General features: G+C 40.8%; 5 protein-coding genes across 5 annotated transcripts; 3 read left to right on the forward strand and 2 right to left on the reverse strand.

The window, feature by feature from the left end:
* The first annotated feature begins 3,092 nt into the window (after positions 1-3,092).
* CSRNP1 (cysteine and serine rich nuclear protein 1) lies at positions 3,093-18,649 on the forward strand. Its single transcript, XM_071559874.1, has 5 exons — positions 3,093-3,232; positions 10,202-10,394; positions 12,695-12,954; positions 13,428-13,724; positions 14,807-18,649. Exons 2-5 carry the CDS (start codon positions 10,226-10,228, stop codon positions 15,788-15,790), a joined length of 1,710 nt encoding a protein of 569 aa, XP_071415975.1. The 5' UTR covers positions 3,093-3,232; positions 10,202-10,225; the 3' UTR covers positions 15,791-18,649.
* An 8,663-nt stretch (positions 18,650-27,312) lies between these two features.
* Positions 27,313-50,536, reverse strand: LOC139674378 (elastase-1-like). Its single transcript, XM_071560636.1, has 6 exons — positions 50,256-50,536; positions 30,718-30,849; positions 29,922-30,058; positions 29,651-29,796; positions 28,041-28,190; positions 27,313-27,339 (listed from the first exon to the last, which is right to left on the reverse strand). Exons 1-6 carry the CDS (start codon positions 50,534-50,536, stop codon positions 27,313-27,315), a joined length of 873 nt encoding a protein of 290 aa, XP_071416737.1.
* GORASP1 (golgi reassembly stacking protein 1) lies at positions 50,407-62,366 on the forward strand. Its single transcript, XM_071560601.1, has 9 exons — positions 50,407-50,597; positions 54,665-54,745; positions 55,760-55,963; positions 56,630-56,716; positions 57,061-57,191; positions 57,741-57,882; positions 58,397-58,541; positions 58,841-58,996; positions 60,205-62,366. Exons 1-9 carry the CDS (start codon positions 50,535-50,537, stop codon positions 60,489-60,491), a joined length of 1,296 nt encoding a protein of 431 aa, XP_071416702.1. The 5' UTR covers positions 50,407-50,534; the 3' UTR covers positions 60,492-62,366.
* A 5,014-nt stretch (positions 62,367-67,380) lies between these two features.
* WDR48 (WD repeat domain 48) lies at positions 67,381-92,383 on the reverse strand. The gene is made up of 19 exons (XM_071560200.1): positions 92,300-92,383; positions 83,652-83,792; positions 83,307-83,385; positions 82,954-83,036; positions 82,709-82,838; positions 80,785-80,873; positions 79,826-79,927; positions 79,244-79,468; positions 77,602-77,676; positions 77,146-77,248; positions 76,749-76,846; positions 75,028-75,135; positions 74,559-74,655; positions 73,980-74,075; positions 71,849-71,954; positions 70,319-70,406; positions 69,673-69,749; positions 68,403-68,595; positions 67,381-67,831 (listed from the first exon to the last, which is right to left on the reverse strand). Exons 1-19 carry the CDS (start codon positions 92,345-92,347, stop codon positions 67,736-67,738), a joined length of 2,034 nt encoding a protein of 677 aa, XP_071416301.1. The 5' UTR covers positions 92,348-92,383; the 3' UTR covers positions 67,381-67,735.
* A 15,656-nt stretch (positions 92,384-108,039) lies between these two features.
* LOC139674381 (sodium channel protein type 5 subunit alpha-like) lies at positions 108,040-138,597 on the forward strand. Its single transcript, XM_071560645.1, has 26 exons — positions 108,040-108,312; positions 109,723-109,841; positions 111,184-111,273; positions 112,351-112,479; positions 112,706-112,797; positions 114,824-115,063; positions 115,637-115,700; positions 116,301-116,445; positions 117,749-117,943; positions 119,491-119,679; positions 121,196-121,298; positions 121,969-122,198; positions 122,305-122,457; positions 123,606-123,959; positions 124,679-125,131; positions 127,931-128,045; positions 128,675-128,829; positions 129,939-130,128; positions 130,695-130,703; positions 131,043-131,140; positions 131,251-131,505; positions 132,397-132,450; positions 133,357-133,498; positions 134,959-135,059; positions 135,839-136,103; positions 137,453-138,597. The coding sequence occupies exons 1-26, from the start codon at positions 108,040-108,042 to the stop codon at positions 138,595-138,597; spliced, it is 5,358 nt and encodes a 1,785-aa protein (XP_071416746.1).
* Positions 138,598-143,522: the final 4,925 nt, after the last annotated feature.

The following is a 143,522-nucleotide window of genomic DNA, read 5'->3' on the forward strand; positions in this document are numbered from 1 at the left end:
CTCTGCTGCCGCTGCTCTCTGCCAGGACACTTATCCCTGCCACGGCCGGTCTGCAGGGAATTTCCTCTCGCCGGAGCAGCTCTCGCGTGGCGCCCAGCCAGGGAAACCAGCTCCAGGCCGGTGCTGCCAGCAGCCTTTGCCAAAGGAGAGAGGGCTTTCCTGGGTGAAGGGGCTGCGAGCTGTTCTGCTTTCACTGGGAAAGGAAAGAGGCGAATAAGCCATGCTGAAAAACAAACCAACCTGGCTCAAGTGAAAGAGAAACAGATTTTTTTCTCTCTCTTTCATGAATTAATTTGTTGGAGAAACGAGGCTCAGAGATGCAACAACAAAACGCATGTTGACTCGATCAGATATTTCTTTCAACCTGTGAAAGTAAAATGTCTTGTATTGGTTGAGGGCTATTTATTCTCCTGTGTAGACTTCCACTTATTGATGTACTAGTGCTTTTAGGCTGATATTAAAACAAAAATATTGCTGCTTCAGAAACAAGTTTTGTTTCAGCTCCCCCTTCCCTTTCTCACACACACAACTACGGGGAGTTTTGAGTCAGAATTGCTCATTACCTGACTGAATTGCTAAATAATTTCTGCCCTGTGTGGGACTCTATCTCATAGTGGCTTTACTTTCATTAACACTAATAGAAGCAAGAGAAAAAATGTGTAACCTGGGGGTTGCTGGCAGCCATTCTGGCGTTTTTCCAGGATATCCCCCTTCCCCCATGCAAAACACAGCTCAGGGATGGTGGCAAATGACATCCTCTGCTTCATCCCACAGACACAGTGTATAGACAGGTGATGATATGTCCTAGTCTGGTCATGTTGAAGCTCTCCAGGTCCCCAGGGGCTGGGTGGTGAGACCTCTCTGGCACCATGACCCATTTTGGGCTTGGCAATGGGCGGCTGCCGGGCTGGTGGGGTGTAGTCTGTGAGGTGGAGGAAGTGGGGAGCCAGTGTACAACCTGTACTTGGTCACCCTCGACCCAAACCCTGAAGAGGAAAGCCTGCACACATGACATCTTCCTGTTAGGAAATATTAATCACGGCCATGTCCAAACATGGTAAATGAAACCTCAGGAAAACCACTCCTTTGGTGATGGAGTGCTGTACGCTGGTATATTCAGGAAGGCCCTTGTGCCTCAAAGACAGGACACATCGTCATCAGGGCACCATGTAGAATTACAGATTGCCTCTATGACATTTGCATATTTGAAGCAAAATCTCAGCTCATCATTTCTGTGCCTCGGTACTGCTGGGAGCTGTGACTGTTGTTTCATGGGCTAAGCAGGATGATACGGGGTGAGGCAGGTAGCGGGGTAAAACACCTGGAGAGAAGCATCAATCAATTACAGCAGGAAAATTAGCTTAAGGGTATTGTCATTCCACCCTGGTTGCTCACCCTCACCCTTTGCAGCTCTTAGGACAAGTGGTGGGGCTGCCCTGTCCACAGGAACCACTGACACACACCCTGGCAAGACCAGGAGCAAAACTCCTGGAGGCACCACTTCCCATGGTGGTATAAACTGGTTGAGGCTTTGGCACTAGCGAGGACATTTTTCACCATCAGATTATTTCCCCCCCAACATTTTGGCCCCAGTCTTGGAAAGCTTTCACTGGTCAGAGGTCTAAGGCTGAGACCTTCACAGCAGTCTACTCTAAATAGCTGAGACATATTCAGGCTTTCATCTCGTCTTTTTCACTCTCCATGGTCAGACCTGGCACCTTCCAAATGAGACACCTGTGTTGCAAAAATAATAAAACCCCATGAAGTGCATCCCAAGAGGTTTACAAGTAAAATAATATTCCTGGAAATAGGTGCCAGCACCCTGGTTTGCAGAACTGTGTGGGAACTGCTTTGGAGCTACAGAGCTCACAACGAAGAACAGGGATATGTGTACTTGAGGAAATTCCTGCACACCCAAATCCAGGCTTGTTCGCCATCTTGACCAAGGCAAATCCTTGGCTGTGGCTTCCAAACCCCTTGTGAGACAAAAACTCCCTGTGAGACTCAAATGTATTGTGGGGTCAAAAACCTTTTCAGAGGACTTGTGGGTCCAAGCCCACTGTAGGACCCAAATCTGCTTGTGGTTTAACCCTTGTTGTGGGTCACCAAAACTTTGTATGGCCCAAACCCCCTGTGGGATCCAAATGTGTTTCAGAGTCCAAGGTTTACCTGTGGGTCCCCAACTCTTTCTGGGCTCTGAACCACTTGAAGTGTGTTTCCTTTTGAGATCCACATCCTCCTCATGGCCCCCTGTGATATTTAAATCCGCTTTGGACTCCAAGCCGTGCCTGTGGCTCTCCAACCCCTTGCAGAACACAGACCCCTGTGTGGCACAAATCCATATTGGGGTTCCCATCCCCCTGAGGTACTCAAAGGGGTCCAACCTGTGTCTGTGGCTCCTCCACCCCTTGTGGGATAGACCTCTCCCATAGGACCCGAATCCATTTTGGGATTCCCAGCTCACTGTGGTACTTTCTGAGCCACTTTGGGGTCCACACTGTGCCTGTGGCTCTCCAACTCCTTAGGGAATATACCCCACCACCACCATGGAAATAAAATTTATTTTGGGGTTCCCAGCCCCTCATGGTACTCAGAGCCACTTTGGGGCCCATGCTGTGCCTGTGGCTCCCCAACCCCTTATGGGACACAGCCTCCCTGCAGGACTCAGATCCCTTTTGGGATTCCCAGTCCCCGTAGCCACTTTGAGGCCAAGCAGTGACTGTGACTCCCCAGCTCCTTGTGGGGTAGAACTCTCCCATGAGAATAAAATCCCTTTTGGGGTTCCCAGCCCCCCATAACCACTTTGGGATCTACCCTGTGCCCATCACTCTCCAACCCCTTATGGGACACTATTCTCCCTTGGGACCCAAATCCACTTTGGGGCTTCTCTGTCGCCCGTGCCCCCTCTCGCCGGTGCCTCCTCCCGCCGCTTCAACTCGGTGGGGAGCGATGCGGTGCCTGCGGGGCGGTGCGAGCGATGCGGGGCGGTGCGGGGCGGTGCCTCCCGCCGCCCCTGACTCAGCGCCCCGCCCGGCGGGGGCAGGAAGCCGGGCGGGCCGGCCGGCCCCGCTCCTGTCACCGCCTGCGTCAGAGCCCGGAGTTTTCCACTGACGGAAAAGGGCAGCGCGGGGCGGCGCAGCCCGGCCCGGCCCCGGCAGCAGAGCGGGAGGCGCCGCGCCAGGCACCGCCGCTGCAGCCGGAGCCGCCGCGACGAGACCCGCCGCCGCCGCAGGTAGGGACCGCCGCGGGCAGCCGGGATGGCGATGTGGGGAAGCGCCGGCGGGGGCTGGGTGGAGGTTTGTGTTCTACCAGTCGGGGCTGCGGCTCTGGGGTCTTCTCGGACCCAGGTCGGTGCTTGCCCGGCGCGGGGTTCGGCCGTCGGGATCCGGGTCAGAGGACGGGATCCGTCCCCGCCGCCCCGCGGGTCCCTCCGCGGGTCCCTCCGCGGGTCCCTCCGCTGTCCCCGCCGCCCCGCAAGTCCCTCCGCTGTCCCCGCCGCCCCGGGGGTCCTTCCCGGTCCCCGCCGCTCGTTCCCGGGCGGTCGCGCCGCAGCGGCGCCGTCTGGCCGCGCTGCTCCTGCCTGGGGGCGAGCGGAGCCCGGCGGGGCCGGGGCTGGGGCTGAGCCGGCGGGGAGCTCCGGGTCCTCCCGGGGAAGCGGGGTACGGTGTTCCTTGGCGGAAAGGGAAGGGGGGGTTGCTGCGCCCCCGGCACCCCGCACTTTCCCATCGGCAGTGCTATACAGACATCCGAACACCTTTATAATATTTACTAGGAGTAAGGCTGAGTTTCCACCCCAGCCTGAGCAGTCCAGGCTCTGCTCCATCCTCCCGGCTGCGGTTCCAATTTTTTGATGTTGAAAGAAACGTTGGCGGGGGGAGCCTTGCCGGCTCGCTCTTCCCCAAATCCGTCCGGCTGGGGATGCTTTCCCGTCGCTACAGCAACACCTACCGACGGGCACACGGAGGGACCGGCGGGCGGACAGACGGAGAGGGGCACCCCCCACCGCCTCCTCTCGTAATAAAACATCGCAGCTTTTACAGCCCACCTGAGAAAAAAGGAGGGGAAAAAGGAATAAAACTCCCAAAACTACGAAGTTTTCTCAGGTTTTTATAGTTTTGGATTTTTTTGCTTGCCTTCTCTTCCCCCCCCCCCCCCCCCCCCCCCCTCCGGCATCCTCCAAAGTGTCTGTCACCTCCGAGTTACATAATGTCGGTGTAGGAAGAGGCTGACACATAGGGACAGCCCTTTCCTAAAGCATTTCAGCATTACTAACGCCTAAAATGCCTGGGTGGGATGGATGGAGAGAAGAAGCCTCACGGCCATTTACAAACCTCAAAGTCACAGAATCAGAGAATCATTAAGGTTGGAAAAGCCCTCTAAGGTCATCGAGTCCAACCCTTAACCCAGAACTACCAGGTCAAGTCTTGTCATTTGCTACTTGGAATTCATCACCAACTTTTTTTTAGTTTTTATTTTTCCATGAAAATTATTTTAGTTTTCTTCCGCTGAGCAGTTTGCAGATGAAGCCTATCAGGGTGGGGGGGCGGGGTTATTTTCGGGATGGTGCGTTTGTTCTCTGCACGGAGAGACTCCACAGCTCCCGGCAAAGCCTTTAATAATTCAGCGCAGGAAATGCGTGCGTATATATAGCAGGGAAGGTATCGCACAACGTGTACCTACAGGAGGACAAATATGGAAACCTGGTGTGAATTATTCATGAGGTGTGATCAAATAGAGGATTTTCCTAGACAAAGCACACTTCGCTGTTTTCCTGTTTATTACAGCACAATCTGCGCCGAGTACATCTGAACCGTCTTTCATTCTGGCTATGTCAGATAACCTTTAATGTATTTGCTAATGTTTCTTATTTACCTTTCAAGCTGTCAGTGAGAAATAGGGGCTTGGTAGAAAAATCTGACAAGGCTTTTTTTTCCTCCCTTGGTGGCCTTCCAAAAATTAGGAGATGGAGTAAACACTTCTGATGCTCTTCCCAGGGAAGGCGTTTTGCCTGTTCAGTCTCTGACAGGAGAATAAACTCGTGGTGCTATGGACTGATTCATACTCCCACTCCGTGGCACAGGGTACTTTGGGATGTGCTGTTGCATAGTAGGCAAAGGCTATTTTTAACCAGAGCAAGGTTATGAAACCTTAGACCCAGCTGAGTGAAAATAATCTGGTCTGAACTGGAAAGCACAGCTTTGCGTGGCTGGGAACACGCGTGGGACTGTCCCCTGAAGGGTCCCGATGGGATGATCCTGCTCACCTTGGCTCTGTTAGCTCCAGAATTGGGAAGTGTTGTCATCACAGAGGCTGTCACAGCGGCACTGGGGAAACCACTTAAGTAAATATGCAAAGAATTAAAATAGTTAAATGAGCGAGCGATGAATCAGTGTTGATAGTGTGGTGATTATTAAGTAACTCAGAGGTGTTACTGGAATCACCACTGCTGTTAGACATCAAATTTCTGAGATAGCTAAACGGGAAGCTCAGCTCCACACCAGTTTTTGATGATTCTCACACCAAGGTTGCCTTACCCGCAATAAATGGCAGAGTGCAAATAAACACCAACCCCAAAAACTATCCCCAGCTCTGCCCCACGAGTTGCCTTCCGAGCTATACCTGGCTAAAATATGCGGTGGTGTTTTTTAAACTAATATTTACTCCTGCTAGACCTGCACAGCCACTGCGGCTCTGGGGGAGGGAGCGGGAGCCGCTCTGACTCACGGCTCAGCAGAGTTGTTAACTCACTCCGGCGCCCGAGCCCTTGTCCCGGTGTACGGGGAAGAGTCCACCTTGGTGTAGTCGGATGAGTTCACTTTGTCTTCCTGGGCTGCAGGCAGATGGCTGTGCTTTAAAGGCAGCAAATCAGCCCAAAAAGCCACTAGAAAATAAATATTTTTAGTGCATTGCACTGAGGTTTGCAGCATTGAGGGGATTGTTGTTTTCTTGGTGTTACCCAAATTGCTTGGCAAAAGAAACTTTGCTTTCAATAACTCATGCACAGATTTGGGATCCTTCCATTTTTTAGGATGCTTCACCGATAGAGCCCTCAAAATTTAAAATATCCTTGCTTATAGGTGCTCTCCTGCAATACCGTGGGAATTGTGGAACAAGCAAAGGCAGCTGCTGGACTTGCTGTGAGGAGTTTCCTTTGCTTTGCTTGCACTGCTGCAGTCGCCTGTAGCTTCAAAGCACATCTACAGCCCCAAAATGTAACACTGAAACATCTTCTCCTCATAATTCTGCCCAAAGCCACGATGCCTCTCTGTGCAATCTCTCAGAGACTGGACACTAGTAGGGGTTTTAGTTGCCTTCCTCTGTGCTTGGCTAAACAAATGCCAAACCTTCTTAAATCTAAATTACTTGAAATATTTACTGTTGAGACGTCGTCCAAGAGGAGGATAGTTAAAACATTAATTCCTCACATTCCAGTGTATTAGAGCTTTACCCTGCGACTTGCTGAGCGCCAGAAATGGGACTTTGCAGATTTGATTCCCTTCCCCCCAACTAGACAACCCCCCTTATTCCCTCCACCCCAACTCTAATGCTTAAAAAAAAATAAAAAAAATTAGGGAGAGAGAAAGAAAGGAATGCACATCTGGGCTAAATATTTGTTAGAAAGTATTCCCAGGATAGTGGGAGTTCTGGTGCCAGAGAGGAATTCCTGCGGGTTTGATCCATTGCATTATGTACTTGTTCCAAAAGCTGTTTTCAGTAAAATAGATGAGTAAGAAGTCTTAGCCAAGAACAGAATGTCTTTTTTGGCAACTAAAAGGAAGATAGGATTATTTTATTTCAGGTTATGTAAAAAAAAAAAAAAGAAAAAAGGGAAAGAGAAGGTGGTAAAATCCTGCACTCAGTGGTGCCTGCAGAGATTTGCAATGGCAAACTCAGATACAGATACTTATTTTTTCCATGCTACTGTGGACATTTTTGGGACTTCCTGGTAAGACATCGCTGTGGATTTAAGGTTCCTTGCAAAATTACTGCAATTAAAATATCCTCGTGTCTGAAGGGCCTCTGGGCTTTTCTGTCTGAGTGGCCAGTGGCTTTAGTGACATGGCTTTAAAGGCAGCATCCAGATTGCTGGCTGGAATTCTGCTCCCAAAGAGCTGGGATGAGAAGGGCAGGGGAGGAGAGGATGGTCCTGGTTTTGATAGTAAAACCCCCATCTGGAGGATTTTTTGAGAGTGGATAGAAGTAGATGCCAATGGGTGCAGCCCCACTACATTGTTCCTGAGGATTTGAAAAATTGACTGGAAAACATCACAGCCATAAATCATCAAAGAGGGGGAAGGCATTACAGGGGAAAATTAATGTATTTGGCTGGTGGGCAACAGGTTCACCAGCTTTTTCCCATTAATTGAGAATCCTCTTTGCACTGCACTTACTTTGCATTAACAAAACAATAGGTGTTTTGAAGAAGACAGTATGCCAGAAGTGAAGGTTTTTTCCTATGCCTTTGGCTCATTCTCATTGATGGGATCTGCACACACCTCCCTTCATCCTTCTGGCGGATGATAGTATTTAAAAAATAAATAAATAGAGTTGCACCATCTTATGTAGAGCTTGCCTTGGCTCTGGCTGGGTGTTTGTGTTAGGTCAGTTCTCTAGTTTGTGGAAAGCATTTTGGTATTCCCTGTGGTCTGGGGTCATGTGATGCGGTTCCTGATGGACTGGTGGGTTTGCAGGTGACCTGAGCATCAGGGTTGCATCTTTGGGAGACACCTGTGTCTCAGTAGTGTGATCTTGGCTGCTTCACCACCCTCCGATGTCTCCCACGAGGCTAGGATGTGATCAACGTTGTATCTCTTAGGATGTTTGCTGTTGGATGTTTGTTTCCCCTAGGGCCTTTTTGAGGAGGTGGTTTCTTTGTCCTGTAGCTACAGTGGCAACCTTCACTGGCACAATCCCAGGTGTCCTTTGGAGCAGCGAGTGGCCACTCTGTGGCACACACTGGTGCTCTTTCAAGCCAGGTGTGGGATTTTTTTGCAAAGATCTTGGTCATAGCGTGTGGACAATGAGGTCCATAAGCCTCTGGCTGCAGCCCAGGCTTTGATTCAGACCCCTGTCTTGGATTTGAAGGGTTTCTTCTGGTTGTTTATTTTCAAGCAAATAAGAGATAGTGCAGAAGGCACATATATAAAAATAATAAAACTGCAAAGTTTTGTAAATGCAGCCAGGTCATTGTTTTGGGTGTTGCAGCTGCCTGTGAGCTCAGCTTTGCTGTGGAGCAGGCAGGGAAGGGGTTAATCCAGGTGTCGGGTAGGAAATGTGCTGCTGGAGCTGGAGGGTGGCCAAATCCACCTTCTATTCTGGATTAAGGCCAAAAAGACTACAACCCCTCTGTGGCAAAACCACCTGCAGCTCCAGGTCTGCAGGAGGAGGAGGAGGAGGGATGGAGGGATCACCTCTCCCCAGCCCCCCAGGTTTAGGGGGCTGTGGGGGCGTACTGGCCCCATAAATGTGTGCTGCAGCAAATGATTAACTTCTTCAGGCCAGGGAACTGCTTCATCCAGGGACTTTTTTGACCTTTTAGGGGGCTATTGTCTCCTGGGAACCTGATGGTAAACATAATTAGCAAGGGTTAGTTCAGGGTTTGGAAGGTACTGTATGTGCTCCCATCCTGCAATGTGATACTGTGCAGCGCTGCTGGGACATTGAAAATCCCATCGTGGGGAGGTTCTGAAGCTGGTGTGGTGTCTGTGCTGCCTGCTCATGGCTGTCAGAAGGGCAGACTCAGGTTTGGTTTTTTTCCCTTCTTTTTCAGAGACATAAATTAACTTCAGACATGCAAAAGAGGGTGAGAAAGTGTTAGGGTTGCAGAGAACAAATTGAGCCTGTGGAGGAGTTTTAGGTGGTGGGAGGGGATGAGGACTGGGTGTCTGGCACCCTTGTATCTGCGCTGTCACCATCCCAGGGCTGTTTACTGTCTAGTGTTGCCCAGATTTTAGGGATGCTTTAGCTTTTGTGTATTAGGCAGTGGCTGGTAACATTCCATGTTGCTGGGGCACTCCCCTCCTTGCTGGAAGGAGTTTCTGTTCTGAGGCTGCATCTCTCCCACTGTGGTTGTGTCTTACAGCCTGGTGGGATGGGGTCGAAGCAAGTCACCCCTCTGGCAGCAGCCTGGATTTCAGCACTGGATATGGCTCACTGGCTTTAAAATAAGCTGGCAGAGACTTCTGCAGAAGCAGGGGCAGCTAGGATGGTGTTGCCAGTGTCTGAAATGTTGAATGGTCCATCATCAGTGCAGGAGCATCCCAGCTTGAGTGGGAGCTGATATCCATTAGAATCATAGAATATCCTGTGTTGAAGGGACCCACAAGGATCATCAAGTCCAACTCTTGACTCTGCAGAGGACCACCTGAAGAATCACACCATGTGCCTGAGAGCATTGTCCAAACCTATTGCAGGCAAAGTTTGTAGCTTTTGTGGGGTTTTTCTGTCTCCTGAAATTGCAAAAACTTTATAAAAGCAAAGTTTAAAAGATGCACCACAGTTATTTTTGGATTTTTTTTCTTTAAGATGAGCAGGGGCAAAGCATGCAGGAAATTTAGGAATCTAGGCAAATACAGGGCTTCTTTGTTTTTAATTAGCTGCGCTGTTTTTAATTGCTACTATACTTGATACATAACCCAGCCTAAGCAAGAATAGCTTATTGAATGGGGGACTGACTATGAAAGGCACCGTGAGGAGAAGGGCTGTTCTTCACAGTTGATATATTTGTATTTCAGTGCTTCATTTAATAAGTCTGTTTCCCCGGGGGGCTGTAGCAAGTAAATCATGCCAACAGATTGTTCTCTGCAAACTGGCTTATTTTTGTAATTAGCAAGACGTTAAAGCTGTAACTGCATAGAAAGCGATCTGCATAAGGAGAGTGAACATAAAAGAATTAGTAAGCAAAATGTAATACTTACTCTTTGATAACATTTGTGTTGATTGAATTGGTTTCTGGACAGTTTGTTTTCTGGGACAGTTGTTTTTTCTCCAGAATTGTAAACAGGGAGTGAAATTCAGCAGGTGTCCACAGCAAGGATAGTTAGGTGTGGTATTTGCGGGGAGCACTGTTTTGGAAATCACACCTGTGTGATCAAGTGGGCCCGGTGGAGGAGCCTTATTGGGTGTTAAAGCCATCCTGGTCATCACCAGAAACTGCCAGTATTTCACTTGCTTCATTTTGCTTTTCTCCTTTGTTCTCCAGTTATATGAAAAATACGACGTCGCCATGAGCGGAGTATTGAAAAGGAAGTATGAAGAGCTGGGAGATGACAGTACCTATTGCTCCTCCTCCTCCTGCTCCCCCCTCTCCTCAGCATCCTCAGGCTGGGAGACTGATGAGGAGAATTCCCGCGGAGAGCCCAGGCCCAGCTCTGCCTTAACGTCCAGTTTCACCCGTGAGTATCCCTGGCAGCCCCTTTCCTGGGATCAGCCATACTTCTCCATGGGTTTTTTGTAGCATGGTCGTGGGTCTTCACCATACAGAGACCCCCTTGAAGCACACCTTTATGGGTGGAACTGGCTGTAATGCCTGTCACGACACTAATTTATAATCATCCAGCAACCTCAGGGTGGTCTCTCTCAGCCCTTCCTCCCAGTATTTATCATTCTTTTACAATATTTTTCCTGAAGTCCAAATTTTCAGGAATAGAAACCCAAGGACCTGGGTGTGCAGAGGCATGTGGGTGCCTCCAAGCCCATCCTTCAGGGCCATCCCACAAACCCTCAATTCCCTGTGAAGCTGTTGCATAGGCAAAAACTAATCAGACAGCAAAGGCCCCTAATGCTGTTTTTTAAAAATTATTAACCAGTAGCCTAATTACCATTTCAGAACTTGTTTCCTGCGTAAGTTGGGTACATTGCCAAAGAACATGAGACGTTTGACATTGCCTCCACAGCTAGTACAGATAAATGTTACTTTGTTTTCACAGCAATATCAGTTTTGAGAGCTTTTAGGAAAACACACAGAAGGCAGGGTTGTAAAATCCTTTATCTGCCACGTGAAGGCAAAAATAAAAAATACAATAGAGGAACATCTTCACAGTGGAGAAATGGTCCAGCCTAGTAAATTATACTGAACACCCACTGTATATAGCAGTTAAGGTCCACTTAGCAGACATACACAAACACACAGTGGTCTGAAAAGGCTTTAGAAGTCTTGTAATAATAAAGAGTCTCATTCTTGCTTGTCTTCCCAGGTTTTGTGACAAAACAATGAACTTTTTGTATTCCCTGTCTCAATTGGAAAAGGGTCAGGAATGGGAAAACAATTTTGGAGGAGGGGTGCAGGGAGAGAGAAGCAAATGCCAAAGTGCAGCAGCTCAGTCGATAGATGATTGTGGTGGTTAACTTGCTTTCTGATAAAGAGCTCGTGTTTTAGAAGATTGAGTCAAGGTTATTATGAAAGTGCAATGCGCAGTGCAAAGATATCATCAGAGCCACTGCAGCACCCAGTGTGAACCCCCAGCTATTGAGCAGAAGCTGCTGACACAGCTGGGTGAATGCTTCTTTTTTTTCTTTCTTTTTTTTTTCACATGAAACTGAAACGCTGTATTTTGGCAAGTGAGACTTGTGAAATGTGGGTGCAGCTAACTGTCCAGTCTTGCACTTTCCCAGCCTTCAGGGCCAGCCAAACCAGACAAGCCCCTCAGGTTTTCACAGTACTTCTTTAACTCCTTGCTCGTGGCTCTGCCACCTGAAGAACAGGGCTTGATGCCAGCTCTGCAGGAGCCACCCATCCTTTTTTGGTTATCTTTTCCCATAATTTCCATGGTGGAAACCAAAGCACCCATGCACCAGCAAAGAACAGGACGAAAAATACCCCCCCCCCACCAAATTTGGGTGTAGCTGGCCAAACAGTTGCAGCTGTGCCTTGCTTTGCTTCCTTCACCAGCTACATTCGTGGAAACTCACTGACTCTGAACCTGCCCTGACTAATTAGTCCCCCTCCATCTGCTGTGTTTGCATGTGCAGCTGTGCAGGACCAGGTATCTCTGGAGAGGCTCTGCTTTAAATGGTGTGTAGCATGTTTCAGCAGTTTAAGATAAACCAGAGTCATGTATTGCCATGTTTACCCTGGGATCACCTGCACAAAGATTAACATCTTTGCAGCTGCTCTCAAATGAGTCTCTTGAGAATAAACTATAGATTCAGAGTTCCTCCCAGTGGATGGTGAAAGGAAGTACCAGAAAAAACAGCTGTTTGGGCTGTTTTTTGCCCTGCCACAAAAGCTGGAGCTGGGCAGAGCTGGAGTGCTGGTGCTCCAGCATCCTGGGAGCAGACCATGGGCTCCTGAACATGGGGTGGGGTGTGTGGCTTTAGAGAGACAGACACATTGGTTGCTTGTTGGTTATGCTCTGCTGCACGTGAAGAATAAGCAAATGTATGTTTCCTGGGGGAAGCCAAGCGAGAAGGAGAAGCAGCAGCTGTTTCATAGGATTGATCTCATCAGTGACTCCAGTGCAGTAGGACTTGGCTTAGTTTCCTCTCCATCCTCATCCCACCTTTGAAGTGTTAGCTCCTAAAACAACCATCAAGCAGTGTTGTGGCCTTGTCCCATCAAATCCCTGTTGAGAGAGTAATTTCAGGTCCTGGCATTTGTAATATTTACAGCCTGTTTGTAATATTTCTATTCCATCTGCAGGATGGCAGCACTGACTTTGTGCCTCTTTTGTTTCTTTCCTTCCCCCATTTTTAGCCACGTCTATCCTGAAGAAATCCAAGAGACTAAAGAAGAACAATGTGGAGTTTGACCGGGTCACTGTGTTTTACTTCCCACGCTGCCAGGGGTTCACGAGTGTGCCTAGTCGTGGGGGCTGTACCTTGGGGATGGTGAGCAAACACAGCTCTTCCCGGCAGTTCACACTGGCAGAGTTTTCAAAGGAACAGGAAAACGTCCGTCGGGGGAAACTGGAAGAGAAATTGAAAGAGGAGAAGTTGGAAGCATTGAAATGGAAAGTGAGTAAGAGCATGGTGCTGGTTTTGATGAGGAGCTGGTGGATGATGTTAGTTAATTGGCCAGTTTTTAGTAGGAGCCTCTCTGAGACCTGGAGGCATCAGTCCTTAACCCTGTTTGGGTCTCCAGAAAACACAGGCTCCAGTGTAGGATTTTCACGTAGTTCTCCATCTCTGAAAAGTGATGGAAAAGACACTGAAGATGTTTTTGCTCTTTTGGTAGTACCTCTCTCTTCCGAGGTTCACTTGAGACTCCTTTCAGCGTCTCTCAAAATCTTTTAATCTCCGATTTGGACACTTGATATCCCAGGAAACAGCTCTAGTCAGGTCTGGGGGCTCTGACACGGGTGTTGTTCCTGGGGTTAGGCATCATGGGGCGGCAGGTTGTTCCTTTCTTGTTTCCCCTGATCTGGAGGTGCTCATGGCTCTGTGTTCCCAATGGGCCCCTAATGCTTTGTCTGTTGTTTTGCCCTTAGCTCACCATGAATGGCACAAAGGAGTCAGAAGAGGCCAACCAGCTCACCATCGAAGACATCTCGGACGATGACATTGACGTCAGCAACATGGACCTGGAGGATGGCTTCTTCCTGCAGCCCTACCCTGCCAAGAAGAGGCGTGCGCTGCTGAAAGCCGTGGGGGTGAAGAAGATCGACAAGGAGGAGAAGCGGGAGCTGCACAACATCCGCCTGTCGCGGGAGGACTGCGGCTGTGACTGCCGGGAGGTCTGCGACCCGGAGACCTGCAGCTGCAGCTTGGCAGGCATTAAATGTCAGGTACTGCCCTCACCTATGGGCATGGGGAAAGCACCACGGCTCCAGCTGATGTGTGTGTTAGAGCAGGGGAGTTTGGAGCAAGCAGGACAGAGTTAGAGCAGCCTGTAAAGTGTGTCTGCTCCCAGCTGTGCTCAGAATGAAGCAGGTGAGAAAAGCACTTGGAGATGCTCCCCAGGCTGTAAGGCAGACGCTGCTTGAAAGCATCCACTTCTCACCTCACATGTGCAGCAATCCCTGTGCTGCTGGAGCAGCCATGGGGATGTGCCTGAGCCTGCAGTGAGAATGCACACACCACGTGTGTCCCCACGAGACCCGTACTTGCTTGGTCTCTTGGTGGAGCTGGGCCACGTGGGAATGTCTGCAAGGGAAAGCTCCTTGCTCCTCATGCAAGGCTGCGATTTCTCCTCCTCCCCCTGGTTTTATTTTTAATTCTGTTTTCCCTTGGCATGTGTCACAACTCCCAGTGCGCTCAAGGCGAACGTGGGAGTGTCAGCTGAGCGTCAGCCCACAGCGAGCTGTGCAGGCCACCTGCACAGTGGGATAATCCCTCTGTATTCAATCAGTGCGTTATATTTTTCAGATTATTTTTTATGGGTGCCAGCCCAGCTGCATTTGAGGAGCCATATTCCCTATTCGGGGCAGTGCTGGCTCCCTTGATGCCATGGTTGGAGGCTGGAGGTGGCGTAGGTGGATTCCTGCAGTCAGATGGGTGCACATGGGTGCTCCATGTGTGTGCCACAGCCCCCCTCTAGTGGTTGCTGCAGATCAGATAATGATATCTTTAAATGGCAATATGAAAAACTCATGTTTGCCCCCTTATGTCTCCTTTTGGACCATTATATTTTGCCTTTTTTTTTTTAATCTTTTAAATCTTTTTTTGAATCTTCACTGAAATCCAACTTTTTATGACCCCCTTCAAAAGAGCAGGGTGTGGGTTTTTTTGTTTGTTCATTATTCTTTTGTCTGCTTTTAAACCCCTCAGCTGTTACTTGGTTTCTCAGGGCAGGCAAGTCACAGGCTGTTTTGATTTTGTGCCACCAGGTTCAGTCCTAATCCTCTAACTCTTCTTCTTCCTGTGCCAGATGGATCATACCTCCTTTCCCTGTGGCTGCACCAAGGACGGCTGTGGCAACACTGAGGGCAGGATCGAGTTCAACCAGGCCAGAGTGCAGACACACTTTATCCACACCATCATGAAGCTGGAGCTGGAGAAGCAGCAGCAGAGCAGCGAGAAAGTGTCAGAAGCTGAGCCCCCTTTCCGGGAGCGGCTCCAACCACTGGGATGCACGACAGGGAAGGGCTCCTTGGAGGAGCGTGCAGTGCCACTGGCACCTGCCTTCCAGTTCAGCCCCGACCTGGAGGCTCTGGGGGAGAACAGCTGCAGCAGTGACATGACGGATTCCTCCATCTCCTCCCACCCCAGCGAGGACCTGGAGGAGCCCTACGAGAGCCTTCCCTCCGACAAATCCCAGTCGGATGTGGATGATGATGGCTTGGCACGCATCCTTCACTTCAATGACTCGGATGCTGAGGAAGAGGGTGGCCGTGGCCAGGATGACCTCAGCTGCTTCCACCCTGCTGACTTCTTCATTGAGGACCATGGCAGTGAGGCCAAACCTGTCCCTGGCCACTTGTCACACCTCTCTGAGTGCCTGGACGAGAATGCCAACCAGGACAGTGGGGGTTTGCTGGAGGATGCTGCCCATGTGCGGTGTGATGGGCTGTCCTGCTGCGCCTCCTCCCCCGCCGAGCCCTGCTCCAAGAGCTATGCCGACCTCAGTCTTTCCTCTGACTCCTTGGATTTCTTCCAGTCCTTCTCGGACTATAACTTGGGACCCCTTTACAACTCCTTAAAGGAGTACGAGAACCTTGATAACTTCTCAGCTTTACAGTTTCAATTGCCTAATTTCCCAGGTTTCCCACAAGCTGGAGATCAGGGCTCCTGTTTCTTGGAGTCCCTCATTGGTTTGTCTGAATCCGTCCCTGAAACCCCGGCCCCTTTCACAGACAATCAGCTTTTGGAGGATGCCATCAAGTCATCACTGATGGAGACGGTGAAAGTGTGAAATATCCATGTGGCTCAGGCAACAAGGACTGATGCTGAAAGGAAAACAGAAGAACAGTTGGATGGGCAAACTTTCACTGGAACGATGACAACGTGCTACTCAAATATAAGGAGGAAAAAACCACCACCACCAAAAGACTTTTTAAGCAAATTATTTTTGGTCTTTATAGAATGTGGACGTTTTGACATACTGCAGCTACAATCAGTTCTCTCGCTGTTTGTGCAAAAATTTCTAAACTTTGATGATGGGATGGGGAGGGGAGGGAGGGTAAAAGACTTTCACCTAAGAATTTCCTTGTGTTTTGTATAAAAAGACCTGTTGAGAAATACTCCTTGCTAATGTTGCCAGTCGTACACACAGTCCCTTCTAGAAATGCTTCAGTGTTGCAGGAACTTTTTAAGACAAGTTTTTGAAACTGTATTTATTGTGAAAATTCGTGGTTTGCGTAAGAGTCAGCCCAACACGCTCTTACGTTTAAATCGGACGAGGTTTACAGAAGAGATCCATACACTATATGCATAATCATTCTTCATCTATTTATTGCAAATTCCAGAATTTAACTAGCCACCGAAGCTTGAACTAGCATGAAATCTTATTTAAATTGGTAATACCTCAGATGTATTATGTGTACAATCATTTTTTTTTTGCATAATATGTCTGTATTTATTTATTTTCTACCTGTAGTACGTGAATAGCACTGTGGTGTGTTGATGACCTGGAAGGGCAATAAGGTCTCCAACAGGAAAATGACCCTGGTTTTTCTGAGTCTGAGTGATGTTGGCTGTTTGGTCTTCACTTCACATTTCTAAAAATGCTGAACACAAGTGGGTGGGAGGACAGGGATGGCAGAAGCTTTCATGCAACATCCCTTGGTTTCTCTCAGCCCTCAGATGGTGTTTGGTCTCCATAATATCCCTGTGGAGAGCAAAACAAGCAAAACTTTCAGCTATTTAAGAAATAACAAGAACTTACTCAAAACAAAACCCAAACCCTCTTTATAAATTATTTTATAATTTATTTAATTTCCCAAGGATTTGGCCATGAGATCTTTCCCCATCAGTTCTGGTGCCTGAATATGCAGAGGAACTGTTAGCAGCAGTGGGGAGGTGTAACAATAAGGACCTTTGCAGCCCTCGGGGGGGCCTTGGGAGAGCAAAGCCAAAACAGCAACACTGAGCTCAAGCTCCTCAGCAAGCGCTCCTTAGGACTCCCAAACACTGAGGATGTCACAGCTCCAAAATCCAGTGGATCAGGCTGATTGTACTGTTTTTTTAACATAGGTTAATCAGGTGATTCAAGTAAAATAGATGGATATGAAGTTTATTGGGTTATTTATCCTTCAAGTATGGTTTTTGAGGGAAGAAAGAACAACTGAAGACTTTTGGTTTTTAAAATGAGATCATAGTTAGGAAGGATACTGGAGACTGCCTTGGCTATTTCAGTCAGGCTGAGAATAGACTATTTGGCCACAAGATGTAACTGGACATAAAATCTGTACATCAGTGATACACTAAGTGCCTACACCAGTGGTATGGAAAAGAACAAAATGGATTTAAAGCCTATTGGCTTTAAATTCTCACTTGAAAAATTTGGTGATGGGAGTGATTCCTGGCATTACCAGCACAGGGGCCTCGAGGAGACAGCTCTGTTGTCCCAGCCCTGCTGCCCTGGGAGTAGCTGGAGGGAACTCCCAGGAGTGCAGAGACACACAGATGGGGAAATAACCCCAAAATATGGATGTTGCCGCCAGGGCCTGGCGGCAACATATGGATTTGAGGATATTTCTGTTGGCTGAACTGTTCCTATCCCCGAAGACATGGGTGGTGCTCTCAGGTACCTGCTCATCAACAGGTGCCTCATGCAAACCTGCCGGCGATTTAGGAAATTTATGGTGTACGAATATGGTGAAGGCTGGCTTGCTTGGGTTTTTTTTAAATCATTATTATTACTATTTAATTGTACATCTTCTCTGGAATCTGGTCAACTCAGAAGTGGAGCCGTGTCCTCGCCCCACGCTCGCTGCAGCATCCTCCCGCAAAGCATCGCCCACGGGGGCCCTGCACCAGGCAGGAGGGCAACTGTAGGAATACTACTGGCAGATGGAGGATTTCCTGGATATATATATATTATTATTATTATAATTATTATTATTGTTATTGTTATTTTTTGTTGTCATTTCTTTAGACTGAAAAAATCCCCATCAGTTATCTCCCTAGGTGGTAGTTTCTGTCCTTCAAGACTGCATCAAAAATACTGACAGTTGGAAGTCTGGTACCGTTCTGTATTTATTGGCACTAATATATTTTATAACATTCCTAAGTTTCTCTGCATATATGTATTTATATATATAAAATATACACATATATTTTATATATATATACACACACTTTTTTAAAATGAATGATTGGGATTGACTCCTGCCTTTGTGGATTTTTTTCAATAATTTATTCTTTTTATTTGTGTTGGTGCCAAAAAAGAAAAAAAATGATTTTTTTCTCTTTTTTTTTCACCCAAGGCACTGAATTGTAAATATATAATTTTTTTTCTTCTTGGTATCTGTGTAAAAAGTTGCCTGTTAAACAGTTTAAAAACTGGGTATTTATTGACACAATCTGTAATTATCTAATGTATTGGTTGAAACTCTTTGGTTTCAACATAGCTTTATTTTAGCTTTCTTTGTGTATATATTGTGATTACATTGCTTAAAGGTACAAGTTAAAGAAAAATGCTTTATTTTTACCTTATCCATTTGCATTTGTTTATAGAAAAGCATATTTGTCTACAGCTGCTGTCTCTCATTTCATCAAAGCAATATGAAGAAATTTCCATTACACTTTCAATAAAAGAATTTTGTTTGAATATGGCAGTGTCTTCACCCTGCTTACCCTTCACTGTGGCTCAGAAATTTGGATGATGGGTGTGTACAGTGCATTGTATGTCATTGTTGTCCTTTGCTTTGTTTTTGTCCTTTTTGACCCCTTTTTGAAGCTAATGGGTGTGCTGGGGTTTTCACTCCCAGCGTTAAATTTGGAGCATCCTACCATGGCAGGAGCAGCCTTTGTCCCAGCTTGGTGTCCTCTGAGAGGCTTCTTCTGAGCCTGGGGACTCCCATGGCTTTTCTCAGCCCCCAAAAGCACCCTAGGGAAGAGTATCCCCATGCCCTCGTGTGGAGGAAAGGCACAGGGGGGAGCCTGGGAGGCTGAGCACCAGTATGGGACCAGTCCCATAGTGGAAAAGCAGCAGTAGGGTCAGTCCCTGAAATAAATGGGATACCTTCCCTAGATAAGGCATGGAGCCAGGCCAGCTCATCCATTCCTGCAGAGCCCTCCTCCATGTGTGGCAGCTGGATCCACAAAGAGAGGGATCTCAGGTAATTTCCAAGGTGTCCCCAGATCCATCACAAACTCAAAGACACCTTGACACTGAAACATAGTTAGGAAATGCTACCAAAGCCCAGTAGGTCACACAAGAGAAGCTTCTGGGGCAGCTGGAGATGTATGAGGGGGTGCCTCAAAGTCCCTCAGCTCATCCAGAGAGGGGTTTCCTCACTGATAGGCACTCAATGCCACCAGTGCCTAGTTTCAGATTTTAAGCTAAAGCAGCATGCTTTGGCCAAGGAAGAGTCTCAGCTGGCAAGAGGGGTTTCTCCCAGGGCTGAGACTAGATGGGCCCTTTTTGGCAATTTGCTTAATTAACTGAGGGCAAAAATGTGATATAACTTCTTGTTTCTTGGCAATATCTGTGGCCTGGAGAGCAAGTCCTGAGGCTCCTGAGGTGCCCCTGCTCAGTTGTGCCATGGTAATGTTCTTGTCACATCTCCTTGCAATGTCATTTGACAGCTGTCCTGTTCAAGTTGCTTCCTGCTCCAACAGTGTCACTTGTATGTCACAATAACCTCTTCTCTTGTCCCTGAATAAAGTAAATCATGGGCTGGGGTCCAGGTGAGGTGTTTCCCAGACTTGCTGGCTTATGGATGATGTCTGCCTCTCTCTGTGCGGTGATGGAATAGACAACAGTCATGGCAGCACCCACAACATCAAGAAGCATTTAGGGGAAATCTTGGGAAACCCCTTGGAAACCCTGGAAACCACTTTCCCTCATGGGTTACAAACCATTTCTCATTGCTCTGTGGCACCCCTGGGACTGAAAAGAAGCATCACCACAATCCTGCACCCCAGGGGAAAAGCAGAGAAAATAATCTTGGTCAGGCAACAGCACAGAAAGAAGGGGGTGAGGATGTGAGCCAGTCCATGGTACAAAGCAAAATCTGAAAAAATCCCAGGAATCTAGATGGGGAAAAGCAGACCTCTCCCATGGGTTTTTGTCTGTCAGTGCAGACATAAATCATAACCACTGCCATTGACCTGAAAGCAAGGGAAATTGCCCAAAGAATGCCATTGTCTAGTTTTCCACTGGGAATCCATTTTTAAAGGTTGCCATCTGCCCCCAGAGCAGAGAAGCTCAATTAATTGAATAAACTATTTGTTACAAATTATTTGCTGAGCTGTAAAAGCAGCAATACTGCAAAGAGGCTTGTCTGTGGAGGCTCTGCAACACGCAGTGAAGCCCCTTTCCCCAGCTAGAAGGATGTATTTGGTTATGGGGTTTATTCTTTTATGGGGTGTGTGTCTCTAATTCCCTCTTACATGAAATATTTCTGATTGGGAGGGTAATAGTCCCCAGCACAGAGCTCCAGCTGCTACACTGGTGTGTTTTTGGGTCATGGTGATAAGTTTGTGCTGTGCCCTGGCAAAAGGCCCATCACCCCCAAAAGACAGGGGTGAAAGAGCCCCAAGGTGGTGTATCCCATGAACTAGCCTCTGGCATGGGCATCTCCAGGGGGAATCACAGAATCCTAGAATGGTTTGAGTTCCATCTAGTTCCACCTTATGCACACACACACACACACACACACACACACACCCACACACACACACACCCCATCCACTAGCACAGGTTGCTCCAAGCCCCATCCAACCTCCCCTTGGACACTTAGAGGGATGGGCAACCCTGAAAGTGGAGCTTCTTTGGAAAACCTATGCCAGTACCTCACCATACTCACAGTAAAAATTTTCTTCCTAATATCTAATGTAAACCTGCCCTCTGTCAGTTTAAAGGCAACCCCCCCTTGTCCTATCACTCCATGCACTTGTCCAAAGTCCCTCTCCAGCTCTCTTATAGCTCCTTTAGGCACTCTTCTTTTGATGCAGCCCAGGACATGGTTGGCTTTCTGGGCTGCAAGTGCACATTACCAGGTCAAGTCCAGCCTCTCATCCACCAGCACTCTCATATCCTTCTCCTCAGGGATGCTCTTGCCCCATTCTCCACCAAACCTGTATTTGTGCTTGGGATTGTCCTGACCCAGGTGCAAGACCTTGGGTTTTTTCTCATCACATGAACTAAAATTCAAGTGGGCTGCAGGAATGTGCCAGTTAAATAAGTGCCTGTTAAGTGACAGAAATCTTGAAGCCATCAAGGGATGCAGAGGCATCACCTGGGGTATTTTATTGCCTTTACCACAGGCCTGGAACAACCTTACTCTCTTCTTGGCCATGAGGTAAACCTGCCTTCTGTCAGCCTTCTATCAGCCAGACAACCCATGAGAGAAGGGATTTTTTTCCCAAAGCTCCTGACCCTGAGGCAGACACAAGCCCTCTGCAAGCAGGATCTGGCTCTTTGGAAATGCCCTCACTGCTGCAGAGCCAACACCCCTGCCCTGACCTTGCCCTGCACCTCCTGGGTTGTTTTGTTTGTTGTTTGTTTTGTTTTTTTTTTCTCTGACGGAGGTAAAGTCCATCCTATCCGTCATTTTATAGCTGTTCCTGACGAGAAAAGTCCTCGGCACTCTCATTCCCGCCCGGCGCCAGGTCTGGAGTCGCCGAGCCTGGCGTCACAGCCTGTCCCCGTCCCCGTCCCCGTCCCCGCCAGCCCCGGGTCGCCAGATGACTCATCCCTTTTCCGGAGGCTGTTCCGCCACCCGGAGAGAAATGCTTTCTAGTCTGGTGGCTGCACACACAGTTCAACGCGTGCAGGCACCGAGAAACGAAACGAGGGCAGGGGATGAGTAATGCTGTGCCTCTGGGTGGTACAAGCAGGACGGACGACAGGACTGTGTGGAGGGAAAAAAAAGAAAGCAAATGAAAATAAAGCGAGTGTGAAACCCTAAGCAGGGTGGGGGGTGCAGGGATGGGTTTACTTGGGTTCAGTAAATCATTGGTTTCCAAGGATGGGGAGGAGCAGCAGCGCCCGCTGCCAAACGGGGCGGGATTCCCAGCTCTGTCACCGGGCTGGGACACGTTTTTCCCGGTATGTGCAGTCAGCTGGTTTCAGCCCTTCCATGGCCAGGGAGAAAATTGTGCGTTGCACCTGGTTTCACTCCTAAGATGCCGCCCCTTAAAAGCAGAGTGCCATGGTTTTAACACCAGTATCTTGTGGAGGGACCATCTCCAGCCAGCTGGGAAACTCCTTCAGGGCTTCTCCGTCCTAGCACTTCAAAGGAAACATGAACTTCTCTTGGCTGTGATAAACTCTGGTGCTTCCAGGACATGGAATTGCTGGAGCAAGTCCAGAGGCCACGAAGATGCTCCCAGGGCTGGAGAACCTTTGCTCTGGAGACAGGCTGGGAGAGCTGGGGGTGTTCAGCCTGGGGAAGAGAAGGCTCAGGGAAAACCTCAAAGCTCCTTCCAGTGCCTAAAGGGGCTTCAAATAGAGCTGGAGAGGGACTTTGGACAAGAACACATAGTAATGGAACAAGGGGCAATGTCTTTAAAATGAGAAGGGGGAATTGCCCTAAACTGAAAGAGGGCAGGGTTACATTAGATACTGGGAAGAAATTATTCCCTGTGAGGGTGCTGAGACACTGCCAGGAGGACTTGTGGGTTCCCCATCACTGGAAGTGTTTAAGGCCAGGTTGGATGGGGCTTGGAGCAACCTGGTTAATGGAAGGAGTCCCTCTCCATGACAGGGACATTGCAACTACATAATCTTTCTGGTCCCTTCCAACCAAAACCATTTCGTGATTCTATGGTTCTGTGACTCTCCTTCACACCTATAACCATGAGGAGTTTTCAGTACTGCTTAATCCCCACGTTTCCATCAGCTTGTCTCTCCAAGCCTTCTGTTGACCAAATGGCAGTATTGCCATCTACTGGGCATCCAACCTCTCAGCTGGCCAAAGTGATCTTGGGCAATGCTTATCCTCCCCTCTGGGACCATGTATCTCACTAAGATATCACAGTAAAGTAAATAAAATAAGGCTTAAATGACCCACTTGGGTTTGGAGGAGAGTTGGGGATGTCCTGGGGCTTGGCTGTGTTTCCGCATCTGGCCTGGTACACACATCCTCAGCTGGATGAAACCATTTCCATAATGTAAATGCCCAAAAAACCCACATGGATGCACCTACATTTTGACCAGGGAAGCTGAGTGAGGGAATAAAATACCTGTGCTGGACGTGCCTGACTCCATTACATTGGTAGGTGTATGAAACCTACCAAAGTGGGATATCTGCAGCCAGCACAGCTGAAATGTTTTGTCATAAGCACAGAGGCTGTGAGGACTTCCAGGTCAGTCCAGCTAAAGATTGAAAAGGCTGAAAGACTTGAAATTGCCTGGGGACTTGATTTCTTGGGGACCACATGAACCACTCACCAGGGTAAAACACTACAGGAGAACCCTGTAGGACATAGAAGGATCTCCCTCTAAAATCAGCCTGCTCCCTTGAGATACCCTGCATAGGAAACTATTATCTCTTACACTTCTGTGGAAATAAATACTTGGCTGCTACTTTGGAGTAAATAGAGATGAGAATTTAATGGTCCTTAAGTGCTTTTCATAGTCAAAGCATCCCAAAGTGCTTTCTGGTAATTAACGCTGAATAGCTGTCAGGAGGCAAGGGAGCCTCTTGCAGACACACTCCCAAATATCCATCACTTTTGCCTGTGAGTGAGCAAGGGAATGATGGGTGAATAAGTGGTACGATTTCAACTATAGAGATTTTGGAGGTTATTCTGGTAACAGACAGCAGTCCCAGGGTAGGATTTGGACGAGAAGATGTCTATAACCAGAACATCTCTATGCATCTCTGTGGGGGAAGGTATGCTCTCTATATGCTGAGGTCCCCATTGCTGAGCTTATCTCTGTATGATTTTAAAGCTCTCCAGCTCTATTGTGTTCTGGGCCAGCTGAGGTGCTCAAGGGTATGAAGACACCCCCATGGGGCTGGTGAGATGACAAGGGAGCTCAGGACAGCTGTGCCCCTTTGATGCAGCAGGATGGGATGGGATAGGATGTCCTCAGACATCCCTAATGGCCCTGACCACGGTAATAATTTCCTGCACTCCCATACTGTGTTTCACAGCACCTACAGCCTTACCTCAAATAGGTGAAGGTGTTGTCCTACATCTAATTCAACACCCTACACATGTTGGGACCAGGAGATAATTCTTCTGTTGCCATGGTTGTCTCCTTTTTCTACTCTCCATAAAGATGTGGGGAGCACCAGTTTTCCCAAATCTAATCTGTTCCCAAGTTTAGCTGCATCCTCACCCCTCAGTTTTGGAGACAAGGATGTGGATATCCTGTGTGAGCATTATAGGACTGTGCCCAGCCATATTTTCCCAGTGCCACTGTGTATTGCTGTTACACCTGGCATCTCCACACCGTAAATCCTGCGTGAAGCACAGCATTTTCCACGGGCTTTCCTGAGATCACAGTTTTGGCTGGGAGCACCGGGGAACAAGTAGCTCTAGCCAGGCACTTGGGTAATGAGAGGCAAAGGAGGCATAGGAGAAGCACACATGCCCTGTCCCTGTGCTGCCAGGGTCCCGCCTCCCTTTTACCCTACGCAATAAATCGCAGCTGAGCAGCACAAGCTGTTCCTGTCATCAAAACGTGGAAAGAAACACTGCTCTTGGCACTGGGGATGTGATAATGACCTTGAATTAGGACTGTATGTCTCCAGCACCTGATTCTCCTGCTCCTGTGGGTGCAGCCTGAGGTTTCTCTTCCTGGCTGTCATAGGAACAGGTCCAGGTCTTGCTTATGTGGACAAAGAATTTAAAGGAACAATGTCCAATCTAGCTTTCAGAGAAGATTGTGAATAAAGGTTTAAAGCATCCAGTGGCCACGGTTGCCTGAGACCAGGAGCAGTTACATGGCTGTGGGCAGAAGCAGGGACAGCCTGTCATTGCTGTCACATCAGGGGACAAACAGGGGATGGCTGTGGTGTTTTGGGTTGTGTCAAGGCATGTGGATACTCACCAAAGTCCTAACGTGGTCCTAACAGCAGCAACTTCCCCAATGGTTCCCAGCACTGCTCAGCCCCAGCCAGGGATGGAAGCTGATTAGAAATTGTGACCCCATGTGACCTCCCCAAATTCCTCCATGGCCCACGCACCAAGCACACAGAGTTAGACCCCAGCCTAGACATCAGGCACTCTCCAAGAACACCAGGCACTCTAAGACAACAATTCTCAGCATCTGAGTAATTCTTGGAAGTGGTTTAAGTTGTTCCCTTAAAAAAAAATCTCATTTCCCAAAGCTTTTGATCTGTGTTTTTAATTCCTTCTAAAACTTAAAGGAAAAACTTGAATATAGTCAGGAAAGATCTCAGGTGCCAGTGTGCCCCTGACACATGGAGTGCAGTTGTTCTTAGAAGAGACATTAATGAGCCTAACAGCTCCAGGCTCTTTCAGAAGTGTCCTGCCCATAGTGGGGCATTGGAAATAAATTATCTTTAAGATTCCTTCCAACGCAAACCATTCTGTGTTTCTGTGATCTAACAGCAGAAATCACATGTGCTGTCTTAAAAGGAGCAAGAACTACTCAGTAATATTACAGAGTAGAAATGCTGGAATTCAGGGGGTTTTTAACCTGTCAGAAGAGAACTGCCAAACTACTGATTGCCCAGGAGATGCTGCCAAGTGCAGCCCAATAAAGTTGGGAGCCAAAAATACAGCTGGGACTCTGCTCCTTCACAAGCCTTAAAGTCCTGCTGGTTTTGTTTTCATTTGCTGTAACACGGAAGATTTATCTGTTTGCAGATCAGAGTTCTGGACAATGGCAGTGAAAAGCACCTTCTGTGTGTCATTGCTTATCTGTGGCTCTGAAAGCAAACACGGAGGACAGAGTGCAAGGCTGAGACAGGCCGTGTTATCGTTCTTGGCCTGCAAAACTTCTTTAGCAGTCAGTGATAAACGTGCCTGATATTCCTTCAGTTGGCCAATGCCCTCTAGTGGCTTTTGAAGAGGAAAAATGTGCATTCCACAGAGGATTGTGCTAAAATACTGCTATGCCCGAGGTGTGTGCAGGGTCTAGGAGAGATGGAGCCTAACTGGTTTAGAATGCTAAAAGACCTAAATCAAATTCCTTCATCCATAAATGTGCACCTGATACATAGCAAAAGGGGGAAAGGGAAGGCTGTAGGATACCCTGTGTTTTCCAAGGAGGTGGTTTTGTAGTTCATAGAATCATGAAATGGTTTGGGTTGTAACAGACCTCAAAGATCATCTAGTTCCAACCCCCTGCCATGGGCAGGGACACCTTCCCCATCCAACCTGGCCTTGAACATGTCTGGGGATTGGGAAAGGATAGTTTTGTAGTCCATGGAAAGACAAATCTTACTTTAGCATGTCCATACATCTCCCTCTTTTCCTCCTTCCCTCCCTTTACTAATCCCACTGTGTTTCTAATAGAAGGATGGAAATATTTGGAAATATTATCCATTGCAGACAGGCTTGCCCAGCTGGCTGAGTACAGGCCACTGCACACTTAACAGCACAGTGTATTGTTTTACAGTGAATTTATTGCTTCCTCTTTAGAAAAGCACCTTCCAGAAATGCCCATTTTTATAGCCTTAGTCTGAAAAATTGAATCAAACAAATGATCATCCTGTAGAGTGAATTTCATAGTAAGTTAAATGGATTGTGCTTTCTATGGGTTCAGTTTGCTGCTACACTTGAGGCCGATGGTCTTTGTATAAGCAGCACTGTATTGAGGCTGTTTGTTTAGGAATATTAAGATAACCCAGTTCTGCAAGAAAAACCTTTGCCTGGCAGCTCTGAGAATAGAACAGAATAGGAATATTTATAGTTATGCCTGGCAGCATCATAAATTGCTCTGCTCCCACTGAGCTGCAAGCACCAAGCTGACCACCTTCACCAGTGCTGGGGCTACCCCTAAGGAATCTCTCAATGTGAAAAACCCATCCTGGTCATTTTCAGGATAGGTTTGGTGTCAAAATGACAGCCTTGAAGAGCTGTGCTCACTGCTATGGCCCAGCCCCAAAGTTAAGGACATTGGCATTCATTGGAGTCTCCTTCCCTGCTGACCTGGTCTGAACTGGTGCCTAAGGCTGAGCAAACACAGCAGTGGGTCGCTGGTTGCAGTCACCGAGACTTTATTACACCTTTAGCCAAACCTTGCTATTAATAGCCCAGAGGGGCACAGAATGGATGAGAGGATGGTTAATGAGCAGAGATATTTCATTCTAATCTCATATTCATGCACCAGTCGATCCTTCTCTAGAAACCTCCATTATTCTCCATAGTCTAGAAAACAAAGAAGAGATTAATTCATTAGAGAGCAAAAATAAGTAATGTTTCCATCCTAGTAATGCTCTGAAGAAGAGTTTGTTCCCAGCTGGGCCCAGGGACTGCTCCAACAACCTGCTCTCACCCAGGCGCCTCCCTCTTTCCCACACTGATTTAAAATACCTCTCCCCACCTTTCTTTCCAGCAGGATCCATAGTTTACAGCAGTATTTCCACAAAACCATCCCCTGTGCCTGAAAAATGGCTGCTCCTTCTGCTGTTCATTATTTCTGGGAGCTCGTTGTTTGTTCCCAAATGTAAAGCTGAGGGTAGTTAGTGCAGCACTGCAGGACTTGCATTTGCAGAGATGCTTTATGTTTGCTGCATTATCCATTCAGCTAATTCCTTCTGTGTTTTCCTGCAGAAAAGTTTTGTTTGGGTGGAGGGTGATGATAATTTTTTGGACATGCAGCCCAGTTCCTGCCTGGCTCCAATTTTGTCCATGGTTCTCAGCAAAGTATTTCAACTCCAAGGCAGAAGCTCCTTCCTTACTATTGTTTGACTATATCAAAAGTAGCATCAAATATCCTGATTATAGACCTCTCCACATTTCCCAGTTTGACCCCTAATGGTCTAATAAATGAAAGACCAGTTCCTCTGGCAACCTCTTGCTTTCATGGAAGATGCACCAGGTTACCTCACAGGCATAAAGTAACTTACACTGTAGATCCAGTCCACGTAGGCTGATACTCGTGTGAAGACTGTTGGCATCTTGTAGGTGTTACAGTAGGGAACTAACCCAAAACTGACAATCCCATGGACTTCCCAGTGATCGTCCCTGTAGCAGCTGAGAGGCCCCCCAGAGTCCCCCTGGATTGGAGGAAGGAAAGAAACATATTGAGCCAAGTTATCTGAGCAATTGAAGGACTGGATAGGGTTAAGGAGCACGAGGGAGTATAACAGGAAACATGAAAATAAACATGAAAATAAAAATTTGTGCTGCTTTCTTTGCCAAGGGCTGACTGGTCCCCAGCAGTGTCAGAGCCCAGCATCTCTCAAAATGTTGCAAAGGTCAGACCTGTTATGTATTATTTCAATCCTTATGCACCTTCACACACACAGATAGACACATAGGCCCCACATGATGGACTGAAGCCTCAATTTACCTTTACCTCCATTGCAAATTTAGTGACTGTAAGCAAACGGTTCAGGTCACATTGCGTAAAATACCATCCTTCCCTGCAAGGTCCAGCTGCACAGCACCTTTGTTAAAAAATCAGTGCACCCTCCAGCTACAATGGACCAGGAAAAGGGAAATGCTCCCCTCCTTGTTTTTCACAAAAACATATATTCAAAGGGTCCCAGGAAGTGAAAGTGGTGGGGGAAAAAAAGGAACTCAGATTAAAATATATGAGAAGATAAAGGCTCTTGCTTGGTCAGAACCTGTTTTTTAACAAGGTTCTGCCATAAGTGAACCATACAAAAAAATTACACTAAGTATCTGCAGGCCTATCATTGTCTTATACCTAAAACTGATCTATGTATAACTGTTTAACCTGCTTTATTTCTATATGTTTCTATATTATATTCATATATTTACATAATCAAGCATGTATTGTATTTGTATACATTTTTTATGACTCTACATGGTGGTTTTTACCAGAAGTCACCTCTGCACCAAAGGGAATACAGGCAGAGGTAAGAGGTATTCCCCTTGCCTTCACGGGCTAAACCTCCTTGCCTTGATGCTGAGATCACCTGGAGCCCCCGAGATAATGAGAACCTCACAGCATCTTCCCTTTCCACCTAACCTGGGCCAGATGGTGCAACTGGATATCGCCAAAACTTGCAGCAACCTCAGCTATCCTTGTAAAAAGGACAGATGGGAAGGGGAAGGATGGACCAGCAGGGGGAAGCACTGCCTGGCCTGGAATGCAACATGACAGCAGCGTTGGAGGAGTGGACAGACTTCCCCACAGCTTCACCCTGTGGGTGGGGGCAGAGCCAACTGCCAAAGTTTCAGCCTAGTCCCCAGGATCTGGTCAATAGGACATGCTGCTGGAAGATAGGGCAAATCTCCCCTCCAAAATTAGAGGAGAGAGGCACACCCTGAGGATCTGGAGGTTTTCTCTCTGCTGTGGAGGAATATGGAGTAGGTCTAGTTTAGAAGATACTCAGCAAAAAGCAGTAAAGGGACCAGAATTTGCAGGAGAGTTATTGCAGGAGAGGAAATGGCAAAAACATGTCTTGCTTGAAGGAACAGCAAGGTCAGAGAGGAAGGGAAAAACCAGAGAGGAGCTCGAAAATCCTTTGATAATAACAGCTCTTACACTGCATCCAGCCTTCTCGCCATCTCCACCTGCACAGAGCATGGTGTCTTTTATTGTAGATCCCCACCAGTCATCCTGGGAACAGATCTCATGGTCGACCACTGGCAGCATCACCTCCTGCAGCCTCTCTGCCGTGCTGCCCCCGACTATCAGAGAAAGAGGGAAACGATGGTCCAGGAGCTCCAGTGGTTGAAGAAGGAAGCTTCACCTGCACAATTGTCCCTCTGAAACCAGGAGGGACCGTCAACACTCCTCCTTCCCTCTGACTTACCATTAACCAGCCCCCAGCCGGTAAGGTAGCAGGGATAATTATTGGGCAAAATTTCTCCTTTAGGTGGAAGCACTCCCAGCTCAACAAACCCATTGGCATTGGCAGGAGACTCAAGGCGCAGCAGGGCAATGTCATAGCTGAAACAGGATGTAGGGGGAAGATTCCTAAATTAGTCATAAATCAGACATTCTCACTCCTATTTCATCATTTATATAGGTCCCTGGCATGGTGATAGACAAATGCCTCCCAAATATCATTAATTATTTTTAGAGCTATCACAGACAACAGGAAAAGAGGAGCAATTAAGAGAGAAGACACCATGGTCCAAGCTGATAAAGGGATAACACGCCTCAAAAATCTCCTATGGTGTTGGAGGTCCCCAACCTCTGAGTGAATTTTGGTGGATCCTGGGTCAACTGGAATGTTGCTGAGGAGGAACTGAAGACAGTCCTTCAGTTTTTCCTTATTGGTTTCCCTTCATCAGATGCACACAGTGCTGTGACTGCTGGCAAGCCCCTGAATCTGCTGTACATCCAAGATCCATCTGTTTTTTTCAAGATGGGGAAAAGAAGTCATCATTTCCCCATCTTGGGCAAAACTGGACTGAGGTCATCCACATAGACACCATGCAACACCTCCAAGGGAGGAAGCCATTTGGGAAATCTCCCTTGCATCATCTTCCAGTGCTTCCCACAAATCCAGCCTCACTGGGAATTCGACTGAATGCACATATAAATGCTAGTGGGACAGGAAGCTAAATGTCATTCAACGATCTGATGTTATTGAAAGGAATTACCCATTTTCAATAGAGACAGGATTCCAGTCATCAGGAATGAAGATGGCATCCACATCAATATAGTACTCGGTGCCATCCACCTGCAGGAGGTTGTGCTCACCCAGAGCCACACGATAGGACGCTCCTGGGGGCCTGAAAAACAATCACAGAATAGTTAATGTAAAAACTACTCCCTGCCGAGCACTTTGCAGTGCAATTCCTTCCACCAGTGTAATCATTTCCAAAGCACCTTCCATCAGTGGATGTTCAGTGGACTGTGGCTAAATTTACTGTGAGTGAGTCTGAAAAAGGGCAGCAAAGCAGAGGAAGGGTCTGGAGCACAAGTCTTATGAGGAGCAACTGAGGGAGCTGGGAATGTTTAGCTTAGAAAAAAAAAAAAGGATGCTCAGAGGGGATTTTTTTGCTCTCTACCACTACCTGAAAGGAGGTTCTAGCAAGATGGGAGTTGGTCTCTTCTTCCAGGTAACTAGTGACAGAATAAGAGGAAATAGCCTCAAGCTGCACCGGGAGGGGTTTAGATTGGATATTGGGAAAAATTTCTTAATTGAATGGGTTGTCAAGGATAGGAACAGGGTGCCCAGAGGATTTAAAAGATGTGTGGATGTGGCACTTGAGGACATGGTTTAATGGTGGACTTGGCAGTGTTGGGTTAACAACTGGACTCAATTTCTTAGAGGTCTTTTACAACCTAAATTATGATTCTATGATTCTAAATGGAATTAGTCACATACTCCCTGCAGTTTGCTGGTGAAACAAGTGGAGACGCAGCATCAGCTAACACTGTGCTGAGCTTGATCTTGAACAAGACAGTTCATTCTGCATCGCTGCATCTTTCTGAAACAGTGTGAAGGACCAGCTTGTTACACTTCATCGTAAGTGGATTCACTAAAGGGATGAGTAATTAAAGAGGGGTGTTGGCTCGTTGATGTCCTGCTGTACTGCTGAGGTGGTGCATGTCAGATGTGCTGCAGAGAAGGCTGTACAGCACAGCCCACGAGCCAGCAAACATGCCTTTTGTTCCATCTTTCCATCTCTGTGGAGGTTTCTCTGGATGCAAACCCAAGTGAAATGCTCACACTCATGCAAATGCACCTCTTCTTATGCAAATCAGCAATCAGCTTGATTTCCACTCCCATAAAGTCAGCAATTACTATGTAAAATCAAGGCTAAAGTGAACAGTTTTCCAGTTCCCTTGATTAACTGAGCAAACTGAGCAGTGAGATGTCCAGCTGTGCAAGCCAAGGCACCAGTGGGGAGTTCAGAGGATGAGCAGGGTCTGGGTCCCATCCCCAGCAAGAATGACGAGCAGAACAGGAGTTTTAACACCTTGTATCTTACTCACATGCTGAGGCAATGAGCTGCAGTCATGACCCATTTGCTGCTGATAAGGGTTCCACCACAAATGTGAGCATAGTACCCCGGGTCGTTAGGAAAGGCAACCTGAAGTGATACCTGGAGGAGACAGCAATATATTTTATAACCAAGCCATGCCATGCCTCTGCAGAAGCAGTGCATGTGGCTTTGGACAGTGGAAGGTCTCCTTTTCTCACTTTGTTTGTTTTTCAAATATAAGGCTTTTTTCAAGTATAAGACACCAACCTGCCACTTCCAGCTGTTTGGTTGGGCTTCATGGCCTCCAATTACTCGCCCTGACAGCACATCCTGCTGAAGAGTGTCCCTCAGGGGACTTGCAGAGATTGCCCCTAATGAAAAATCCCAAACAAACAGGAAAGCATTTTGTCATGTGGGTTCCTAAAGAGCACTAGTCATCCCAGCCAGCCACGTCTGAAAGATGAAGTGGTTGAGACTTGCATGAGGTGACACTGTGAGGCTTCTTTAGTCTCCATGGTTGAAAAGTACCAGAAACAGGCCTCAAGATGAAAAATTCTCACAAAACCAGCTTGTTCCCCCTACTCCAACCCCACCCTACTGCATCAACTTACATCCCCTTTCTTTTGGGGTGTACGTTTCCCCTGCCTCAGAGAACTCTCACAAGAGAGAAAAACCCTTCCACATCAGGTTTTGCCATACACAGTAACTGCAGAGAGAAAAAAAATGATATGCTCTAATCTGCATCTCTTAGAGGTTAAGAGGTTCATCGTTTCCCAGCTCAAATAAATTGCAACTTACCCAGACAACTGAGAAGAACCAGAAACCGATGCATCTTTAATGAAGGGGCATTTTTTCCAAGAAAATACCTTTTTATACTAAAATATCTGGCAAGAAGCTGTGTCTAAATTTGGGATCAATACAACTTATCTGTACTCATGACTTATTAAACTGATCAAAAATGTTCTCTGTGTGGATAAAACCCAAACTGCTCAAGGTGGAGCCCAAGGTTACACAAACACCTCCACTCTGCACAGTTCCCACAGGGCCATGAAGCAGGAAAAAAGAAAAAATAGAAATTTTGAGTGCTCTCAGATTGCTTCTAAAACAAAGCAAGATAAAACCATGCTCAAAAGGCCAACACTTCAGACTAGCAATTGTGGATGCACGTGTTGTATTCCCTCATAACCACTGAGGGGGGTTCAGCCTAGGCTGGACATGTTAGATTGACCTTGGCTGGACATGCTGATCCTTTTTTAGGATCCTTTTCTGCTCCCTCCTCCCTGCGTAATGAGTTTTCCTCTGTCTGCCCCAAAATGTTGCTTTTCAGTGGCAGGCTGAGAGGAAGGAAGCTGAGCTGTGGCCATAGGAGCTGGTGCACCTGGAAGAAACCTATGCTATCCCTGAGGAATGGACAAGGTCCTAGAGTCACAGAATGGTGGAGGTTCAGGGCCTGCAGGTCATTTGGTCCAGTCCCCCTGCTCAAGGTGGGCCACTGAGGTTGCTTTGGCAACTTGTCATGAGTACCAGAGTACTCAGCCAGTTGTAATTTAACATTGTTATTTCCCAGTATTGATTTGACTACATTGAAAAATCTTAAGAAAGGAGCAAAACATCAATAACTCAAATTATTTAAGCACCAACAGAGCTGAAAGAAAAGCCTTGAGAAATAATGTCCTATTTATATATTTTTAACAGCACAGTAGCTTGATCTTGCTCCAGCTTCTGCAGGACAGTCAGTCCATAACTCAGTCTCCTATTTCAGTGTTTTCAGTAACTATTGTACTAGAAAGCAGTTTACTGAAATCCACAGTTTCTATAACACTTGAGAGTTATAGCTGTGATTTTTTTACAAGAAAATAAGGTGCATGCTTTAGAAAAATTAGTCTGTGGAACTTTATAAGCACTGGTACTGCTAACTTCACTGAAATCAATGGAAAAGTTTAGTATGAATGACATCAAAATCTCACCCACTGGTCTTACTGGAAAAGTTCGCTTTATCCTTAAGCAAAGAAGAAAAAGTACAAGATAAACAGCCTACATGCTGTCACTTAATCCTTACTCAACATAGAAAAAAGTAATAAAAACATTAATATATAACATTTTAATATGCTTATTAACTTAATTTCAATGTTTTTACTTTGAAGTTAAGAAGAAAATGTTATTCATTGTGCAGAAAAAATCAGGTAAAAAAGCAAAGTAGGAACCTATTTGCTGTTTGTAACAGGAAGGGATATGCATGAAAAGATCTAAAGACTCTCTTCCCTCTACTATTTTGTTTATCAAGCTAAGGAACATTTCATTCTGTGGTCAGTGCAATGTAATGAAATGCATTAAAAGGAATTTTTTTTTGCAATTTCTACAGGTATACTGAGTGCTTTTTGTACATCATGTCTGTCTGTAGTAGCCACACAGTATTTCTGTCATGTCTTTAGCTTATTTGAGCCCTCTTGCAAACAAGGACAAAACTCCTTTAATAATTTTTTCTGCTGCTTTTACACCCTGTTGCACCTCTTCCTTCTATTCATCTAAATTACTGTAACATTCAATTCTCTATGGCATTTCCTAGTTTCTCAAATAGTGACTAATATAAAGCAACATGTAATTTTGTCTATAAATTCTAACTACCCCACGTGTAAACAGGGCTGTTATGTATTTGTTTTTCTAAGTATCTCACAAATCACATTGTTTCCCAGGCTAGAAATTTATCACCTTAAACTGCTACCATTTGCTTACTTCTATAGCTAATACCATCCTTCTGCAGGCCTTGCAAGCATGGAGGCTTTTGGAAGTGCTGTTTTCCTTTATTTTTAAAAATGATGAGACATTAAAAAAGTTAGATAATAATAATCTATGTCTATTTCTAAGTGGGCTGTCAGTATGTACATTTGTGCTTTTCCTGTATGTATATTCACGCACTCAAGACTGACAGATTCATAGCTCAGGGATATATAAGCACAGGGAATAACTCTATTTTTCCTCCTTTCTTCTTTCCCACGTCATTCATGCTGATGTAAAAAGAAAGGCACACGCCCTATAATATCTGTTTCTCTCAACATGAGAATTTCTGGAAAAAGGCTTGTGGCCTCAAGGAAATGGATGTAGGAATATACATAAAAATATATCTCAAATAAGAGAATTTTAGCCATTTTCAGGAAACTCAACATAAAGGGCAGAAAAAAGGCTGAGTGTCTCCACTTGTGGATGTCGATTGTGGCTAAAATATTCTCAGCTGGTTGGTGGAGGTGCCCATCTAGTTTAGCTGCAGTTAACTATGTTTGCAGGGCCTCATGTTCCACCCAAACCAACAACAGCCCCTGGGAAGACAGCAGCTGAGGAACACGTGTACTTGGATGCACAGAGAAGCTGGTTTTGACCGAGGATCAGAATTTCTCTTGCAGGTGTGCTCTCATCCACAAGGACAACCAACACCAGCACATTAAACAGGAACAGCAGAGCCTGGAGTGGCAAGTCTGGCCTGAAATGAGCTGGAAGGATGTAAAGTGTCTTGAATTCACTGGGAACCCCCAAACCAGAAGAAGGTCCTTGTCCAGACTATATCCATATGAATCCCTACTGGCAAACCCGACTTGGCAAGGGTTGTGAGTGCACCAGCAAGTGCCGACACCCTGTCCTCACAGCCCTGGGTGCTCAGCTGCCTGTGTTCAGGGTCAGCTCTGATATGGTGGAGCTGCAACCTTGGATCAAACTGCTCTGGAAACTCTGGAGGAAATGCTAAATAAGAAGGAAAAAAACCACCTGAGAAGCCTCATATCTTTCTCCACCCAGTGGACCTGCTACTCAGGCCCTTGTGCTTGGTCCAGCTTAGGATTCAGTTCCCCATCACTTCTTCCCTCACTCCCCATTTCATGATCGTGAGCTTTAAATTAGCACTTTCATTGGTATGCTTGAAGGTCTTGGCAAGTAAATCACTTGCTGACAAACTTGATACTGAGTGCTTGATAGTAAAGAAGATGGGAACCTCACAGTACCTTATCACAGCTCTAGCAGTGGTATTACACCTGTTACTATGTGTGGCTGATGGATCTTCTCTGTGTAGGGCTTTGGGATATTCCCAGGTATGACAAACTTTGAGCTTTCAGATCATTGGGATGAACCTTCCAACGTGGCAAGGAGGTGACAATGAATATTAAACAAGGTAACAAAGATGCTTTGCCATTGACAAAGAAAACCTTGAACTTTCTAAAGAAGTGATAACTGATGAAGGGATCAGGAGAGCACTAACTCCATGCTCTGCATCTTCAAGATCACCAATCCCAAGTCTTGAAGTTTAGTTGGCTCAAAGGGAACTTTTCTGCATGTGTCTTCAGATCCAGAACTCCTTCTACACCAAGAATTAAACTGCACGAGAGGTTAGGGCTTGGCATTTCTTTCTGCTGTTTATATTGTGAAATTGTTGCACAATTCCCAGTGTGGTTTTGCCCCATGTCAGCCACCACAGTCCCAGACAATACTTGGTCATGTTTTAGTGCATAATATAGGCTAGAAACAATTCAAACAGAAAATTGGGTTGCAAAGAAATGGGTCTAGAGATGAAAGAGTTTAACCACATGGACGTGAGATGTGTCTTTCCAGAAGGACTTAAGAATAAATAATGGGTACCACCCATTTGGTTTACTAATACACTCAGAATGATTTTTTCCATCATCTGCAACTCTGTCCAGATGCCTCTTTTGTAAGCCTGATGTTGATGCAAAGCAAAACAATTAATATTTTCACCCTCAGTATGTGCAATATCACCTTTTAGAAAAGTCTGGATGCTGCAAAGCAGCTGAGCAACAGAGCTCTCTACTGGTTATGGTTCTCCCTTGTGGTAAACAAATAAAATTCAACCTGACTGAGACTAGAAGGTAGTAAGCCAGTCTCCTAATGAGGATCACCAATGACAAACTTTAATAACAGTTCCTGAATTACTATGTTCAAGTTCCTCAAATCCTTAGTGCTTTCCCAGCCTCCTCTGTTCCCCAATAATAGCAAATAACTTTAAGAACCTTCCCCTTGAAATATTTTTAGATGGGTTTTGATATTTTAAGGTAAGATGTTCACCTGCAGCAGAGGCAGGTTCTGAATGGAATTTCCTTCCTGGCCTGAGAAATTCAAGGAAAAGGACTGCAGGAGAACTGAATTGTGCAGCTCCAGAGTGTGATGCTAAACACTTACTGGTCTGCAATAACAGACCTGATAGCTTTTCACTGACCATGTGCTGATGCAGAAAGATGGGAATGGAAAGGAAAGAGAAGATGGCTTTGATGTCTTGAACAAAAACTCAAAATGCTTGTTTTGGTACCAAAGGCCACACCAAGGTCCTCAAGCATAAAGCACAGTGGTGCTGTCAGTACTGCCCACTTCTAATAGTTTCATGCTCTTCTTGAAGAGCTCATGGTGACTGAAGGTAAGAGAACATTGCAAGACCTACTGTCCCTGGAGAAAAAGGGGATAACTTGCTGGAAATGGTGAATCAAATGAATCCTTTTCAAAGTGTAAGAACTTGGTTTAAGCAGTGAAAAGGTGCTGTGCTTGACAATTAAATGAAAATGCACAGGAAAACCTCAAGACAGCAGCCAACCTACCTTATAGACAGGCCTACAGTAGACATCTTGGATTGGTAGGGACAAAGCATTGCTCAGGAATGTAGTCTCATCCCAAACAATGGGAGGAGTGGCTAAGTTCACCAGAGTAGAAAAATCACTTCCATAAGTTATAAACTGTCTGTCAGAAAAAATTGTGGTTATGTGGCACATGAAGAGCCAAAGCCTAAGTGGATTTAGATGAATCTGAATCATACTGTTCATAGCTCTCTGGTCCCAGTCACTGTCCTTTCCAGCTCTGCCAAATTAACTCAGAGCTGGATCAGATTGTCCATGTGCCTATTTGGAAAGAGCAGAGGGTGACCAATCTTCTCAAAGGGAAGTTTCCATATTTATCCATATAAAGCATCATGAAAAAGAAGATTCTTTTTAGAAAAAGCGAATTTGGAAATACTTGCAGTAAGTGTACATCTTACAAACTTATAAACTATAAGTGTATGGATTTCTTCTGGTAGATGTTTAACTTTTTATAGTATGTCAACGGATGTACAGGTTTTCTGATACATATGGCATCCTTCATATGCCATCTATAACTTCACAGTTCTTACACTTTAACAGATCATGTGTTTGTCAGTTCTGATGCACAGTTTAATGGAAAATCAACCGTTTAAGAAAGAGACAAATCAGGCACCAATCACATAAACTATGCCAAGGAAGAAGTCAACCTTGGAGGAGAATGAGTTTGTTTACTTTTCCCCAAGTACCACAACTCTTACTTTGAATCATGACTACTTAAATACCTAGTTTCTGATTATATGGTTAGGCAAGGAGTGTTTCTGCAATTAATGAAGCACTTTTGCTAGGCATTAAGTAAATGTAAACTCTGTCAATGGCATGGGTTGCTGGAGAGCTGCCAGTTCAGATCTCTCTCTGGGACACAGATGCCTACATTTCTTCAAGCTTCTCCCTTAAATCTCCAAATTGATGCTCCCACTCTCACCCTGAAATTGTAGCAAATCCCTGAGCTCTACTGAATGCACAAAGCTCCCTTTGTTGAGCAGAGAGCAAGAGAATTGTTGTGTCGTGCCAGATGTTGACTGTGCTGTTTAACACCAGTCACAAAGAGGCACCTGCACTACGGTGATGATGGCAAATAAAACAAAAGAGTGATGTTGATAAAGAACAGCATTTCCTTTAACAACTGTGCTCTGGAAGGAACCAGAGCTTTGAGTGCTGCCAACCAGCTGGCAAGGATAATTTGCTGGAGGAGCACACGGCATTAGGGCATTGGCTTGTGGGCTCTCCAGTTACAGGTCCTTGCAGAGCTCCCAAGTGATGATCAGCTATGCCAAGGGTAATGTTGCATACACGGCTGGGCTGCTCTAACAGCTTGTTGCTACAAAAAGAAGTGACTTGTTATCACTCTATTCCTGGCACCAAATTCCTCACTTGCCTTGAGCTCTAGAACTTTTACTCTCACATGGTGAAAAGATTTGATTCACTAACCCAGGGAAAATATACTCCTGTTTTTGCTGGTTGTTTCTCTGTTGGTTCAGAAATCTGAGCCAGGCAGGTGAGAATTGGATGATTTTCAGGCTCTGTGCAAAGAGGCAGGTGAGACCATGTGGAAAGAAGCAAGACAGGGGCCAGACCATAATCTTCCCATCTCAGCACAGCAAGTTCTTGAGGGGCTTGAATTTGTAATAAGACATCAGTGCTCAGTAGTTAAAAAATTGTACATCTAAATAATGAACATTTTCCTGTTTTTTTTCATTCAGTGCGGCAAACACTGGCTGAAAGATCTCTGCCAGATACTCTCTATTGTGTCTTCACACACTTCCAAGTTGCTTTTACCTGTAGAGACCACTTTGGAGCAAACATAAAGAAATCACTACAGATGTAAACAGACTCCAGTTACAAACAGTTGAGGTTGCAAACCGAGCCTTAAAGCAGTCACACAAACTGCACAGAGGTTTTGCACTGAAAATCCAATCTCTACAAATATTCCTTTGCATGACTTACCAGCAGTAGAGTCCTTTGAAGTAGTTATAGCCAGTTTCCAAAAATTATTGCTTATTCATAACTTCAAAGATAAATGTAGTTTTATTGAGGTTAACGTGTCTGCTCAGCAAATCAACTCATCTTTCCAAGGCTGAATAGTTACCCAAAAATTATAAAGCAAACCAGTACATTTTACCTCTATCTTACAATAGCTCAGATAATTTCAAATCTGGAAAAGTTGAAATATTGACTTAAATTATGCAGACTTTATTTTGCTTTGTTTTCTGTCTGTAATTAACTAGATGCAGCAATATTGCTTATCTCTTGGGAAAAGGGTAAGGTTTTTAAAAGAAGTAATGGCAGGGCCACAGAACCAAAACAATTCATTTGCTGTTGACATCTCCAGCTTCTAAAAGAAGAAAACTCTTCCAAAAATGTCAGTGCTATTCATACTCTGTGTTACACTACAGAAATTCCTGCAAAATCCTGGATTTTACTCACAAAGGAATTTTTTTTTTTGGTGAAATTGTGAAAACAATTTCCACATTGTCATGAGTAAGTTTTTTAAAACTTGGAGTGAAAATTTGCATAAACACATAACCTGCAAACTTATTTAATGCTATATACATGTGGTTTCTCTACGTTTTGGTAAAGGTTTATTGACTGTTCATCTTTCTGTTTCCTGATCATGAGATCTGCCAAAACCTTACAAAAATAAAACAGGAAGTTCAAATAAAAATCCCTGCATATAAAAAGGCATTAAACAATGTTCCAAATTTGCTTACTTTAAATACTATCAGAATACATAATAAAACCCCAATATTATCATCCCAAAAGCATGTGGGACATTTCCTGCTTTTTAGGAAGAGAGTTGCAAACCTGTTGTTGGGTGTCACATTGTAATGGGTGGATCAGTGTCACCACTTTGGTGACAATTACCCACAAACCCCCAAACATTTCTTCTATTTTCATACATGTGTATTAAGTGAATATTTTTTCTGTCTTACAAAGGGTATGTGTAGGGGATACATTTTTTGGATTTTCATAATTTCATTACTTTACTCCTTTTCTATGACATTGTTCTGGAAAAACATTAGTGATGCCAACCTGTCTTGTGAAGTAATTTCCTCATTAGGACTTTTCTGTAAAAATAGTCTGCTGGTGTGTAGACTGGGGAACAGCCATTGCATCTTGACAGCAAATCATCCAAATTAAAATAAGCCAACTTCATTATTGTCTGAGAAAATAAGAAGTAATTAAAAATGAAGTATTTAGATAACAATTGTAATAAGTATCAAGAGCCTCTTATTTTCTCTCTACTGAGTTCTATCAGAGAAGACAGAAACAGAGCAGATCAATTTTTTCCAAAGCAATTTCAATCTCTTTTTATAATTAAATCAAAGATAGATTTCCCCATTAGCACAACTATTGCAGTATCTGAGTAATTATGAATAATCAGCCAAGGATATTCTTTACTGATTTTTCCTGTGCATCATTAATTATCTGAAGTGACAGGGCTAACATAATTTCTATCATGAATAAACAACTAGAGAAAAAACGGAGGAAGTCAAGTACAAATAATAAGGAAATGGCCACTCTCTGAAAATCAGAGCAATCCTGGGAAATGTTAATAGCTGTTCTATTTAAATGAATCTGCATGTGCTTGCAAGACATTAAAGCTTGTGCTATGTTGCATATCATTAATTCTCAGTAAAAGCATAGATGGAATTCATACCTAATTCAATGCAATTTTCTGGCAGTTAATGGCCCTGAGAATCATTCACAAATGTAAATGGGAGTTTTTCCAAACCAATACTTTATGAGCTTTAAGAACTGGCTTTTGCTGTAAGTAGAAAACCATACCTGAGCAATTTTCCTTTTTTGTTAAGTGTGACCTGATTTTTATATTTGTAATGTGATGCTCTCTTCTGATGATTTACTATAATACATAGGAATTTTAATTTTTTTTTTTACATTTGAGACATTTTATTGTTTATATAAGCAAGTACAAAAGTGGTTAAAGTTGGTGGATTTCCTTTTTATGTTTGTGCTCCTCTTTGGCTCTTATTCCTTCTGATGTGAGAAATATGATTTAAGAATTCCCCCATGGTAATTCTATGGTTTTGAAAAAATCAATAAATATTTCCTTTTCTATATTTTTGAGGATGTGACACTAAAAGTACAATTTCTCACCTTGTGTATAGAAACTATGAATGAGAAATTGATTGAAATTTCAAAAAATACTTTCCTTACTATCTGTTGGAGCATATGTTAGTGGATTTTTATAACTTCCTGTAGCTTGTACACTGTCCTGATGCTGATGGTGCTGGACATTAATTAGTCAGTCCTGCCAAATTCTGCTGAGCCTGGTTGCTCCAAAGGGTCATGTTTCAATGTTCTCTGTTGTATTTCAAAAACCTGCAGCAACAACGAAGAGTGTAAGAGAGATTCCTGAAAATGAAATTACAATCGCAAGAATTTCTGACAGCTTTTCAGAGCAGTTTCTTTCATGTCTCTCTGTTGTTTTGACATCCACTGAGGAGCAGACACCTACCTTGAAATTGCCTTTTTCTGGTCCAAACCAGACAACTCAGTTCACTGACTGGCTGGAGAACAGCTCTGCAGAAAAGGTGCTGGGAATCCTGGTGAACAACAAATTGGACACGAGTCAGCAGGGAGCCACTGCTGCAAATAAAGCCAACCAGGTGTTGGACTGAAGCAGCTGAAGCTCAGCCAGCAGGTCAGGGAAAGTAATTCCCCCTCTGTATTCAGCAGCTGCTGCGCTGCATCCCTGGAGTGCTGTGCCCAGTCCCTGGTACAAGAAAAAACTTTCACATACTGGAACAAGTCCAGTAAAGGGGCTACAATAACAGTAAAGGGGCTGAAGCCTAAAGAGTTAATCAGCTCATACTCTTCAGGATCCCTTGTGAATGACTCCAGAGACTTAAACATAGGCCTATAAAGGCTTTTAAGTGCCCCAAAGTATCTGATAGTTCTCACAGGACAGTATGATACCGTCCTGGGAAACTGGCTCGAGGCAGCCCCTGAATGAGCCCTGAGGTTGGACAAGGTGACCTCTGAGGTCTCCTTCAACCTCAACCATTCTGTGAGAGACACATTCACTTCTGAAGCTTTGAGATGACTGAATCCAAGCACTGCTCAAGTTATTTCAGTGACTGCATTACTGCCCAAGTGCTATCAACCCAGCTAAGGGGCTCCTGCATCCAGCGGCACACCCGAAGTGCTGGAGAATTTCCAAGAGCTCTGTTTGTACAGGAAATGCCTTCAGCTACCAGCCTGAGAAGTTCTGATAGCACTGGCACACAGTAATGGAGACAAAAGATAAAGCTACTTAGTCTCTACAAGCCTCAGTAATAAGAAAAATAGGACATTTAAACATGGCTATGCTGAATTTAGTTGCACTGTAGAGCTTTGGAAACGCCAAAACTCACTTTACCAGTGAGCATCAATATGTTATTTATATTAAATTAAAATTCTCTCCTATGAATATAAGAGGGAGTTTGAAACATATCAATACAACAAAATACCCCAAATCCCGAACCATTGCCTCTGCCTGGCAACTTTTAAATGTAGAAATATTTTTCTTTAAGAAAGATTCACAGAATCATAGAATCATAGAATCGATTGGGTTGGAAAAGACCTCCGAGATCATCAAGTCCAACCCTTGGTCCAACTCTAGTCCATTTACTAGATCATGGCACTCAGTGCCACGTCCAATCTGTGTTTAAAAATCTCCAGGGATGGTGAATCCACCACCTTTCTGGGCAGCCCATTCCAATGCCTGATTACTCTCTCTGTAAAGAATTTTTTCTGATCTCCTACTTCAATTTCCCCTGGCAGAGCTTGAGCCCATCGTGCCCCCTTGTCCTATTGCTGAGTGCCTGGGAGAAGAGACCAACCCCCACCTGGCCAGAACTTCTCTTCAGGGAGTTCTAGACAGTGCTGAGGTCACCTCTGAGCCTCCTCTTCTCCAGGCTAAACACCCCCAGCTCCCTCAGCCTCTCCCCACAGCACTTGTGCTCCAGTCCCTTCTCCAGCCTCGTTGCTCTTCTCTGGACTCGCTCCAGCACCTCAATATCCTTTCTGAACTGAGGGGCCCAGAACTGAACACAACACTCAAGGTGTGGCCTCACCAACGCAGAGTCCAGGGGAAGGATCACTTCCCTGGTCCTCCTGGCCACGCTATTTTTGATACAGGACAGGATCCCATTGGCCTTCTTGACCACCTGGGCACACTGTTGGCTCCTGTTGAGCTTCCTGTCCCTCAGTCCCCCCAGGTCCCTTTCTGCCTGGCTGCTCTCCAGCCACTCTGTGCCCAGCCTGTAGCGCTGCAGGGGGTTGTTGTGGCCAAAGTGCAGGACCCGGCACTTGGCCTTGTTGAACTTCATCCCACTGGAATCAGCCCATCTCTCCAGTCTATCCAGATCCCTCTGCAGAGCCCTCCTGCCCTCCAGCAGATCGACACTCCCTCCCAGCTTGGTGTCATCAGCAAATTTGCTGATGATGGAATCAATCCCCTCATCTAAATCATCAATAAAGATGTTAAACAGAACTGGACCCAACACAGACCCCTGGGGAACACTTTACAAGTTCTGAAGAGGTGGTACTCTTAACTAGGTGATGATCATTTAAATTATTTATGCATGAGGTATATATGGAAATGTCTTATCATTGTTAGGGAGACAACTGCATCTGGAATTTCCATTCATGAGCACCTTGTGTGTCTTCTAAGAGGTATAAATAACCATGACTGCAGATCTTGGCAGATTTAATAATATTTGCCAGTGAAGTGGGTAATAGCACTGTGGGTAAGCATTACCACCTGTTTCAGAAAGGCACCAGAATCACATCATTGGGTGTAACAACCAAGAGACTTGTCCAGGTGCTCAAGTACCCTGAGGCATCTCAGCTGACACTGATAACCTGTGTTTAAGCAAATTAATTAGGCCTGTAAGCACTGTATAGAGATCTTAATGTTGACCTGAACACCACCATAGCCAGCACTATCCCACCAAGAACAATGATACTGCTATCAAGTAACTTCCAACTCAACAGCAGCATCACTTTGTTCAAAATAGATAAAGCAGCAAAATGCATCCTTTGCAGGAAGTTCAACATCTTCAAAAGACTGAAAAAGATCCTGCTTTTTGAGGAAAATAAAGGTACTGCAAATCATCTCTATAAGTTCAAGATGAAATTAATTTCCTTAAGAAAATGCAGTTTAAACAGGTTTGATCTACTAAATGTTCTTCTTCTTAATTTTAAGTATTGAAGTTCTGTAATCTGTTATCAGTAATATTTACCTCCTAATGCCAATTATTTTGACCAAAACATTAATGCTTTTTTAGAGTGAACTTCTTTGCTCATCTTAAAATTTATCATAGGCCTATTATTGTACAAATATTTTATATTGACAATGGCAAAGAACTAATCTTCCATTAACTTCTTTCATCATTCTTGATTTAACTAATTAAGCTCATTCACAGAATTTCCTGTTTTACAAGCTTACTTGTGAAGCTTGATGAGTTCAGGCAATTAGCATTTAAAAACATTTACCCTTTTGAAATTTGGAGTGGTTATTCCCTGATAATTTCTGATGAATTCTACAGGAAATAGTTCTGAAAGAGGCTCAAGATCTTTGTTCAAACAGCCCTTCTGCCATACTGAACAAACTACTTGTGCATTGGACATGAGAAATCTTTAGTAAGAGCTACAGCCAAGACTTGCCCGTTTTTCTCCACTGATTGGAAAAGAAAAAAAAAGAAAAGAAAAGGAAGCTTCAACTAAGTCAGCTGCAGCTTTTTATACTGTATCTACATGTCTAAATGTAGAACAGTCAGCACACATTTCACATTTACAGAAGAACCTTTAGAAAAGATTGATATTGCAGGCAAGCTGTAATTGCTAAGCAGAGAAGGAGCTTTGAAAAATAAGCATTTAAAGTTTACAGTTCTCTGCAGAATCTGACAGTTCTGTATTAGATTGTTTCAGTTCTATTACCATGAATGATAAATGACAATTATTTCAAAATTCAGTGTCTGCAAAAGCAAAGACCTCAGAGAGATATCATTGTGTGGAAATGCAGTATTTGTAGTGGCTTAAAGCCCTATAACAATCACAATATAATTCTTATGACCTGCCAGTCATTATGGCTTTAACTTTGCATTCCCAATTAGCTTTTTCTATCATTTACTGACTTAATAATAAGAGGAAAATCTTCTGTTGACAAAGTATTTTGGAGAATGCCTAAAACAGGACTCCTAGCTGTTTACTAACAATAATACAATCCTATTTTCACTGTCTAATACACAATTAACAGAAGTAAATTTAAAAACTAAGTTTTCAAAAAGTATTTATTAAGAAACGTGGCAACAATTTTCACCCACCAGTCGTGGAGAAGCCAGTTTTCATCACTCTGCTCAGTGTCACATGGGACCAGTCTCCTTAGTCTGTCTACAAAAACTGTTTTAAATGCAACTTTTTCCTGTGCAACACAATTGATGAGGAGACAATAATCACAGGAAGAAGAGGCTGGAAAATCTTAAACTCCTTGTACTTTTTTGTCAGTAGGTCAGGATTTGCCTCTTAGAACAGTCTTTAAGACCTGTTCAGAAAGCCTTTTAACTCCAGGCTCCTTGCCTCTGGCATATAATTACATCAAAGTAATTCCATAGTTACAACCAAATGTAAGTAGACCTGATGAAACAGTTTTACCCCAACCATTATTTTAGTTCTCCCATTGTAGAAAAAAATAAACATTGTGCTCATCAGGAAATGTTTTGAAATAAAGTAGAAATATACACACACACAAGCCCCCCTCCTCCCAAAATAATGAATTATCCCAGATTTTATGGTAAATAAGAACTGGAATCTGGCTAATTATAATCTTAGGTACACTATACATTAGTTTCTGGATATTTATAATTTGTTATATTTAGATAAAAGTCTGATGATCTCTTTTGACTTTTTGAATAGTGAGGACTTGTGCCTTGCTTTGGATGAAATGCCATTGACACCCTCCCTCCTGAGATGCAGGAGACATTTTTAGCCTTTCAACTCCTTTGTCATCTTTATCCATTAGCCATAAAAACATTCCTGCATAATATAATTCATTAGTCTCTGTATTCCTCCTCCCTCTTCTATTTTCCAGCTTTAAACCACCTTCACAACCTAAAATTAAATACTCAAACAAAAATGTGCTAAATGTGTTAAATATTGAAATGTCACATAATAGCAAAAACAGCCAAATGGAAAAAAAACCTCCTAATCCTGAAGTACTTGTGAAGGGCTTGTGTGCTACTGAAATCAAAATCGTTCAGAATTTGTCAGATTGGAAAGTAAAGCAGTAAGTTTTCTCCTTTAGAATGTACATCTTAAAAAAAATCAATTATTTTTGAAAAAAGGGACACTGAAGAGAAATACAGATTTCCCCACTGACACAGAATGTAAATCTCCTATGACCTTGTACAGAACTTCATCTCAGTCCCTGCTGCTGAATCTTGGGCCGCTCCTGGGTGAGCTGGAATTATTCCATGTCTTTCAGGACTTTTGTATTCCTAAAATTTATTACTGCTAATAGAAAAAAATAGCCACCAGTTAATGTTCTCCTCTAGATTCTGAAATACTCTTGTGCTGATGTTCTAGAAACACCCACATAACTACTCAAAGTAAATCTTTAGTGTAGCACAGAATCATCTTCAAGGGAGCTACATGAAAACAAAGTTTGATTTCTCTTCATGAGAATCCACAACGTGTCACTACAAATTCTGCTACCCTGTGCTGCTCTTTAATAATTTATGGCAGTCTCTGAGCTTCAGGTAAACTGACAAATTAAATATGGAAGCACTGCTCCAGTGTTGAATAAACATGAGTTAAAGTATTTTTCTAAACAAATAAAACTGCTGCAAAAGTGTGGTCCAGGGCAGATAGGACTTTTTCAGTAATTTGAGTGACAGCAACACTAATTTTGGTACTAGTTTATTTACTAAATTAAGTTTAAAATATATTTAAATTTACCAAAACACCCCTAGATTTCTTTCATTCTACAACTCCTAACTTAACCTGCATAAGTGCATGAAACACAAGGCTAATGCAGTGCCAGATTTCACTGCTGGAATTTGTGATGAGTAAAATGTAAAAGCACAGGGGGAAGAAAAGACCACCTTATCTATATGTTTACACCTTTTGTCATATCACTGCTTCTCTCTCTTTCCAGGGCTTTTAGAACATGAAGAAAAGCAATGTCTGTTTTTTTCAACAACTCTTTGGGTGATCTTTCCATTCAGTGATAATTTCCTTCCATCATCTATTTCTTATCTATTAACCATTCATTGAAATGAATATATCTTAAAGTATGGCTGCGAGGTTTACTTACAAAAAACCTTGATAAAGCTTTGATAAGGGAGTTTTTTGAAATCTGAGCAACCAGATCACTTTTTTCTGTGTGTTTGTTTACACCTTTTGGAACTGCAATAGATGCGAGACGTGATATCCCTTTATCAGAGCCACATTGGCTCTTCCTAAGAATATAATACTCAGGTTCCCACTAAAAGTATTATTTATTACAGGCTTACAGACCTCCCTTTCAGATCTCTTTTAGAATTCCTTCCTAAAATCAGGTATTTGGCACTTTCCAGGCCCTCATAGCCAATGTGCTTAGAGCAGCTCAATACAGCTGTTTGTGCTGTGCCATCTCATTCCCCTGTTCCTCTGAATTTGGGAAAGGACCATCTATCCCTGCAAGTTTACTGTTCATCTTGTCTGTTCATGGGCTCTTTGGCCTCCACCTTGACATGAGACAGATGCAAAGAAAGGTGTGGGGATGGGAACCTCTTCACTGCCTTCCATAGGAATCACAAATGCAAAGAATTCCTGTATATATTTTTTTTTTTGCTATGAACTTATACTTCCAAAGAATTAATTTTATGCTGGGATCAGACTCTCTCCTTTGGTGTCTACTTTTGGCAAGTCTGAAGAAAGACTTGTCATTTCTATTTGTAGAAATACAATTACAGAGCCCACGCTACAGTTCTTCAGTGGCCCACCTGTTATAAAAGACACTGTGAAGAAAATCAATTTAAGAAAAAATACATCCATGTGATAAGGTTCCCAAATATACATAGCAAAAAAAAAAACACACAGAAAAAATGCTTGGCACAATTTTATTTTTTTCTAAATACTCGTATGTGCTTCTGCCATCTGCTCTATAAATACAATGTGAAGATCTGCAGTTGCAGCTTAGAGACAACTCCAAGAAAAAGTTACTTAAAAAGGCTCCTGACAATATTCTGCTCTTTCTTTGAAGAAAAATGAGCCTGCGTGTGTGGCTTTCATGCATAATTAGCTACTGAAATGGCAGGGAAATTAAGAGTTTCACTTGGAAGCAAAGGCAGAGGATGGAGGAGCAGCTTTTTTTCTCTTATGTCTTTATGCATCACACTTGAACCACAGCAATTATGTGGATGGATCCTTTGGAAAAATGACATTTTGGAGGGGAGAGCTGAACTACCAAGGACTTGTACTGAAATGGATGTTATACTGAAATGAAAGTACTCATGCAGGAAATACAACAGGCATTTTAACTATGATATTACAATACCACTCCAAATTATTACTGCTACTTTGAAAACTTTCAGAATGTTTCCATTAGCCAGCTGAAGGCAGAATCATAAGATTTCATCCTGAGTAAAATATGAAGCAAGAAATGAAGTTTCTGGGGGGTGGAAATATCACCACCTCTCAGTGACCACCTACACACCCCCTGTGCCTTGGAAAACAGCAACACCAGACCACTGATTTGCTTCTCCAGCTCTTTGTGATAAAAATCATCTCAGCTGTTGGAAACACCATCCTAGAGCACAACACTGGGAACAAATATGCTCGCATGTGTTTACTTTTGAGAGGTGAAATGGTCTTCACACAGAAGGGCTGAAACTGATTTTAAGCTCACACAGTTATCAGAACAGAGCAAATGGTGTTCTGGTCAAATCTACCAAAAGTAATTAATCTTTGCAGAAAAAGTAACTGTGGAAATTCCCAGTCAATAAAATAACATTTTTTAAAAATTGAAAATTATTCAAATACCACTAGGATATGTGCCTATGGAGAGGAACAAAAACAAATGCTCTTTAGGAAGGTGTGAAGTAGATATTGGTCAAATATAAATATTCTGAGTTGTACTGACTGGGAAATGATGAATGAATGTATGAATGGGAGCAGTAGGGAACCGGCTTTTTGTTGCTTTTTCTTGGTCTTAAATTGTGCCAGGGAAGGTTTACGTTGGACATTAGGAGGAATTTCTTCACAGAAAGGGTTGTTAAACACTGGAAGGGGCTGCCCAGGGTGGTGGCAGAGTCCCCATCGCTGGCAGTGCTTAAGGAAAGACGCGGCACTGAGCGCCGGGGTCTGGTTGACACGGTGGTGTTGGGCCATGGGTTATCTCGGGGCTGTTTTCCAACTTCAGCAATTCTGTGATTCTGTGATTTTTTGTCCCTTAATTCTGTGAATCAGCAGCCGCGCTGGCCACGCCCCACAGACCACGCCCTCTTCCCCACAGACCACGCCCTCTTCCCCACAGACCACGCCCCTCCACTGACTCCCGCCCCGTCTGACCAGACCCCACGCTGGCCCCGCCCCTACCCCACAGACCACGCCCCCTTCCCAAAACCACGCCCCCAAACAGCCCAATGCAGCCCCGCCCCGCCCCTGTCGCTAGGGGGCGTTGCCCGCCGTCGCGCGCCAGGCCGCGCAGCAGAGCGGCGCTCCCATCTCGTCTCCCCGTGCGCTGGCGCTGCGTTCGGCGCTCGCTTGGTCAGGGCTGCGGGAGCGGCGTGCGGGCGATGCTCGGAGGAGCCGCCGCCGCCGCCTGAGGGTCCCGGCGGGGCCGAGCGGGGCCGGGGCCGGGGTCGTGTCGTGGCCATGGGGTTGGGCTCCAGCTCCGAGGGACCCGGCGGCGGCGCCGAGGGCTTCCACGTGCACGGGGTGAGGCGGCCGCCGCCGGGCCCGCGGGAGGGAGGGAGGCAGGGGGAGCCGTGAGGGGCGCCGGGCATTGAGGCGGGTCCAGGGTAGGTCCTTTCACCCCCTCGGCCTGTGGTGGATGAGGCTCCGCGGCTCCCACCTGTTGGCCCCTTCCCGGGAGCTGCCACGCCGGCAGGGGCGGGGCGGCCGCGCCGCTCCCGGTCCGGAGCCATTCGGGTCCTGGGTACGGGACAGCCCTGGGGAGGCTGTGGGGCTGCGCTCGGGGGACTTGGAATAGTCTTAGGAGTAGTTCAGCCTCCCTGTGTCCCTGTTCCCCTTCCTTCTCCCTCTCTTCCCTTCCTTCTTCCTTTTCTCCCCCCTCTTCCCTTCCTTCTCCCCTCTCTTCCCTTCCTTCTTCCCTTCCTTCTCCCCCTCTCTCTTCCCTTCCTTCTCCCCCTCTCTCTTCCCTTCCTTCTCCCCCTCTCTCTTCCCTTCCTTCTCCCCCTCTCTCTTCCCTTCCTTCTCCCCCTCTCTTCCCTTCCTTCTCCCCCTCTCTCTTCCCTTCCTTCTCCCCCTCTCTCTTCCCTTCCTTCTCCCCCTCTCTCTTCCCTTCCTTCTCCCCCTCTCTCTTCCCTTCCTTCTCCCCCTCTCTCTTCCCTTCCTTCTCCCCCTCTCTCTTCCCTTCCTTCTCCCCCTCTCTCTTCCCTTCCTTCTCCCCCTCTCTCTTCCCTTCCTTCTCCCCCTCTCTCTTCCCTTCCTTCTCCCCCTCTCTCTTCCCTTCCTTCTTCCCCCCCTCTCTTCCCTTCCTTCTTCCCCCTCTCTCTTCCCTTCCTTCTTCCCCCTCTCTCTTCCCTTCCTTCTTCCCCCTCTCTCTTCCCTTCCTTCTTCCCCCTCTCTCTTCCCTTCCTTCTTCCCCCTCTCTCTTCCCTTCCTTCTTCCCCCTCTCTCTTCCCTTCCTTCTTCCCCCTCTCTCTTCCCTTCCTTCTTCCCCCTCTCTCTTCCCTTCCTTCTTCCCCCTCTCTCTTCCCTTCCTTCTTCCCCCTCTCTCTTCCCTTCCTTCTTCCCCCTCTCTCTTCCCTTCCTTCTTCCCCCTCTCTCTTCCCTTCCTTCTTCCCCCTCTCTCTTCCCTTCCTTCTTCCCCCTCTCTCTTCCCTTCCTTCTTCCCCCTCTCTCTTCCCTTCCTTCTTCCCCCTCTCTCTTCCCTTCCTTCTTCCCCCTCTCTCTTCCCTTCCTTCTTCCCCCTCTCTCTTCCCTTCCTTCTTCCCCCTCTCTCTTCCCTTCCTTCTTCCCCCTCTCTCTTCCCTTCCTTCTTCCCCCTCTCTCTTCCCTTCCTTCTTCCCCCTCTCTCTTCCCTTCCTTCTTCCCCCTCTCTCTTCCCTTCCTTCTTCCCCCTCTCTCTTCCCTTCCTTCTTCCCCCTCTCTCTTCCCTTCCTTCTTCCCCCTCTCTCTTCCCTTCCTTCTTCCCCCTCTCTCTTCCCTTCCTTCTTCCCCCTCTCTCTTCCCTTCCTTCTTCCCCCTCTCTCTTCCCTTCCTTCTTCCCCCTCTCTCTTCCCTTCCTTCTTCCCCCTCTCTCTTCCCTTCCTTCTCCCCCCTCTCTCTTCCCTTCCTTCTCCCCCCTCTCTCTTCCCTTCCTTCTCCCCCCTCTCTCTTCCCTTCCTTCTCCCCCCTCTCTCTTCCCTTCCTTCTCCCCCCTCTTCCCTTCTCTCTGAGTCTTCACCGCATCTTGTTCGGGGGTTAATTCCTGCCCCAGCCGGTGTTTTCCCCAGGGTCAGCCTCCCCAGGCGCTGGATGTAGATGCGGGTTTGTTGCAACTCCCGTGTCCAGCAGACTGTGCGCACATCGCGGTGTAAATGCCCGTCCCGGGGTTTGGGGTGGACGGAGGTGTCGCTGGTAACAGCTGTTACACCAGTTATCACTTCCTTCAGTGGGTATTTTTCCTCCTTGGAATCAGAGTGGAGGTGTTGCTGCCACGTGCCGCTTTTAACTTCCCCGCAGTTGGTTTTTCTCAGCGCCCCGAGGTGTGTTTGGGGTTCTGGTGCTCTGTGTCTGCTCTCGTCAGTCTCCCGAACTGGGAAACTCCCATCAGAAATGAATGTTGGCCAGGAAATGCCTCCCCCTTCATGCCGAGCGCAGGACACTGCTCAGATTGCTGTGCTGGAGGATGATTTTGGTGACCTGCAGTAATTTCTCCTTTTCTCCAGGGAATTCATGCAGCTCCTGGTACTGGGTCATTTTGAAAACCGAATGCTGCAGGACTTTTTGCAGCTTACAGCTCCCTGTGGGAATCTGTGGCTTTTAGACACATGAACACCAATGTCCTGAGCTCTGTAATAACTCACATGTGCTTCTTTTTGTGTACATTTTCATCCTGGTCATTGTGTAACAGGATGGTGTCATTCTAAGGCTTCTTAAACGTTATTTGGAATTTGGATGTAAGCCTTTTTAACCTTTGATTCACTATAAACCTGCTTGTTTGCAGTTTAGGGTTGTGATGAAAGTTAATACTTCCTACTGCAATTGTGGTTGCAGTGCTCAGTTTGACTGTTCAATAATTAAGGATGACTTTTATTCTTTTCTCCTTTAAAAGCTCTTGCTGAAGTAACTATGCTATTATTTTATAAGTATGAAATAATAAGTAATATAAATATATAAAATATAAATAGAATACCTAAAATAACTTACAGGCAGCTCTGTCAGCAAAAACCCCAACACCAGTGCACTTTATCCATTAAAATAATTAGAAAAAATAAAAAGCTTGGTGATGCAACACCAAATATAAGATGTAGTTAAACTTTCCTAGCAATGAACTTCTCAGCTTAGTCGATGCCTGGGTTGTAACTTGATGCTTAAACTGGTGGGTGGTCCTCAGGAGTCAAATGTATCTGAGGGTGCTGAGATAACCAAAATTAAAGTTAAAATCAGTGCAAACTGTCAGCATGTTTGCAGTTGTTCCTTAACATCCTGTTGCTTTGTTGGTGTACCTTGGAAGTGGGTGGACTCTCATATAATCTGGTCATACCAAGCACTGTGTAACTTGTGGTGGATTTTATCATGATGTTGATGCGTTTTATTAAGTGTCCTCTCTATTTATTACATTTGTGCTATGACAACTTGATTATAAAGAAATGACAAGGCTGGAGAAGGGACTGGAGCACAAGTGCTGTGGGGAGAGGCTGAGGGAGCTGGGGGTGTTTAGCCTGGAGAAGAGGAGGCTCAGAGGTGACCTCAGCACTGTCTGGAACTCCCTGAAGGGAAGTTCTGGCCAGGTGGGGGTTGGTCTCTTCTCCCAAGCACTCAGCAATAGGACAAGGGGGCATGATGGGCTCAAGCTCTGCCAGGGGAAATTGAAGTTGGAGATCAGAAAAAAATTCTTTGCAGAGAGAGTGCTCAGGCATTGGAATGGGCTGCCCAGAGAGGGGGTGGATTCCCCATCCCTGGAGGTTTTTAAATACAGATTGGCCGTGGCACTGAGTGCCATGATCTGGTAAAGGGACTGGAGTTGGACCAAGGGTTGGACTTGATGATCTCAGAGGTCTTTTCCAACCCAATCCATTCTATGATTCTATGTCACACCTCTTATTTCTTAGGAATCTTCTGTGAGTGGTGGCACTTTTCTTGACCAGTACTTGTGGTTAGGCAGCATTTGTACTGTGCTAATCTAATGTTCCCGTTCCACTGGGCTGAAAACTGTGGGAACCCAGCTGTAAATTGTTTATGAAAAATGGCTCTGATTAAGTGGGGACTCTTGATGTGCTCAGGCTGTTAGAAGCATGGAAGAAAATCCTGCAGCAGCACTTTCAGAATTAAGTCTTTCTCCAGACGATTCAGTTTTTAAATTCCAGGCTGTGACCTCTGAATCACAATATTTGTGTTTTGTATGGGGTTCAAAATCTGCTTTTTACAGATTAATTTGTACACCTGTTGCTTATAATTTTTTAGTTCACAGTTGTGGATTGCTTCCTGAGATCTGTCATTTGGTGTTTTATCTCTGGTGCAACTCAAAAGTAAATATGGAATTGTGTAAAGATCAACACTTTCGCTTATGTAACTAGAGATCAATGTTTAATAATAATAAAATGTCTGTTTTTCAGGTTCAAGAAAACTCCCCAGCTCAACAAGGAGGGCTGGAACCTTTCTTTGATTTCATCATTGCCATTGGACACACGAGGCTTGTAAGTCTCAAATGATTTTAATGTTGTTTTTTTCCCCCCTACATGAAATACAGGTGTTGTGGTGATGAAAAGTAAAAGCCCAAACTGTCACAGTACAGAAAGCTTTTCACACTGGACATTGTATGTGGCTTTGAAAATAATGTAAAACTTGCTTTTATCACCTTAACTTCTTAACAGGCTAACATAATGTGTATGTTGTTACTCATTTGTACACGTTTTCTGCCACAAGGTGAATATTGAACTGGTGAGTCAACAGCAAGAGCTCAGCATTTGTTTAAACAAACTTGTTTCAACATTTGATAAAACCTGAAAAAGAATTGTAGCCTTACTACTTGTACTTTTGTGACCAAGAACACAGTTGACTGTAATGCTGAATTGTGAGAGAAGAATGGAGTTTAGGTTTGTTGGGGTTTTAGGGGTTTTTGCTGGGTTTCTTCTATTTCTTTATTTAAAAGGCTCAGAGCTTTGCCTGTGTGCTTCACTCTCACCACACACAAACTGAACTCAATGTTTGCTTTGCTTCTATGAGTGGAGATGTCTTTTTGGAAGTGATTATTGTAGTGGTGATTTTGGTGGAAGATCATTTTATCTTTTATCATGACAGAAATCATGATGGTTCTGTAAACTGTTCACAAATAGTCTGTCCTTTCACAGATTTTGAGGGGCTCTTGAATAAGGACAGGGCTCAGTGACATGAAATGAAATGTTGCTGCTTGTTGGTAGACTACACAGTTGACATCTAATGTTGCTGGATCATTTAATAGCAGTTGGGAAGCGTAGGAATGCAAGGGGTGAAATGGAGTAACAGCAATTACTTTTGCAAAGGGGCATGTGCTGACAGTACTGACTGAGTTCCAGTAGATGAAATTGAACTGCTGGGACTGTCTGTGAACCACAGAGCCTAAACTTTGATGGGTTTGGTTCTTTGGATTCAAATTATGCCACAGATGTGACACATGTTATAGGTGCCACTGGAAATAATGTTAATCCTGTGTCTCTCTCTGTGCTCTACAGAATAAGGAAAACAATATGTTGAAAGACCTGCTGAAGGCAAATGCTGAGAAAGCAGTGAAGCTGGAGGTGTATAATATCAAAACAATGAAGATAAGAGAGGTGGAGGTGATCCCCAGTAACATGTGGGGAGGGCAAGGCCTTCTTGGAGCCAGCGTGAGGTTCTGCAGCTTCCAGGGAGCCAATGAACACGTGTGGCATGTTTTGGTGAGACAGAATTCTTTGGTGGCTCCTTAGTGTTCATACAACCTTGTTCTACAGTGGAATATTTATAAACAACACTTAGGTAAAGTGCAGTGCTGAAATCATACGGAGGAAGGGAGCACAGTCTTGAAGGTTTGTCTGAGCTGTTTCAGCAGGGACAAGGAGTAGGTGGCTGTCGGTGTTGTCTGTCACTGTGACTAAAATAACTCCATCCCAACCAGACCAAATGGTGTAGATGGAATAGAGTTTTTTTTTGAAGAATCAATGGCAAAAGCAACAACATTCTGGCCTGATTCATGTCTATGTTGGCTAAACTTCATTAAATTAACATTACAAAAGCAACATCACAAATTTATCTTAAAATTAGGAGGGAGAGCTGAAAGAGTAGAACTGAAAAGGAAAGAGTGTTTGTTGTGTCTCATTGTTTAAATAAATGCAACTTCTCCACATCATCAGAGTATCTTATTTTAAATTGGGAGCATCTTCATCATTATTATTCAGCATGTTTTACAAGATACCACATCTAGATGTAGACTATTCAAGACTTCTGTTGCATCCTAGAACAAAGTGCTCTTTCCTTCTGCTGTATTTGGAGTTAACTTTCCTTTTTTGACCTTGGGGTAGTTTATCCTCCTGCCAGTGCAGGTGACAGCTGTCCTTCTTCCACAGGATGTTGAACCTGCATCTCCTGCAGCTCTGGCTGGTCTGCAGCCATACACCGACTACGTTGTTGGATCTGATCAGATTCTCCAGGAGGTAGGGTGCATTCCAGCAGGGACTGATTGTCTTTGTGCCTGCCATGTGTAGGTTGGAGGATTTGTTTGTTGTGTGTACATCAGAATGTATGAAGATGGTGTTTGGGGATTTGGAGAGGTTGTTTATGACAGATGCTTTATTGTTGAGGTAAACATTATCTTTCTTTTTAATGTGACAATAAAAAGAAGTTGCCATTAAAGATCAAACTGCACTAGTGAGTTTTCTGGCTCTGGGTTTTTAACATCTCACGTTGAAGTAAATAACTACATAGAATGCCGACTTGCTTCCAGCTCCTTGTCTTGCACATGTGAGTTTATTAACTACTGCTTTCTTTTGTTTCCCAGTCAGAGGATTTCTTTTCCCTGATTGAATCCCATGAGGGGAAGCCGCTGAAGCTGATGGTTTATAACACTGAAGCAGATTCCATTCGAGAGGTAGTTGTGACTCCCAATGGAGCTTGGGGTGGAGAAGGAAGGTACTGATCTCTGGACAGTCACTTGATAACAGGTTATATACTTGCTGTAAATGAAATCCTGTTAGAATATTATTACTATCAATTGCAGTTCATTGTTTTCAAGTTAAGTCTTGTTTCCTTACACTTGTAAAACAAAACTGTTAATCTTTTCATAAAAAAACTATAGCATAGAAGTAGGATTTGGGCATGTACTGGATCTGATCCTTTTGAGTTGAATCAAATGGCAAAACCCCTGTGTTGAGCTCCCCATTAGCAGATACACTGTCTGCATTCTTATAGTCAAACATTCAGCTAAAGCAAGAACAAAATCCACATCAGGTAAGATTATATATTCTGTAAAGATATAAAAAAAAATCAAATAAAAGCTGTGTGTGTCTAAAATTCAACTGCAGAGTGTTCCTTGAGTACTGCAGGTGAGACAGTTTTTCTAGGTAGCTATTTCCTGCTAGAGATGAAAGGCTTTTTGCTTTAGAGAGTCGAAATTTAAGGCACTTACTAGTTCCGTTATGAACAGCTTTTTTGAAGTCTTGATTTCCTTCTCTTGTACAGTTTAGGATGTGGAATTGGATATGGCTACTTGCACAGAATTCCAACACAGTCCATAACATCAAAGAAAAAGCCAGAAAGCAAACCGCCTTCACCCTCGCCAGAAGCTGGAACTCCTGTGCCATCCACTAATGGTTACACAGAGGTAGGTGAGAAATAAATGCCAGTCTCTGGGACGTTCTCTGGGGTTTGAAAATTCTCTGCTTTGTTTGCAATGTTGGTAACACAGTATATTTGAGTACAGTGCTCAATTTTGCTTCAATGAAATGGAATTGGGTGAAGGGAAAGTGAGGATGCTGAGCAGGTGTCAGATCACCACTGTGGGCTGATACAAGTTTTTTGCCAGCTATTTTCTTCCTATTTTCAGGACTTGGATGCTCTACACTACAGCTGTACCAGTCAGTGCAAATCACATTTGAAGGACACTTAACCTCACTAGATAAAAAAATCATTTACTAGAAATAAGCATGGACTGTTGTTTGTCTAAGAACATACTGTCTTTGAAAGGCTGAATTGGAACATGCCTTAAATGGTGTTTCAGCATCGAAGGTTCTCTCTGAATTGGTGTATGTGCAAACAAGCATGGTGCTTTCATGGGAGGGTTGGCTTCAGGTGAAGCTCTCAATGTAAAAAGATACTTTCCTTCTGTCTTATTCCAGACTCAGTTATTGGCACCTACCACTCAGAGTGACAGCTCTGAAACAGTTATGAACTTGGATCATTCCAGAGAACAAGAAATGAGTGGGTATTCACCAGAAAGTTCACTTTCTTCTCCTCCTCCTCTCCAGAGAGTTATGGATCCAGGTATAGTTTCTTAGGTGCTTTTTCTGCAGTTCTTTAGAGGACATATAGATAAACTAATATGTTTCTAAAGAGGCTTGAGACCTAAATGCAGAACTGTGAGCACTGGTGATTGTTTTCCTTGAAATTTTTGACTTCCCTGGATTTCAGAGCTGTAGAATTGAGATACCATGGAACTTAAATTTATTTGCATTTAGCAGGGAGGGGACTTCACTGACTTGTCTAGATCTAACTTGTCTTTTTTAATCTAGAATTTTGTGTTGTATCTAAAACAGTGATGTAATATCTGGTTTCTCCTTCAGGATTTCTAGACATGTCTGGTATTTCATTTTCTGAACTTACTAGCTTAACAGAAGTATCCAACGTGTCCTCATCTGCCTCCCTCAACATGCCAGCAGCGGGTGCTGCTGTAGGGCCTGAAAAATTAATGTCAAACAGTGAAGGCTCTACTTACTTTGGTAAGTGCATTCAAGATTTCTTTTATCTCTGGAATAGCACCAACTCATACCTGTTCAACCTTATCACACTTTTTGGAAATGAGTGAATTTTAATAAAAATCAGAAAGGAGAGTTGCAAAAATGAGATGGAAAAAGTAGCAGAAATCAGATGTAGAAATGGACAAAAACTAATGGGCTTTTTTATAAGATTATAGAAAGTTTCCCTTTTTATTTAAATGAAACCTGACCTTAAAAGTAGGTATTTCTAAAAGCAGTGTAAATGAATTTTAAAGCAAAAACAAAGTTATAGTCATCTTAATAGTGAGTTTTTGTGGTGGTTTGATCCTGGCTGGGTGTGAAGATCCAGCTTCTTCAACATGGCTCCATCCCACGGGCTGCAGTTCTTCAGGAACTGTTCCGATGTTGGTCCCTTCCATGGGGTCCAGTCCTTCAGGAACAGACTGTTCCAGCCTGGAGCCCACAGTGGGTCACAGGTCCTGCCAGGAGGAGCCCACTCCAGGGGTCACAGGCTCCATTGAGGATCCCCCTGCTCTGTTGTGGGCTCCTCCATGGGCTGCAGGTGGATCTCTTCTGCTTGCCCAAGGCCCTCCATGGGCTGGAGGGGCATCTCTGCTCCGATGCCTGGGGTACCTCCTGCCCCTCCTTCTGCACTGACGTAGGAGTCTGCAGAGTTGTTCCTCTTGCATATCCTCACTCCTCTCTCTGGCTGCTGTTTTGCAGTGGGATTTTTTTCCCCTTCTTAAATACATTATGCCAGAGGTGCTACCACTGGCACCGATGGGCTCGGCCTTGGAGCCTCCTGGCCTTGGCTCCACTGGACAGAGGGGAAGCTTCTGGCAGCTTCTCAGAGAAGCCACCCATATAACCACTTACTACCAAAATCTGTTCTGTTTAAATAAATAATTAAATAAATACCTTGACATGATGCACAACTTTCCCTTCTAAAAGGTAGGGGGAGTGTAAGAGTTGCAACACAAAATAACAAGAACACAGCAGAGCAAGTGGTTCATGGTCTTTTCAAAGCCTTTGTGTACCATCAGGTTTTCAGGATTTGGGGAGAACTGAGTAAATGCAGCCCATGTATTTGACAGTTGTGAATCTGGTTAGGTGCCTGTATGAGGCTGATTTTTCTAGACACAGGGTAACCAGGACTGCTGCTTGGTACCTTGCCAGTTGTTATTTTCTTACAAATTATTTCCATTTCCCAGAAAATGCCTCAGCTTTGGACCCCGAAAATGTAACCCTGCATTCCGAGGGATCAGCCAAGCAGCCCGAGTTGGATGACCTACTGCCTCCAGTTCCACCTTTACCTTCTTTTGCTCTTCCTCATGAAATTTCTTCAAAAACAACACAAGGAACTGATTCTGATAACCAAGAATCCACGCTCCTCATGGACAGCATTGAGAGCTCATTGATCACAGCTCTAGAGGAACCTCCAGAGGATGAAGCAGCAAATGAACAGAAAGCAGAAGCAGCTGCACAAGATCCCAAGTGAAATGGCCCCTGCTCGTGTTTACAGACTGTCAAATGCTGCTGTTACAGGCTAGGAATATTTTTCTGATCTTGAAAGAATTACAATTACTCTATTTTGTTAGTGTAGACAATACTAGGAAAAAATCACATGAAATACATATCCTGTTGTATTTTCTAATCACTGTTTAAAAGATTGATCTGTGTTCAGACTTTGAATGCTATCCAAAAATCAACAAATTAATGGAGAAATTAATGCAGAAACAAGTTGGATGCTGGCAAAATACCAAGTTCCTCAATTCACATTTGCCTACAAGTGCTCCTGAATGTATTTATAAAGGCACTGTACCTGAACAGTGATACTTAGTGATGATTTTACCAGTAGGTTTTGATGGCATTAAAAGAAATATTTATAGTTTTCATTTGTTAGAAAGCTTTTCTAATGGTACACCTCGGTGGACAGTTCTGGGGACTTGCAATGCATTTCTTATCCCAGGATACTTTTATTCCTACTTAATACTCTGCAGCCTGTTACTTTTCTTGTTTAAAGTCCTTTCTCTGTAAGTTACCTTCTCTACAACTCCTTTCTCAGTAAAGGAAGTACCATGTGGTTTGAAGTTGTAGGACAGAGATGGGGCAAAGTTGGGGTGGGTCCTGTCATTCACTTCTGCTCTTCTGTGGATTAGGTGGTGGCCTCACACTTAAAAAATGAGGTGGGGGAGAGGGAATTATGATGGTTATTTGAAACAAAATGGAAGTAAAGATGACTTTTACCATGGAGTGATGGACTTTTTCAGTGGAGTTGAATGTCTTGGTTTCTGTAATGACTGAGAAATAGCTTTTCTTTAGTTTTGCTTTTCTATTTACTCATTTCTATTTTTATACAAATCCTTCTAAGTTTTAGACATGGGGCTGTTGTGCAGCAACATGAACTGCTTTCTGTAGCTATTTTGTTTGCAATTGTCTTCAAATAGCTTCTGAATGTAACAGCAAATATGACATGAACAATGGAAGGTGTGTGGTTTTATAACCCTCGGGGCAGTGATTTATCATGGAATGTCAAAGCTGCTGATAGGGAGTAATACAGTTACTGTGGTGAAACTGCTTCCTAAATTAGGAGAATGGGGTACGAGGATGGGGTGTGTTGAATCTGTAAACTGAAGTTCACTTATTTAGCACAATATTGCCTAATTTCCCTGCCCTGTCTCCTGCTCTATTTCTGCCCTGTGCACATCAGCAAGTGACAACTGACTGGGCTGAAATTGGGCACTGATGCAGGAGGGGGGTACTCAGGGTCCTGTGGATCTGCCCGAGCGCTCAACTTCAGCCAAAGAGTGCAGGTGAAGTCAAGCACAAGAGGTCGTCAGAGGAGTCCACCCTGGCATAAAATCTGTCCTTGATACTCCTTCACCTCTGTTTTTAGTCTGAAATACTGTAAGTACAGTAGTTCTGAACAGGATTGTCACAATACCTGTTGTTTTAAAGAATGTATTGAGCCCTAACTGGAGGCAGTAGAACAGAGATTTTAAGAGTCTAGTCTGCTAAATGGTCTGCTAATTGTGAACTGATTTTATTCCCTGTATTGTTAAAATAATTTCCAGTTTTCCCCAACTGACACAAGGGTGAACAGTCAAACACTAAAAATAAATCTAATTTAAACTATTGCTATGTTTGTTTGATCTTAGAGCCTGATGCCTGAAGACATCTAGGTGATCTCTTTTACTGATACTGTTTATTTAGAACTATTGATAGTTTGTACCTTTCCCAAAATTGGTTTTAAGCTGGTGGTAGCTCATTTAAGTGATGCTGTACCATTAACACCCTTCAGAAATTTAAGAGCAGGGAATGTCAAAACTGATACTAGATTTCAAATGTCACCCTAATAAATGGCTTTAACTTACCTCAGTCTGTGTCCAGCCTCTGTGAGTTAACTGGTTCTTGGAAGGGGTTTGGAAAATCAAATCTTTAACCCTCAAGCAGTGGATGTTGGGTTCTCCTAACCCGAAACTTGATCATTTAAATGCTAAATGAAGAATTCAACCTCCTCATCAAATTCCTTTTCTCTTGACAATTTGGATGAAATTTGCTGAAGCCAAGGTAAGTGGAAAGTACTCTTAGTCATGTGTATAGAAGTGAGCAAGATGGTTGGAATTCCTTAGTTTTCAAAATAAAAACTTTAAAATAATGGGAGAAGCACCTGAGAGTGGCTGGATTCAAGGCCGAAACCAAACAGCCAATCAACTGTGCTTTCCCAAACATGTTTCCAGTAAAGAGGAACTGGATATGACCTTTCTCCCACTCTGTAAGCTTTGAGGGCATCTCTAACCCCAACAGCTGCAGTTCTCTTGCAGACACAAGAAGGATTATCTTGGCAGCATCACAAGAAGGGTAAAACAAAGGGAGGAGGATGTCACCTTGGAGCACTCCATAGTTTGTACAGCCAGACACAACAGGATAAGCTTCCAGACCTGAGCTGCTCCCCAATACTATAGTTGAGCCTGAGGACATGAGTCTGGCAGATGTTAAATCTGAAGAGGCTCCCAGGAGCTCAAGTATCACAGCAGGGATTAGATAAAGCTCATCTCCACTGAGCCCTGACCCTGCCAGTCCTGAGGAGCCAGGACAGCAGAGACTGATGGGGGCTGAGCCTGGATGGGCATTCCAAGGCTGTGGGACCTCCACCCACCTGGATACCACAACTCTGCTCAACAAAAGCTGGAGAAACTTGGTCAACCTCTGCCACAAGCAACATTAACTTGAGCAGGCTGGACCAAGCTCTCCCTTCCCAAGTAATTCCTTGATCCATGGGAACTTTGGACAGCATAACCCTGTACTGGGAACGATTGTGGCCCCCAAGAGTCATGGTAAGGAAATAAACATCCCAGAGATAAACATGCAAATTGCACTGTTAACAGCAATATTAAACTGTGAACTTATTAATTATGGCTGAACTTGAATGAGTGAAGGGATGTATTTACTGTCTTGAACAGCTACAGCCAAGAACTGTTGAAACACCAAATTCAGGCAGTGATGACTTTGTTTGCCCTCTTAAACTTTCACAGCAGACTTGACAATCTATTGAACCTCCTGCTGTTCTGCAGTGCAGAGGCTGCTCATCCAAGTTGCCACAGTTGGCTGGATTTCTCTGAGCTGTAACTCAGAAATGCTGCAGGAAAGTAGATCTGTGCTGTGCTCAGCAGAGATGACAGCACTCACATGGGTACTGGTGGGTTCATACACTTCCAGATGTGTTCTCCATCTTCCCCCAAAACCTGGCAAATATTTTCACCTCCGAGAAGTTACAAAAAGAACAGGCACCACTGCCTCTGGCTGTTAAGGGAAAGCAGCTACAGGTTACTCACTGCATTGATTTGACTGGGTTAATCTGTTCCATTTCCTGGGCACTGCCACTAATGCCCACACATCCTCCCACTGGCTTTTGCCTTAAGCAAACACTGACTGGCAGTGGTTCTGCTGTAACACAATTTCAAAGCAATTGTTTGCTTTAAGTTACATTTCTAAGCCACAAGAAGTAATCAAGCGCTCACAGAGCCCTGGAAAACATGGCTAGAACAGTGTCACAGTATCCTCAGAGGGCCCACCATGTCTCTAATCAGTACCTCTGCTCTGCATGATGTTTGCACACAGTTGCTTACAGAAAAACCTGCACAACAGCACAGGAAACTTTCAGTCAACCCACTTTCTTGATTTTTAAGTGTGCCTGTGGCTCCCAACAGCTCTGCTATCCAGCTGGGAGGTGACTTCATCCAGCTCTGTTCAGGAGCCCCCAGCAGTGTAAGATCATGCACTTTTAAAGATGGATGCTAAATGTAAAGTTCAATAAATTTCTACAGATAAAGTTTGAATCAAACAGGACCTCTGTGAAGGGAAAAATACCTTGGTGTAATATACGGGGTTTCTATGCCAGTCACTCTGTGTCTTCACCACTGGCAAATGCACCCTCTCCTCTTCCCTGGCACCCCCACACTAATTCACCTCAGCAAACTGCTCTCTGCAGCACCCCCCTTGCACCCCCTGACACCTGACACTGGGCACTTTCAGATCAATATACCAGCACTCACATTTCAGCTCGTGTGACCCAAACCTCGGGCCAGTTGCTCTCCACACTGCACTGTCAGTCCCTGGTTGCCCCTCTTCTGTGGAATATGGACAATCCAAATAATAAATCCCAGGACCAAGAGCTAGAACTACATTATTAGAGAATCACAGACTGGTTTGGGTTGGACGGGGCCTCAGAGATCATCCAGTTCCATCCCCCTGCCACGGGCAGGGACATCTTCCATTAGACTGGGCTGCTCAGAGCCCCATCCAACCTGGCCTTGAACACTTCCAGGAATTGGTAGTCCACAACCTGTTTGCCTGAGGCTTATTCTGAGGATTTTTAATGTTTCTAAAGGTTACTTCCAAATCCTTCAAATAGTTCTCTTCCTAAAACGATACCTGCAGCTGAAGTGCTGAGCTGAGCTCTGCTGTTCTCAGCACCCCCTCACCTGAAGAGAATAAAAAATTGTCTGTCATAGACAAATTAAATGCTTTTCTAGGAGACAGGTTACACTACTAAGTACTAGATTTGCAACTCCTTCCCATTATGAACTTGAAAATTAAAATAACTCCTACGAATCAGTGGCCTTTTCTGATACTGGCAAACTGGAACTCTCTCTGTTCACAATGTCCCCAGGAGCTGTGACTCTCATATTAACTCAAAGCTTTCCTGCTCCTGCCTTCAAGACTCTTACAAACAGCACAACTCCAGAAATGGTGACAGAAATTAAAAGGGAGTAGCAAAAAAACCCTCCTCTCACTTTACACTCCATCTCAGTCAGATGCTGGGAGTCTCTGGGAGGGCACTTGGCCACTGAATTACTGCATCTCCTGAGAGCAGCCCAGCTGACAGCCTCCCATGAGAAAAGCTTTGAGTATTCTGCCCTGGCTTTTCCAGCATCAGGAAACACTGGCCTGGTTTCCCATGTGTCTCTTAAAAGGATACCACCTTTCCACATCCAGACAACTCAGCACCAACTGCCACAAGTGTCACTTGTTAGCACAAAATATCTTCATGGTACAAAAGCAGCACTGCCCACATGAACAGCTTTACTTGAGCACATTCTCCACCCTCAGAGGACCTCAGAGCTCACACCTGAAGGTGTGCACAGACCTAAATTCTTATACTCAACCATACTGTAAGATCACCTTCACAGGATTTTGCTCAGGTACTGTCATTTCTTCAGCCATTCCATTATTTGAGGCTTCAAAGGACTCTGAAGCCCTTTGTAGCATTCGATAGCAATGATCAAAGCTCCAAAATTGCATAACTAATCTAGTACACAAAACAACTTGAAAGTATTTTAACTAAAGCCTTTTATTCTATACAACTGTGAAACATCATTTACCCTTCTGACATTGCAGACTCATCTGTCCATCTTTCCTGTTACTGTGTTTCAGGATGGTTAGAAAGAAAAAAAAATAGAAGAAAAATTACAACCTTGGCTGATTTAAAAGAAAATTTGTGGGAGCAACTCCAATGTATACAATAGGACAGGAAGACAACAAGAAAACAAACCCAAACTTAAACAGTGCCTACTGGAATAAGCATAGACCCTTGTTATTAATAAATACAAGTAAGGACAATTTATCAATAGAAGTTACAGTTCTGTTTAACCATTTAATTCACAAATAGCACTAAAAATGTGCAGTTACAGCACAATCGTGTCAAACTAAGCACACAGAAGTGGGGATTAAAAACTGAAACTGACTCTCAAAAGACAGGGGAAAAGACATGTTAGCTCTGACCCATGTTTTTTTCTCTAAGCAATGAGTTTGTTTTGATGGGTTAAGAGTGCAGAAGGGAAGGATTAGACTATTTTTTTCAAATAAAGCACAATGAAAAATATTTTACCTTTTGTTTGACCAATACAATCCCAGTAATATAATTTATTGGGACTATTTTTTAGGCCTCAACCTAAATCTTGATAGCAAGATACAGGAAGGGCAAAAACATATGTCTCCTGAAGAAACTCTGATAAAATACTGCCCCTTGAAGGCACTTGTGCTTCTGCTTCAGACAAGAGTCATTTCTACACCATTGCTCTACAAGGATTACTAATTTGTTCTGGCTATAAATGGTTTTCTGGGATATCCCCACATTTTCTCACAAAAAGCTGAAATGCCTTAACCCCCCTCCCCCCAATAAGTTAAACCTCTATAAAAGATTACCATGAGCCTATGACAGTCACAGATTTTTTAGAAATAGCAGTGAAAACAAGATCTGCATAAATCTATAACAAAAGAACAACTGCATATAAAACTTCAGAAAAGAAAAATCAATATTTTTATATCATGAATATGAAATCTGCAGAGAAGTTTCTAAAGTTTAACATTAAACATATTAAGTTATATTCAGAATGGTTTGAAGTTTTAACAAAATGTCACATAGTTTTGGAGCACAGTTACCAAAAATTAGACTAGTGTGTCTTTAGAACACCTAGGACACAGTGCAGGAAGTAGTTATATATATTTAAAAAAAAAAATCTAGAGTTGCTGCAAAGCATGTTCACTCTATAATGATGCACAGCATCATTAGACTCACCCTGCTCTGATATTTTTCTAGTGTTCTTATCTTGCACATCAACAGCTCTCTAAAGCAATTAAAACGATTCTAATGTTAACCCCTTGTTTACAATTAAATGGGCAGATTCATTCAAGTATAAAACACATATTTTCTGTTTTTTTTTTTTCTTTTCCAAATTTCTTTTAGTGGAAGAAAGGCATGAGTAACCTGTGAGAAAACATTGCTGGAACTTTATGAATGGAATGTACTTAAAATATCTTGTGTGCAGTTCTGAATTACACTGTGAACACAGCAACTAGTATGGACAAACCAGTTTGGTATCGAGCATGAGCAGATGAGTATATTATATTCTGGAAAAAAAAAAACAAAAGCAAAAAGGAGGAAGCAAAAGTCTGCACTGGGTTATCATCCACTCTCGTACACCTCACATGACACGAACCACTCAGGGACTTCCCATCTCACTGACCGAGACTAGGACAGACTTTAGTTTAAGTCATATGGATTTTTTTCCTCTATATTACAGATCTATTAGTCACTTCAATTAAATGTATACTTCCCGTCCATACTGAGTCATTAGCATCTCATCTACCTTAGGGGTTCAGTGGGCTTCTATAGTACTACTCTTGGAACCAGTACAGAATGGTCAAGTAAATAGTGAACCATTTGGGTCCGTGCTCCCCTCACGTTGATTTCTGCCGATAGTGAAGCGTCAGGTCCCCACCACTCTTCCAAATGAAGTGTTTTACAGTTCGAAGGTCCATATTTGGATCCAAAACCTAAACAGCAAAAATTCATCTTTTATTCCACATGTCTGTTACATCTGCCAAAAATTCCCAGATAAACACTCTAGTTGGGAGAACTGGTACCAAGATGAGCCATGCAAAGGCTCAGATTTTTCAACCAGCAGGTGAACCCCAGGCATTACTGAAGATTTTAGCAATGCAACATATGACAATCACCTCCCCAGTATTTAATCTTTGTGCACTTAAACAGGCAATGCATGATTTTGGACAAACTTTGAACACTGCTCCAAACATTACAGAAATGCTAAAACAGAACTCCATGCAATTACATTAAGTTCATGTGTTGAGTATGAGTAAGTAACCCTGTAAAGGCCACTAGCCAGACCAAATTAAACAGGCTTAGTATAGAAATTCTTTGATCTGGCTATCTGCAGACATCTGAACCTGCGTCACCTCTAAGTTAACACGATATCAAAACATTTCTTCAGTTTTAAAGGTAACAAAAAATCTGTAGCATATTTCAAGCTCAGTAGTCAGAAGGTCACAACCAATTCATTGCTAGACACTGGTTTTGAACACAGGCTAAAATATCCAAGGAACTTACCTGGTCCTGGCACAAAAGTTCAATCTTCTCCTCTGCTAACACAGCAATGTCCTCCTCTTTTTCTTGTTCTCCTGCTTTTTCATTGTTGGAAGAGCTCGTTGTCTGAGACTCGTTATCCAAGTTTATGATTTTCTCATACACGTGTTCCATCACTTTTCTCACCTGAAGCATGTCACTTGCTGACAGTCGGTCTCTAGAAATTTTGAAAGAATTTTGTCAGGAAAAAACTTGAGAATTTGTATCTCTTGCCCTCACAATACCTTGTCTGTAGCAAACTATTCAAGTACACAGATAAACTCTTTATATAAAGTTTAACAGTAAATTATCAGGATCATCCAGAATACCATGATCGTAACAGCTTTTTTTCCGGAGTCACACAGCAAAAGGGACTCAGAAAAGTGGTAAGATATTCAATGGATCCGATTAAAATCAAAGCTTAGATGAAGAGTACTGCACACTACCTTAATTCTTTCAATAGAAAGGCATTAGTAGAAGGTCAGAGGGTATGGAATTATAGAGCTAAACGAGAAAATGCTGTTCAGCCCACCGTATTAATAGAATATTCTCCTGTAAAAAGCAGCAGCAGCTTTCCCACAAGGCACCCAAAAAGACTCCTTTCACAAACTGTCTCTGATGTGAAAAACTCAGTAAAACATAAAGAGAAACAAGGTATTTGTGGAAAATACTGAAAATCATCGGATATAAATGGCAGGCATACTGTCGATGACACTGAGGCCACATCAGAGGGACTGCATTGACTTCTACCCTACGTAGCTCCCAGTTACAGCTCATGTGACTGCCACATTGTCTTGCATTCCCTCCTGTCAGGTTTTGTACCTTTTCCTTTTAAAAAGCTGTTATCCATCACTGTTGGCAACAGGAAACAAAACTGTGGGTCTGAGCAGAGTAAAAATCTGCTAAGTTCCTCTGTTTCTTGATTAAATATCACAAAAGACGAAGTCTACTTCAGTAGTTAGTTCTCAGACATTTTTAGCATAAACTTGAACAACTGCCCACCAAACCCACAAGAAACCTCTAGTTCTTTCAAATATTCTGATATGATTCAATGCTTCAGAGCAATGCTATTTAAGTGACTAGAAACTTCTACAAGTTCATCAAGCAGAATACAGTTCTCTGGCAGAGAATTAGTTTGGTGATGTGCTTTTTGGTTTGTTTGTTTGGTTTTTGTTTATTTGTTGTTGTTTTGGGGGGTTTCTGAGCATGCAGTTCTCTTTCTGCAGTTTTTCAAAGTCAAGCAAGCATTACTTACTTTTTTAGAGTTTTTGCCCCTGATGACGAATGAGGTTGGAGGTAGAACGGAATTTTATTGAACTTGGGCATATTTTTCTAGAAGGAAACACATTTGGAAAGCGTTAATTTAGGATGAGCTGTTAGAAGCTCCTATTTTCACCAGCTGGTATGTGAAGTATATTCAGCTCCTAATTATCAAAACCCATGTAAGATTCTTAATCAACATCCCCACCACAGCCAACTTCCAAATTATTCATACTCCTGAGACACTTCAATTTAGATGATGCACAGATCATTGAGTTTTTGAATATAAATTATCAGTTATTTCAAAGGCAATTAGATAGCATCAAAAGACAGCAGCAATATGAAATGCATTCTCTGTTCCTGAGCTCCTCACTTAAAAAGGATACCAATTATGCACAGGGCTTTGAATTCTTTTTCTAAGACCTTATGTCAGAAGAAAGTGAGCAAAAATACCCTAACTGGACACACGAAAAGATCATGAATCTCAAAGGTGTCTTTAATACAGACCTTGAAGCCACTTATTTTAAATAAAAACAGAGCAAAAATTTAAAATGTCATTTCAGACACTGTGCAGTTAAAAAAATGGTAGTACATATTACAAACCCCACAACATAAAAGCAAGACATGCACACAATACTTACATCCACAGTGATGTCAATTACCCACTGGGGCACAGTTTCATTTAGAAGCATAGACTCTGTTTCCCCACCTGAATCCCGGCATAATAACCTAAGACACACAGGAATAGCCTTTGTGAATGAAAACAATTATTGTAACTTGCATTAAAAGGCTTTCAGAAGAGGACCTGCCCTTTTAATGGGCAGGGAGCTTGAACTTTATTAGCAAACAACTTACTGGGGAAGTAATCACTTATTTTCTATAAAGACCAGAAGTTTCCAGATCAGAAACATGGAGTAGTATCTCAGAAGACCATGGCCATGACACAGAGAAAATTAAAAACCTACTCTATGCGTGTTTCTGTATTGAAGAACTAAAATGTCAGGAGAAGGGGAAAGGCACTTGGCATAAAGCAATTCTTTCCTGCTTTGGAAGAAAGCTTTGATTTAAAGCATCCGTTAAGCCCTCACCAACTAGAGAGAATAAAATCAATTTTAAGAAGTGTGCACAAACAATGATGAAACAAAGCCAGATAAAATTTTATAAATTCCCATGAGGTATATTGTCAGAGCCTTGCAAGCCACCTTTTAGGTCCCATAAACATGTCTTGTTCCCTCCAACAGGGTCTTCCCAGTGTTCTCCTGAGAAGCAGCTGTGTAAGAGCCAAGATCCACGAGTACAGAATGGAGGCAAAGATCAAGCCCCAAGTACAATGTAAATACATTGATACTGCTCAAAAAAGTCAGTTTTCAAAGCTGGAAATGGTTTCTCTGTCCTATAGATCAGTTCACAGACAGAAAGTTATATAATTTTAGGGTCTATTCAGCCTGGGAAACAAAACAAACAAACAAACATCCCAAAACAAAAACAAACAAAAAACCCGCACCCTAATCCCCCCCCCCTCCCAAACCAACCCCACCCAACAACAACAACAAAAAAGTAAAATCAAATTTCCCCATCCCTTAAAATCCACTATGTCAGTAAATACTAAATGCTTCACAGTGTTTCAAAGCTCTGCATCTGTTTTGCAGCACTATTAAACTCTCTCTTACATATCACACATCATAATTAGGCCTTTTCAATGTAGAATGAGAAGAACTAGAAAGGTAATTAGAATATAAACAATACAGAATCTGTGCTCCTGCCTGCCAAAGTTTAGGACCCTCTAATGGGTCATTGGCTACAATCATGGGAGCAGAAACCAACTCTAGTAAGCAGGATCTCCTCGGATGAGCCATTACAAGAACGTCAATCTAGAATTTAACTCTGAACCAAAGTTCAGTTAACCAGTTTGCAGAGAGGGCACCCAAAATGACACAGCCAAGAACAACACAAAACTCTTACTGTTGTAAAGCCTCACACCTTTTGACATTCAAACTCTCATGCTTAGTGGGATGATGCCAAATTTTAATCAACAGCTGCTTATTTTTCCTGTCAAGGGTGTGTCTTGAATGTACAGTACAGAATGAAAGTATTACATTCTAGTAACATTCCTGCTTGCAAAAAGGAAGTGATTCTTTAGTTATTGAATTTACACTCTTGAGTTTTTATACCTGAACAAAGTGCGTCCTCCGGCCTCACCAAAAATAACTGGTGTATGTGGTGGCACTTGGAAGTATCCATTTCCTTTCTGGACTCTGTTCTCCTGCTCACCATTTACTGTTAGAAAAAAAACACAACCAGGAAACATGACAGCAATGAGACTGTGAGCAGCGAGACCTTAAAACTGGGCATACATAGACCAAAATGTGTCTTTTCCACCCATAGCTAACTTATTTCATAAACTAATGAAATCATAAGCTTCACGAAAAACAAGAAAATCCCCATTTCCAACATGCGGCAAGTACATAAAAAGGAACAGTGGAGAGTAACAAGAGCAGAACAGGTTTGTGGAAGGCCTATTCCCAAAGTCTTTGAGAAAAGGAAAATAGAGCTCAGGAGCCAAACACCAACTACTAGTTTTTTCCATTTCCTTAACACTGAACAATACTAATATTAGAAATCAACTAAAGAGACTCTGCTGGGACAAGACTATTCTTCCCCTCTACACTGACAGTACAGAACTTTGAATAATGTTTGCTTTGCTCTTCTACCTGGATTTGCCAGATGTCAAAACAGTGTACTAGGAAAGCTGTGACTCACAGTTCCTTGAAGTTCCTGCATTATAAATTCAATTTTTATTATGGCTAGTTACAGCAGGATGGTCTTCAAACATTAAAGAGCCTGATTCCATATCAGGTGGACAGGATAAAGAAAAATCAACATTACTTGTGCAGCTCTGGAACAGTGCAGGTTCCAGTCAGTCAGGTATCTTGAAGCACAATATACAAGAATTTAGATGCCTGACTTGCACTTGGGAAAAGTAATCTCCATTACACTGCAGCATCTGGGTACTGTATTTGAACATGTTGTTGAATTCAAGTAACGTAAGAAATTTAAATGGCACAGTCTCGTGACATGAATGATTCCTTAGCTTTCTAACCTGAAACACATGTAGTGAAAGGTCAGAAACTGTATTAAGCAAACAAACCTAAAAAAGAAAATCTGTATTAGAAGGGAAAAAACACGATACTGAAGTTACAGCAAGTGAAAAATCCTGGAATTTGAAAGATTCTTCATAATACTTGACAACTGAGAGGAACTACACTGCACATAAACACACATTCATGTGTGTTTATTTAAATTGTTTCTCTACAAAAATTTCAGTGTCCAACAGGTACACTTCATCTCCTTAAGTCACTGCACAGTGTCAGTGTCTTAATTTTTTCTTTTGAAATGACATGAAGACTGATTCTATATTTCTCATTCCTTGTCTGGCTCTAAGCTACAGACTGTCAATACACAACAGTGTGAGAACCAGTGACTTGATCCAGAAGAGTTTGCCAAAGGCTGTAACTCTCCATGGAGATCGTTTTCCAAAGAAAGTAACTAACTCTTGGCACAATCTTTGTCACAAAATGGCAAGATATTGCTGAATGTACAGTTTTCTTAATTGCATTACTTATCTATAGAAAGAAATTTCTTAATTACAAAGACAAGACTTTTCAGTCAACTCTGACCTGGGCTGAATTGATTTCAGATTTAGGAGTTACACAGTCTCTTTTACTCTGCCAAATTCAGCCACTATCTTGTATTTTACATAGCTGTGCTTTTCATCTCATGCCCGATTAGAATTAGCATTATTACCTTAAAACACCATTCTAAGGTGGTTTTCTATAGACTTACTCCATGTATTATTACATCAAAGGTATTTTTTACAATAAATCTTTTTTTTCCTTTATTGTGTTCCTAATACCTAGAAGAAAATGGGAATTATGTCAAGAGAATACTGGCTAATGTTGAATAACTGAACTATTGCTCTTTGCTGTCATTATCTAGGCTGTTTCTGCTCCAAGCCTTAGAGTGCCAGTAATTGTTTTTTCTCAAGACATCCTGTTTCTGTAACTTCAGAATCATCTATGCACCTTCTTTTACAGATTAGTTTTTAAGATTTTTGCTGATGCTTTCAGAAGCACAACACACTTGCTATGTAAAGCTAATTTAAAAGTGCTAAAAAACATTAGTCTATAATGCATAGAGAGACAGGGCTAAGACAGAAAACATGTTCCATCTGGTCAGGAAACAGTTATAAATAAATAGAATGGATGGGAAAATGGTAAAAAAGGAAGATATTAAAACACTAACCATGGTTCATCTCATTTTCTTCTTCATCCATTGGATTGATGTGTGTTCTAGGCCAATATTCCAGAAGTGCTTGTAGCAGAAGCCCCCCGAGATTTACTGTCAAGACACAGTGAGGTGGAACTTCAGTAACACAAAAACCGTTGGTAACATAATATTCTGTGTTTGATCCAGAGCTGAAAATTTCCCAGGACTCTGAGCAGTTGTATTCCCAAAGCAAGCTATCTATGGGCACAGAAATCTGCTTATCACAATCTCAGAGCTCTATGTTATCATCTTTTAGGAAAAGCTGATTTTAGAATCCCTTCTGTTGGATCACTCGCATGTTGTAACATTCACTAGATTAGACCAGAGTTACTTTTTCCTTTTTGCTTCTTGAAGGATTAAAACCAAGTTAAAGAGAATATTTGAAAGCAAACACTGTCACTGGAGAATTCACTGCAGAATTTAGTGTTAAGAAAATAAGGCCTAAAATCCAACCGGATCCTGACATATGTGGCACTGCAATACTTCAAAACACCTATACTGGAACTTTTCTGCTTTTTTGTTAAAATAAAATCACTGGTATTATGTAAAACTTACACTTTGGATCAGCACCATCCGGACTGCTAAATCCAGCATCCTTTGCTGAAACCCAGGCTGCAAAGCAGTCACTTTCATCCAAAGTAATGGTCAACATCTGTTGGCAAAAGAGCACCAGGAAGAGGAATGTAATAGTTGTTTTGGGTTAAGCAAGTCTATAAATGTATAATGTTGTGCATATTTAGCTGGGATTACAAATCAAAGAATTTCTAAATGCATGACAGCACACTTAGTTTACCAAACTGTACTAATTCATAATTGGTACTTGTGGACCCTACCATGAAGGGGGGAAAAAATCTATTAGTCTGATTAAGAACAGGGTAAAATTTGCTGTTTTACTTGAAAATAAATCTAACTAATTAGATAAGCAATGAACATTCTTCTAAAATTGTAACAAACTAAAACCTTTGTTAACAAACAGTACATGAAATATGATATTTGAACAACACTTTTAGGAGTTGTATCTCACCCCAGTTTTCAAGTCCACTGAGAACCAGTTTGGCACATACACCATTTTAAATCTCTTCTTAATTTCTTCTTCAAAATCTACTTTCCCAAGGTCTTCAACTTTACATGCCTGTACACCAAAAGAAATGTACAAGGTTTGAGCCATATCAACACCTGTCTCTAACTTGACTTTCATATACATGTGGAATGATTGTGACTTGTGATCTCTGAGTACTGCAAACCAGAAACATAAAAGTTGAAAGTTCAAAATTTTTCCTCAAAAAATTGAATGATAGTTTTTGTGGTAACTTTTATTCTTCAGTTATTTCAAATCTAGTGAATTCAGCTCAACTACTGCATTGGGAACAGCAGTGAGTCAATTTGTGTTCAGATTCTTTACTTCTGTTTTATTTTTTACTTTTATTTTACAAGTTCATCAAGTAATTTTGTTAACTAAATTACCATGATCCACTTTCAGTTATCCTGAAATGTGTGTTTTAAGCAAACATTAAGGATGGCAGTCTTGCAATTTATTTTCCCCAAATCCAGGAAAAGTTACAGGAAGAGACTGAAGGGTGCAACCACAGATAGGAAAACCTCCCTCTGTTCTTCCAGCATCCTCAATAAAGAGTCTCAGCTTTAGAGTGCAGTGATTCTGCTGCTGAGGACGATACTTTGACCTGGCAGCTAATCCCATCTCAAAGGTGAATATCTATTTAAACATATACAAGAGATGCTTCTGACAACCTTATTAACAAAAAAGAAGTGAAGGAAGCTATAAATTAACATTAGCATTTGACTTTGGTCCCAAGAGCTAACACTGTACTTAAATATGAACTCACTGTAAATTGAAAAAATGAAAAGATATTCACTTTTCCAAAAGTGATCTAGATAATTTTTAGTAAAAATCTACATTCTTCAACTTGATTCCCTTCTTTCTCACTTCAGTCAGAAACTCAGTAAGTTGGCTGAGCATGCTTTACTTCATGGCTGAATCTTGGCTGGTGCACTGCATAATTCAAGATTAGGAAAATATTTACAATCTAAACAGGATTTTGCAAGAGAAGAAATTGCTGACTCTTTCACTGATCTAGAATTCCAGTCCTCTTTCTATGCACTCTTCTCCCTCTCCTCTGACCAATCCCTGGGGAAAGCAAGATAAAGAAATGTCACACCAATTCTCCCTCGTCTCACAGGAGCAATGAACACCTTCTGTTCCCTTTCCTTCCAGTCCTGTCTTCCTGACTCACCAGCTAACAAGGGATGCAGTGAGGTGACACTCCCAGAGTAACCCACAGACAGCACATTTGCTTGGGATCTGTGGGTTTGCAGCAGGGCCTAAAGCACAGGTTTCCCTTTTGCAGGCTAAGCATCCTTATGCTATTCCATACTCCACTGGGCCTCCAGCAGCCCTCTTTGAAACAAAACCCAACCAAAGCAGACATGACTGTTTTCATGAAAGAATTCAAGGGGCTGAATTTCAGGTGAATGCAGGTGCCAGTACTTGACCTAATTCAGACGAATGCAGGTGCCTGCCTCACATCAGGCAAAGATGCAGAAAAGCTCAGAAATGTCTCCTCCCTTTCAAAAGGCAAACTTTGCATGATGTCTTGGGACAGAAAGAGGACTTACTTTCCACCAAAGGAATCTCACACATTAAAAAAAAAAAAGAAATATACATATAAAGGCAAAACATAATTAATCATCCAGCAGTAGAAACTTAATCTGAAATTATCTACTTACCTTCAAGACATCCCAGTATGCCACATTATTATTTGTGTCTTTGGTTAATATGTGTCTCTTGTCATTAAGAATGTGGCACTGAATAATACTAGCACCCCCTGGCAAACAAACAAGAATTAAGGTCACTACAGCCATCATTTTTTTCTAGTATCACATTAAATTAAATTGTGTAACATGTACTGTTCTTTGGTTGCACTTTTTTATGCAAGACTTGGATGCCACCAAGGTGTAAACACTATTTTAACCGTAACTAACACTGGATAGACAATAACCACAATGTCTCTGTTTTGTTTGAAATCAGAGTGTCAGGTATCTAAAAATCTGAGTCATCTTAACTTTATATAATTCTGCTAATGATAACAGATGTTACAAGGTCCTCTGGAAAACAACTGTTTACCTTTTATAACTTGATCAGGCTGTGTACACAGGGGTGGTATGGGATTGGTACAATCATTATCATAATCTCCTGATGCTCTAAAATTATGAATTCCCTTCAAAGTCTAAAGAAAGAAACAAAATAATGACACATTCATAACAATCTATTAAACTTTGCTTTCATCTGTGAGTAACAACTGCCAGTCCATGCTGCTATTCAGATGTTAACTGTCCAGTTCCAAGAAAGATAATTTATTTCTGGAAGCAGCACAGAGAGCAAAGGAAGTAATTCAAAGCTTAATGAATGCCTTTTGAGTGACTTCAATATTAACATTTTATGATTTTTTTTAAAGAAACCTTACAGATCACAGCAAGTCACAAATCAAATTGCAAGCAACAGCCCAACAGTTCCCAAACCAAGACTGCAAATCCCACAACTATTTAACTGAATTCACAGATTGTAAAATATATCCCTTACCCATTTATTCACAGAGGATTTAGTTGTTGCAACCCAAAGTGCTGGAGGAGGATCAGCTGATCTATCAAGTTCCATCTAAATAATAAAACACAAACTTTCAGTCATGCTTAAATTGTTTTTCCTTTGATAATTAATTTTGCTCTGTGTAGAACTGTTCCCATACTTGGAAGTATCTCAGGAACAGCACTACTTTCAGTTTACTACAGAAATACAAAGTTTTAAATAAAAGGAAATTAAGCTGAAATATCTGACAATGCACAGAAATTGTTTCAAACATTCAACAAATAAATTCTGGACACAGAATAGTAGATGCAATACGTCTAAATGCCCAGTATTCAAAGCTGTTCCTAGCAAGATGCAATCTTGTCTAGTGGACAGTTTGATAATCACAATATTTTCTGAATTACTTTGCACTCAGACAGTTCATGTGGTTAAAAATGAGAACATAAGAAGTTCTGTACTAATTAACTTTATACTTTTGGATCTGCCATTACACTTCTTAGACATTAATGACTCACTGTAGCCAAGTTATTAGAGATCCCTTCTGATCTCTGTACAGCTGACTGTAGCTTTCATTTCCTATTTTGAGCTGAAATTTCTCAGATTCTGACTTTTTCAGAACTAAATTAATATATCCAAGATTTTATTTGAACATAGCGAGAGTTCACTCACAAGGAAAGCCAGACTGCTTTTATCTGTAGGTATCTGTTTCAATTGCACACTCCTTAGACACCTACAGGCTCCAGGGTCATGTCATCTAGAGTTACAGACAGCAAAAAAATCCAAAAGGCAGTCTCTTCAAAAGACTCATTCTCGAGCATGCACTCTTCTCCAAGAACACATCATGTTTAGGTGTTCAAAAAACCCACGATCAACTTTACTCCTGGTTCCCCTGAGTATGCAATGGATTCTATACAGTCCTGAGCACGTATGTTGCTGCTAAAAAAAACCCATTTTTATACCAAGTTTTGGCAATGCCAGCTCAGTTTCTTAAAACTGTGCTAGAGCCTGGTAAACCCAACTTTTCATTTCTGAAGCATATTCAATTTTAGCAACATTTGAATTTGCATATTTTAAGTAGCTACCAAGCATCTATCTTTTTCAATTAAGCTCCAGATGCAATTTAGGAGACAAAGCCAATCTATTAAGATGTGGTACAGTAAACACTTGTTACCCAATGCACACTCATAGAATAGAATCATAAAATTAATTGGGTTTGAAAAAACCTCCGAGATCATCAAGTCCAACCCTTGGTCCAACTCCAGTCCCTTTACCAGATCATGGCACTCAGTGCCACGGCCAAGCTCAGTTTAAACACCTCCAGAGATGGTGAATCCACCCCCTCTCTGGGTAGCCCATTCCAATGCCTGATTACTCTCTCTGTAAAGAATTCCTTATATTGACTTACACCACTCAAACCACTATTTCATTAGACAACAAGAAACTATCCTTGCATCCTGTGAGGGCAATGGAGCACTGGCACAGGTTGCCCAGAGAGGTTGTGAATTCCCCCTCCTTGAAAATACTGAAAAGTCATCTGGACATGGTCCTGGACAATCAGCTCTTGAGTGGGGAGGACAGACCTCCAGAGGCCACTTCCAACCTCAGCCATTCTGTGAGTCTCTGTATTCAACTCCATTACCTTAAGAACTGGTGCTTTTTCTTCACAGATAAGCACACGGATATCAGGATTTCGTAAATCTGTACAATAAATCTTCCTGTCTCTTCCTCCTGAGTAAACATGAGTGAAGGCTTCATTGACCTGCAGAGCCCAAACACCTTCATCATGGACTCGGTATGTTGCAATGCACCTCTGCTGCCCAAGGGACCACAGGCGGATAGTCCCATCAGAGCTGCCTGAAAGACACTGAGCAACAACCATCACACTTCAATCAAGCAGGTAGTTAAGTCTTTAAAATACTCTTTTTCCATAAAAGGTTTGATAATTCTTATGGTCACGTTTTGCCATTAAGATGGTGCTAAACAAAGACTGGCAAGTAACAACTCTAGTCACAAATTAATGCAAACAACCTCCTCCACACCCAGATGAACACATAATAATACACAGTTTTCACCCATAAACCTCCCTCTCTTAATCACTAAATATCTGTAATACTTGTCAAGTTACCTTCTGTAGTCAATGACATAAAACAATTATATTGAAAAAGACTAATGACATTTCTGCATTCTGTAAAATGCCTTTGCCTCAGGTTAAAGCACATACCTGGGTGCCATCTCTGTTCAACAACAAAGCTTTCACATTGTCTGTGTGCCCTTTGAGTTTCATTAGTTTTGCACAAGTTCTTGGATCCCACACCCTTAGAACCTAGAGAAATAGACATTGGATAACTGGAATTAACATCATTCTTCCCACCAATGTATTTCCTCTTCAGAATTTAACCCTTTCCAAAGGAATCAACCTTTACTCTGAGCACACAGATATCCAAAAACTGTAACCACATATTAGAAAAAGACAGACATTATGCAGCTCTAATAATCAGATGTGATCTTCTCTTGATTTTAATTTAAATTTGATCTGGCTTTTTCTGTCTTCTTAGGAAATTAAGGAATGGAAATGATTGGAAGCAGGATAGTGTGATGTGCGTAAAAGATTCTGAGAAACTTCTCAGATAATCTATATGTATCCTATTTTCATTTTTATATTGGCTTGGAAATAAAATTCTCTCAAGGTTAGATCAGGTAAAAAAACAACTCACACAAACTTAAGCATCTTTCACCTCCTTTTATAACAAAGAGGAAGGACTGTTTCTTGGGAACACTTGAACTTCATTACCTCACTTCATTTCTCACCTCCTGTGGGGATCTCAAATTGCTGGAACAGTTTTTTTCTTACCTGCAGCAACTGCTTCAGTTTTTATAATCGTCTGAGTCATGTGCTCTCAAAATCAGAGCTCTTGTGGTGAAATGTAATGACCTCTGACAAAGAGAGGGTTACACAAGATGACCTGATTGTCTCCCCTATGTATGAAAACTCCACAGATAGTCACCTTCAGACTGAGGCAGGATTTGTACCCTACACTTGCACTCCCACTTAAAAAAGTGTCTATACTCATTATTAAAATCACAAAAGCTGCTACAGACCTGAGACTGAAAATCAACAAAATTGTTACTTTACACTAAATTGGAACTGAAATGGAATGAGCCTTACCAAATTTTGCTTACCTTTTCAGTGGACCCTGATACAATAACTGTTCCCATTTGATTCATTGCAAGGCTGTAGATTGAGTCTTTGTTCCCACTCAGGGAAGAAGCTATTTCAAAACAAAATTTACATATCCAATTTTAATCCTGTCATTTGAAAAAAATATTCTTATTCACTCAAAACTGGTATTTTAATACCCTTTGATCCACAAAAATAGTTCCACCCTCGTCCATATATCGAGTTGCTCTAAAAAAAGAAAGGCTGCAAACTGCTAGGAAAACCCCAGTCCAATTCTTAATTTAGTGGAGCATAAAAAGAAAGTAATCCCTCAGATTTATGGTCATTACAGACCTTTTGGCATCAAATTCAGTGCCAGGACCATCAAGCTGTTCTTGCTCAACTACTTTATTGGAGTATGATACTTCAATGTGATCTTCTAACACAAAGCATTTGGATTTAAGTGCATAGATGTTTTTCCAAGCTAAGTAGTAGTGAAATTCTACCTTTTATATTAAAAGCTCTTCTCCTAGTTCAGCAGAGATGTGGAGAAGTTACACTGCAGTGCTGAAATGTGTTACTTGAGCACGGATGCTGCCTCTGAGTTTGTGCAAACCATATGGCAGCTCTTTAGCATCACACCTGCCACCAAAGTTGAGGAATTCTGTGCCATCCAGGCTAACCCACTTTTGGACAGAGTAAAGTACCAGTGTCTCAACTGGGAAAAGCACAGACACAGCAAATGAAAGTCATCTATTTAGAGAGCACAATCAAGCATTTCATCAAACCTCAAAATCCATATGATCAGTATGCCAAGAAGGATGAGAATAGCAGCAAACTGCATGGCCAGCAAAAATGTGAAACTTCACTTAATGATTTATGTATAACATGGAGCTAAGTGTCTAACACAGTGTTTTTAATTTAATAGCATAATACAATATTGCATTTTGTCACAGTGGAGGAACCTGTGTCAGGGGAGGTTTAGGCGGATATTATGAAGAGGTTCTTTATCCAGAGGGTGGATGGGCACTGAACAGACTCCCCAGGGAAGTGGTCATGGCACTGAGCCTGACAAAGCTCAGGAAGAATTTGGAGAACTCTCAGACACATGGTATGATTTTTGGGGTTGGCCTGTGCTGAGCAAACAGTAGAGCCCAATGGTCCCTGAGGGTTCCTTCCAATTCAGGATATTCTATGATTCTATGAAGCTGAACATGAAGACTGGTGTGACATTTCCCAGAAGAGAAACTTAACCAGCTCTACCCTGACTACGCTAAGAAAGCAGTGTTGGAATTGCTGTATAAGGAAAGATCTCAATTTATTATAATGCCTTCAAAGGGAGAGAGAACCAGAACAGATTACTTCCTAAAAGATGATGGTGACATTAGAATGTACAGTTTCCCCTTGCCTTCCAGTACCTACTGTGTTAGGTCTCACCAGTCTGTTAACCTTATATGTAATCAGTGCTTTGTACTACTCTGCATGATTTCTAATCTAACTTAACTAGTAACTTCATTCTTCTGACAGAGATATTTGATAAATGTGTAAGTCCTGCTTTAGGAGCTGTACTGCATGTTTTTTCAGCATCTACACAAACAAAAAATCCAATCCCAAATTATAATAGACAAAAAACATATGGACAAATAATCTAAGAGAAAATTCCTGTAAAAATTTGGTTGAGAAGCAAAAAGCTTCTCAAGCTGAAGTTCTGTCAAGGTTCAGACAAACCAGCACATTGTATTCCAGGAGAAAGAGTTCAGAGAGACTTGTCCTCTATTTTAAATGCCATGACTGCTGCTGCTCCAGATTATGTACTAAAACCACCTAAAAATGTCTTGGACCTTTTTCATGTTCTGATAGAAAGAGCATCTATAGTTTTCAACTGATCTCACAGAAAATGCTGCTCAATAAAGTGCCTTGCATTTGCCTCCCCTCCCAGGTACCTACTTGTTACAGTGTTATTTGAGGCAGTCAGTGCTGTTAGTGTATTTACATCCCAGAGGAATATCTGTCTGTCCAGCCCGGCAGATGCCACCAGCTCCTTGTCCTTTGCATATGCCAATGCTTTCACGTAATCCTACAATAAAATAAATACAACATGAATTGACAACATTATCCATGTGAAGTCTACATCTTAATAATTAAAAGAACGGCAGTGATCACACACAGTATTTAGAGATAATGTTTTTCACCTTATGTGTCCTTAGTGTTGACATGCAAAACCCCTTGTGTGCATTCCACACTTTAACAGTAGTATCTGAAGAAGCAGATATCACTAAATTGGAAAGAAAAAAGATTAAATTTTAATGGCTTATATATAACTCTGGAGCACATTCATACTACTTTGTTTTTCAAAAAAGATTAAAACAATCATTTATATGCACATTTCAATTTTCGTTAAAACATCTGCTTACACTATTTACCAAATTTACAATATACATCACATATTCATTTTACGTGCTAAGGAAAGATGGAAAATAATTTAAGCAGCAGATCATTTACTTGTATATAGAATGCTGTAGTTCTCAAACTTTAAAGTACTTACATGTTTTACCATTGCAGCAGAGCACAATGTCATTTACCCAATCTGTGTGGTGTTCCATAGATGCTATATAAGGGTCTTGCTACAAATTAAGAGAAAAAAAAGTTTATAAAATCTCATCACAAATGGAAAAGATTGTGACTATCAGATCCTGTTGTGGTATTTTCTTCAACCTTCCAATGGATCTAAACTTCCCTAATGCAGAGTTGAGATCACTATTCCAGAACCTTTTGTGACAGAACTGAACAGCTATGTAAGGTATGAGCAATATCAGGTAGACCTGTAGACAGCTTACAAGATAAGTGGGAAAAAAGTAGGTTTAAAGAGAGGAAGCTTCTCCTGACTGACCTTGTGCTGATTGACACTCCATATCCTTATGATGGAGTCCCGGCCTGCTGTGAAGAGTCTGTTCAGTGCTGGATCCAGCTGAAGTGCATTTACCCCGTTCCGGTTGTACTTCTCCACCTCATCTCTAATCACATAGGAGACCTAAAATACATTTGCAAAAATTCAGTTATGGTATTAAGACACTGACTTGTCCACAAAATCCAAACACGTAATTTTGTCTCTGTGAGGGTCTTGGGTAGAAAATATTAACTGTCAGTTTGAGAGTTACCAACATCACCTCAGTCATTTCCCCCTAAAAATGAGAAAGAGTCACAGAGAAGGTCTCAGCAGTGCTACAGCTGGAGCCCAAAGGATTATTTAATCATTCCAACTCAAGCTTAGTCAGACCCAGGGAATCCTTAGTTCAATTCCCTGCTCCGTGTCCATATTCTGGGTGACCTTAGACAACACAATGAGTTTGTGCCTCACTTCCCAAGCAGGTTCCACAGCTTCTGTAGCTGGGATGACAATTTTTCCCAGTCTCAAAAGGGAGACTAAGGATCAAAGCATCAAAAGACTGCAGATACAAATTCAAGCTATTTCAGGTGTTGCTACTATTTTTAAACCATTTTTAACAAAACAGCCTACCTGCCAATATCATAAGAAGCTCAAACTCTTACTGCTCTTTCAAATAAATGATTCCTTTAGTTCCTTTCCTTCTGCGTTTGCCAGTACTGTGTGTAAAGGTGATTTTGTGGATTTGCTCAGTAACACTAAAAGGAAGTTTCAGGAGACCCTACAAAGGCCACAGCACTCTCCATTAATACTGTTCAGTAAACACAGTTCTAAGGCACTGCAGTTGCTTCAGAGCTACTCCTCTCACGCTGTGCTGCACCTCTCCTGATCCCTGGGTTCACACAGTGTTTATGCACTACTCTGGGGAAAGCCCTCACACTTGGGGAAAGGGAAGGGAAGCTGTCAGTTCTGCCTCTTCCCAGATTCTGTAAAATATAATCAGAACAAGGTAAAATTTCATGCTTGGTATAATCAAATCTGCTCAGAGCAGGAATCATTTGGGTACATGAGTATCAGTGTTTTGAAAATGATTACAAGTAGTCTCAGGCTAGAGATCTGAAAGCAATTTTTCACTCCAATAACTGTGTTAAAGTAGTATAAAGGAAATGTTTTCCAGACCAGATCTCAGTTACAGAAAAATAAAACCAAGAAATTAAAATGTTCGTGGTCCTTATAATTGAGGAAATATTTTCCAGCATCTCAGATTCTGTACCAGGAGAACTGACAGGTCCATTTTGTGAATGCAAGAAACACCCCAACTGAATTATCCCATCCCTGTCCAGCAGCAGAGAGAACTGATGTTTCCAGGAAGCACAATACCCGTGCTGTTCTCTGAGAAAGAGCTGCAGCAGCTCTGTGGACCAACACTGCAGGACCAAAATTAAGAGCCTCCTGGATCCTTCTGCCTGAACATCTCCATTACCATTCCACAAGTCCTTCACTACAGTTATTAATGTTATGTCCTAATGCTCTTAAGACACTCCTTGCTCATATTCCGTCAGTCACTCAGAGCCCTTGCAGAGTCACAGCTCTTCCTCACAATTTTAGACTGTGTCCTAATTTCCAACACTTTCAGCTTCTCTCATCCATTTCTGACTCATCCATAACATTCTTCCTATCCATGCTCAAGTCTCCACCTACGCACAGCTTTGGAGACATCACTGAGAGAAGACTATCAACCACACATGAGTGTTATGTTAAAACACTTCAAATACTTTTAAGTTTTGAAGTATTTTTTTAGAGAGCAAGATGTGTGTGCAACTCTTCAGCTGGGCTTGATGATATCATATCCATACTGCAGGAAGGCACACAGACTGATGGAGTAAAAGAATATTACAAAGTCAGGGTTTAACATGATAACAAAACACAAGGCAAAGGAATGGCCATCAAATTCATGATGCTCTCACACTCTTGGGGTCAAAATAATGAAAATATTCAGTTAAACATACTGTGCATGAGCAGATAAGACATAAAGGAATTCAAAGCCTAAAGTAGATCAAATTTAATTAATAGTTAGATGAAATCAGTTGATAGGGAGAACAATCTTCTCCTGAAAAACAAAGTCTCAAAGTCAGCAGGGCCCTTCAGCTCTTGCTTCTCCCAACTGCTAGTGGGATACTTTTTGAGAGATCTTCAGTTTTTGGATTTGTTCCTCTTTTGTCAGTCACCTCCCATATTTGTTGTATTTTCAGATGTAATACAGAGCTTGATTCCACTCTTAAATAAATAAGACTGTCACACTATGTTAGTCATTCATGCATTTTAAGGAGCCTTTTGCACATAATGATGTTACTTTTTTAATTTAAAGGAGTTCAAGAAAAATAGAACCACAAATCTCTAAAAAATGCAAATGATGGCTTACTTTAATAAATAAATTACTTTTCATATGTGATTAATACTGTCACAGGACTTTAGAAATTGAGTCATACTTCTACATTAATCTTGAAAGAATTACTCAGCTCCACCGAGTGCTGCTTTTCCATCAGCCAAAGACATGACGAGGGAAGACTGAGAACCATTTCCCACAACCATCAATACTAAAATATTCAACAATGTTCAAGTGTAATTTGCCCTTTATTCTTTTTAATAACTTTCACACATGAATTTAATCAGACATCTTTTGGTAAGTATTGTTTTTATTTTAAAAGAGGAGTTATATTGTTTTAGATCTGAACATCACCCTTCTTCTTGTGAGAAACTTGAGAAAGTAGCTCTGCTGTAACAACTGAATTAAACCAGATTAAAATCTTATTACTTGCTATTCCATTTTTTTCCTGTAAATACAAGACGGTTTTGATGGGAAAAAATAGGGCAAAACAACAAAAAAGTTTGACATAAAATTCCCCATTAGCAACTGCTACTATTCACAGAATTCAGTTATTTCTGTCTCTTTTTAGACTTACAATTCTACCAAGTTTTATTTATCATCCATAGAAGGAGTGGTTTACTTTTCCTGACAAACTGTCTTAGAAGCTTAAGGAATAAGGGCAAAAAGGAAAAACAAAAAAATCCCTACTGTATAAAGAATCAGTAATGATCATTTTCTGCATGTCATGGGAAGAAACTGTAAGGGCCACTTTTCAGTAATAAAAATTATTCTAATACAAATTATACACGTGCTCCTTAAAACTTTTTCTTTTTTTTTTAAATTTCTAATACTAAGAGCAAAAGTGGAGAAAATGAATTGTAAAATTATTTTGTGGTCACCAACATTTCACATGAATGCTGTGATTTGAGCAATCAGACAACGACAAGGAAAATCCTGAAGAAAGTATAAACTGAAAAAGATGACTATGGTAAAAAACAGACTCTCCAACTCATGTTGGAGGCCTAATGATATCCAAGTAACTGCCCACTGGTTGCACTGAAAATAGTTAATAAATTTATTTTCTCATCCAGAATAAAAAAATGTTAAAAGGCTGATTCGTGCAGAACAGTCATTGAGACTGAAATAAACATCTTGTGTTTTAACAAATCAGAACAAGACACAGAGCATATGTGGCTGAACCAAAAATAATCTCAGGAGACATTTGCCCAACACCTCACAGAACCCTTTGGACAGGGAGGTTTAACACCAGAAACATGCAGGTTTGTACTCAAATGCTTTAATTCTATATTAACACAGAGGGGGAGAGTTAAGGGCGCCACAAAATCTGTTGAAATGCACAGGGAAATTAAAATGGATCAATAAAAGCAACATCAGAGTGATTTAAAAGAGCTTACACATAGGTAAGAGTGGTGGACACAGCAGCCAAGTCCACTAAACTAAAAAATTCACTAAGAACAGGGGAAAATTGCTGGTAATCCACCTGTAGCTCTCTATTAAGTTCTTATTTGGGGGCAAAAAAGGTCAGCAAGTGAGTTTGTTTGTTTTCTTATTTCAGTGTCACTGAGTATAGAAATAATAGATATTAAATAAATATACAAACAAATACAAAAATATAAAGTTACACAAAGATATCTAAACAACATAAAAGCAGTAAGGTTTTAGCTGAGGAGAAACTGCTGTGCTAAAATTCACCTCTGCCCTGGGGCACACACATTTCTTCACTGTGGGTAAAGGTCCTGAGTCCTGCTTGGAAAGGGCTGTGGAATCACCAGGAAGTGACACCTACTCTGCTGCAGCTTTTATAAACTGCCCAATGAACAACAACCTTGCACAGCAGCACAAACATCACAAGGGGATGGGCTCTCTATAAAGAGTTTATGGGATTCAGGACTCTAAATGGATCAGGATTAATCATTTTAATGACTACCTAAGAGCTCCAGAGATAAAGCTTCTGTCAACAGACGCATTTCAGAACACAAAGCCATGTGAATTTCTTGCTGGACCTACGATGTCTTTCCTGCATGGCTGAGAATCAGCTGATCTGGGATCCTGTTACCCTTGTTACAGTACATGTCTCATAAAAGATTTTATCTTCATAGATGGTAAAAATCTGCTTTTAAAAATACCATCCCATGGAGAAAACAGTGACAGGCTGAGCTCTGAGGACACTCGTTCCTTGTTTGTAAGTGGAAAAAAAATTCAACAACACAATTATTATTGTAAGCAACTAAAAAAAGAAGATACTTCTCAAAGTCACTTGAGATGTGACATGAATTGCATCCAAAATGAAAGAAGCAGCAGTCAAGCACCAAGGAAAAAAAAACTTATTGCCTTAGTATCTTGGTAGCATATGTATCCCTAAAAATATGGTTTTCAATTAAGAACATATTTGAATTTTTATCAGGGTGTCCAGGCTCTAGAATGAAAGCAATGGAAGGCATTAAGAAACAATAATTTTCCTTCTACAATGGAATCAACTTAGCAGCTATTTGTTTGCTAAGTATTTTATATGAAATCAATATAATTTATAAATATAACTTGCATATTTATTATTTATAAAATATAAAAAATGTTACAGATATTGTATCTAGTCAGTTGCAGTAGCAGTGCATAAAGATGACCAATTCAGTGCAAAAAGATCAGAGGATTCTGGAATGGTTTGGGTTGGAAAGGCCCTCAAAGCTCATCTTGTTCCAACCCCTGCCATGGGCAGGGACATCTTCCCCTAGACCAGGTTGCTCAGGGCCCCTTCCAGCCTGGCCTTGAGCACTTCCAAGGGGTGGGGCATGAGATCATCTTATTCTGTACAAGACTAAAAGTACTTGCAATTCATTTATTAATTTTATAAAGACGCTGATCCAAAACAACTATTGCAAAATGCCCACGTATTCTCAACAGGTTTTGAGTGTGGGGTAAACTTATTCCAGCCAGGGAGCACGTCTGGGAGGGTAGTTATAACACAACCCCTTAAGGGCAGCTACTTCAAGCCACCTGCAGAAAAGTGGCTTCATCTTGATTTAATTCCCAGGAACAGATGTGAAGGCCACAGCATTTGGCCAACAGCAGTGGCTGACACACCTCTGCATCCCCACTCCCTTCCCACCTCAGACCCCCTCACTCCTGCAGCCTTCAGATGGGCAAGGCCAAGCCTGAGACACACCTGCCACTGGACATTTCAAATGCCTGACTGCCATTTAAATAATTAAACTTTTCTTTTTTTCTATGCATGGAATGTATTTTGAGGCCTAAAGCCTCTATTCTGGTTAAACCCTCAGAAATACACAGTTGCATGTATAAACACCCTAAACTGACTCTTTTGGATGGTTTTGCTTACCAGTAAAACTGGTGCATCCAAGATAATAATAGCTCTGATTTCCATAAACTTCAACCATGTAAAGAATCAAGTACCTCTGTGCCCAAGAGGTGTTGTTTGAAAAAGCTTTTCTCAGTCTCATACATTTGGGATAAATTCCTCCCTGTCTCTGTAGCTCTCTGGAAAGTTTCACGTAGCAAGCAGCATTTTAAACTCTCAGCCACTGGGAAGCAAAATAAATCGTGAGTGGTTTTATAATTTCAGTAGCAGCTGATGGATAAAACAGCCACTTAGAATGCAACGATAGCGTGGCCAGCAGGCCCAGGGCAGTGACCCTTCCCCTGGACTCTGCATTGGTGAGGCCACACCTTGAGTGTTGTGTTCAATTCTGGGCCCCTCAGTTCAGGAAAGATCTTGAGAGGCTGGAGCGGGGCCAGAGAAGAGCAACGAGGCTGGAGAAGGGACTGGAGCACAAGTGCTGTGGGGAGAGTCTGAGGGACCTGGGGGTGTTTAGCCTGGAGAAGAGGAGGCTCAGAGGTGACCTCAGCACTGTCTAGAACTGCCTGAAGGGAAGTTCTGGCCAGGTGGGGGTTGGTCTCTTCTCCCAGGCACTCAGCAATAGGACAAGGGGGCACGATGGGCTCAAGCTCTGCCAGGGCAAATTGAAGTTGGAGAGCAGAAAAAACTTCTTTGCAGAGAGAGTGCTCAGGCATTGGAATGGGCTGCCCAGAGAGGGGGTGGATTCCCCATCCCTGGAGGTTTTTAAATACAGATTGGCCGTGGCACTGAGTGCCATGATCTGGTAAAGGGACTGGAGTTGGACCAAGGGTTGGACTCGATGATCTCAGAGGTCTTTTCCAACCCAATCCATTCTGTGATTCTATAACTACATGAACAAAATCCTGACTCTGACCAAATAGGTGAAATAACAAGAGTGCAGGAAAAAAAAAACCCAGCTTCTGCTCAAGGCTTTAAAAATGTTTATCATGAAATGATTTGGATTGAAAAGGACCTTAGAGATCATGTTTTTCTGATTCCCCTGTCATGGGCAGGGACACTTTCCACTAAACCAGATTGCTCAGGGCTCCATCCAACCTGGCCTTGAACACTTCAGAGATGGGGCAGCCACAGCTTCTCTGGAAAACATACAATCAAAAAACTTGACTTCTAGTGCACTGGCTGAGACACAGATCACTGTAGCAGTACATGAAGTGGGAAGAAAAATAAAAAAAAATCACACAACATAATGAGAAAAGAAGACATCATAAACCAGCACAAAACCACCTGTAAAAACAAGGTTTTGAGCTAAGTTATGCTTGGAAAACAAATGTAGAAGTAAAAAAGGAAACAATGTGCTCTTTGATGCATGTTGCTGTCAGGGAAATACTCCTCCATAAACAGGATTACATCAAAGAAATATCAAGGTATAATAAAATCCCCCTCCTTAGGAGTGCAACCTGCAAAAACTTGTTTATGGCACAGGTGATGGAAGTCAATAAAGAGCTATTTTGGATTTTTTGTATTTTAAAGAATGTCCAAGGGTTTTTCCGGTAGAGTAAGGGAATTCTTTATATAGACTGACTGAGTGCTTCCCTTAACCACAGAAAACACTAAAGGCTCTAAGGAGGTGCACAGTTTCTCTGTGCAATAAAACTCAAAAGATGTGTCCAAAAACCAAACTCACCTCTGTTGGGAAGGATCTTAATGCTATTTCAAGCTTAATAAATATTTTATTTGATCACAGTGGATAGATACAACTGAAACTTGCACTTGCCACTGGGCAGCTTTGCACATTGATGAAGCATTAAATCTTCTGTATAATGGAAGCTGTAAAAATGCCTAAAGGGCTGGCAGTATCACAAACAAGAAGAAAAGCATTGAGGGCCATAAAATAAAACCATTTTTGTGACTTTTACTGTTAAAGAGCCTTTTTATATAGACTTTGGTAATTCAGTCTCCACTAAGGCAACAACCCTGTAGCCATAACCCAAGAGCCCACATCTCTAAGTCTGATTCTGTCTCAGGTGTGCTCTGCACCCTCCTGCCTGTCTGTGCCACAGGTTTCCTGCAGCAAATGCTGTCTGGAGCTGGGAAGGGCTTAACTTTGAATTCTGAACTGTAAAATCCCAGTTCCCTTGCCCATGTGTGGAAAAGGACAGAGTGTTTAACACAGACAAGGCACTAAGCAGAAGTCAAAGCACAGGTAAGATGCAAAGCAGATCATAAAATGCTTTGGGTTGGAAGGGACCTTGAAGGTCATTTCATTCCAACTCCCTGCCACGGGCAGGGACACCTTCCACTATCCCAGGGTGCTCCAAGCCCTGTCCCACCTGGCCTGGAACTCTTCCAGGGATGGGGCAGCCACAGCTTCTCTGGGCAACCTGTGCCAGGGCCTCCCCACTCTCATAGGGAAGAATTTCTTTCTAATATCTAACCTAAGCCTACTCTGTTTCGATTTGAACCCACTCCCCCTTAACCTGTCACTACAAACTCTCAAAAATAACCTTGCCCACCTTTCCTGTAAATTCCCTTCAAATCTGCCAGCCTGAGCACTCCTCTCTGAGCCCCGGGCTTGGTGTTCCGAACAGGAATACACATCCAAGGGGCTGATTTCATCCTGGTCTAGGGGAAAAGCCCCGGCCCGGCACACAACCGAGAGCGGCAAGAACCCGCATCTCTGTCGCTGCCGGGAATCCAAACTACAGGACGGGGGGTACAGTTCTTTCCGTCTCAACTTTACCTCCCGCTTTGGCTCAGGGCTGCTCCCGACCCCGCTCGGCGCCTCCAGGGCGGCCAGCGGAGCGACACCGGGGGCGTGTGGCGGTGCCTCCCACAGAGGGAGCGACGGTGCCGCCACGGAAACCCCCATGCCCCGGTACCTCATGGCCGCTGCCTCAGCCCCCGAGGCGCTGCGCTCCCCCACGAGCCGCCGCGGCCGCACCGCGCCCTCACCTGCACTTTCCGCCGCCCCGCCGTGTTCTGCCGGTGATGCGCCGCCATCTTGCATGTTGACACTGTGGCGTCATGTCCGACCGGAAATGCCACCCCCACTCACCCCGCCCACCCGGGGCTTTTATAGGGGAGCGGGGTGGGAGTGGTCAAAGAGGGCGTGGCCACCGGAGGTGCGGTCAAAGGGGCGTGGCCACTTTCCCGCGCTGCAGCGGTTCCCGCCATGGCCCTTGCGGAGGGGCCCTTCTCTGTCGGGTCCCTCAGGGCTGTTCTCTGTCCTTCTGTATTTTGGTGTCTTCCTCCCGTTTTGTGCTGTCCCAATCTACGCCCAAAGGCCTGCGTTGAAGTAAAGAAAAGGGCCCTCGCAAATAAACAGTCAGCGAGTTTTATGTGTCGGTCAGAGGGTGTTTTATCAGCAGTACCTGCAATGACCAGAGGTTGCTCTGTGTGGGTTGGGCAGTCTGGTTGCGTTGCTGAATAAAGGCAGAGGGATGCTGATTAGAGCACAGTGCTGGTAACACCAGCATTGTGGGTTGGATCCCTGTTCACCTGAGTGGGACTTGATCCCTGTGGGTCCTTGTGAATATTCTGTCTGGACAATACCAGCATTTCGTGCTTCCATCAGCACAAATGGATTCATCAGCACAATGACATGCAATTACAGGTGGATATCACCCTGGCACTTTAACCACAAAAAAAGCTCTGCTGCAGCAGTGACCGTGTGCTGGGTGAGGATCTGTGTGAAGTTGTGTACAGGACTCTCTGCGTGGCTTGTCTTCTTGTTATACTTCTTTGTAGTAGAATGATTAAGCGGTTAATCAGTGACAAAAAAACTACTGTGAGAGATAAAATGTAAAGGGATAAGGAAAAAAGGTGCACTCAGGTATTCCCATTTTTCTATGCTTACTGCAACCATAAGAAGAATAAGAAGAGGAAGAAGGCATATTGATTACTTTACTTAATTACTTGTGCTAATTTATATTTTGCTTATTTTGATACAGATCACATTATCCTAGCTTTGCAAAAGGCACAATGTCCTCATCATAGCTCCAAGTGGAGGGTCTGATTCTGAAATGAGATCTACCTTGGCCAAAGTCATTCCTTAACTGCAGTATTTTGTGGAATCACAGAAAGGTTTGGGTTGGGAAAGACCTTAAAAATCACACAGTTCCACCCCCCTGCCATGGGCAGGGACACCTCCCACTATCCCAGGTTGCTCCAAGCCCTGTCCAGCCTGGCCTTGGACACTTCCAGGGATGGAGCAGCCACAGCTTCTCTGGGCAACCTGTGCCAGCATCTTACTACCCTCATAGTGAAAAATTTCTTCCTAATAACTGAACTAAAATCCAGTATTCAGAGGTTAGATTAAGCAAATTTAAGACAATGCTGCAATAAGAATTTGTCTCCCTTAATCCAGCAGCAAGAGCTGCAATTACAGACACACCACTCACTTCCAGAGACACACAGACATTGTTCTGTGAATGTATTTCTGTGGCTCTTACAGCAGAGTTTGGACATAATGGAGTCTGAAACAGTGGGTTCTATTACTTGAATGTCTTGCATATGCAGACATGGAATATGATGTCTCAGGATGTTAGTCACACAAAAAGATTTAATAGGATTTCAGATCACCAAGTTTCACATCCCATAAAGTACATCCTAAATACGGAAATTTCAGTTACATCTGAGTCATGCCCATAAATTATATATAGGCTGCAACACTTTTGGTTTTAAGCTATGTAGAATCTACCATGTCCTTTGGGAATTTTTACAGTGGTTAGCAGCTCTTTAAATCCATGTCTTCTTCATATCTTGAATTTGTGTAGCTCTTATCCCACCTGTAGAACCCATTAAAGCTTTTCCTGGAGGATTAGAGTGGTCTTTGTTTATGCAAAACATTTTCTGCTTTCTGTATATAGTTGTAGTACATGTACACTGGTTGTATAATTATATTTTTTTAAATGGGGTTGGAAGTGATGTCCTAAAGACAATTAGTTCCCATTTTACCCCAAAACAGCATCAACTCCATTGATGCTATTCCTGTAGATATCTGTTTAGTCTCTAGTTGCAACAGATGGTGATTCCAAAACTTTCATATGCAAGGTATTCTACTGCTCCACTATTCTTACTGCAAAGAAAGGGTTTGTTGTGCTTCATCTGAATTTCCTGAGCTGCAGTCAGCCTGTTACTTCTTGTTTCACTTTTCATAGACATGATGATGAGTTTATTCCACATTTCTTCTTAACTATTTGAAAGCTGCTATCATGTTTCCTTCCAACTTCTCTCCTGTGGACAAGGTCCATCTGAACTTTACATCATAGTTCATACTTCTCAGGCTCCAAATCACTCTTACAGTGATTTTCTAAAATCTTTTAACATTTCCTTTGAATACTGTGACTGTCAAGCCTCACAAGAGAGAATGCAGCAGCACACAGAAGAAGCTGGGAAATTCCACAGCATTTTTGAAGCAGTGTTAAGGAAATCTAATCTTTATACTCTTCCTTATTACAATGATTATTCACTCAATGCTTACATTCTGGGCATTTCCATTCTTTATTCCCTTCTTATCTCAACATCCTGGCTTCACTCCTGAGACCTGTTTGGTTCTCCACCACTTCCTTTTTGGCTCAACAGCTGTTTGCTCACTGCAGTGTTCTCAGAAATTCACAGTTTGGCCAAAGAAGATCAGATTTTCATGGAAATTGAAAAAAATCCCTAGACTCATATACACATTATACCACTTCTCTTCCAAAACCTAAAGCAAACAGGTAGTTAGAGACAAGATCATCTTACCACTTTCCCCTTAGGAAATGACACAAACATGATGAAAAGCTGCAAGATTTACTGCATAGCAAAGAAAACTTTGCCTAGTGTATTTTTTCTGTAATATTACACTTAGTTCAAGCTTGATAAAGATACACACAGAAAACAGAAAATTATCTGTCTTAAGTTATTCATAGTTTTCGCAGCCCTCAGTAAATATGATCTTTGTTAGACTAGGCAATCTCCAGAGATCTCTTCCCATCACAATGTTTCTGTGATAGGAAGGGATCACTGTACTTGTTTTTTCACCTTAAAGTAAGGAATTGTTGATCTGAGAGGTTGAACAAACACTGCCTTATATACATAAACAGCAGCAACAATCCAAAAAAACTTCTCTGATGCATTAAAAAAAAAGAAACCAAATTTTTAAATTGTAGATGTAAAATGAAAAGGTTCTCTCTATGTAAGCAAATTTAATTTCAAATCCAGTGTACAAAAGATAATGATTGTGCTTGAAGACACAATGTTATCTTTTTACTAAATAAATAATCCATTGGTGATTATGGATAATGAAGTGATGTTTAGGGTTTATGAATGAAATTATTGTTTCCTTTCACCAAAGAATAACATGAAACTATCAGAATTTTAATACTTTTGAGAGAAGACAAGAAATTACTTTAGATTATGCAGGAAAATGATTGTGCTATGAAAAGAAGTCATCAACATCCTAATAGACTAATGCATACTGAAATGTAGTAAGGCACTTTGCTCAGTATTTACTTGCAGAGAAAACTTCACATTGCCTCATTCTTCCCCAGCCCAGAATCCAATAAAACTACATACTTTATGCATGACAGCATCTGAAGCACTTTGACAATTGCCATTAGGCTGAATCCAGCACACAACTAAACTGAACAAAACAAACCTTCCTTTTACCTTTGAAAAAAGTTTATTTAACAAATTAATGCATTTCACATTTGTCCTAGAAAGTACCTTAAATCATACAATTCCCACTGCAGTAACAAAGTGCTTCCCACTGTAAGTATCAGGTTCTGAGGAACCAGAATGTGCATAACTCTGTGGGACCTGATGAGATGCATCCCAGAGTCCTGAGGGAATTGGCTGATGTTGTTGCCAGGCCACTCTCCATCACATCTGAAAAATCATGGCAGTCAAGTGAAGTCTCAGGTGACTGGAAAAAGGGACACATTGCACTCATCTTAAAAAAGAGGCCTCGGGGACTGACTTCACCTCTGTGCTTGGGAAGATCATGGAACAGATCATCCTACATGCTATGCTAAGGCACAGGGAGGACAGGGAGGTGATTTGGGACAGCCTGCAAGGGAATGTCCTCCCTAACCAACTCAGGGGCCTTCTGTGATGGAGTCAATACATAAGTGAACAAAGGAAGGATTGCAGATATCATTTATTGGCTCTTCTGTAAAACCTTTTGCCATGGTCCTACACAACATCCTACTCTGTAAATTGGAGAGAGATGGATTCAATGAGTGGACTGGTAGATGGATAAGAAATGGCTTGGACAGTTGCATCCAGAGGATAGTGGTCCATGGCTCAGAGTCACAGTGAACATCAATGATAAGTGTTGTCCCTCAGGGGTCCATATTAGCACTAGTGTTATTTAACATCTTCATTAATGATAGAGACAAAGGAATCAAGTGCACCCTCAGTAGATATGCAGATGGCACCAGGCTGAGTGTTGCAGCTGACACAGGGAAAGAATGGAATGCCATCCAGAGTGACCTGAATAAGCTCTAGAAGTGGGGCCATGGGAACCTCGTGGGCAGGGCTAGGTTGGATATTGGGAAGAAATTCTTGCCTGTGACAGTGGTGAGACCCTGGCACAGGTTACCCAGAGAAGCTGTGGCTGCCCCATCCCTGGAGGTGCTCAAGGCCAGGTTGGACAGGGCTTGGAGCAACTTGGACTAGGAAGGTGTCCCTGTCCATGACAGGGTGTTTGGCACTAGATGATCTTTGAAGTCTCTTCCAACCCAAAACCATTCTATGATACTATATTTTCTTCATTGGTTTTTAATTTGTGGAGCTATTTGGTATTAGATAGTCCTTATGTGTTGCATTCTTGTCATGCTGTAGTTTAGATTTTAATCTTAAAGGGAGCTACAGTAACAAATAGGTTTGAAACCAAGTGGCTCAATATTTGCTAGTGCTCTTGCATTTATCATTTTGTTGTTGGGTTGTGTTTGGAGCTGTGCAATAAAAGGTGAAACTTCATAAGTTGTATTAGCAAGACTTCAAGAAATGCTGAAAATCTTTCAGAGATTGGGCAGCAATATTTTGCTTTTAGCATCTTACTCTTGAGAAATGAAAAATGCTTCAGGAATACTAATACTGTTTTTCAGAGCACTAAGAAGAAACAGAGGGAGTAACTTGAACTTCAGGCACTGAGATAATTTTCAAATTTCTTCAGTGTACATTAGGTCATTAGGCAGAAAGCTACTTTGTGTAACAATGTGTTTAATGTGTACTTACCATAAAAGCTATTTCCTGTTGTTCTGTAAAGTCAATTAGCTATTTACCAAATATTAAATTTCATGTCTGTGTGATTTCTTATTTCATTGGAAATGGCAATCATGCAAATTAATGTCTGGACAAATACACGATGTACTTCACTTTATTAGATTCTTTCCTGAGAGAGATTGGGGCACACCTTTTGTTTGTCTTACTGATACTTCTTTTCCAGAGTCCCTCATTTTTTCTGTGTGTTGTTTTTGGTTTTATTGTATGTATAATATTTAGTTATTCTCTGTTCCAAACAACAAAGATGGATTTCCACACTTCCCTCCCCCCACCCCCCCCCCCCCCCCCCCCCCCTGCCCCGGTATCCCTTATTATTCTTGTTCCAGTATTATGATATTTTATAAGATGTTTCTGGAATCTCATCTAGGTCTTGAAATTAGTCAGCCTTGAAATTAAGGGGAATCCTGAAGGTTCTGGCCAGCAATTGAATTAGTTCAGCCCATGAAGAATGCATTTGAGGTTGGATTGTTGTATTGGAATAAATGTGTGTGCATTACTGAGAGATCACTCTTAATGGGATATGCCAAAGGTTATAGTGTTTCCGAAATAGTGGGCACGGCATTCCTTGTATGCCAGTTTAGATTATACGCAGGAAGGAGGATTGCAAATTCTCTGAAGCTGCAGCTGCCCTAACCAGAAATAATTTTTACTGCAGGTGTATCTGATGCAAATGCTTGAATTACCAATGAGTAGGAAATTTTATTGCTGAGCAGTGAAGTTCCTTCATTACATAAATCTGTAAGAATTGTCATTTATGAGCTGTAAGCATCAGAGTTAACAACTGTTACACTGCTCCTGATCTGTGTTATAAACAATTATTGGCCTATGCAAATCTGCTATGAATTTCCTATGTACATATGTATATAGGTGTGTATATATATATATATGTATATATACACAGATTATATGTATGTATATAGAGCCAAGTTTGAATGCAAAAATAAAAGTCCAATGTGATGAAACACTAATGTTTTTGAGTTTTTAAGAAGACCACAAGTTGTTTTGGTACTTAATTATCCATCCTGTTAAATGCTTGTTCCATTTTTTTGTCCACATTTGACAGGTTTTAATTTTAACTTGAAGAGCCACCCAGTATGAAAGTTTTAATTCATCTGTAAGTCTTTATGATTTTCTTTTGAGAAAATCTGTCTGTAATGCCATCAGTTATGTGGGTTTACAACATTTAAACAGTTCCTCCTCATTCGGGTAATTTTCTGATTTTTAACTCTAGAGTTACTTGAAAGAGTTTTTTCATTGCATGTGTTAGGGAGGTAAAAATAACGGCTGATTTATGTTAATAAATGCTTTTTGCTATGATTATGATTTGTGTCTATTTTTATTATGCCCAAAAGAGACATCCTCTGTTGCTGTGTGGTAGATATCTTTAAGCAAACTAAAAAATCTACCATACCTGACATGATTTCCATTTCCTCCTCTCCAGAGTTTGAGATTTTTCTTTCAGGAGAGTATTTTGATGTCTGTGTTCATACCTGTTTGTTATTATGTGCACAGCTGAATTTTCTGCATTTTGTGGGGTTTTCTGTGTGAACACTGGTTTGCATTTGCTGATTCTAATGGAGGATTATTCTCATTGCTGTGTTTGTCTCAGACTCACTTGTGGTCATTGCCGGCTAATGGGCAGTGAACTGTAACCAGAAAGTGCAATAAACTCTGTAATTAACAGTTGTGATCTGTCTCTGTGAGAATCTTGACCTAAATTAAAACACTCAAAAAGACACTTTATATGAAATGTGATAGAGTTCTTCTTCAGTGGATGACACAATGTACTTATGGATAGCACGATTTTGTTTTGCAGCAGCCGTTTCTTGAAAATATGAAATATCTTTCTCAGGCTTGAGTTATTTTCCTTTCAATGTTATGGTTAAAGTTACTGGATGTTTTTATCCTGTAAGTAAAATGAGTTTTATTTTTCCATTGAATAGTTGATAAATGAGTGTGTTTTCTCTCTGTAAAAGACTTTTTTACTCAAAATTCCAGTGCTTGTGTGAATAATACATAGATAGGCTACTGAATAGTATGCAAATTTCAGGATTAGGCTTATAGATATATCAGTTGATGATAGTGACTGGATGTTAGTGTTGGAAATTTATGTTCCATTCCCCCTTGTATCCACGTGGGATCTTGTGTCCAACATGTAATTTTAGCCAATTTCAGACATAGTGTCTCTATAATACAAATGTATCCTGAAGGGAGAAGGAGCTTTTCAATGTTCTGAATTTCAGATGTCTCACTTGTATCACAGTTCTGTGGTCCATGAGCTGTAGAGGGGCAGTGTCAATCAGGCTGGAAAAGGAGGTAAATCATGCTGGATTTGTTAAGAACTTGAATAGCTCTCTCATTTCTATAAAAGGGAAAAATAGAAAGAGGAACCTTGTATGAACCCTTCCCCCTCTAAGACAGAGGAATGTGTGGTGTGTCTGTTATCCCACTGAACAGGAGACACAGATTTCCAGCATTATCCACAGGGCATTTCTCAGTAGGTGGAAGCTGGTGGATGAGGCAGCTGGGTAGAATTTGAGGATAAGGGGGTCATGCAGTGTGCATAAACTGTCGAATGTCTTGGTGTCTTTAATGACTGCATTTATCTGATCTGTAATTTAAAGCAGCAACTAATGTTTAGACTCATGGCATGGTTACAAAATACATTTAAATATGCAAAAATCTGTGTTTTTTTCAGCTCTTGACATCTGTACACTCTTAGTCATTAAACTAATGGTGGTGTACTAATGCTGCCAACAAAAATTTGTCTTGTGCTCCAGCAATAAAAAGGAAGAAGGAGTGCTGTACTTTGTAGTTAATGGAAGACACAGATTCATGTCAAGAACATGGTGACTAAATAAACAGTAATTTCTCTAATGAAATTAATTTTAGTAATTTCTATAATGATCATTATCTTTTTGTTGTTAATATTTTTTTCGCTCAGTATTCTGAGGAATAATGAATGAAATTGGAAAGAAAACAACATGGGTTGCTATGAGGTTGGTTTTCTGACCTCTCCCTGCTTTTTCAGAAACTGCCTTCCTAATAGGAGAAAGTAGATTTTCCATGGCAGCACCAGAAAAGTTACTTGTCTAAATGTTTTGCTGTTAGCTGCAAGTCCTAAACTGCTGCAGATAAAAATCTTGTTCTCCATTCTCTCTCTTTTCAGATTGCAGATATTACAGTGTGCAAAGAGGGCTCTGTTGAGGTCTGTCTTTACTCTCTGAGCCCCATTTGTCACAGGGACAGATGGATGGAGAAGATGCAGCAGAATAAATACATGCAAGTAGGGATCTTTTCTGCCTTTCATGGTATCAGCTGGTACAGCATTATAAATGTGGCTGCTTCTGACCATAGCAGTTACAGTGCCATTATAGTGATGCTTTAGTGAGCTTTAAAATTCTGCTCTCTTAATTGAGCTTGTCTGAACAACATGCTCTCACTTTCTGGAAAAATAAGTTACACTGCAACTTAAAATGTTTTATTGTTGCTTGCCCCACAGAACACTTAGGGGTTTATTTCTTTTAAAACCCCCTTCAGCTGTTTCCTTCCCTGATGGTACCTATCAAGCAAAGTGTTTGATCTCTGTTGTCTGTTTGCCTGCATTAGAGCTGCCTGGCTTTTAAGGACAGCATGGTTCCTTCAGCAGAACTCTTCCAGCAAAACCCAGACTAACTCTCTTATTGTCAGGAAAGATTTATATCCTACTTAATAAAGAAGAAAAAAAAATACACAGTAATGGGTTCTGTTGCTGTAACTAAGAGAAATTAATGTACTTACCATCAGGGCTTGCCATTAATGTGTGTGTGCTACTGTGCAATACCTGCTGCTAGCAGGGTTTATACATTAATTTAAATAAATACAAGCAATTTTAGATCTAATGACAAATGTTGTGGGTTTTATTTTTCTCAAATAAGGTTTTTATTTTTTGATGGACATTATGGCATAGCATGATACTGAATGCATTTTGGGCTCTGATCTTGTATATAAGATAGTATATTTGACCTTCAGATTTTGTCTGTAAAAGGTATAATGAACATACACCACAGCCTGGGAGTAAGTAAAAATAGAAATTAAGGAATTAAATTAAACCCAACAATATATAACTCTAATTTTTAACCAAAAGCTTTTACTGAAAGGTAAATTTTGTGCTAATATTTAATGTATGGCTGAAAGTTCATCTGGTTAAAACCTCAGAAAGAAATGTGAAACAGGAAACCTTTTCTTTCTTACCACTTTACACATGTATTCCCAATTGAACAAAAAACCCTCTTTGCTCTTAATAAATGTAACTATGATTTCAGCAGAAAGAGAATAATTGATTAATATTTAGGTGATTATTCTTCTAAAGTATCACCCAAGCACTTTTGCCTTTTGTACAGTGTTGTTAGTGAGATCACAACATTTAATTTACTGTTGTCAGAAACACAACCAAGCTCCTCCCTCCATCCCTCCCCCAGGCATCCCAATAAAAAAAGAAAACTTTCTGCATGGGAGCTGGCCAGGGAGAAAGGATGTTCTGGGGAATGGAATGAAAGTGAGAGAACGAAGACTTTCTGTCTCTTTGGAGATGGAAGACAGCCCACATCAGCTTCAGAAATCAGTGTGAAGGGGTTTTGTTTTGAAGGGGATGTTGTAAGTATTTTGGTTTTGCTAAATATTTGGATACTATGAGAAATCTCTCTTGTTTATTTTCTTAGTTTAGATAATATAGTATATTTGATCAAAATATTCAGGGATGTATGTATACAAGTGTGTGTCTACACATATTAAAAATATGTGCACACATATGTTTTTAAGTGTCAGATATAGTTTTATTTAAGGTACAGGGAGCATCTATGTAAGAAAATGTGCCTTTAATGTAGAATCACTATATTGCTCCAGATATGTAGCTCCTCCTATAACATCCCCGTGTCAGTAAAACATTTTACTAAACATTGATATGTTTCTCATTTTAAATACTGACTGCTTTTTGGCTTGTGTTGTTGTATCAGCTTATACACAGCATTCCTCAAACTGACTCTAGTACTATCTAATCTGAATTATACTCATCTTGACATAGTGAATTTTCTTCACTTGCAAAAGTCTGGAATGCTTTTCTCACACAAATTCTGGTGGATGTTTTTTTTTCAAGACTTTTAAGTAATGCACAGTCCAGCCTATTGCATACATTTCTGATTTTGGAAGTAATTAATGATTCTATTCTATTCTATTCTATTCTATTCTATTCTATTCTATTCTATTCTATTCTACTCTACTCTACTCTACTCTACTCTATTCTATTTATTATATTGTATTATAATGTTATGTTATATTATTTTGATATTGTGAATAACTTTGTACATTACATTTGTTAAAAAAACAAGACAAATTGAACAACAGCCTCCCCCCATAATTCCCCCCGAACCAACCCAGTGGCAGATATTTATCTAAATAATCCAAACACAATTTTTTCTTGGGGTGGGGGAGGTGAGTGAGAAGTGGAGAATGAGAAACAAAGAGTGAGGTGGAAGAAATGGCCAGGCATTTTTGAAACAGCAGTAGTCCTCTAAAATGTCCAAGGTTGATTTTATAAGGGACTAAAATCTGCTAGAGCTTTTGATAATTATTGAGACTTAAATAAAGAAAATTGTGATCAGAGAGCACATACTCTTTATGAAAACTGATAGCAGCAGCTTTTGGCAAAGTGTTGTACAGCACAGAAAAGAGAATTCCTGTCCTGTTTTGTAAGGTGTTGCTCTGAGCTGCTTTCTCCTTTTTTTCAATACAGATGAATGCATCCTAAATCCAAACTAAGCAGCTAGTTTACTCTCTTTTTTTTTTTTTTTTTTTTTTTTTTCTCAGATCCAGGTGCTCACAGAATATATTTGGTCGGTGGCTTTTGACAAGTGAGTGGGTAGGAGTAACTTGGGACTCAGAAGTGGTTGTAATACATTATAAAACTAGATTGAAACACAGATAAGGACATTTTTGTGCTTATGTTCCTATTAGTTTTCCTATCTTGAGAAACTCCTCAAAAATGCCCCTTACTGACTTTGGTTGTGTTTTACTGTGCAGTTCTATTAGTTAAAATTCCACTTTTATGGACTGTTGGATATCTACTGGCCAATAGTTTGATTGCTGTTATCTTGCTGTACTTAAAAGGAACTCTACATGCATTTAGGGAGCTGAAAGGAGTTCTGAAGTTCACATAAGTGGAACCAGATCAAGTGGTTTTGTATAAGGATTGAATTTATATTTTGTTTGTTCAATTTAAAAGTCTAACTCTGTTAATTATCATCTCTAGTGATAAATCATTACCCCAGGAAGCATTTTGTAATTTGTGTCTGTGAAACATTGTATTAATAGAACAATTTTTTGGCAGTACTTTGCTATTCTAGAAAATTGTCCAGCTTTTATCTTATGAAATTTTAATAGCAAATTGTGCTATAGTAGTGTCCAGTGTCTGTTTCATTTAATGACTTGGTTTTCATCCCTTTCTAGTACTTTGTAGATCACTTGTTCAGTAAATTTACTCAGCAATGGAATTCCTTGGGGTTTGACTTAAAAAAATTCTGTGTCATTTTTGCAGTACTCAAAGCATGTTGAACTAACGTCAAACCAGGGCTAGCTGTATACTCTGAATTCACTTCCTCTCAAGAGGGGAAAAATAAGAACTTACTACTTTAATTTAAAAGAAAAAGTTCAGTTTGAAGATGTGTTTTTGTATCCTTGATCCTATCAAGGGCAGTACTTTAGTAACTAAAGGTCCCGTCAGTGCATTTGTATCAGTTACTGGTGGACCAATGTCCACTACAGGACCAGAGATAGTAAAAGTTGTGGGGTTTTCAATTATTAATCTAATTTAAATGGGAATTTTTTTCATGCCCTGTACTGGAAATAACAGTTCTGGGCTCTAGCCCTGTGTCTGCCTCAGCAGCACAGTTTAGGTAGTGTGTTGTTACAATTTCCTTGCACGCACTTGTAGTTACACACCCAAGTTTTTCTCTCAGGTTCTAGAAGAAATCCTATTCAGTTGTACTTCAGCTACTTCTGGGAACACTCTTTCTGTGTCTTCCTTCCCAGAATTGGTTACTAGGGAGACTTTCCTGTCCAATCCGAAGACTGAAATTATTTCTAAAGGTAACACTTTGCCTCAGCATCCTGACTTAAAAACTCAGGTGGTTCAGCTGCGTATGATGAGGTGGCTGAGTTTAGCTCAGCTTCAGAATTCCAAGTAGTCACTCTGTCTTTTTAAAATTATTTAGTCATTTATATCAGAAGGATTTTTTTCAGTCACATATCCTTTGCTTCCTCTCTCTAAGTCACAGTCTCTAAATACTTGGCAGGTGATGAAAGGCCAAAAGGTCTGTTCTATGTGAGCAATGGTATGTTGCTGGTGAAGGTCCACTGATGAATTCCTCTCACAATGTCCATGGATATTTGTCCAATTATGACTTCTGGTAACTGTGGCTGAAGGGAATGTGGTGGGTTTTCTTGTTCTTGATCACTACTTTTGTCAGGTTCAGTCTTCATTTTTAAAAAAAAAGTCAGCTCCCAAATCCTTAATACTAAAACAACATTTGTATTTGCTAAAACCATTTTCTTTGCTTTATTTATTACAGTCAGTGTAGTTCCCTAAAAGCTCAGTCTCTTTGTTGTCATTAAATTGCTTTGAAGATCAAATCAATCTTCTTAGAATTACTAAGAGTTAAAAAAAAAAGAGCATCTTGATTTTCACTTTATCTTTTGAGCTTTCGATTGGAAATGGGTCTGTGCGGTTTGGCAAAGTAACAGTTCTTTGGTTATGTGCTTCCATTTTGTTACCATGGTAAATTCTAATCTCTGAGCTGTGGTTCCTGATCAAGTCTGAACTTGCTTGTAAAGTCCCAGAGGAGGAAAAGAAAAACCACCCAAGTCCCATAAACCCAAACAAAATCATTGCACAATCATTTTTGTTTGCATATTGCTTTTAAAGAACTATGTCTGCATCTAAAGCAGACAGCTGTAGTTACAAGAGAGTATTGGTTCTCTAACATGGTCCACATGTCGGCTCACAAAACAGAATTAGCGCAGCTGGACCTCGGCAATCAAAAATAGAGAGTGTTTAAAGACTTGGTGGTGATGACCAGAAGTGTTTATTAGATGGGAGTAATCAGTTTTGACATGAGTGACAAAGGACAAGTCATCCTGTACCGTATGGAGTCAAACTTTTCTCCATCTGCTGTGGGTAAGAACCACAGTGATGTAAATTGCTGTCGTCCACAGCAGTGTGGTAAATTCAGGCATTAGTAACTGAACAGTTACAGTGATTTGCCACTGCAAAGTTCCCCTTGAATGTTCCCAAAATGCAACTGCAGAAAGCCTTGAGCAAGTGTTGGCCTTGCTTTGTGGAGGGAGGGAGCTGATGAGCCTCAGGGTCCTTTCCAGTTAGACCATTGTGTGATCGCATATAAACAATAGGAGTGGGAGATGTGGAAGAAGTTCTGTTTTCAGGAAATACAGAGGTACAGTAACTGAGGTGCAAGGCTGCTGGTTCTTTAAGCATCTACAGAGAGAAATGGTTTGATGGTTGTCAGAGTTCTGACGGAGATATGATTTTGTAATTGCTAGCTGGAAAGACAAAGGAAAACAACATCTCTTCTATAACCTGAATTGCACAGGGTAGATCCACAAGCAGGTGTTCCTTTGTCTGGTTTGTTTTACATTATTCTTTATTCTAAATGAGTGAGCTTCTGGTTGGTTTTGCCTTATATCCTGGGTGCATCAAACAGAGCAAACACAGGTGTGGCCTCACCTGGAGCACAATATGCAGTTCTGGGCTCCACAATTTAGGAAGGATGTGAAGGTCCTTGAGCATCCAGAGGAGGGCAAAAAGGCTGGTTGAAGGGCTGGAAGGAATGTCCTGTGAGGAGCAGCTGAGGGCTTTGGGCTTTTCTAGTTTGGACAAAAGGAGGCCAAGAGGTGACCTCAGCACTTTCTACAGCTTCCTGAGGAGGCGGAGGGGAGGGAGGTGCTGGGCTTCTCTCCTTGGTATGCAGTGACAGCATGTGTGGGAATGGTTTGAAGCTGCTCTGGATGGGATATAGATGGGACATTAGGAAGCATTTCTTAGCAAGAGGGTGGTCAAACACCAGAACAGGCTTCCTAGAGAGGTGGTCGATGCCCCAAGCCTGTCAGTGCTCAAGAGGCACTTGGACTGTTAGTGTCCTTAGTGACAGGCTTTAACATGGCCAGCCCTTGTCATGTGAAGGGAGAGAGAATTCTCCTGGCCTTTAGAGAGGGGAGATTTTCTTGACCCACAGAGATTTATTTGTCTGTTAGTGCCCCATGGAAAACAAACCCATGTATGTCTGATCAGTCTCTAAGCTATCCCGTGAGGGGACTCTTCACCAAACACATTCACAAGATCAGAGGGTGTTTCAATTGCCCTTTTTGGGGAAGGCTGAGCAAACATCATAAGGGAGACCCCTCAGAAGGCCTTCCAGTGTGTCATTCCACTGTGGGCAAAGCCTGTCAGCACCTTATAAAGGACTCACTCTAACAGCTTACAGAATAACACTCTGTATTAATACAAATTTTGACATGTTAACAAGGCTCATAGGTCGTTGGTGACAGTGTGTAGCTGCAAACATGTATTTAAAGCAATCTAATGGCGCTATAAAGCAGGCACAAGCACAAACTCTAATAGTAAACAACATACCAACATATTATGGAGCAAAACACAAGCTCTTGGACTTAAAAGCAATCAGTGCACATAGCATAAGTTTCTTACCCTATTGGTGTCCCTAAATCAGCGTTCAGATCATCAGCGGATCCAGAAGTTTCTTTGGAAACCTTCCTCCAACTTTTCTCCATTTCCAACTTACTTTTATGCTATTTATTTAAGTTTAGGTGGAGGGTGAGTGGCTCTGGTCATAAGTAGTTCATTGGGTAGTTGTCCTTGGCATCTGTCTTCCTTGGTGGACAGATACGGCACAGTCTTTGATCTACAAAGTGTCTCCATGTCCCCCTTCCTGCAGGATGTTTGTGGAGAGAAGCCGTAGCACCTTCATGTTACTCCCCTCTCTGTTGCATCTCCCATAACAGGTAGTTATCAGTGTTTTGGGAAACTTTCTTGGGGCATCATGACCATGTTCCTTCCAGGAAGCAGCAGCTGGGTCTCCTCCGTAATTCTTATTCTCCTTTAACTTTTAACCCTGTCTATTACTCCACAGACCTGAACTGCTCAGGCGGTTGCACTGGATGGTTATTGTAGGTCCGTTCCAACTGAAACAGTCTATTCTTGTTCTACTCTATTCTATTATATTGTGATACAGGGTTTCACAGAAGTAAGAATTAACTTATCTAATAGATATTAAAGTTGTGTATTATTCCTGTTATTTTCTAAGACCTTTTTTATTTAAATTGCCTCTAGTACTGGAAACAAACATTCAGAAGGAAAAATGGATCCCTTGTTTTGGCCATCAGAAACTAACAGCTTTCGACTTTTCACCCCTGAGTCCTTGGCAGCAATTGAGCAAAGAATTGCTGAGAAGAAAAAGCAGCCAGACAAAGTTAAAGGGAAGAATAAGGACCGAGGAGTTGATGAAGATAAACTTACTCCCCAGCTTGATCTGAAAATCTGCAAAACACTGCCATCTCTTTATGGGGACATTCCAGAAGAGTTTGTTGGGGAGCCCCTGGAGGATTTTGATCCATACTACAGTGATCACAAGGTTAAAACTTCCAAAAGCATTTTTTTGTTTGTCTGCTGAACTCTTAAGATATAGTAAAAGCTCTAGTCAGGAGATTCTGGGTTTTGATTGTTTTGTAGACAGATCTTTGAACATTACTGACACCTTTTGGGGCAGGAGTGCTAAAGTATGCTCTGCTCTAGGCCATCAAGGGGTATTTTTCAGTTCCAGTCAGCAGTCAGTTTTAATTATGAAAACATAATACACATCATCGATACACTTTTATAGGAAGTATATTCTGGGATAAGGAATGCTTTGCTTTTCAGAACAGTTTTTATGATGCCTGTGGGGCTGAACTCCCTGTTGTATAAGCAGTGCTTGTCCAACAGTAGATCATGCTGGAATTGCAGATGCTTTCACTGAATTACAAATATTATACAAATTAGGGGAGGCTTATTTGAGATATTTCCAGTACTCTGTGTAGCAAACCCATGTACTTGCATTGTCAGAAATTAATTTTCTGTTATTTTATATCTCATTGACTTTGTTTATTTTATGATATTTATACTGTGTGTACTCCACGCTATTGCAGAGTGGTTGGTGTTGTTGCCTATAGGAGTGTATAAGGTCCAGGCTCTAAGAATCCCTCCTACATTAAATATTGTATGATTGTTTACTGTTGAGGGGGTTTTCACCATACGAGCAGAAGCTTCCATCTAGTCCTACATTGCTGTCTTTATGATGTGACCAGCAAGGCATTGCAATATAATAGTTTAATTAGAGAAGACTTTCTTTTTCCAGAGGGTTTTTTTTTTCAAGTAACCAAAGTAATATTGTTGACGAAGAGAACCTAAGGCTGATTCAGTTGAAGAAATTTACATTAGGGAAGTGTGTTTTTCATTCAAAATATTTCATTTTCACATGTGCCAGAAGTACTGAGCTGCATGGAAATTGAGGCAGCTTAGAGGGAGTTTACAGTGTTACAGGGATACTTCAAATTTTAAGGTTTTGCTTTGAATGTCTGGGATTCTGGCAGTCCTACACAATGTGCATTTTGTAAATGAGCTTTTGTAGGCTATAAAACTATCCAAGAGTAAAGTAATTTGGAGTATGACTGTGACCATTGTTGCAGTCCTAGAGTAGTAATTACTATTTAATTACTTTAAGTAATTGAATTACTTTGACCAAGTGAATGTGTTCACTTGCTCTTCATATTAATTCCCATTACTGCTTCTTCCTCTCAGGCAATAATGCACTTTTATCTATCTGCTGTCTTTCCTTCAGAATGTGTATCGTCAGGTCACAGCTCTAAGTAAGAATACAGGAAACCTTTACTCATAATTGCAGTTAGATACAGTTCTAGATGTAGACTTGAAGAGCTGAATGTTTATTTTTTGGGCAAAATTTTAATTAATTGAAATATTTCATATTCTATTAATCTTTTCTTTATAGACTTTTATGGTGATAAATAAAAAGAGGACTATTTTTCGGTTTACTGCCACACCTGCCTTGTGTATATTTGGTCCTTTTAATCTGATCAGAAAAACAGCCATTAAAATTCTGATTGATTCATATCCTTTCATTATTTGAATTTTCAAATATTCTGTACCATTTTCTGTCATTCTGTTCCTCTGTGCATATTAATGTGTATGTGATCTTATATCACTATGATAGAGATTTTTAAAAAGTTATATTGAACCTTATTTTATAACAACTAAAATATTTACATGATGTTGGAACAAGTGAAAACGTTAAAAAGATTATATTTGAAGTCAAATTTGCAGATACTGGTATGAAACAGCATTTACAGGCTATTGTGTGATATTTTAGCTGTTTTCCAGAACTTTTTCTAAATCTTGACTGTGGTCACAAGGTTAAATTAGAAACATACAGACAAAAAAAAAAGCAAACCAGTGACTCCTAGTTATTAAAATATGAAAGGTGGGATTTATGGTGAAACTTTGCTGAAAGTGTCTCATGTTGTCCTAAGAAATGTATAACACAGTTTAGAAAGTTCTGAAGAGCACCCATCTTTTATGTTTTCGAAAGAATATAACTCTGTTTGGAGAATGTCAGAATCTGAAGAATTTGCAGGTGCAAAACCATCAGCTAAGTAGTTTCTGCTTTTTTGGTCAAACATCTGTTTTCATTTGGAATTACTAATTTGTAGAAATTGGTCCTTTTAGTGGAACCTATGTCTGACACTGGATGTGTATTCCTGCTACTAGAAATTACTAAATTTACTTTCAGAGGAACCCTATATTTAAGACCAATGTTTGTTTTAAAAACAAAACTAAACAACAGTTTTATAAGGTAACAGGTGAACTTTTATGAAAGGCTGTTTTGTCTTACGCATGTTTTCATTGCCTACCACATCAAGTGAGAAATCTTTCTGAACTCTGCAGAGCATAGGAGTGTTTTGTAAACATGCAGATATGGACTCTTAGTTTCAAAGTACACTGGTTTTTGGTAATTTAACATTTTCAACTGGTTTTCACAGGCTTAAACCACCTAGTTATTATGGGGCTGTGGCCCATTTCTCTTTATTCCATCCTCCTGCTGTGAAAAAAATGAAGGTTTTTCAAGTTTCAAATAATAGTAGACCATTTTTCCCCATTTATTTATGTTTCTCATCTCTTCTGTCAAACATGTTATATCCCACTGAAGTCCTAACTTCTCAAACTGTCTCCACATGCAGGCAATTCTTTGTCATATGTAAACCATGATGTTTACCCAGATAAGCAGGTTTGATTTGTTATTAGTTTCTTTGGAAAACACATGAAATGTCCTGAGTATATTTAAAACCAAAGTCATAATTTGAATATCTGTATGGGGTTTTTTTGTGGAAATCACGGCCTTTTATGAGCTTCATTGTCTTGTAATGTGTCATTTTTTCCTTAACTCACTATTCACATATTTTGTTGCCATTATTACATGTACTGTGTTACTCAATTGTGTTGTTATGACTGTACCTAAGCTTCCACCATCACTCAACTGGACTGAGTAAGTATCTCAATGGCTGTATGTTCCCTCTTTTTCCATGGCTGCTAACACGTAGGACTGAAAAATTTAAATAATAATGTGATGATCTAATTCAGGGGCTTGAAAATTCTCAGACAGACCTCTGAAGCAGATTGAGGATTGTTATTATATCACACAGTCTTTTGTGGAGCTTCAGTGTCTTTTCTTAGAGGCTCACAGCATATGCCCTTTTCTCCACACTGGCTAATTTTGCCATCTGGTGTAACATAGGAGGTTGTCCCATTTTTGCTTTTAAGGATTGAGCCTTTCAGAGACACTATGCAGCAGGACTCTGACTTAATATCTCTCATTCTATAGCAATAACCTGAATATCTGTTATGATTGGCTCATGCAAAAACTATAAAGGGATAAATGTTCATTCTGTTCTTTTTTCCTGTTCCTGGGTGACACTCCTGGGTCAGTTGTTCCCATTAGGAAGGCATCTATTTGTAATGTCTTGCTACGTTTTTTACTTATCCATTGTAACCAGTGTACCTTGAGTTAATGTTCTAGAATTAAATCTTGAAAATGTGCCTGGAGCCTTGGAAGATCTGTAATTTCAATTCCTTTTATCTTGGGGTAAGCATGGTGATAACAATAGCTTAATTTTCTGTAGGATTTCTTTCAGTTATAGAATATTTGTCAGAATAAGTGTGTAAAATGTACAAACTTTACAGGCTGAAATAAGTCTTTGCTCTATTGTTCTTTTGTTCTGCCAGAACATTGAAGCTTTGAAATTTTCCAGCCTGTTTTAGAATATAAATGCAGTGTTAAAAGTTTTCCCTGAGGAATCATGAGCTATTCTTCATCCAGAAATAGTATTGTATGCTTGTGTGAACTTTTGTGGTTACAGATTTACATGGAAATCTTACCAAAGACATCTTCTTACACCCATCATGCTTCTGAAAGTAGTGTAATCTGTCCTATTTTACTTCACATTGTCTACCTTTACCTCCATTCAGGAACTAAATTGTAGAAGATTCCTGAATGTGCCTGACTGTAACTTAATCTCAGTAATATTTTTATTTCTCTAACTTTAATGTACACTTTCCTCCTCAGAGGTGCTTTTACTGGCATATATACTACTGAAATATTGATAAAAGTAGTAGCAAGAGGATTTGTTTGGAATGAATTTACCTTTCTTCGAGATCCATGGAACTGCGTGGATCTTTCTATTATTATCATAATGTAAGTAGAGCTCAGCTTTCTTTTACACTCAGGGGACAAAAACACAGATGAAATACTATTTCATGTTGCTGGAATTTCTTAGTGTTTGGCATCCTACCTGCTAAGGACTTACTGTGCTTGAACCACCATTTGCATACCTGCAGAGAGAAAAATAGTCATAGGCTGGCTCAACATGCATATGGTTTGAAAAACATCTTTGCCATTTATAGGTGGTTTTGTTTTACAGGTATATTACTGCATTTCACAGCGTAGGCAACGTTTCAGCTCTTCGAACTTTCAGAGTGCTGAGGACTTTGAAAGCCATTTCAGTAATACCAGGTAAGGAACAGCCTTTCTTACTGATTTACTCTGTTTCACCAGTTTGCTAATTCTAATTCTTCTCCTGCTCTCCTTCATTTTTCTGGTCACTTTTTGTGACTGCTGATGGGATCCCAAGGTATGACTGTTTTACAGTCTGTAGTAACTCTCAGCAAAGTCCTAACAGAAATTTTTTAATCATCTTCCTTCTAAATAGTTTTGACAAAGGCAAATTTATTTTCTGCATTTTTTTTATCCCATCACTAATGTTCAATTTTACTTAGCCTGGTGCCTTTGTCTTTTTACTTTTATCTTCCTGGAGCAGCCCACTCTATTCAATATGTTCTCTTAACATAATATAGTTATACCACCATATTTCTGTTTCAGTAGTTTCATTAGCTCACTAAGATTCCTTAGCTTAATATTCTCTGGTGTTTTTCCCATTTGTTTCCTTTCTGACCACAGCCACTGTCTGGATTGAGTGTAATACTTTCAACAGTATGTTGTGTATACCATCCAGATACTTGACATTTTTCTGTCATGCCCCTAATTAGGATACCAAAGGTTGATTTCAGAGTACAACTGCAAAAATTCATTTGAAAATCTGTAAATGACTATATATATATATTGTCATAGTACATTAACTTTACCTATTCTATGTAATTGCAAGTGTATTTTTGATTTTGCTATGGAATTATAGCAGGAATTAAACACACAAAGTGTTTAATTTTAGTATCAAACCCACACATCAATACTTTTCCTTTCATATTCAGGATGGAGAGCAGAGATAAAATATACTTTTTTTCTTATGAAAAATCCTGGATATCACTCTCTGCCTGTATCACATTTCAAAATTAATTATTCTGCCTCAGTATTGGTCTTTATACACAACCTTTTTTCTCAGAATCAGAGAATGGTTGAGTTCTAAAGGGACTTCTGGAGATCATCTGGTCCAGCCTCCCTGCTCAAGTAGGGCCACTGAGAGCTGGGTGCCCAAGGCCAAGTCCAGACAGCTTTTGTGTATCTCCAGGGATTGAGACTCCACAACCTCCCTGGGTAACCTGTGCCAATGCTCAGTCACACTCACAAAAGAAAAATGTTTCCTGATGTTGAGATGGAACATCCCATTTGTCAGTTTGTGCCCATGGGCTCTGGTCCTGGCACTGAGCACCACAGAAAAGCACCTGGATCCATCCTCTTTGCATCTCCCTTTGGATATGTGCGTACATTAATGAGATGCCCCCTGAGCCTTCTCCTCCTGGATGACCAGTCCCAGCTCAGCCTTTCTTTGTGGGAGAGTTGCTCCAGTCCCTTTGCCATGTTTGTGGCTGTTTGCTGGACTCTCCAGCATGTCCATGTGCCAGAAGTGGACCCAGTACCCCACTAGTGCTGAGTAGAGGGGAACAATCACCTCCCTTGACCTGCTGGCCTTGCTTTGCCTAATGCAGCCCAGGATAATATTCACCCTCTTTGTCACAATGCACTAATGCTGAATCATGTTCAAATTAGTGTCCCCCAGAATCCCCAGGACCCTTTCTGCCAAGCTGTTTTCCTGCTGGGTGGTCCCCAACATTTATTTGCTTCCTTCCCAATGTTATAAATGTTCTTTTGCTTTTAAAGTGCTGGCATCTGTAAGGGATTACCTTCTAAGGCAGAGTTCCCTGAGGCCAACACAAGCTGTCCTTTAATGTAATGTGTATTTGGCCCAGTGTGAAGTACTTGTTTACTGTTAATCAAGCACAGAAATCTGTCCATATTCACTGAAGTTTGTAATACTTTGCTTTGATACCACCTTAATTTAGAATTTGCAAATTAGCAAAATGAGTGTTAGCACTAAGCAGAAGCCAAAGAATTTATGATTCGGAAATTTAAGTAAAAATGCTTAACTCACTCCTATGCTTTGTTTTACCTCATAGAATACTCTGAAGTTACAAACTCATTTACACCAACTGGTTTTAACATACTTACAGCTGTTTTGTCTTGTCATATGGAACCATCACTGCATCCCTCTTCTCATTTTGCGTATTATTGGATCTTATTTTTCTAGGTCTGAAAGTCATCGTAAATTCACTTGTTGAATCTGTTAAGAAACTTGCTGACGTGTTGATTTTGACTGTATTTTGCTTGAGTATATTTGCTCTAATAGGCCTCCAGCTTTTTATGGGCAATTTAAAATCCAAATGTGTCCTCAATAATACTGAGTACAATGACTCATTATGTAAGGATCCCAAGATATACGTACCAAATGATGAAGGTAATGTTATTATTTTATCCCTTTACATAATCTGTGGATCTTCCTGTGTATGTCTCGATTTTTCACAGAAATGTTAAACTATAGTTGCATGTGTTTTCCCTAGAATGTTTGGCCTTCCATTTGCACAAGTATTAATATGAAGTCTCTGGGACAAATGAATGTGAGATTAGTGACTCTTGGATTTGGAGCAAGATTAGCAGTCTGTGGGATAGAAGGGGCTCAGTTTTCTATGTGAATTTTTCTTTTTTAACTGTGCATTGCACAGGGTTCCTAATTTTAGGGGTACTGCACAGAGAATTACCTTTCCCCATCATTTATTCTGTGTTTCAGAGATTTTGCCTACTTCAAACAGACATTCTTTTTACGAGAGACCAAATAAAATCCTACATTGTGAGTTGTGCAGTACATAGCTGCTATTTTTTTTGAACTGTCATAGAGATAGATCTGCTGAGAATCAGCCTATATGTCCTTTGTTGTACTTCACAGAGGTTTGATCCATCAGAGTGTTTATAAAGTGCAGTAAATGTATGGTTTACTGTCAGAAGGCTGTGGAAACTGACAACTTTTGATTTTATGATTCCTTGATTCTTTTTTTTTTTGTTTTAGATATCTGCCACAGAATGAATAGCTCTTCTGAAATATTGCTTTGTGAGTTTGACCCAGGTCACAAGTAAGTGAACAAATCAGTTTTAGTGCTTTCTTAATTTGTTCCTCCTGTAGTTTTATTTCTGATCTAAAGGAATCGTGATAGTTTTTCAGGAGGGGGTGTGTGTGTGTCATTAAATTAAAAGCCAGATAGTTCACATCAGAAAAAGAATGACATTAGGTACAAGGATGCAACCAATTGTATATGTAATTTGCTGTTAACCACTGCGAATGTAATGGTAAGGTAGAATGATATAAGTGAGGAGAGGAGCAGATCAATAAAGATCTACCTGTTAGATATGAATAAACTCTCCTCATCTTGGTGAATTATTTAAAAGTGAAAATAATTCCATTTTCCCCCTCTGTGTATTTGTTTGCACGTATCCAGCATCAGGGGAGAGTTTTTGTCTAGTCCTTAACTAAGGTTTCTCTCTAGTTTTCTTTGATTAGACAAATGGCTTTCTAGAATGGTCTGATTTAAATCAGCCCTTCTGTCAGAATTATACTGGGGAGTAATGAAATGGACTTTCAGATAGACTGAACAAATCTGATGTTGTGTATTGGGCGTTTTCAGGTATCATTAAATCTTAAAGTAATTACTGTTTAATATTTACTTTGTGGTTAGCAAAGGGTGCCCAGAAAACTATACTTGCATGAAGATTGGGCAGAATCCTGACTTTGGTTATACAAGTTTTGATCATTTTGGCTGGGCCTTCCTCTCTGTGTTCCGTCTGATGACACAGGATTCCTGGGAGCGTCTCTACAGACAAGTGGGTACTTTTATTACCTGCTAGAATGGCTTTAGATGTGCAATTCAGAGGTTTATGTCCACTAGTAAAATCTGTGCTGGTTTTAACGCTACTGACACCACATTTCTTTCAAAATCAATGTCAATGTTAAGGAAGTAGGTTCAAGAGACTAAGTTGTAACACCTTCTGTGGGTGACATCAAATGGGAGCAATCCTGCTGGAAATGCTCATCGTTTTGGAGGAGAACACATTTGGGTCAGTGGTTAAGAGTTAAATATCAGTTTTTAACCACTAAAGGATTGGAATATACCACAGATCCAGCCAGTGAGCTCATTGCTGCTGCAGGGAATGCGAGGACTTGTTGCATTCCCTGTTCCTCTTCCTTTTCAGTCACAACTCCTCACCAAACCTTTTGGATCAACGCTTCTCTTTCAGATTGTTTTTGACAACTGGTACTAAAAATTTGGAGGCTTTATGTTTTAATTCAGAGAGTTGAATGCAACTTTTCAATGCTGATGAGTTTTTTTCAAAAAAATAATATAAAAATGCATGTATGCAACTCTCTGGATCACTTATGTCTATGCAGTGCCTTTGCTAGACAGGAATTTGCTTTATTTTGTAACTTTCATATTTGCCACTTTAACTTTTTTCCATCAACCGTTATTAACTTAAAACTTTTTAAAAAAATGGATATAATGTTTTTGCTATTTGAATGTCTTGGACCTTAATTTTGGGCCATCTTCTCTGCAGTAATTTAAAAAAATTTGAGAGTAAGATTTTCAGCCTCAATATTGACTCTGATTCTGTAATTATAACATCTTTCATGGTTATTTAGATAATTTTAGCTTTCATCTTTATTACTGAGTTTCATTAATTTCTTCTGTAGTCTCCTGGATACCTCTTTACAGCTGAAATTGTCTTCTCATAACTTGATCTCTGATGTTCATTTGCTGGATTTGCTGGGAGATGTTTAATTTAATTTTAAGAATGGGTTTTGTTAATTCTTCTCTGCTGTATATGGTGTTGCTGTGATTGTTCAAAATGGTCTGTTACATAGAAAGAAAACATTGTGTGATCACAGAGAAGATTTTAAGAGCTGAAATGCCTTTACTTCAAGGCCAAGGGAACTCTTGACTGGATGTATTTCCAGACCTCTTGTCTGACTTAGACCAGAGGCAAGTCCTACTGCTGTTTAATCAAAACAGTGCAGTATGTTAACCTTTTGTATTGCCTAGGAAAATAAATTGTTTAAAGTTAGTTTGGAACTGTATTGTAAAAGCTTTTTTGTTAAGAATATATCATAGCCTTTACCTTTTCCTCACAGACTATCCGTTCAACTGGAGTGACCTGCATTTTATTTTTTATGGCAGTCATCTTTTTCTGCTCATTTTATCTCTTCAATCTGATCTTGGCTGTAGTAACTATGGCATATGAAGAGCAAAATAGAGCTACTCGTGCTGAAACAGAGGCAAAGGAAAAACTACTTCAGGATGCCCAAAAAATTATAGAGAAAGAACAGGTTTGTAAATTATTATATATAATGTGTGATTCCTTTTGTTTTCTTCTGTTTGTGAATTAGGGAAATAATGTTTTGAATGAAACGTGCTTCTTCCAATACCTTCTCACACTTCATTTCTCTTTGTGTCTTTATAAATGCATGTGTATATGTAGTCAGGTATTTAAATATACAAACATTTCTGTGATATAAAAAACTATCATGAGTCCAAGTTAAATCATACTAAGTTTTAGGATTTCTGACCTGACATTCTATAGGAATGGCTTGCTGGAAAGTTTGTAGCTTTTATGGTGTTGCATAGGTGTTGCACTCCACAATTTGCCCCGTTATTGAACACTTCCATCATTGCTGTGTACAAACATTCCTTTTCTGGGTATTCCTTCTTGCTATTACTGTGTAGTCTGATGAAGAAAGTATGAGCAGATAAATTTGCATCTGTAAGAGAAATTGTTACTTCTGTTGTTCCCTGGGGTTGGAAGTTCTGGTGCTAATAGATTAATTGGTAGGAAGTTCTGTGCTCAGCTGTTTAAAGGGTGTCATGTCTCTTGCTGAGTGACTGCATGCAGGAGGACAAGAGCAGGGTCAGCCTTTGGGCAGGCTAATGCTGTTAGTTCTGTACCAAATTTTACATTAATGTAGAAGGATATCCACAAGCAGCATTAGTTTCTTTGCAGTTGCTTTGGAGAGCTAGGAGGCAGACATCAGATTTTCACAGTGTTTCCTCTTGGCACAGTATTGCTCCAACCATTCATTCCTTGGTCTGTAAGGGTCCAGAGGTCACCTCTTTGCATTTCTGATAATCATCAAACCATATAATCAAATAATTATTTGGGTTGAAAGAGATCATAAAGATCATCCAGTCCAGGATGGGCAGGGACACTGTTCACTAGACCAGTTTACTCCAATCCCTTCCAGCCTGGCCTTGAACATTTCTAGGGGTGGGGCATCCACAGCTTCTCAGATCAGCCTGTTCCAGTGCCTCCCCAACCTCACAGGAAAGAATTTCTTCCTAATATCTAATCTAAATCGTTTCACTTTGAAGCCATTCCTCCTTATCCCATCACTACATGCCCTTGTCAAAGGTCCCTCTCCAGCTCTCTTGTAGCTCCTTTAGGTACTAAAAAGGGCTCTGAGGTCTCACTGGAGCCTTCCCTTTCCAAGACTGAACAACCCCAGGATTTAATTTAAGTCCTTAATCTTCTGCTCTCGTTGGACTCAAAGTCCTTTTCAAAGCAAGAAAAGGCAAGTAAAAGGATGCACCATAATATTCTGTAATTCAGGTACAAAATACAATACCTAAAGTGACAAGGGCAAACTTCAATTGCAGCGACTGACAATTAACCCTGCTTTGTCTTTTAGTACTGTGAGTAGCATTTTGTACTCCTGTCTTTTTATAGCAGTTTAGCATTTGAAAGCTAGGAATTGTTAGTGTAAAGCATTGAGACAGCATCATAATTTAATGATTAAAACCTAAATTGAGTATTATTCTTGTTCATGCATTGGCATTTGCCTTGTGTTAATAGACAGACCTTTTGCCTTTTCTTTTACAGCAGTTGGCTGCAGGAGAAAGCAGTAAAGCCTTGCAAGTTAGATCTGAATTGCCAGTTACTGACTTGAAAAACTCAAAAGATGAAGGAAGTAATAAAGCAACACCTATAAGACAAAATTTAACTGTAGTCGATCAGGAGAAAGAGAAGCAAATTTTTCATTCACAGCCTGATCGCTGCCACAAGAAGCTTGTAAGTATTTGAAACAGGAAATATGTTCATTGGACTTATGTGTGATATGACAATTCATTGAGCAGAAAAGCCTTCTTTGTTTGCAATTTTCCCCCTCTTCTAAATTTTTTTTGTCCTTCTTGCATTCTTTGGAATAACTTGGTTTTTAAAGCAATCTGAAAATTGTATTGGGTACCTGAGATATGGACTTGAAAGGGAAGATGGAAGTGATTGCCAATAGTACATGTTATTATTTCATACTAAAATAATTTCAAATTAAAAAAAGGAAAAAAAAAAGAAAGTTGGTAACTGGGATGTGATTTGAATAGTCTAGTAGAGCCTTTTAGATGCAGAAAAAAATACAGGGAGAAAAATGAACATTTTAGCACTATATTACAAATTCATTTTATTTGTCCATTCTATAAGAGTTGTATCAGCTAAGGTTTGGTTAGATTTTCATTAAAATATCAGAGTGACAAAGAGAAATAATTATTATCAAACCCTTGAGGCCAAAGATATCAGTTTTATTCTCCAATTAACAGTTTTATAGAACTTGTTAATAAAAGTAGTAATATCGTAAAAGTTTGAAGTGATGATATGATATGATATATCCTTACTTATAAACCCTTCCCACAAAAGGAAAATGAAGGAAATCAAGTTGTGCTGAGAGGGAATACTGAGGTACTGGGCATTATGATGTGGTCAATCTGTCCACTTCCAGTCAGTCAGGGTCTCTGTCAGCTGATGCTTCTAATTATTTCCTTCCTGGTACTGGAATCTTTTATTCTTTCTGATATTCTTTACCTCAGGATCTCACCTATTCTTTGCAGCCTGTGTCTTAGGATTGCCTACCTAGTCTTTAAAAAGTGTGTGTGTGTTAATGTGTCATGAACTGAGTCTTTGAAATAACTCAGTGTGTCCCATAAGATACAGATGTTGGCCCGTCTGTCCTTCAGCTCACATCAGGAACACTGAGTTGAGCATTGAAAACAAGAGTGGTGCCATTCTTAGTTTTAGGCAGTTCAATATTAGTATAGATCTTGATAGGCTTAATAGGACTGGAAAAAAACAGTAATTATTATTAACTACATGACTATTTTTCATATTAATAATTGTTTATTATTTATTATTAATAAAAATTAATAGTTAAATAGCCAATAATCTATTCAAACTGAGTCAGTGTTCTTTTTGTCTTTTCCTGTGAGTCACTGGAAAGATGGAACAATTATTTTCCTTTGTCCCCCTGTTAATGTTTCTATATAGCAATATTGTTATTAAATATTTTCAGAAGAAAACAACATCTTGAAAAAATTTACTGGTTTGATAAAATGCCCTTTGCATTCAAAGGCAAATACCTGATATTTTTATATTTTTTAGTTTTATGTTTTTTTAGCAAAGTAAAGCTTCACTGCAACAAGTATTTAAAAAGGCATATTTATCTCATGCTGACATCATTTTTGTATTGCCAGTTCTTCATATTCCCTTGTTGTATTATCTTCCCTCATTGTATTATCTTCTGTTGTCTTTCCAACCAAAGAGGCAGATCCTGCTGTCCTATGATGTGTCAGTGGAGGCTATTAATGATCCTTTCCGAAGACAGAGGTTAATGAGTGCAGCCACCATTCTTACAGACAATACACGTAAGCCATTCTTGCCTGTTTTTCCTATGGTGGTTGTGTAACCTGACTTGAGAGATCAAACTGTCACAAACAGGCAGCATTATTTTAAAAGACATTAGGGGAAATGATGCTGCACATGTAAATTTTAGTAAAATAAATATTCTCATATCTCACGTGATTGTAACTGTAACTTGCAGTTTCAGAGGGTAAATCATGACTGATCAACTTGATTGAAAGAAGTGTAATCACAGAATCATGGAATGGTTTGGGTTGGAAGGGACCTTAAAGGTCATCCACCACCAGCCCCCTGCTGTAGGCAGGGACACTTTCCACTAGACCAAGTTGCTCCAAGCCCTGTCCAGCCTGACCTGGAACATTTCCAGGGATGGGGCAGTCACAGCTTCTCTGGGCATCCTGTCCCAGTGCCTCACCACCCTCACAATGAAGAGTAATTAACATATGAAGAGGTGGGTCATATCACCTGTTTCTGTCATTATGAGATTTATTGATGCTGACCTGCAATAGCCTGTGATTAGTTTGTGTAATATGAATGAAGAAATTGTTTTTAATGATGCCATTCTGCTCACTTGAGATTGATTTTTCTTTTCAAACTTTTCTCTGTCTTTTTTTTTTGTATTGTGATATTCTACATAGGATTATTCATATGTTCCTTTCCCTCTTTCTCTGCTAGGGTCAAAACCGAAATGTCCTGCATTTTGGAAACGTTTTGTTGTAAAGTATCTAATTTGGAATTGTTCTCCATTCTGGAGAGGAGTCAAAGGGAAGGTGAAGTTGGTGATTTTGAATCCATTTGTTGATCTCTTTATCACAGTTTGCATTATCTTGAATACCTTATTCATGGCTATGGAGCACCCTGGTATGTCACCACATACCAAAGGAATGATTACTATAAGTGACCAGGTAAGTAAGGTCTATGTTAGGGTGAAGATGTAGCTACCACCCTGTATTTATACTGCAACAGACTTCTTCAGTGACTTTTTTTTTAATTTCTTTTCTGTCTTTCCAGGTCTTCACTCTGATTTTTACATTAGAAATGATCTTGAAAATCATTGCTCTAGATCCTTACTACTATTTTCAGCAAAAGTGGAATGTTTTTGATAGCTTGGTTGTTTTGATTGGCCTGCTGAGCTTTGGAACAAATCTGTCACCTTTCAGGCTGGTAACTCTTTCTTTATTGTTTTTTTAAAAGCTCATATATTGTATAGATTTGTAAAAGATTACAATGAAATACCCTCTCATTATTTTACTGATGAATCCATTAATCAGTTCTCTTTGTAGGTAAATAGTAAGCCAACATGAACATTTCATTAAGGTGAATATTAAATTAATATTAAAGAATACTTTCAATATGTTTATGATACTGTGTATTTCAGATACTACAAATCCACTGACACTCTGTGCTCCCAGGGATATTTGACCTAGCAGAGAGTTCACTGGTTCTCTGTTAGGTCTGTGCAGTGACTCAATCACATTTCAGACCTATAATCAGGAGCAGATATTATCTGTTCTTTTTCATGAGCTTAAGGACAGTTTCCTTCACAGTTTTTCCTTTTGAGATGAGATTTGTGAAATAACAGAGCTTTCCTCAAGGCTTAGTCTTGGCTTTGAGGGCTCTTCAAGGCTTTCCTCCATTTCAGGGAGAAAGAGGAATAGTTCTGAGCCATCTATGTACAATGTCACTTTTGTGCTTATGTCTTTCCTGAAAATTTTTAATGCTACATTTACTAATTACTTCAAAATTCTTCATAACATTTGAGAGTCCTCACACTTAGAAATGCAGCTGAATTCTGTTTCACCTTGTGTATCATGACTGAAAGATTTTCACAGCCCTGAACGCTAATTTGACTATGTCATTTTTACTCATGAGGGTGCATAGAGTAGGTCCCATCTAACATTTCAAATCATATTTTAAGTCTGTTTGGTGAGAGGTATTTAAAAGTGTTTGTCGTATTACATTTGATCTAGTCAAAACTCAAGTCATTTCATAACCTTTTTCCAAGTACCTATGACCTACTTAATTGTATTCCTGTTACTTTTATTGCTATTATTAGATTGACACATTCTGGTATCTAACTTAGCACAAACAATTTAAAACTTTCCTTTGATATTTCTCTGCTCTCAGTAACATTAACTGTTGGAGCTTAAGCCCAGCATTCTTGCATCAAAACAATTAAAACTCTTTCTTTGGGGAAAAAATAATGTTGCTGCAATAAAGGAATATGATAAATGCATGGTCTGGTTTTATTTGTGCTGTGCTATCTGGACTGTGTTTGACATTTACTTTTTTCTCCTGTGTTTTATTTACAGATCAGGATCTTCAAATTGGCAAAGTCCTGGCCAGCCTTAAATACTCTTATGAAAATAATTCTAAACTCATTTGGTGCTCTGAGTAACCTCACTCTGGTTTTGGCTATCACTGTATTTATTTTTGCTATAGTAGGAATGCAGTTTTTGGGCAGTGATTATGTCAAAAATTACCATAAAATAAGCACCAGTGGGGATTTACGCTGGCATATGAAGGATTTTAGTCATTCAGTCCTGATTATATTCCGAATATTATGTGGAGAATGGATTGAAATGATGTGGGAATGTATGGAAGTGGCTGGAAAAAAGAAATGTCTTACCATTTTCTTGCTAGTTCTGGTGATAGGAAACCTTGTGGTGAGTTTTAAGCCAATTTTCAGTCCCTAATGAATACATGCAGTTACACTGGTGACTGTTTTTTTCAGAGGCAAACTTTATAATTTGAAGAGTATTCACACTCTTTTGTGGATGTCACTTGACATGTTTTTCTTCTGTCTTTTTTTTTTCACTTTTCCCCTAACTTTCTTGCCCTAGAGGTAGAAGCAATATAAAACTATTTCCTCTTCCCATAGTGTAGAAGTGTAGTGCATCTGATAGTTTGGTTTTTGATGTCTTCATCTTTTGTGTTGATAGGATCAAACGACCAAACTGTTCAGTGCTTTTAACATTCATCAACTTGTCCTTATATTATCATACCCAGATTTTCTGGTTTGGATGACATATACTAGATCTAATGTAAAAATAATGGAAGACAAAATTCTTTTCATCTCCTTGGTTTGTTGGTCTATCTTTTTTGATAGTGTATTATTAAAATTCATCTTTGCTGTTTTCAACATATCTCCCCCTCACACATTATGGACATCAGAGCCAGTGAAAATATATTTGATATATCCAAACCCTCCCTTCCTTTTTTTTCCCCGTCATTCCTTCCAGAAGGAGCCATATCATACTATAACAATATTGAAGTATAATAGTAAATAATTTCATTGCAGTGGTTGATGAAAGAAAGATTGAGGGTTTCTGAAGTGTCTTTTCTGTTAGCAGTAGTGTCTCCAACTTACTTTAATTATTTTAAGGTGCTCAACTTATTCATTGCCTTGCTGCTGAGTTCGTTCAATACTGATGCCTCAGGGGGACAAGAGGAACCTGAAGAAAGGACTAAATGTCAGATTGCCCTTGCACAGATTCACCAGGGCCTCAGGTCTGTGAAAGACAGAATTCTGGGTCATTGTGGCAGGAAAATGAGAGGAAGCCGCAAAAAACCTGGCAAAAAGAAGACTTTGGTAGGAATTTCCAGCAAAAACATAGAGGATAATAATTATGCCATGACAAGTGTCAGAAAATATGTAGACAACAATTGCTTTGATATAGAGTGTTACCATAATGAATTGAGTTCCTCAATAACAAGGAAATATGAAGATGTTTTAGGCAGTCCCAGTACCTGCGTTCCCATTTCAGCAGCAGACACTTACCCTGAAAAAGGTGATGATGAGCACACTGTATTCACAGAAACAGAATACAGAAAACAGGTAAGAAATATTAATATTTGAAAAAATATTTTAACTTACATCTGTTAATTTCAGTTTCAAAGACTCAACAGTAAATGTTATCCCTTCTGTCATTTCTGCCATTTTACTTTCTTCGTTCTTCTAGTACAAAGGCTACCAAATAATCTTAGTTATTCAATGAGATTTTGAATATCCACTTTTTCACCATTCTCTTCATGGATAGCCACAAGTCTGCTTTTGTGTATTTTGTTTCCATCTAGTGCTGTCAACTGATAAATGAAGTTTGGCCAATAGAGACATTCCTTCTGTCTCCTTTGCCTTACATCTGGGTTTTTTGGAAGACAGGCCTCTTATGCTGCTTATATGTTGCTTCTCAGTTGCACAGAATCTAAAGGGAATGAAAATAAAAGCTGCACCTTAAAAAAATTATTTTTTAAAATCATCTATTCATCTCTATCATACTTTGGACTCCCCTTTATATCTTGTGATTTTCTTGCATTGGGCAGGATAAAGCTCAAGTCTTTCTGCTTGTGAGTTAGACATTTATACTGCCATGATAGTACATAGGCATTTAGGGATGTTTGAGATGTTTCAAATACTTGTCACATCCACACAGAACTGTCAAATAAGACATAGGACCTACAGGAACTCTTTTCACAGAATCACAGAGTTGATAGGGTTGGAAGGAACCTCTGGAGATGATCCAGTCCAACCCCCTGCCAAAGCAGGGTCACCTAAAGCAGGTTACACAAGAACATGTCCAGGTGGGTTTGGAATGTCTCCAGTGGTCAGTGTCCAGGTGGACTGCTAGGATCCATTTCCTATGGTTTTGGTCATATTAGGAATCATTGTCAATGGAATTTTTTTGGATAATTTCTCTGAGAAGCAAAAATTGCTGATCACCTTAGAATCATCTGTAGCTATTTCAAATATGTTGGCCATAAGCATTTCATGACAAAAACTGCTGCAGTGGAGCCTGGTATTCCTTGGAATTTGTAGCGGCAAAAGGACTGAGAACTGGTTGGGATCACTTAAGTCTTCCGCCTGTAACTGGAAGCATGAGGCTGTTGGGGTCCAGCTGCAAAGGTTAAGTGGATGCAGGAATCCATCAGTGGGCTAAATGTATTTCTTGAGGAATCACACATGTCCAAAGTATTTGAAATCAAGGAAGAAACCATTCTTTTGCAAGGATGTTGCTTGATTATCTATAAAAAGGCAAACTTGCTAGTGAAAGGTTCTCTGCCCACGGCAGGAGGGTTGGAACTAGATCTTTAAGGTCTCTTCCAACCCAAACAATTCTGTCATTCTGTCATTCTCTGATTCTATATTTTATGGGTGTTTTAGATTCTGTTAAAGAATTCTGAATTTAAGAATGACTGCCTGGATGAAAAAACATGGAATACCAACTGGGTTACATTATTTCATGCAGGGAGACAAACTGAGACTCAGAGAACAATGGCGGAAATCAGTCAGCTTCAATCAGAGTTCTGGGACTCCTGAAACTGTAGATGTTTTCACAGTAACACACCAAAAGCAAGAGCAAAAAGAGGTAATTCTAACTTTTATCATCTTGTGGAATATGCTAGAGATTAAAATTGTCACAGCTGTTCTCACATTCAGGAATGATAGGACGGGCTGGGATTTTCTGAAGAGTAGCAAGTATAATCCCTGTGGAGATGGCACATCTCTCTAAAGGCAACAATAGCATGGATGTTTGTCTCTCATAAACAGCCATGGCTAAGGGTGTAGCTTAGCTTATTATTTTGTACAGAATAAGTAAACAGAAATTAACCAAAAACACACTTACTTTAAGCATATCTGATACATGCTATGTGGTTCTGTTCAGTGTACTGTCAGTCTTGAATGCAAAAATGTGCTCTCTAGAAATGGTTCCCAAAACAACTATGCTCTTTCTGATACAGAAAATTAGCTCATTCGGTTATAGTACAATTCCACATTGAATCATGGCTTGCCTGCAATTACCCAGAAAATAAGGTTAAAGTTCAGCATCTTACTGCATAACTACCCCTAAAAGTCTAACCATGTTAGCATTTTCTGAGTTTAGATACAGTTGCCAGAGTTTTTGTTTGGCATATATGATTTAAATATATCTATATTAAAAATAATATTGAAATGTTACAATGCCCAATAATTTAAATAATTGCATATTTGTATATGATGAAGGTTCCCTGGGACCTTAGATTAGTGTAGACCAACATGGCTGTCAACAGAGGAAATTCTCCCTTCTTCCAGCTTCCCATTCTTATCCCTATCCTCATGCCTTGCATTTCCATGCCATACAGGGCACTTACACTTTATGGCTTATAGGTTTCTTTATACTTGCTTTCCTTATCATGTTTAGTTTTTTTAGTGTGGAGGTTACCTACCAGTAATTACAATTCTTCGAGATGTGTAGACCACACATACATTTCTATCCTGCCAGGCCTTCCCATCTTCAAGCCTTTTAAGACATAGTTTGTATCTCTGAAAATGAAAAGAGAATTGGATTGACCTGAAGAAATTAGACTTTTCTTCAAAGTTGTAGCATAGTATGGCCTTTTCCTTCCTGCATGTCCTGTTTAGATGACTAGAAGAAACCAATTAATTAAAACCATGAAAGCAAAGAGTAGGGATTGGCTTTTTCTGTCCTAATATTTATAATTTTATTTTGGTAGTTCAGCAACAATTAGACAATTTATACACTGCAGAATTCTTTTGGGAAGCGGGGTGGGGGGTTGATAAATTTAATTTGGTTTTTTTTATTGTTAACTTGATTAATGAAAAACAAATAAATTCTCTCTTTCTCCTTCTCCTGTGCAGAAATGTGCTGCTGCTCGTAGCTTTTCTCAAGGCAGCACTGTGGATCCAGTTGTTGTTCTGGAGATGTTTTCCCAGACTAAAAACTCACACCTCCCTAAGGACTGTTTTGGAGAAAGTAGGAATCTTTTCTTTATTGTGCTAACACCAAATAAACAACTGTTAGAAAATCTACACTTAGAACATGTCCAAATTAGCAGAAACTGTTTTCCTGCTCACCCCAGTGTTGACACCTACCTTTGATTACCTGAACACCTGCTTAGACTGTTGACTTTCATGGTTCAATCCTGCTGCCTTTACAGATGAATGAGGAGAGTTCCTGGTGCAGAGCAGTGTACAGAGAATGTAGCTGTAATGTCTCTGAAGTGCAATAAAGTGAAATAATCAGTAATAATAGAAATTGACTAACCTACCAGTGAGGTAATCTGTCTTTTCAAAACAAAAAGAAATGCAGAAAATAAATATTTTATTGAAAGAAATAAAGTAACTTTTTTGTGCTAACAAGCCCTTCTTCAGAAGGGCACAAAAGCTTATTTTTTTCCATTGCTCTATTAAAAGACATTATTTTGGCATATAGATTTTTTCTTTTCTTTAGCTTTAGATAATTTCAACCACAGCATTACCTCATAGGTAAAATAGCACATTCTTTCTATAGTGTTTAGAAGTTCTTTTAGATGTCTTGTATTTCTTTGATTCCATTTCTCAATGTTTTCCATGGAACTAACATGCTGTTCCTTCTCTTTTCAGGTTGTGTTAAATGTTTCCCATGTTGTATAGTGGATATCACCAAGTTTCCAGGCAGAACCTGGTGGAACTTTAGGAAAACCTGCTACAGAATTGTTAAACATAGCGGGTTTGAATATTTTATGGTTTTTATGATAGTATTGAGCAGCGCAGCACTGGTAAGTTGTGTTTAACTTCTCTGATTTTGAATTGATTGTTGTCAATAAACAAAAATAATAATATTTAATTGATTTCTTCTACTTTGACATTCCCCCCTCCCACGAGGAGAGATAAGAGTATCCCTTAAAGGTTATAAGGCTTTCCCCTACTTGGTTAAGATATTTAAATATACGGATTTATATATATGGAATTTTAGTTGTTCATGGAACATAGTCTTCTGTGTTAATTACAAGGCAAAACCTTGAGTTCAGAAGAGAGTCACTTAGCACTTCTAAATAAAATAACAGGACTTCCAAATATTTAAAACAAGCTAACTGTTTAGTAAAAATGTAGGTTCAAAATCATCCAAATATTATGATTGGAATCTAAAAGTGAAGTTGGCTGTAAAGTGGTAGGTGAGGAAATATTTCATTGTTACTCTGGTCAGATCCATTTCCACTGAATAAGGGAACTTTTTAATTTGAAAGCATCTTCATTATCGACTGAAAGTAAATTTTTAAATAAAATATTTTAGAATGCAGCAGGAACATAACCAAATAGCCTGAAAATCATTTACGTGGTAGATGTCAGAATTTTCCAAATAAAATCTGTTGTGGGTACAGGAAGATCAGGTTGCTCACTGAACCATCGATTTGAACTGTCTGCTTTAAAATTCCCGTGGCAAAATCTCCAAGGGAACTCCCTGGGATTCCTGTGAGGGCTCCTCTGTATTCATGTGGAATCAAACAGAAGTAAGGAAAGAAACTGAGTAATTATTTAATGTACTATAGGATCCAATTAAGTTAAACACAAAAATGTTTGGTACCCAGGTGCAAAATAAAACAATTTCTTGTCATCAAAGATGTTTTGCACATTTCTAAGATACTGTTGTCCTGCAAAAAGGGAGCATAAAAAACGGAAAGTGTATGATTTTTCAACCAACCTGAAATCGAGATGATACTTAGTTTTCTACTTAGAAGTAAAAAATAGAACTGTAAAATAAGTGGTGATTGCCCATAATTTTATATGAAATGTCTATTATAAGACAAACTGTGTATTCTTGTGTAATTTAAAAATAATTTTCCATTAAACTACTGACCTGTTTTAAAACTGAGTTCTGAAATTCCAGACATTTGAAGATATTCACCTGCAGGGAAAAACAAGATTGAAAATGATCCTAAGTTATGCTGATAAAATATTTACCTACATCTTTTTTATGGAGATGCTTCTGAAATGGGTAGCTTATGGTTTGCACCATTACTTCACAAATTCCTGGTGTTTGCTTGACTTCGTCATTGTATGTGTAAGTATCACATTCAGCTTTTCATACATTTTGATTTTTGACTTTTTATATCTAGGGAACCACATGCAAATTCTGATTATGAATAACTACAAGTGTGAAAGACAGTTTCCAAAAGCTGAAAAACCTTCAATCAAAAGAAACCTTGGACTAATTTAAATGGAAATTTTCAGCAATAATCAGAAGTTGCTTGAGAAAATTTTATTAAATATCACCTATTATGGCTATTTATAAAGAACATGTAGCATGACTTCAGCAATTGTAGTTTTCTAATCTTAATAGCAATGCTGTCCAAAATGGAAAGGTGTGAAAAGATCCAATAACAAAAGAATTTCAACTAGGAGAGAAGAGACAAATCATGAACAGTGAAATAAAACCAGAATTATTCAAATATTTTTTTAATATTTTCATTTAATTTTCTCTCTTAGAAAAAAATCAAATGAAGACTGGATATATTTTTAAAAATAATTTTTGTTTCCACATCACCATCTTAAGTGATGGTAATGAATTACTGTATACCCTTCTGAGAATAACTATAGAGAAAATGGCAATATTTTATTTGAATAATCATTTCTGGTCTGGTAGTGTATGAAAGTACCATAGTTAACAACTTGATTGTTAAAATAGCATTCAAAAATTATATGAACTGCTTTTGGAAAAAAAAAAGAAGGAAAAAAAATCATTTTAAATTAGAATGAAGGAATCCCATTTTTTTTTCTTTTATATATTAGAAAAGAATGAAGTAAAATTATATTACAATAACTTTGAATGTGTATTTTCTTAATTCGACTTACTGGTCAAAGATACTGTAACATTCAGGTAATGATTGTTTGCTAACACAGATAAATTTTGTTTGCCATTTAATAATCCCAGTTTCAATTCAATGAACACAGCTGTCATTTCATTCCTTGGGAGAAATTACTGTTTCCAAAGACACATCACCGTGTTCCTCTGGCAGTGGCCTGAAATCTCTCAGGACTCTTAGAGCACTGAGGCCTCTACGAGCTTTGTCAAGATTTGAAGGGATAAAGGTAAAGATATTGGGGGTCTGTGGGACTATTTTGCAATGGCCGCATTTGAAGGTTTTTTTGAAAATTAAAACATAAAGTTCATTATTATTATTTTCCTTCATTTCGTGAAGGTGGTTGTGAATGCACTTTTCGGAGCTATCCCCTCCATCTTCAACGTGTTGCTCGTCTGTGTTGTCTTTTGGCTCCTGTTTAACATTCTGGGAGTGAAATGGCTTGGGAAGAGATTTTCAAAATGTGTCCTCCAGAAAGGAGATACCAGTCTCATTAACAATACATCGGATTGTTATTCCTTTGGTGGAAATTGGACAAATAACCCTGTAAACTTTGATAATGTTGGGATGGGATACTTGGCTCTTCTCCAAGTGGTAAGTTCTATAAAAACGTTCTCGGTTCTGTTTTCTTCAAGGAAATGGGTGGAGCAGCCCAACCACGGGACACCATGATGCTGCTGTTTATCCCACTGAAACTGGGGATTTTTTTCAATTCCAATATATATTTTCCTTATCTGTGACCTGCTCAGTTCCTCCTAAGGAACACCTGAGCATATGCAACCTTATGTTAAAATCAGGAACTGTGTTTCGTGGCTTTTGAGTTTTGTTTTAATTTTGATTAACACACTAAGCCTGAAATAGTCTGCATGTTACTGAATTTAAAGTTATTTTCTCTAGTTCAGAGTGAATGAGAAAGAAAATCATGGCACAGTTTACTTATGATTTCTTTTACTGTAGAAGTCATGAAGGATTGTGATCCTAGTTTACTGAGCTCCCTAATTCCACAACACAGGAAAGAAAGGCATTATTTAAATTGGCTGTTATCCCTGTATCTTTTTTAGATGAAGTTCTTTGCCCTGGATCCCCCAAAGTGTTCTATGATTCTGCAGAGTTGCTAAAAATTGCAGGAAGGAATTATCTGCTGTTTTCTTAGAAATTGTTTTTATCCTTTTATGCTGTATTTCTAGTTAAGCTGAACATTTTACTGCTTTCAGTTTTTTACCAAAAAAATTTCATTTTAGCAAGAGTTAACATTAAAACATATGTCACATGAATAATGACTTTTATTTTTTTATTATTTTCAGGAAATATACTTTTTCTCCCTTTACTAAACTCCAGTGAATCATACTTCCAAACAGATCTTTAGAAGTGATACACATTTTTTATAGCACATTGCTCATTTTTCTACAACTATTAGCTCATTTATATTAGCTATACTTAATTTTTTCTTAGTGACAATAAACTCAATAATGCATTTTTTTTCAGGCAACTTTTAAAGGTTGGATGGATATTATGTATGCAGCAGTGGATTCACGTGGGGTATGTCACTAAAATGAGATTTTAGTTCTTTTTCCTTTTCTTCTTCCCTTTTCTATCCAGACAATTAATTTTTCATCTTTGTTGGCAATATCAAGTCAAAAATACAGATGGCTGAATGTATCCAACTACACAGTGAAACAATAATTCTTGGAGTACGAAATGTCTGGAACTTAGACAGAAGAAACTGGTCAAAGTAGAGTGACACTACACAAAAACCTGTTATGTCAAGAATGCAGAGGAGCAGATGTTGCAGGTTTTGTGCAAATCTGTTTTTGAAACAGAGCGCAGAAGGTCTTGGAGAGACTGTGCAGATTTTCTTCCTTTTTGCACATGTACAGTTTAAACAGCATGAAGCTATAGCAATTATTTCAGAAGGTTTTCTTCCCTATATTTGACATCCTCACTCTTTCTTCCCCATTTGCATATGATGTTTCTCCCTCTTTCACCAGGACAGTGTGTTTAATTTTTCTATGTTTAACTGAATTTACATTTTTCTCACCCACTCAGTCTCCGAACCCTTGACTGTAGTGAAGTTAACATGATTGTTCCTTGTGGGGCTGATCTCAGTGAGCTGAGGTTTTAGTATTGGTTCTTGTCTGGAACAGCAGTCAAGAAGATAATCAGAGCATTCACAGAATCCCTCCTGACTGGAACTGTTTATTTATTACTTATAAATTTGCTGAAGGTGCTTTTGTCAATATATCTCTGTCACTGCCTTTACAAACAGTAGCAATATAGAGCAAGACAGTTGTTCCACTTGTACATCCAGGTAAAGGTTTAAATGCCTAGAAATAATTTATCCTTCATGACAATAGTAAGATCTGTTATTATAAATTGGAAATGGTAAAGTTGGGATTATCTTATTTTTAGCAATATTATTTTTCTTGTTTGACTTTTTTTTAACAGATTGATGAACAGCCAAAGTTCGAAGCACGCTTGTACATGTACATATACTTTGTGGTTTTCATTATTTTTGGATCTTTCTTCATGCTGAACCTTTTCATTGGAGTGGTTATCAGCAATTTTAACCAACAAAGGAAGAAGATAAGTACTACCTGAGCAAACTCAGGGTCTCCTGTAATCCCAGTTTGATTAAATGAATGCTGGTTTGACATGTAGATGTCTAACATTTTGAAATAACTGTTTAACTGGATAAATTTAAACCAATAACATTTTAAACCAAGTTTTGAAAACAAGAGTTCCCTTTTCCTCCAGGCTTTTAGCAGTTTACCTGCAAATTCTATTTTCCTGCTAAGTCCTTAATTTGTTCTAAGTAGAGGATGAGGAGGAAGGAGTGAGTAGCTTTAGAAATGAGAATTCAAAAAGTTTGAGTTCTGCCCTGATTCAATTAGGTGCTTAAATGCTCCAGAATATAAGGAAAAATTGAGTAAACTAATCTACTTGTAAGACTTAAAATGAATAAACATCTTGCTCCTTTAAAAAAAGCAGGCCCCAACAGGAGGTTTACAGTTTCAAGGTTGACATTTGGAAGACAGAGTCTCTGCAGGACCCATTCTTTACTTCCATAGCCTGATTTATACACCAAAGCATTACTGTTCTTGGTAGAGAGAGACAACAATAAAGCCTGCAAGAAATTCTTCTGCTCTCTGCATCTGAACAGAGAAAGGATGTGTAGTGAGTGAGGAACAAGTGTCCAACTTCACTATAAGAATTTCCTTTTATAACAAAGCCCCAGTTACAATAATCCAAACAGATATAAGCAACACTGGTTAAGTGGTTTATAAGCCTGAGCATTTACTAGAAGTTTATGTGGATGTAACACTTTTTTTTTAGTACATGCTGTGATTAGCTTTTTTTTTTTTTTCATTTTTTTCCCCTTTCATTTCTTTGCTGCTTTTCAGGAATTTTCATTGTGATTCCATATAGTGAAGTTAAATGGAATTTTCAGAGGTCTTGCCAGATTGATTCAAATTGCAGATGCCCAACTGAACACTGTTGTGTGTTTGTTGCACAAAGTGCTGATCACTCAGTGCTTTAATGATTGATGAGTGGATTCTGAATATTGTGTTCAAAGTGATTGCTAAGTAAAGTGATTGGTGTTGGTGCGAATAAGAAATTCAATGTCAGAAACCCCCTGCAGAACTGGGTCCCATCATCTTCCATTTACTTGCTAGTCCAGCAATATACTTCTGTTTCTACTTTTCCCAAAAATATAAAGTATTCACTTCTTGATGAATCTTACATAATTTTCAAAATATGAAGTAGGTCTGTAAAACTTCAGAAAGGCTCTCACACTTGAGGGAACTGACATGGGAACACTGCCTAAACTAGACTATTATGCTCAAACCCAGATCAACTGTTTCCAGTACATCTTTTCAAAGGTCAAGGAGAAAAGGAGAAATGGTGAAGATACATTTTGTCTCTGTGCTCTGTTATATCCCACTCATGACAGCTGTAATTTACTCTTTTTTACATAAACTTGCTGGTATTTATTTAGGTAGCTGCTTGAACTTCAGCTGAACAACAATATTCTTTCCCTTTACTTAGGTGGAAAAGATCTGTTTTTGACTGAGGAACAGAAAAAGTACTATAATGCCCTAAAAAAACTTGGATCCAAGAAACCTCAAAAACCCATCCCAAGGCCATCGGTGAGACCATCTTAAGTAGAACATGGCAGAAGATAGAAAAATGGTGACCATATTTAAGCTTAGTAGCCAGGCATTTTGAAATAAACTTTGCCCATCATCTTCCTCATTCAACAGAGTATTTGTACTTTTCCCTCTCTTCCTTAATTCCATCTAATGCAGTCTTCCTTTGTGGGAATTAATTAGAGAAATTTATAGCCTATTTATGACCTGTTGAAGTGTACAACCTGTTTATAGAGGTTCATTTTAAGTATTTGATATTCATAACATGATCTTGGTTACTTAAGTTGCGTGGTGCAGCTTCTATAACTAGATTGGATTATTGCAGGCAAGAATGAATGGAGAGTAGTACATGCCCCATGGCTGTTACTTGCTTTTAAATAATCTTACACTTTATTTCTTTTAGTTTTCTTAAATTTAATTCCAGGCCTGGCTTTGCATAGTAACTATTCAGAATTTTTCTTGCTTATGACATTTTAATTAGAATTGCTTATCCTGAAATATCTGCTTCAATAAGTATTTCTATTAAAAGAGCAATCACAGTGTACTCTGATGTTTTCCTGATACAGATATTTTTTTAAACCTATGCGCCTTCATGATGCCTGAAAATACTTAGCCAAGTACTGTGTATTTTCATTGAAGGTCTAAAGAAATCACCTAAAAATTCTTCTAGTAACTTATTGTTAAATTTATATTCAGTTCTCAGCACAAATTACTGATTAGTATTTGAATGCAGGCTGGGTCCTAGAAGCAGCATTAAGCAGTTCTTGTTCTCTCTGCAGAACGTGTTCCTGGGATTGCTGTTTGATATCGTGGTGCACAAAGCATTTGACATTACCATTGTGATTTTCATCTGCCTAAATATGGTTGTTATGATGGCAGAAAATGACGACGAAGGCACCAAGAAAGTTCTTAATAAAATCAACTATTTTTTTGTGGCTGTATTTACGGCAGAATGTGTCATAAAAATACTGGCCTTAAGACACCACTACTTCAAAAGTGGCTGGAACTTATTTGATCTCAGTGTTGTGATCCTTTCAATAGTTAGTAAGTACCAATCATTAAATCAGGTAATGTTTCTTACCAATATTAAGCCAAATTTTATTATGAAGTAACCATTTACTTGTATTTCATAAACAAATTCCAGATCCACTGGACTTTTTCAAACTGTATCCTAAGTGATTCCTTCTAAAAGGATGGTTTTTTGTTTTCCCTTATATTTTTGCACAGTAATAAAATAAAAGGTAAATGGAGTTTTCAATTTTTTTTAAAGTATTAGTTTTATTAAGTAATTAACAGAATAAGAATTTAATTCATTAACATCTTCTCTAAGTTATTATACTTAAACTGTTGTCAGGCTGTTTTTATGCTTTTGATTTACCTGTTGTCACAGTAACCGTTGTTTTCACAGTAAAAGTAAATTTATGTTAAAAACACATTTGCATGAAAAATGGAAAATATTCATTTATTTTTTTCCAGGGTTTCCTTTAAAGAAGGCAGATCCTGATTGCTAATTAAAAAGCTCAGGAAAATGTAATTGCTCAGCATAATTCTAAATCTGGGCCAGTATTTGTGACTGTGAAAAGTCTCATTAAAACTGACTTGTGTTTTTTTGGCTTTTCAAAGAAGATTAGATGCTGATCATTTCCTCTGCAAAGGGTTATATTTAGCTCGAGTTTCTGGTACAGTTTACTTGGTCTGTGCTTCCTGCTCTGGCTCAGGTTATGTCACAGAATAAAGGACAGGAAAGAAAAGCTGCTTTGAGTTCTCTTCTTCATACCTAAGCATGGTAACCCTTTGCTGTCCCATGCAACCCAGAAAATTGATGGCTTCTGAACTCCTGTTTGTAATCATTTGCATTGCTGCTGCATCATTACTCTGATAGCGGGGTCACAGAACGAGGTGTAATGGGGGATAAATACTGAAAGACAATTTTCCTTTACATTCTTCTTGGTGTTCTCTGATCCCATTCGAGTAGCAAGCATTAATCAAACTCTCATATTCAGCATGTGACCCGGCCTGTAAAGAAGCAGCAGACAGTAGCTACAAGACAATCCTCATAGCTTCCACCAGAGGAGCTGAATGGCTTTAAAAGGATTTTTTAAGTACTTGAGTAATGAATGCGTAATTTCACCCCTCTAAATCAGAGAAATCTGGGGGGATGCAGTTTCCAACTGATGCATAATCTTGATGCCTCTCTAATACTGAAAGACACGGCAATTTCTCTTTCTTTTCCTAAGCTCTTTTGTAAGCAATCGCAGTATTAATGTCTGTGTTGAAGGCTGTGTAATATGATCAGTGTTACTTTTGACACTTAAAGCACAGAATATAAAAAAACAGACATAAATTTGACTAATATGACTTGACAACATTTTGTTTTCTGCTTCATTTCAAAGGTATTGGAGTTTCTGAAGTCTTTCAAAAGTTCTTCTCTCCTACAGTTTTGAGAACTCTTCGTTTGGCGCGAATTGGCCGAATCCTGAGATTAGTTCGAAAAGCGAGGGGAATTCGAACCCTTCTGTTTGCATTACTGATGTCTCTTCCTGCACTGGTCAACATTGGCCTTCTGCTTTTCCTAATTATGTTCATTTATGCCATTGTGGGCATGGCAAACTTTGCCTGTCTTCGCTGGCAAGGTGGGATTGACGACATTTTCAACTTTCAAACCTTTTGTGGTAGCATTCTCTGTCTCTTCCAAATTACAACCTCAGCTGGCTGGGATAGTCTTCTGGCCAGTTTGTTACAAGACTCTGAATCATGTGCTTCCAAATTAAGTTCAGAATGGAAAGGTCAAAAGTGTGTAAATAGAGAGTTTGGTATTTTATACTTTGTGAGCTATGTCATTATATCATTTCTCATTGTTGTGAATATGTACATAGCTGTCATTTTAGAGAACTTCAGTGTTGCCACTGAAGAAAGTGCAGATCCTCTCTGTGAGGACGACTTTGACATGTTTTATGAGACATGGGGAAAATTTGATCCTCTGGCAACACAGTTTATTGAATATTCTGCTCTTTCAGACTTTGCAGATGCTCTGGCAGAACCCTTGCGCATTCCAAAGCCTAATAAAATCCAGCTCATATCCATGGACCTCCCCATACTTAGTGGAGATAAGATCCACTGCTTGGATATCTTACTTGCTTTCACTAAAAGAGTCTTGGGAGAATTTGGAGATTTGGATGGTCTTGAATTACACATGGAAGAAAAAATGGCCGTTGCCAATACATCTAAAAGTTTTCACAGGCAAATTTCTTCTACTCTTAAAAGAAAACAAGAGGAGGTATCAGCTCGTATTATCCAAAGGGCCTTCAGGAGGTATTTGCTACAGCGTTCCTTTAAAAATACATCTTTCTTGTGCCGTCATAGACATAACAGTGATGTCTTTGGAGCAGAAACACAGGAGAAGCAAAGACTTATTTTATCAATGCTTAAGGAAAATAGTGGTAGGAAGATACAGAGATCACGACCTGTTTCTTCCATCTCTCTCCCTTTATTTTTTGATGGTATTGCTGAAATAGACAGCAATAAGCTGGATGCATAAGGTCACCCCAGGCTGCAGCATTTTTGATTAAATCGAGGTCACTTATTTTCAGATGGAGCCAATATTTCAATCCCAGAGCATAATACTCTAAATTTAGAATAATGATGGCAGCCTTCAAGTATTGTGATTGCTCAGATTTGCAAGCACTCCTTAAAACAGTTAAGCTCTGAACAACTATGTCATAAATGTTAGAGGAAAATCAAACCATAGAATTTTTTCCTCAGCCACTGGAGTAGGTGGTATAATTTTTCCACCTGCCAGTTTTGTATTGGTTCAGGTGTTTGCAGAAGAAATCTGTAAAAGATCAGTTGTAAGCACAGATTTATAACACACAATGCTATAGAATAATGTATATCTCTTTAAAATTAACTAATTTTTCCAACTGGGATTTATTGTAACAAAATTAAATAATTACTGCAATTCTGTAAAAGAGCTCACTCAAGACACTTGAGCATAATCAGCCTCTAATTTTGATGGTTTGGGGACCATCCTTCTCCTCTTGTCTTTAGGTGGGTTTGTTTATGCTTAAGAATATTAGAGATATCTTTACAAGTGCACCTTAAGGGATATAACAGATCATCCTCAGTTGCCTGTGTTTGAAAGTTGTATGCAATTTTTTTATTTGTATCATTCAGTATATGAAAATTGTCATAGTTACCAAAATTAAGGGATATTATACAAGCACTCTTGTTTCCTGGAAATCTTAATAATTATTGTACATAGAATTTCATTGTTATACTCTATCCAAATATCATAGAAAGGAAGTTCATGGTATGTGTTATGATATAATATTTATTAAAGTTAGAGAAAGCATTTATTTCACTGATTCTGGCAAAAAAAAAGAACAATGTGTATCAATATTTTACTGGGTTTTTTTCCAGTTTAATTTTTCAGATGAAGTGTCATGGTGGATTCATAACCACTAATAAATACGACTGGTTTAGAGTCTTCAATAAAGATTTCAGATGCTTAACACATTTTTGTCTGTTTTTATCTTCAGTTTCATTTATTTTATGATATAATCTGTTCTTAGAGGGTTAGAACCACAGGAGTATAATTTTCCAAAAGTACCTACCTATTAGCACAAGAAAACTGAAAACATTTTACTTTTTGAATGGAATCAGAACAGATTTAGCATTTTCAGGGCAAAAATAGCAGGAACAATAAGGTAATTATTCAATATTTACTGTCATTTCCTGTGCTAAATACTATTTAAATATGACAGATATTGTGAAATCTAAGTTATTTTCAGGACAAATAAAGGCACGGGAAAGCTAAGAGTCAAAGAGTTCAGATGCAGTATGGCTTGAATTAGCTCTATTATGGTTGAGCATTGGCTCCCCAGGGAGCCGGCGGAGTCACTATCCCTGGAGATGCTCAAAACACAAGTGGATGTGGCACTGAGTGCTGTGGCGTAGTGGGAATGGTGGTGTTCGATCAAAGGTTCGACTTGATGGCCCTGGAGGTCTTTTCTAACCTTAATGGTTCTATCATTACTTCGAGAACCAGCTTTAGTTCAGAACAGAAAGATGAAGAAAAAGGTTTGCAGATATCTTGGGATAATTCAGGAATTTGCACTCAGGAGCTGCAGCAGAGGGATGCAGAGATATTTGGTGGTCTGTTTGAGACCTGCTCGTGTCCAGCTTGGGTTGTTTCATGTCGAGCGATGCTTGTGAAACTGTTTAGTTCTTTGTCAGCTGGAATGAGCCGACAGCATTTGTTCAGACATCAGGTACCATTAGATGGCAGCATTTACCGCGGTTTAGAATAGGGCCAGTCCGGTGAAATAGGTGTCGAACTTGTACACTTGGCAGAGAGGTATTAGATCGATAGTAAATAGTTTAGAAAAAAGGGTAAAAACTCTATTTTTTTTCTGTCCTGGGCTTTCAAGTTAACCACAGTTATCAGTAGGTGTTTGTTCACTGACTGTTCTGGCTTTTGATAGACCTTAATAATTCTGAAGAAAACGCCCCCAAAAATATGTTCTCCTGTGTGCTTGGGCTTTTTAGAGGGGTAGTTTCAAAACATCTTTATATCATTATAAAGGGAAATGTTTCTTAGACAAGAGGTAAGAATGGTTTGTTACTGCATATTGGAAAAGAAGGGAAGACTGGAAAAGCCATATAAGAAACTTAAACACTAATCGATCTATCTTTGCAATTCAAAATTATTTGTTTGAATTCAACACCAGGTTCTCTGCTCTGAATCATAATTAGAAATGCTTCAAAGATGAACACTTCACTTCCCTTGCAGGGGCAGCAATTTTGGACAAATTCACACATGGCATGAACATATCTTTAGTGATTATTTTATCTCAGCAACATACAAAAGCACCTGAATTCACCACAGAGCAATTTTAAAAGTCCGACCAACTCTTTAGTATTGCTTAAGCATTAGAATTGCCTTAGCATGCAATTGCAGGGTTGAAAGGAGAATGGTGATATCCAGCTGTTGCAGCTTCTTCCTGCTAGAATTGCCCAAAAGCCAATTAAGCTGCTGAGGCAATGAAGAGTTTTTTAAGAGGTCTATAAACAGTTATGAGGTAACAGCAGTGAACAGGTGGGAGCATTTGACAGCTATGGTATCTGAAATCGTGAATTCCTCCAATTAAAACTGCCTGGATATAGGTGAACTTCAAGAGAATTGGTCAGGCGCTCTTGGAACACAGTGGAAGAATATTTCTTTCTGTTTATGAAGTTTGACACTTAAACCAGAGAGCAGAAGAAACAAAGGAATGTTGGATCACTCCAGTTAGGAAACACTGTGAATGCAAAGCTCCCAGGGAATTCCTGGGGGCCAGCAGTGTAATACAAACCAACATTACCTCCTTAGTGGTGGAGCAGACCCTGGTCTTACATTTCTATGTATTATTTTTCTTGTGTAGAAATAGCATGCAACTGACCACTGTAAGTAAGGGTTTTTTCCTACTTTTTTGTAACCCTGTATCCCTGAAAAACAGGCTCCATAAAGGGATTGGGGAAACTGTCCTTTTACTTTCCAGAGTTCCTCGGTTACTTCTAACCTTCCAATGTTTGCATAATCCAGTGTGTCTTCAGGACTCAAAGAGAGTATGCAGTTAAGTTATTTGAAAAGAAATAACCTGGGATGGTGAAAGGTTCCCTGCCCATGGCAGGGGTTTGGAACTGGATGATCTTTAAGGTCCCTTCCAATCCAAACCATTCTGTGGTTCTGTGAAAAGTACGAGGAAGAGAATCTCATCATATCTCCTTTTCCATGCTCTTCCCAAATCTTCGTTCGCGAAGCTGAGCCACACACCAGAGATTACTGTGATTGACAAGTGTGTCATCTGCAATGTCACTTTCCAAAGCCATCAAGGAGGTGAACATTCTGTCTCACATGAGAAATCCTCATGATTTACATCATGCAGGAAGACATCCCAAAATATGGTTTTCTAACTCATATATAGAGTGAACATTCCCATAAGAACAAAACTCCCAGCAACTGGAGCAGTTTTAGCCAGAGGTCTGAAGTCTCAAAATGATTGAGGTCTGTCATATTATGTTGAAATAAGTGGAACAAACTATTCGCTGTTTACACTAAACATTACAAAGAGGAAGGAACTGTGTTTAAATACTGTCACTGCCATCAGCTCTGTGGTGGGATCCCAAACTTATGTGTATGTTAACTAACTTGGCTTTTACATGCAGACAATGCTGTGGAAGAAAGAACTATTTGACTTTCTCTCCTTTCTCCTTTCTTTTCATACCTCAACTAATTGGATGGTTTCTTCAGTTACTTCTAGGTTTTTGTAGCTCTATTCAGTTTCAGCCACTTAACAGTTGCTGAATTAATGAATTCATAATTATTAATAATTTTTCGTAGCATTATAGAAGAGTCATTGCCTATCTTGCATTTTATCAACACCAAGAATGACACAGAAACAGAAGAGGGAGTTAAGAGTGAAGTATCAGCAATCCCATTAGCCACTTCACAGTATTTCTTCACAGATGCAAGACAAAGGTAAAAAAATGCCGCAGATTTTATGTACTAATCAAATAACCATCTAATGATCCTTCCTCTTTGGTAACCCTGAGTGTCATGAATTTGCAGCAAGAGAAGGATACCCTGAAGTGAGAGGTCAGAAGAACAAAAGGTGGTACAATTCTAAGGTCAGACTGATTGTTTGGAAGCAGCTGGTACAAAAGAAAACTTGAACAGGAACTAGTCATTCAGGAAAGGGGAATGGAAATGGATGGGGAGAAGAGACGAGCTTTGGTTGAGAAAGGGCTATGCTGAATATACACTTCAGGAATAACTGGTAAGTATGTATTTCCTAGTAAAACTAGAAAGGTTCAAAAGAGCTTCCATTATGTTTTTTCTACCCACATAGTAAATAGAAGATCTTAGTTCGAGTAGTGAAAACCATGTAATAAAAAATAATTACACCAACACTGTCCTAGAATTCTGTATTTCCAAGAAATACTTGAGCAGCTTCCAGAAAACTGTTGATTGTTTTACACTGGAAGGCAAATCATTCAGTATTTCTCATACTTTGAACAGAAGGAAAAGTCCTATTTCATCCTCAATCTGGAATCAAATAGGTCTAAGTTTTGCTTTAAACTGGCACATATTGTCCCAGTTTCTCTTTTCTCAGGTAAGACAGGCCAAGCTGACTTTGGTAATAGTCATTCCATTTCTGCAGAGCTGTTGGAGTTCTGAACAGACTGAAGGAAATGCAGTTTCCACTCTAGTTTTCAGGGAAGTTGGGTTTATGCAGGAGAATTCAGAAGGTAGAGATTCATAGGCTGGACTTCAGACAACAGCCACCCTACCTTGCTGCCCAAAGCAGAATTCATCCACAGAGATCATTAAGGTCAGCTCTTCTGTAAATTGTCTTCTACAGGCTCATACCTTTCTTGAAGTGAAGAGAGTAAAACCAGAGATAGTATTTTAGTAGCGCTACC

The sequence above is a fragment of the Pithys albifrons genome, chromosome 7 (assembly GCF_047495875.1).
Source record: "Pithys albifrons albifrons isolate INPA30051 chromosome 7, PitAlb_v1, whole genome shotgun sequence".
In the NCBI taxonomy this organism is placed as follows: Eukaryota; Metazoa; Chordata; class Aves; order Passeriformes; family Thamnophilidae; genus Pithys; species Pithys albifrons.

Excerpts from the sequence above, each read along its gene's own strand:
- LOC139674378 (XM_071560636.1), bottom strand. The coding sequence starts at position 50,536 with ATGGCCACGACACGACCCCGGCCCCGGCCCCGCTCGGCCCCGCCGGGA. Across the intron at positions 30,850-50,255 it reads AAGGGGGCGTGGTCTGTGGG|GCCCCCAGGAGCGTCCTATC; the intron begins GTAGGGGCGGGG and ends ATTGTTTTTCAG. Across the intron at positions 28,191-29,650 it reads GCGAGAAGGCTGGATGCAGT|GGGGACTCTGGGGGGCCTCT; the intron begins GTAAGAGCTGTT and ends CCTCCAATCCAG.
- LOC139674381 (XM_071560645.1), top strand. The coding sequence starts at position 108,040 with ATGGATCCCTTGTTTTGGCCATCAGAAACTAACAGCTTTCGACTTTTC. Across the intron at positions 112,798-114,823 it reads AGCCATTTCAGTAATACCAG|GTCTGAAAGTCATCGTAAAT; the intron begins GTAAGGAACAGC and ends TTATTTTTCTAG. Across the intron at positions 128,046-128,674 it reads TAAGGACTGTTTTGGAGAAA|GTTGTGTTAAATGTTTCCCA; the intron begins GTAGGAATCTTT and ends TTCTCTTTTCAG.
- WDR48 (XM_071560200.1), bottom strand. The coding sequence starts at position 92,347 with ATGGCGGCGCATCACCGGCAGAACACGGCGGGGCGGCGGAAAGTGCAG. Across the intron at positions 77,677-79,243 it reads AAAAAGCACCAGTTCTTAAG|ATGGAACTTGATAGATCAGC; the intron begins GTAATGGAGTTG and ends TTTATTATTTAG. Across the intron at positions 75,136-76,748 it reads CATACTGGGATGTCTTGAAG|GCATGTAAAGTTGAAGACCT; the intron begins GTAAGTAGATAA and ends TTTGGTGTACAG.
- CSRNP1 (XM_071559874.1), top strand. The coding sequence starts at position 10,226 with ATGAGCGGAGTATTGAAAAGGAAGTATGAAGAGCTGGGAGATGACAGT. Across the intron at positions 10,395-12,694 it reads CTTAACGTCCAGTTTCACCC|CCACGTCTATCCTGAAGAAA; the intron begins GTGAGTATCCCT and ends CCCCATTTTTAG. Across the intron at positions 12,955-13,427 it reads TGGAAGCATTGAAATGGAAA|CTCACCATGAATGGCACAAA; the intron begins GTGAGTAAGAGC and ends TTTTGCCCTTAG.
- GORASP1 (XM_071560601.1), top strand. The coding sequence starts at position 50,535 with ATGGGGTTGGGCTCCAGCTCCGAGGGACCCGGCGGCGGCGCCGAGGGC. Across the intron at positions 57,192-57,740 it reads GCTTGGGGTGGAGAAGGAAG|TTTAGGATGTGGAATTGGAT; the intron begins GTACTGATCTCT and ends TCTCTTGTACAG. Across the intron at positions 58,997-60,204 it reads TGAAGGCTCTACTTACTTTG|AAAATGCCTCAGCTTTGGAC; the intron begins GTAAGTGCATTC and ends TCCATTTCCCAG.